Below are 144,179 nucleotides of genomic sequence, written 5' to 3' on the forward strand. Positions count from 1 at the left end.
CCCTCACCAGCCATCCCATTCTCCTGCTGTGTACCATGCAAACACATACATACAGCCTTCCTCTAAAACACATACATACATAGATTAGGGATGTGCATGGTCAAAAAATTTAGTTCAGTTTAGAAATTCGGCTAAGTATAAAATCTCGGCACTTCAGCCGTTCGGTTCGGCACTTTTCGGCACGGTTCTGGAAGTTTGGCAATTCAGAACTTTGGCAGTTCGGGACTTTGGCAATTCGGGACTTCGGCAATTCTTCCAGCGCTGGGTTCCCTCGGCGCTGGGACCCTCCTCCCTCTTCTTCCGTCATCGGCTGAATGCGCATGCACATTCAGCCAGTCCATAGGAAAGCCCTCTCAATGCTTTCCTATGGACGCTGGCGTCTTCTCACTGTGAAAATCACAGTGAGAAGCACGGAAGCGCCTCTAGCGGATGTCAATGAGGCAGCCACTAGAGGCTGGATTAACCCTATTGTAAACATAGCAGTTTCTCTGAAACTGCTATGTTTACAGCAAAAAGGGTTAAACCTAGATGGAACTGGCACCCAGACCACTTCATTAAGCTGAAGTGGTCTGGGTACCTATAGTGGTCCTTTAACTTCCTGAAATGCTTAATGTGTTAAGAATATGTCCACTTTTTATTTTTACAGATTTCAATAGAAAGTGGCACTTTTATAAATTAAGCTTGTATATTTTACTCCCTGGTTGTTTAGTTCAGTGGAGCTAAACTCAAGAGGCAGGTAACTGCTCAGATCACCTGCCTTGCTAAGACTTCTCATTGAGCTGTAGGAAGTCTGCGATTGAACAGCCACAGAAAGTCAAGACAAGAGATCTGTAGATTTTGCAAGCTGTTTTAGTTATATCTCCAATGAAAAAAAGCACGATTAAATACTTGCATGTTTTCATTAGGGGTATTTAAATCAGTGATTTATTTTTTTACTTGGGCAGTAAAGTGCCCTTTAGCTGTACATCCACAGCAATGCCCCCACACTGTCTTGTTTATTAACTATACATATGATACGTTGAAATGTGACTATCACAAATGATGTAATTATATAAAGCTTTAAGTAACACAAGAGGTAGGGGTTTGACTAAGATGCAAATCATAAACATGGATCATACAGCAGCCTTTTGCACTCCAGCCCTTATCACAGAAGCTCTGGCACGATTGCACATTGTCAAACCTTTAGTGATAAGATAGCTTGAGCATAGAATCCAAGCTAATCAATGTTCCCCCAGCCATCCCCCTGGCTTGCTTCTAGAACAACGTATACACATGATGGAACAGCAGTGCATGGTTTGGTGAGTCCAGCACAACAACTCTACCATGTCTCTTGTGTGTACAGCAGGAGCAATCTATCCAATACATCTTTATCATCATGCTGCCAATTCAGAGTTGAGCTTTAAACACTGCCTGCTCCCTGACTGCTGTGGAGCAGTAGAATAGAGGCTATAAATGAAAGAGTTCCAAATTCAGACTTAGGGCTATTCAGGGGCCCACTCATGGCTCCAACAAAAGAGCACCCCTCCTTGCAATGCCTTTGACAATGAAGGTATTTCTGAGATCAGCCCTTTAATGTGCAAATTTGAGTCACAGCAATTCCGTATCACCTCTAAAATAACATTAAAATATCTAAACTCCATTTAAAGTAGCCAATAGGATTTAAAAAAAACAAGGTGCAAGAGAAGCCTGAGAACGGACAATAGCTCAAAAAATAAGAGAATGTTGAACTTTTATTAAATGTCTACTTGACTATAAACCCCATTCTTTCAGTCAGAGGTAGATCTGAATTTTCCTTTTTCGTCTGCTTTTCACCAGAATCCCCCAGTCTCACTCCATTAAAATTAAATCACCCCACCGACTTCACATTATCATAAGAATAGTGAGGAAGGTCATAAAGCTAATATATGTCAAACAAATATACCATCAGAAGTCTGTTTCTTCTAACTTTTTTTTTTCATTAGCCCCAATAAAGGCCATATTAAAATCCACAATTCCCAATGCAACTAATGAAAACAAAAATAAAAAAATAAGAATTTGCAAAAAATAAAAACAAAACTAAATATATTAATAATGCGACTCTGTGTAATAATCCAAGTCAATTCGGGCTCAGCACAGACTGAGCTTGCAAAGTGGAGAAAGCCCTTATTGCTTCATGTGGAAACATTTTCCATGTTATTTAATATAAGTAGGAGCGCTCTAATTGGTTGGCTAGCAAATCGAACAATCAGAGTGTTATGACAGGCAAGGGGCCCCATATTATTTTACAAGCCCTATCCCTATTGGATGGGGCTTTTCTAATGACTGGGCAGCAATGGCTAGTTTGAAACATTTAGTACATAGGCCACCACCTGCCGCATGGCAGATGGAGACATTGGGAGGTTTAAAATCTTCCTCATAGTAATACGAGGGTCTTACTGATCCCCATAGGCTTTTTAGATCAATTAGATTTTTTTTTTTAATGTTTTTTAATGTAGCAGTTGGCTAGGAAGCCCTGGCCAGACACTACATAATTAACCCTCACTTCGCTGAGAGTTTTTATTTTTTGGGCCAAATTTTCAGCCATCTAGTGGCATTCTGTCTGTCTGGAATCTAGACCAAAATCAGTCCTGATCGGTGCCTTAATTGCAAATTCTGGCCTACTCAGACTTCAGTGAATAACACTGGAAAGGAAGCCCTTAATGTCCTTTAAAAACAATATATAAAATATATGGTTGCAGTTAAAGAGAAATCTTTAAATTATGATTAAACCAACACATTCTAAGTTCTAATTCGCACAAATTCTAAGTTTTTTGTTAGTTCAGAAGTTGGACAATTGCATCTGTCATAAGGGGTTAAGCACCATGTCAACTACAGCTTAACATAGCTTGTTTGGTGCCAAGATCCTGTTTCACAGTCTGACAAATATGTAAGCATTGCATGTTGTGAGAAATGGCAGTGTTTACATTTGCCACAAAGGAAGTCTCTTTCCGTCAAGATGGTCTTAGGGATATACTTGGAGGGTTTATTTATTTACTTATGATGAATAAAAAAAAGGTGGTTAGTTTATAGGCATCTGGTATCTCAGTTCTCTCTCCAAATGACTGCCCACCTTTATGTGAAAGAGCCCTAACATATGAAATGATCCATTCCTTGACATCCAACATTTGGGACATGATTGTCCTTGTGTTTCCCTTTGAATTTAAAAATACTGTAAAAGGACAAAAAAAAATAAAAAATTAACAAATAACTTCATTTTCAGCAGTCATCGTAGAATTTCAAAATACGGTAATACCTTTATCTTAGGTATTAAGACTAGGACGTGGGCATCATATTGTCATTTCTAATTGTGCTAAAGTCCTTGTGGATGTCTCTGTCCCATAAATCTATCTGACAAATACTGTTTACTTTATATATAATATATGTATCTTTTTTTTAATTTATGGATTTTGAAGACCTCTCATTTAATATTCACTTATCTGTCCAAAGCTCAATTCACTCTTTATGAATCCACCGGTAAATATTAGCATGAATCATTATTGGCCTGAAATGTTTTCATGGTAAGAAAATAAGCACCCAGTGGGGTCAGTATTTGAAGTAATAAAATGTACTTTAACAAAATGCTGTCTATTATATCTGTGCCGCTATTACCGTGGTCCTTTTATATTGCACACCGAGTAAAACGTAAAAACATAAATCCGTTATGCTATATCCTATATGCATATTAGCCAATACTTAAAACAAGTAAGGGTCTACATGCAAATATACTTAGATAAAAATTAAAACAACACTTAAAGAAAACGTCTAATGTGAGGAATTCAAATATGTATTCCTCACACTAGAGTATTATACTACCTATTTAGATTATTGGTTTCCCCAGACATAATAATAAAAAAAATAAGTTTAACTCATCTTTATTCCCCTAGCATACCAGTCTTGCTGCCAGCTACCAATTCTCCACGGACCTAGATTATCAATACTGATGATGTTAGCCAATCCAATGCTTCCCCTACAAGCAGAGCATTGATACACTGAATATTGGTCCTGCAATCTTTGCAGGACTGCATCCATGAAGTCCCCCTAGTGGCTGTCCGAGTGACAGCCACTAAAGATGACATTAGACAGTAATATAAACACTGCATTTTCTCAGAAAATGCAATTTTTACATTGTTGAGCCAGTAGGGACAGTCTCTTTGCACCACCTGCAGTGGTTATGGTGCCTAGAGTGTCCTTTTACCTTACATGTTATAAAATGCACATAATAATGGTATTTTAAAACCCATTTTAGATTATTAAAATATATATTTTAAACTATGTTTATATGCAATGGGAGTCTCCTATTATAATTACAATATTACTCATTTCAAAGCATCTATGTGAGGGCATTGTTTCAAAGGCACTTGCATACAGTACACCATATATGTTTTTTTGTAACTGATTCTAAAAACAACATTCCAATGATTAGGTATCTAGCAAGAAAAAGCTATACTGTAATGTTTTTTCTAGCTGAACCTAGAGGTAAATGTAGCACCCTCCTCCAGGCTGAGATTGGTCAGAATCACATACCACTCACACTGCAGTCAAACTAACCTGAATCAAATTTAGAAGATAGAAGTCAAGGTAAGTGTCACACTTGATATCTCCCTAAGTTATTGCATTTTATTATTTTTAAATGTATATATTTATTTTCTAAATTGTTCCGAGCAGTTTTTTTTCATACATTTAAATTGCTAAATATCTACAGGATATAATAAAGACCTTATGTTTTTAATGAAGGCACTCCAATGTTTTGGCTGCAGCACATCAAATATTTTTAAACATTAACTTTAAGTATATATTTTTTATTTAAAATGTTTATTAAGTACGTTGGGTACAAAAATAAAATACATGCAGTGTGCTTAATTTTTTTTTTTTTTTAAAGTAATTTAGCAAATTGACATTGAGATATTTGTTTAATACAGAAACGGATAATTAGCTCAAACTAAATCCAGAAATGTTGATATAATAAAATATTCTTATATTCTTCTTTAATCACAATAGCTATTGCACCAATGTTGGAGAATATTGATTGCTATTGAACCTGCAGATATAACATGCACATTAAATACACTAATTTTCTAAGCAAAAAAAATAATTCAAAATTCAAAAAAAATTGAAACTAGCATTCTTTAACACCTTGCTCTACATCTGTCAGCCAGGGTTTTCCTTGTTATTATAGTCGTAAAATCAACATTTTATTAACTAAATGTATTTAATATTTTAGCAAATTCCAGGATAGAGCAGTTTGTAGTTAAAATGGCCAATTCAGGCATAGAGACCTTAAAGTGCACTTTTTATAAAGTACCTTTGAGAATTTCATATAAATGAGAGCTTTGTGCTGGTTCCATTTCCCAGAGGAATTTCATATCCTCCTGACTAAATCTGCTTCATAAAGGCTTTCTTTCAAGCCACTAATACTTACATTTTTTAGTCAGTGCTCTTTAGAACATGAATTCATAATGTATCTGGACTAAAGTATCCAGAAATTGCAACTGAATAGGACAAGTGTGCACCATCATCAAACTACCAGTTGCGTTAGAACACCTGCATTCTAAAGGATCACATTTCACATGCTTATTACTTATTGACAACTGCTCACCAGAAAGTCTTATACAGTAGCAATGTTTTGTGCTATTAGTATCAATATCACACAGGTGGTGGGAATTTCAAGATTCCACAACTTTATTAGCAAAGTTCAACTACTGGCCACAAATATATTTTCTGCTGAGACAATTTTGTATGTGCGTGTGTTTGTATGTGTGTGTTTATGCATGTGTGTAATAGAAAATTCATAGTTGAAAAGACATATATTTAAAAGTTAAATATATATTTATACAGTCATACACACATGCATAAACACACACACAAACACACATACACACACACACACACACACACACAAAATTGTCTCAGCAACTGAGTATTAACAATAAACACAAAAATATATATAAACATGTAAATTATGGAAATAATACATGCAATGTATAAAACAATATATGCATGTATGTATGACATATATGTATGTAACAGAAAATTCGTAGTTGAAAAGACTTATCTTTCAAAGTTAAATATATATTTATGCAGTCATACACACATGCATAAACACACACGTACACACACACACACACGTACACACACACACACAAAATTGTCCCAGCAATTGAGTATAAACAATAAACACAAAAATATATATAAACATGTAAATTATGGAAATAATACATGCAATGTATAAAAACAAACTATTATGTTGATAAACTATTGAAGCATTGTGTTAAGTGGACTGTCAGTCGCTCAGTATTTGGGTATACATGAATGCTTCTTGGAACACATCCAAAACAGATGAAACCCCATACAGGCTCAAGCAGAATGAAGCTACTGTATGCTCAATGCTAAATTCCAATCCTCTTAAAAAAAAGCAAGATGTGCCAATTCTCTATTTGCATCCAAATAAGTATATTTTATCTGAGGAGCAGGTACAAAAGGCATATTTTAATGCACATTCTGAATGATCTTCTGTTCTGTTCATAGCTTTCAAGAATGAAGACTTTTGCAAATGTTGTTCTGGGACTTTTTATTCTTAAGGCTGTTATAGCTCCTCCACCATCAGGAACTGTAAACTATGATACAGATACATATGAGGTTGATCTCGAAGATCTGGATATCTATGACTACAGTGAAAACATAAGCGTTGATCAGGGAGAGGTAAATAAAAGATTATTTTCTTTTATGTCACATGTCGGTCCTTCTGCATGTACAAAGTCAGTATAGATCTACATGCAGCAGATTAATGCCTTAGGAAAGTAGCTGTTTCAACATTAAAATGCAACGTGTGATATATTTTTATGTTTTAGGAATAATGTTAAAATTACAATAGTGATAGAAACATATCAATGGCATTTTTTGCCCGATATCTACAATTACACAAATAAATGAAATTATAATAAATTATGTTAATACAAGGGAGTTGTTAAATGGGTGCATTGGTATTGCAGTGGTACTGCTACAATGTTACTGGTATGACTATCCTCGATACTCATCCTTTTGCTAATGAATTCCTTTTGCTAATCCTTTTGCTAATGAATTTTGCTAATGGACCTTCGTATAATCTATCTTTCATGTCAGTGGACTACAAATAAGGTTTGGTCAATTAGGGTGATGATCAGTCTGAAGGATAGGTAAATCACCATTAATGCATTATATGTTAAAGTGAATGATAATTAAGAATAACTTCACCATAGACTTGGCCACCAAGCAACTGTACAACTTTGAAGTGATAAGCTTAGATATTTGCTTTTGGTCACTAAGGTTTGTGTTTCAGTGAGACAAACCATATCAACCATATTGCTTCATTTGTACAATCAGTTTCTAAAGGTCAACAATGCGTCATTGCAATGTGTAAAGCTCAGTTTGCTGCTATTCCAAAACCTGTGAAAATGCCAAATGGCACTCTCTACATTCTGAAAAAAAATCATAACATAATCCCATTTGCTTCTAGGTTCCAGATAAAATAAAATGTACTGAAATGAGTCAAAGCTTTATATTTTAAGCTCTGTTGATGGTAGAATTACATTTTGCTAAGCATGTTGGAAGAGCCTGTCCCCCGATTCTGGTCAATGTTGACTGAGTATGACTGTGTGAGCTTAGAACCTATGTCTGTAGACAAACTTAACATCCCCTCGATTTATTCCATAAACCTGTCTACCTATTCTCTTCTAAGATAACTGGTGGCTTGCTCTTATGTTCTTATGCCTCACCTCTCTTAGATTGTATGCTTGGTTTGAACAGCACCCTCACTGACCTGTTGTCATGGTTTATTTTGTAATAGTTTATCTGTTATTGGCTATTGTATCTTCTTTGTTAAATTGTAATTTACTGCAGAATATGGTGGCAGTATATAAATAACAATAATTATTATAGGTGTTAGTTTCTAATAGAAAAATAGGGGCTTGTAGGGGGCTTAGAAGCTGAAGCCCTGTATGCTTGACTCTCCAGCCATGGATCACAAGAGTTAGTGGACAAGGCATTTTTAGACAAAGCAGCTGTCTAATATAAGAACAAAGGTCACTAGTATACTAGTCAGAAAAGCTGCAACACCAGACTTCTTTTTTTCCTACCAATAGTGGACATGGCAACAATTCGACCTTTGAAGGTCTTTGTCAAGCTTGCAACTAATGAAAAGTAAATGCATGCACTTGGTTTATAATGCCAATGAGCAGTAAATACATAAATTAGGTATCTGATACCAATGAAAAGTAAAGGCATAAACGTGGTTTATCATGCCAATTAACATTAAATGCATAAGCTTGGTGAGAGGGTGATAAGCCTAGAAACGTTGAGGACTGAGTAGATGGGAAGGGATACTGGCACAATAGATCATGCAAGTGCTTAGCTAAATGTTTAATCTGAAAAATTACAAAGTGTGTTAGCACTCAATCAGATTACAGGTGCCGGTATCTTATAGGAGCCGGTAGTAAAAAAAATTACTATAGTATACAGTACAACCAATGCATGTTACATCAAATATGATCACTGCTGAAATTAATTATTTGTTGAATTATCTTTCCTTGATGGAATGAACTATACACAAGGCAAATAGTGAACTACCAATAAGATTATTTCCCTGCAGGAATTACTATATACTGGATGAGATTTCCGTAGTAATAATCACTTATTATCTGGTTATTGATCTTGCTGTATACAGATTTGTACATATGGGAACGTTGATAGTGTATTTTATTAATATTAGCACGTTAAGCACTAGTGATGTCCCGAACAGTTCGCCGGCGAACATAGCGCGGTGTTCGGTCCGCCCCCTATTCGTCATGGAGGTGGGAGGGTCTGGGAGGAAGGGTCTGCTGCTGATTGGCTGGAATGTGTCTGCTGAATGTGAGGTACAGGGTCAAAGTTTACTCAATGATGACGAATAGGGGGCGGACCGAACATCGCGCGTGTTCGCGACCTCGAACGCGCTATGTTCGCCGGCGAACGGTTCCCGGCGAACTGTTCGGGACATCACTATTAAGCACATATTAAGCACTTGGTAATTTTTTGTCACTTGTCACTTTAAGATTATATATGTTCAGTCTCGTGATATAGAAATTGGAGTTGTATTCAGGTATATGGCAATGTTCTGCTAATAAATATTTATATTTTCTTCGTGTTACGGTACGGTATCAATTTTTGTATCAATTTTTGTATTTTAGCTAAATGTTTAGCCCATGAAAGGCTGGGGGAACCAGATCAGATTGCATAAAATTGCCTTAGTTAGGGTTTCCCCTGTTGTGTAAGAGAATGAGAAGCCTTCAAATGAAGATTGAGCAGTTGGGAATGAAGTCATGCACAGGATAGACTTGGTTAACAGTACAGTACATACTGATGGATGCTGGATTCCTACAGAGTATACATAAGTTAATGAGCTCCAGAGATTGCTGAATTCTGGGGGAAACACAATATGATCAATGGGTCAAAGAATCTGACAGAACACTGTCCATGCCAGTAAAATACCATCCGGTATGGCTAGAATTTTGGTCAGCAAATGGAGCAACTGCCCCCTGGTCCAGCCTGCCACTGCATGATAGCCAGCTGCTGTCAGTCCTTTATTTGAGCATGAGTCATAACAACTCAACCAAGACACAGGTCAGTCAATACAAGAATATATTTGACTCTTGCCTCCCTAGTCTAACCAAACTGTATTCAACTTGTTTGATTCCCAGAACACCACTCAACATTTGGTAGCCATAACTTGTGTATATATATATATATTTATTCATACCAGCAGCTTAGCATAACACATGTGCTGTAGCATCATGTGTCTGGGCAATCCTTAGTCTGGTACATAGACAATCTCCCTGTTTTTATACGTGAATCCAGGTTCTCCAGTCTCCAGTTTGTATCCAATCTTCATTTATGAGTGAATCATATTCATGTGAATCAAAGGTCAATGTGTCTTGTCATTTCAGTAGCTTTCCGAGAATGTTTTCTCACACAACCATTTAATTTACTTAAAGGACAAGCCTCCTCTCGTAATGCATTAAATCACTGCAAATCTGGCAGGCTTTCAAAAAGCTAGCCATAACTATGCCAAAAGAGACATTCAACCACACACATATTTTGTTTACAATTTGCAAATCGCTTAAATAAATAAATGATCTCCACTGTTTGCCAAATAAGCCAGAGAGAAACCCTCTGTGACTCTTTAACTGGTTTTAACATGGTGCAATGCCAGCCTTAGCACATGGCCGCAGGTAATACAAGGATCTTTTATGTCCAGTGTGTCTAGTAGTAATATACCTGAAGCCAATCGGCCAAGACTCTGTAACTCCAAACTGATGGATAGTTGAAACACTGTGGCATTTATACAGTAAACCATTAATTATGCAAAATCAACAAGAGGAAAATAGCTAATTTGTAGATTTTTTCCAATTTAGCTGCTTTCTACAAACATTTGCAATTACTTTGTCAATTCTTTACAATCGCCAGTTTAGTGAATAAATTCAATTTGACCTACACACCAAAACAGCTATAAAATATAGCTATAAAACACAACATGTTTAGCTAGTGATGTATTAGGCATCGAGTTGGTGTTTATTCTCTTAAACGTGATCTGTGATAAACTAACAACCACATTGTAAACTTTAACACATAAAATGGACAAGTTAAATCAAGGTCTTAGTCTGAAATACTTAGTCTGCCCGACAGGATTTCTGATGCTACCCATTGTTTTTAAGCATGCCATCAGATCCTGAACAACTTAAAAAACACCTGCTTAGGAGGGTTGGCTTGGTGCTACCCGAGCAGACACTACAACCCAATCTACATAATTGACCATGGGTCCTAACTGACACCACATGTGAGTGGAAACTCCAAAATCTACCATTCAGCATAAACACAAGTGGCCTTGTGCTTTCTGATATGGTGGCTATGGTGACGCTTCCTCTCCTTTGTCAGACACAGGCTCAAAATCAGAGATTCTCTCTAAGTTCTCTGAGGCGTACGTGTCATCTGAACGCAAAATTAATGTAATGCTACAATTATAATTGACTATTTTGGGTGATTACTGCACATCTACAAAAGATTGATTGTGACACAACAATATTAGAGTCGATGGGATTCCAGACAATGTTACTCAAGGAGAACTGCCTTTTATCACTATTTACATAGATTCTTCTGGTGTAGCAGACAAAGAATGGCTCTTAGGTAGGGCTTGTGATGGTCAAGCATAACATGGTTGTGAAAATGACAAAATTACTTTGCGGACATAACATTTTCAACAGATTGAGATATCCTATTAAGCACCTTGTTCGGTGCAATGGAGCTTTGCAGCCCATTAATACTCCCACAGAAGCCTAGCAAATTACTGAAACATGGCATCTAATATCTAAGGACCACCCAAATCCATCAACAGAATCCCCACCACTCAAGGTAGACCCATCTTGGAGAAGAGCTTGAAGTCCAAAGTCTAAATGAAGACAGCCAAGGACTACAGAATACAACGTTCTCTTTCTATGGATACTACTGTACAATACCTTTTCCTATGGCATGACATTTCTAAGCAGTACAGTCCATGGTTCGCTGATGGATTATTGTTCCTATTATATCCTATTATACCCAATGGATGCATGTTGTAAGCCTCCATGAGTTCTTGTGCAACAGAGCAAATTAATCTTTTATACCCTCTACAGGTTTATACACTAATTTCATTTGGGGTTAACAAGGATGTGGGGCGATTTAGTTCTTCTTTATATTGCTAAAGAGTTAATATTTGTTGACACATTACTGAGTATCTGCTTCATATCACTCTCTCATATAGCATTATTAAAACAAATAAAAAAAATACGTTTGGAGTTATTCATTGGGAACGCATTAATCTTATATTCTGTAATGTGGAGCTCAGTGTTTTACTTTTGACACTTCATCTCTTCCTCTCATCCTATCACACCCACCGGGCTATTCATTCCTTGGCTCTTCCTATTCCCCTATCACTCCCACTCATGCCTTTCAATCTCACTATCTCCTCTCTCTCTTCTTATCACTCCTCCCATCACTACAACCCATCCCTCCCCATTCCCATCTCTCTCAACCATCCTCACATCACTCTAAACCCATCCTTTCCTCCCTATCCTCCCTATTCCTTCCTCTCACCACATACCTATCCTATCATTTCCACCCAGGCATCCCTCCATTTCACCCCATATTCATACCGCCCACACCTATCCCTCCCCCTATCCTCATCTTCCTTTCACTCCACCATGCCTTCCTCTGTCCCCATCCTCTTATCCCTTCCTCTTATCACATTCTCTCCATTATCCTTCTATCCATCTCATCCCATCCTCCTACAACTCCAAACCTATCCCATGCTATCTTTTAATCCCAACACATCTGAAACGGACCGTTTCAGCAGCTACTATAAGCACCAATTCCCCGAACTCCCAAACTGCACGGATTCACCAACTCTCGAACAGCAGACACACGAACCCTGGAAGCAGCCGAACAGGAAAAGCAATACGAACAGCTTACACTCCTGGCAGTCGGCATACAGTCAAATTCCCCCCAAGAATGAGACAACACTTCAGCTTCAGGGTTAAGCAGGAACTCATTTACTCAGGGCTACCTGCCCAGTATTTATGCAGGTCTCCCACCTGGTGGACACTCCCCTAGGGGACCAAATGGAAGACTGTAACAAAGGACAGACATAAACCAATTACAGACACACAGCAGTAAACATTCCCACAATGCATCATGGCTTCCTCCCTTCTGCCCTGGAGATAATTGTAGAAGTAATCCAATTATCTCCCAGGACAAAGACAAGACTCCATTACACATGTGGGGACCTAAATACAGTATTATGCTTTAAAATATATAAAGTTACTTTGATTATACTAAACACAGACATGTTACATATCCCCAGATAGCTCAGGTCTGGGTGCACATTATTAGGTGAATGGCAGACTACACGACTACACGAATACAGTTTAATCGCCATGGAGCCAAAGTCTTTAATCACACAAATAGGCTCCATGGCATAGCTATCTGGGTTACTACAATTCACATAGAAATACCGAATTTCGGTGTTCGGTTAACCTTGTACAATTAGGAACCAGGCGACGGACGGCTCAGTGGTGTTCGTGCAACTAAGTGTCCGTTTACAGTTCCATAGTTTGAGCGCTGAACACCGCTGGCCGTTCGGGAGTTAAAATGGCCGCTGCCACGTGTTCGGCAAACGAACAAAGGCCACCCAGCGTTCATCAATTAAGCTGCGGTTAACCGCAGCTTCTGGGCGGTCAATTGACGGCACACTCCATCTTCTAGGTGGTCCCTCGTACGGTAGTTGGTTCGGTAGATAAAATCTACCGAACACCCTGGCAGAAAGCACGAATAAACCTTTCGGCAGGGGAAATAAACCTTTTTCAAGTCTGGTCCATAGTCCAAAGGGAGCAGGCGAGCAACCAGGCTTCTCCAGCTCACAGTGGCGAAGTTGGTTTCGCCACAACATCCATGTCTCGTTCCCTTTTCCCATCCCTCCCAGCCATAGGTTTAACTTGAAATCACCGGCAATGCTGCAAAAGATTGCCCATGTGTCTCATCCCTACCCAGCCCTTCCATGTGTCTCATTCTCCCCCAGATCCACCATGCGTCTCACACACACCCATTCCCTACATGTGTCTCATTTTCCTCCAGCCCCTCCATGAATCTCATTTTCCATCCAGATCTTCCATGTGTCTCAATTCCACCCCAGCTCTTCCATATGTCTCAATTCCAATCCCAGTCCTTTCTATTTCTCTCAATTCCCCCCAGTCCCTTCCATGTGTCTCAATTCTCCCAGTCCCTTCCATGTGTCTCAATTCCCCCTCCTAGTCCCTTTCATACATCTCAATCCCCCACATCCCTTGCATATGTCTCAATTCTGCCTCCCAGTCACTTTCATGTGACTCAATCCCCACCAGTCCCTTCCATGTGTCTCAATTCTCCTCTCCAGTCCCTTCCATGTGTCTCAATTCCACCCCAGTCCATTCCATGTATCGCAATTCCCCCCATCCCTAACATGTGTCTCAGTTCCTTCCCAATCCTTTCCATGTGTCTTGATTCCCCACAAGTCATTCCATGTGTCTCAGTCCCCTCCCATCCCTTCCATTTGTCTCAAACCACCCCAAGTCCCTTTCATGTGTCTCAATCCCCCCCACAGTCCCTTCCATGTGTCTCAATTTCCCCTTGTCCCTTCAGTGTCTCAAATCCCCCGAGTCCCTTCCATGTGTCTCAATTCCCCCTCCTAGTCTCTTCCATACGTCTCAATCCCCCACATCCCTTTCATATGTCTCAATTTCGACTCCCAGTCCCTTCCATGTGCCTCAATTCTCCACATCGCTTCCATGTGTCTCAATCCCCACCAGTCCCCTCCATGTGTCTCAATTATCCTCTCCAGTTCTTTCCATGTGTCTCAATTCCACCCCAATCCCTTCCATGTTTCTCAGTCCCCTCCCGTCCCTTCCATGTGTCTTAATGCCCCCCTAGTCTTTTCCATGTGTCTCAATTCCTCCCCAATTCCTTCCATGTGTCTCGATTCCCCACAGGACATCCCATGTGTCTCAACTCTGCCCCCATTCCCTTCTATGTGTCTCAGTCCCCTTCCGTCCTTTCCATGTGTCTCAATCTCCCCAAGTCTTCTTTCATGTGTCTAAATTCCCTCTCAGTCTCTTCCATGTGTATTAATTTCCCTCCCAGTCCCTTCCATGTTTCTCAATTTCCTCTTGTCCCTTCCGTGTGTCTCAATTCTCCCTAGTCCTTTGAATGTGTCTCAAGTCCCCTCACAGTCCTTTCAATGTCTCTCAATTCCCCCAGTCTATTCCATGTGTCTCAATTTACCCCCCAGTCCCTTCCATGTCTCTCAATTCCCCCAGTCCCTTTCTTGTGTCTCGATTCCCCCTCCTAGTCCCTTTGATACATCTCAATCCCCCACATCCCTTCCATATTTCTCAATTCCCCCACATCCCTTCCATGTGTCTCAATTCCCCCAGTCCTTTCCATGTGTATTGATTCTCCCTCCTAGTCCCTTTTATACATCTCAATCCCCCACATCCCTTTCATGTGTCTCAAACCCCCACCAGTCCCTTCCATGTGTCTCAATCCTCACCAGTCCCTTCCATATGTCTCAATTCTCCTTTCCAGTCCCTTCCATGTGTTTCAACCCCCAGTCCCTTCCATGTGCCTCAATCCCCACAGACCCTTCCATGTGTCACAATTCCTCTCCTCTGTCCCTTTCATGTGTTTCAATTGTTCCCAGTCTCTTCCATGTTTCTCAATCCCCCCAATTCTTTCTATGTGTTTCAATTCCCCCCACCCCTTCCATTTGTCTCAATTGCCCCCCAGTCCCTTTCATATGTCTTAATTCCCACCAGTCCTTTCCATGTGTCTCCCCCAATCTCCCTCTGTACCTGCTATGCATACTCTCTACTATTCATGAAGCGTGGCTAAGCGGACCGCGGTACCTGATCTGACAGGATGTGTTCTCCGTGATCTACATACGATCTGCTTAGCCAAGCTACATGCAATGACCGGCAGTGCTGTGCACTCCCTTCCTGCAGGTCACCCAATGACCACGTGGTGCAACTGTGAAGTTATACCAGCACATTGTTGCAGGGGTCAACAAGGCAGCTGGGCCCTATGAAATGTCGGGCCCAGTCATAACTGTGATACCTGCATCCATGGTAGTTTCGCCACTCCTCCAGGCCATTCCCAGCCATTCCTCTGTCTCTCCATCTCCAACACATCTCTCTCTCTCCCCATCCTATGATCACTCCCACCCTCCTTAAACGGCTATTACTCCAACTCATGCATTCTTCTCTGTAACCTCCTATCACTCAGAACCATGCCTTCCATCCACACTCCTATCACTCCCACACCTAACTTCTCTCCCCATTCTTATCACTCCCAGCATCCCAATTCACCCATTCCACACCTTAAAAAACAAAGTAACCTCTCGCTCACAGCTTTCTAAAAAAATATTCCTGGGTGCACAGCCTAATGAAATGTGCAGAGCATGCCTATGATGTAGATGTTTGCATAACTATTATATATAAATATCATTCAAGAAAGAGCACACTTGTAATCTTGTAAATTAAATTTAACATCTACCACTTGAAAAATACAAATCATTTTATTTTTCAAAATATAATTACAGGAAGTAAACTGTAATGTTTTGGCCCCAGCCATGGACCTTCGTCAGACATATATGGTTGTTGCTAAAATGTTGCAGTAAATTTATTTCTAATTAGATCGTATTAAAGTTATGTACATAGTTCTATGTTTTCCAATTGTGGTAAGATCAAAAAGAGATATAAATCTCCCCGGCAGAGATGTGAGAGACTGATTTGCTTTAGGCAATCTTTTTTCTTTTTAAACGTGCCTTCTGATGTGCATGTTTTATGCACTGCTTATATTTGAGTTCAGCATACGTGCCTCCAGAAAACCTTAGTGAACAGGTTCTAGAGTTAAAAACACTCTAAATTAGGTTATATCCAGAAGAAAGGTAGATATAAAAATTAAATCCAAAATGAAACGTCACATTCAACTGCTGGAAAAAATTGAAAAAGGGAAACAAATCATATTTGTAGTGACAATGGTGAATATTTGAAATTATCAGTCAGTGGAGACTTGCCCATAGTAAGACTTAGGGAAGTGCTGTGCCAGATAACTGCCACAAAATTGAAGATTATGCTAGCGCTAGTGTACTTATAATCTTAATTTTAATAATGACAGGAGGCGAGTATTTTGCTTAACTCTCTTTACTAAAACTCCATAGCAGTAAAGAAAGTGAATAAACGTTTTAACCAATCAAAATGCAAATAGGGAGTATATTATTTCAGTCAACAGGCTCCTCCCCCTCTTTCGAAAGCGAACATCGGAACAGGGAAGAAAATAGTCATAAAGTCTGTAACGAACATCCGTAATGGAATCCAACGGGAATGATGAACTTCTTGGGTTGATTAGGAAGAAAAAATAGGCACCAACCGGAGAAATTCCGATGCTTGGTCTTTATATGATGAGAAATATCGTTATGGTCATGCCGTAGATGTTCCAACTTCTTTCACACTTAAACTGAAAAGAGAATATGAGAAAGGTTAGGCACCGGTCTTGAAACTGTTTGTAGTCATGACAGTGATCCATCGGATTACATTGGAATAATTTAATTTGTATATTCAGTGTATAGACTACTAGTAGTTAAATAGGCTAATGACAACAGTGACTACCTTATGAACATAAGATTCAAGGAGTTATGAAGAAAAACAGAAGAATGAAGAAATGTAGAGAAGTATGATTAGAGTATGAATAGAGTAGTTCCCCTCCTCCCGGGTGGGAAGGGTGGGAAAATACTCGCCTCCTGTCATTATTAAAATTAAGATTATAAGTACACTAGCGCTAGCATAATCTTCAATTTTATCACATGACAGGAGGCTTCATATTTTGCATTTTTAACGCTGTAGAATCAGAGACATGGCAGCACTGGAATTCGGACGGAAATAGAAGGTGCGGAATGTAGATTCCCTAGACCAATCAGCGGAGCGTAGGATATCCGTTAAGGAGGCACCCGCCATGAAGGCTGAGGATGCTGCTGCTCCACGTACTGAGTGGGCTCCGAATGTAGTGTCCACACCGGCTAGCGATAGTAACCATCGAACCCATCTTGCTAGGGTGGTGGAAGTGATGGGGACATGTGGTCTGACGTATGATACTAGGAGTTGACCTGATGGTGTAGACCGAAGAGGTAGGGTGGTTTCCACGTACTGTTGTAGTGTGGAGACAACGCAGAGTTGCGGTTCTGTGGGGAAGAAAGGATAAAACACAGATGTGGAGTCCGTCTTAGTGCGGCGAGATATCCGGAATGTAACTCCTTCTGGAGAGATTGAGAAAGCGTCTATGTCCAGTGCTCGTATGTCTGACACTCTGCGGAAGGAGACCAGGCAGAGCAAGACTGTGAGTTTTGCTGATAATTGACGGAGGGAGAGTCTGTCGTTAGTTGGCCAGTCTTTCAGGAATCGGAGGATTACGTCGACGTCCCAGAATTGAGAGTATTTGGGCCCTGGGGGACGTTGTAATCGAATGCCTCTCAGGAGTCGGCATACAAGTGGTTCTTTGCCAACTGGAATCCCTTGTATGGGGACGTGGGCCGCTGAAATAGCTGAGCGAATTACATTAAGTGATCTGTAAGAACGTCCTAATGAGAAAAGGTGAGATAGGAAGTTCAAAATGGCTGAAACAGGGGCCGTAAATGGATCGAAGTTCCGTTCCAGACACCAAGTGGACCAGGAATTCCAGGCGGATAGATAGCATCTTCTGGTTCCGGGTGCCCATGAGTCCCATAGCAGTTCTTTAGCAGCCTGCGATAGTTCGCCGACTTGCCAGGAGCCCCTGAAAGCGTCCAAACCACCAGATGGATCTGTTAGAATGTATTGATGATGAGGTAGTAGAAGGGGATCGTGGCATGATAGAGCTAGGAGATCTGGGAACCATGGTTGTCCCCTCCATAGTGGAGTGATGAGTACTAGTGAGGTTTGCTGATTCTTCAGATAGTGTATGGTCCTCGCTATCATGGCGAAGGGAGGGAAGGCGTAGGCTCCTGTGATCGGCCAAGGTTGTAGGAATGCATCCACTGCTGCGCTCTCCGGGTCCGGGAGCCAGCTGAAGTATAATTTCGTTTGTCTGTTGTTGCGGGACGCAAACAGGTCCAAGTGGAGTGGACCTAGGCGTTCCGCAATGCAGCTGAAGATTTGTGGATCTAGTTTCCAGTCGCTGGTGTCCCGCCAGTGGCGTGAGAACAAATCCGCCGTGAGGTTTGTCTCTCCTGGGAGGTATTCCGCCGTGAGGGAGATGTTGCGGGGTAGGCAAAAGTCGAAAATTTCTTTTGTAATTTCTGATAGGAGACGTGAGCGGGCTCCTCCTAGGCGGTTGATGTAACGGACTGCGGAAATGTTGTCCATCCGGAGTAGGATGCAACAGTCCGACTTGTCCTTTGCTAGGCTTCGGATCGCGAAAGACCCGGCTAGGAGTTCTAGGCAGTTTATATGTAAGTTGAGGTCTTGGGATGTCCAAGCACCTCCTGTCGATATATTTACGCTCGTCGCTCCCCATCCCCAGAGGCTGGCGTCTGATTCTAATATCATGTCGGGAGCTTTCCCGAAGATGGCTCGGCCGTTCCATGCTTCCATGCTGTCCAGCCACCATCTGAGTTCGTCTCTGACTTCCTCTGTCATCGGGACCGGCTGATCGTATGAGGGGTTTTCCCTGAGAAAGGAAGCTTTGAGGCGTTGCATTGCCCTGTAGTGAAGTGGACCTGGAAATATAGCTTGAATGGAGGCCGAGAGAAGCCCTACGATGCGTGCGAGGGTGCGGAGTGGAATGGTGTGGGAGCGGATGGCCCTGCGTAATTCCTTGCGAATGGCTGAGATTTTTGCCGTCGGTAGCCGTAGAGTGCTGGAGGTGGAATCTATCTCGAATCCCAGAAATTGAACTGTTTGTGATGGGGAGATAGCTGATTTTTGAAAGTTCACTGTGAAGCCCAGGGATGATAGGAGATCCGTGGTGTAGCGTGTGTGTTGTATCAGTCTGAGTCTGTCTGAGCAGAACAGAAGGAGGTCGTCCAGGTATATAATGCAACGAATGCCTTGAGCTCGAAGATGTGCGACCACGGGTTTCAGCAGTTTGGTGAAACACCAAGGGGCCGAACTGAGGCCGAAGGGGAGGCACGTGAATTGCCAGGGACGGCCTTGCCAATGGAAACGAAGGTATTGTCTGCAGGATTGATGGACGGGTACTGATAGATACGCGTCCTTGAGATCCAGTCTCGTGAACCAATCCTTGTCTTGTAGGAGGTCTCTTAACAGATGTATGCCTTCCATCTTGAAATGGTTGTAAGTGACGTATTGGTTGAGTTGTCGTAGGTTTATGACTGGTCGTAGATCGCCCGTTTTCTTCTTGACTAAGAAGATGTTGCTGAAGAAACCTCGAGGTTCGGACGCGGGTTCTATCGCGCCTTTTGAGTATAGGGTTTGTAGTTCTTCGTTGATGAGAGATTTGTCTGTTCTTGAGCAGTTGATGGGACGTGGTATTTCCGTCTGTCGGGGTTGGTCTACGAAGTCTATGACGTAGCCTCGTACTGTCTGTAGGATCCATGCGTCCGTGGATATTGAAGTCCATTCCTGGAAGAAAAGAGATATGCGACCTGCTGTATGCATTGGAAGGGAAACATGAGTGAATTGGTTGCTTACCTGCGGAGAAACGTGCTCTGCCTCGAGTGCGTGGTCCGCGACCTCTGTCTGCGCCTCGTGTGTAGGAAGATGGTCGGTATCCCATCTCTGGGTAAAAGGGCTGTGGTCTTGTAGCTCTGGGGCCTGAGGGCCAGAAGCGGCTGGCAGCACGGCCCCTTTGGCGGCCAGCCCGTCCAAAAACACCCCTAGAGGGGTTTTGTCTAAAGACTCTTCTCATTGATGATTGAGCCTTGTTCAGGGATGTGTAGACGTTAACATGTCTGCTTAATTCTTTGAGAAATTGTTCTCCGAAAAGCTTGCCCTGTGCCATAGGACCTAACTCCTTGGTGCCCAACTCCACCAATTTCCCGTCAATGCGGAGAAGTGCTGCTTTGCGTCGCTCAGATGATAAGGCGACATTGTCATTACCCACAAAACAAAAGCACCTTTGTGCCCATTCCCGCACGTCATGCGCCCATTCGCGCACCATAGTAGGGTCAAATTGATCGGCTTTGGCTAGAGCGTCATCAGCCAAGTACATAATTCTGGATAGTGGTCCCACCGAGTCCAGAAGTTTATCTTGAACCCCTCTAAACCCTTTTTCCACGCCTTTTCGTGGGTCACGGCCACCTCGTGACATAAAAGTTGTCATCACTTGGTCAAATTCTGGCGTGTCCGCCACGTGGTCGGGTAGAAAAGGCCTTGGGCATTCTGACCTCAAACGGTTGCGGACCGTTTTGTCCATGGGCTTTCGTAGCCAGAGGTGCATAAACCTCGCTAGGTGGTCAGGAGGTGTCCAATCGCTTGAGCGAGGGTGTCTAATTTTTCTTGGGTCAAAAAGTTTTTGTCCCAGTGGGTCAAGGATGGTGTCTTCATCCTCTTGCGGGTTATCCGCATTATCTTGGTCTTGGGGTTCTCCCATGAATGTGTGTTGCGGAAAAAATGATTGGGATCCGGAGTCTGAACCCCAACCACCTTCATTAGAGTTTGAGTCGTCCGCTTGCCATTCATCTAAAATGGCCATGGGTTTAGTTTGGGACTGCTCTTCATCCGAAGAGTAGTCGTGTTGGGGATTCGTGATGGTGGCAGAAATGGGTTTAGCGCGTTTAGCGGGGTTTTTACTTTTATGTGAGGGGTCTTTTTCGCCTTTCCACTGGCGTTTGCCCGTGAGAGTTTCAGGGCTTTTGTGAGATTCTTGTGCATCAGAATCGGAGTCATGGCGGGATGGGTGGGCTTTAGATGGTTTCCTCTTGTCGGAGCCAGAGGCCATCATCTTGGAGAGGACTTTCTCCATTGAGGCAGAAACGGCCTCGTTCACCATATTTTGGAGATCTGTGGTTTGAGAGGTCTCCATGGTGTCTGGGTATATGATTGGCACAGGGCGTGGTAGAGGTCAGTCTGCTGTATTTTAGTCGATATAGACTGTAGTAATATCGCTATGCAATACCCCAGCAGGGTGCAATAACGTAAATTTTGTATAGTAGTACAATCGGGACCCCAGCAGGGTTATTAGAATAAATAATAATAATAATAAAACCGAGTACCCCAGCAGGGTCTAGACGGTATAGTAACTGGTCAGATGTAAGCCAGATAACCCCAGCAGGGTTGTAATAAAATGATACCCCAGCAGGGTATGAGTAGTGGTATATTGGAGATTAAGCTCCAGCAGGATAGTAATCCGATTTATATAATCACCCCAGCAGGGTGTATAATGTCCAATGTAACCACTAGGCCCCAGCAGGGCAAATAGACCACTTGTTGGGATTTTAAATGTATTCTGGGCCTCACCCAGTATGACAGAGGTGGCCACAAAGCGACCTCCTTAGCAGCACAATATATAGGGCAGCACCCCAGTCAGGCACAGGTTAATACCTGATGTGCCTTTAAACAGCTTGAGTGACTGACCTCTTGTAGCAGACTGTAGGAAGGCTTGCAGTGTCCGTTGAACTTGCCGTTCTGAGGTTTCGCGGCAATTTGCTGCGGTCCTAAAATGGCGGGCGTAATCTCGCGAGACGCGGGATTAAAAATGGCCGCCGCGAGAAGGAAGCCGCGGCTGAAATAGGGCCGCGGAAAACGCGGCGGAAAATAGCCTCCGAGCGGCGGCAAGGTGGGGAAAAAAGAAGGATGCAGGGAAAAACCCAAGCAGAAAGGAGAGAGGTAAACTACCACTAGGGTGAAGTAACCCCGGTGGTACTAAACATAGGATAGATAGTAGAATAAAAACGGTTTAGAGACTACAGAAAATAGCAGAACTATATAGATAATGAAAAGTTAGATAATAAAATAGTATATATGAGGAAAAAAGGTAAATAAAACATTCACATGAGGTAAAATAGGGAAGAGCCAAAAACTCTGACCTGTCTGCGATGGAGCAGTAAAGAAAGAGGGGGAGGAGCCTGTTGACTGAAATAATATACTCCCTATTTGCATTTTGATTGGTTAAAACGTTTATTCACTTTCTTTACTGCTATGGAGTTTTAGTAAAGAGAGTTAAGCAAAATATGAAGCCTCCTGTCATGTGATAAAATTATTAGCTAAAAAGGATGCCTATTATAAGTGCCCAGATAAATTAATTTATTGCTATGGTTATTATGATAATTACCATGATACAAAACCTTGGGGACCACATACTTTCAAAGAGAACTGATAACTAAATGTGTAACAGTTTTATTTGCCTTTTACAGGGTTATTTATTAAGGCAAGAATTGTCAGGAATGCAAAGTGAATTCAAATTGAAGTTCAAAATTAAAGGGACACTACAGTCACCAAAACAAGTTCAGCTTAATGAAGCAGTTTTTGTGTGTGTGTACATAATGCCTCTCGAGTTTCACTGTTCAATTTACTGCCATTTAGGAGTTAAATCACTTTTGTTTCTGTTTACGCAGCCCTAATCAAGCCTTCCTGGTCTGTGACTGATACACCCTGCAGGAAAACAAAATGGTTGCATGTTCAATCAGATGTACCTAACTTTAAAGATTTTTATCTCCTGCAATGTAAATTGAACTTTAATTATATAGAAGAGGCCGCTGCAGGGTCTAGGAAGCTACTATCAGAGCAAGAGATAAGGAATTCTAAATTAAACAGAATTTGCAATAAAGAAATTGTAAAGATTAGATGACTCTTTACAGGAAGTGTTTATGAAGGATGTGTAAGTCACATGCAGGGAGGTGTGCCTAAGGTTGCATAAACAAAGGGATTTAACTCCTAAATTGCAGAGAATTGAGCAGGGAGACTGCAGGGGCATGATGTGTACATCAGAACTACTTAATCAAGCTAAAGTTCTTTTAGAGATTATAGAGTCCCTTTAAGGCCAAACAGCTTCATTGGAAACATTCTCCAAGTTAGCTATTCTTCTACTTTGGCCTAAAATCTGAAATTCCCATTGACATTCTCACTTAAGTGAATAACTCTGTAAATGTGTATTATGACAGTTAGAACTTCCCTTTCTCTTCTGATTAATAATGACTGATGGCAGACTGGCAGTGTTGTTTAGGAGAAATCGCCAGTCTAGAGTATAGACCACAAACATGCTTAGTTTTCTCCTGGAACTGACGTTTAATGCAGCTAGATTTCAGCATGGTTAGAAAATTAAACCTGGCCAAAACATTTTTCTCAAAAATAGAATCATTTTTTTTCCTTCTGTCACTCACTTCTCACTTGAAATGTGAATAAAATAAACATTTTGTGACTGCATACTCCATAGAGACTAAGAAATAGAAATAACATTACATCATGTGTAATTGTCATCTGTTTAGATCACTTTAGATTATCCACTTCTAAACAGATTATTAAGAAAATAAAAAATGTAAATAATCTATCATTCGACATCCTTGTTACAAAGAAAAAAAATAACTAATTGTAGTGTAAGCACCCAAACTACACTGTGTAGTCAGGGTTCAACATTTCCACTCACCCTCTAGCTATTGGCAAGTGGAAATTCATCTTTGGCAAAGTGTGTCGTCGACCCAACTGATTGTACATCTCTTCAATTCTACTTGATAACTGCAGTGTATATAACATGGGTCCTCAAACTCCGCCCCCCCCCCCCAGATGTTGCTGAACTACAACTCCCATGATTCTCTGGCTATCTATGTAATTCAAAGAATCATGGGAGTTGTAGTTCAGCAACATTTGGGGGGCCGGAGTTTGAGGACCCATGGTATATAACAATGGAAGCCCCCATATCTCCTTTTTTTAATTCTCCCACCCATCAAGCATTCACTGTGACCGTGTTTCGTGAAAAGTTTGTCTTTTTGACGCTTCTCAGAGTGCACAGAAGTTACATGATCCCCTAGCACTGAAAGCAGGGGACCAGAAGTTAAACATTGTTTAGAGACTGTAGAAATTTGCCATTCAACTACTAAAAACTAACTTTGCTGACACGAGCTCTTTAGTGTGTGGAGAGAACTTCAAAGGGTGCAACACACATTCTGCTAGGCGCCCTGACAGATTCGTAGGGAAGAAAGATCAAGAGAAGGTTTCACTCTCCTGGTTTCACTCTCCTAAATATGCAGATACACGTAAAAAAGATAAGGGATTATCATTGTGAGCTTAATAACGTATTTAACCGCTATCTTCAATGTGATTAACTTTTTAACCATGTTTTATTGAATTTGAAAATTTTGTTTGTGTTGCTGTTGAATATCTTGCAAGGCGCGGACAGCTGTCAACATTCTTCCTTCTGCTTCTTATTCTTCTGATCAGGTGTAGATGAAAGTATGAGCTCAGCAAGAAACAGACAATACAATTACTGTAGTTGCAAAGCGAGTAACTAGGATTTTCTGTTATGTTCTCGTTGTTATTAACTGTTTGTTGGTGTGAATCATTTGTTTGTCATCTATGTTTTATTTATGCACTATGACTATTTTTGTTCATAATAAATATTCCTTTATTAAATTCTGCCTTTTACTGGCAAATAATCCCCTTTACCTGAAGAGACCTAATAGTAATTTAATTTAATAGTATTTGATGATTGCATAGATATTTTCCTAACGTATGTTTGTGTTTTTTTTTTTTTAATCTAATTTGCTTGTAGGAAGTAAAGATTCCCCATTTATAATTTGCATCGATGGTGGCAGTTTGCTATACTAGAGTTAAAGGGTCACTCCAGACTCCTAAACAACTTTAGCTTGCTGAAAAGCTTTATGTGTCAAGAGAGTGTCTTCTTTTTTTCATTTTGCAAAAAGTGCAGATTTCAATAAAACCTTGTTACACCCCCTTGGCATTCAAGCAGACAACATGTAATGTTACTTCCTGGTTTTGTTTGCTCAGTGCAACTGATTTCAAGAGGCAGCAATTGCCCAGAACACCTGACTTACAAATACTTTTCATTGAGCTAAATTTTGAAGTCTGTGATTGGACAGCCACAGAAAGTCTGGGCGGGGTTATTAGGAGAGAGCTTGCAAAGGGAGAAAACAAGAGAACTGCAGATTTTGCAAGCTGATTTTAGATATACCCTGCAATAGAAAAAAATACATAATTAAATGCATGCAAGTTTTCGTTTGGGGTATATAGTCGTGATTTTTATTTATTTTGTATTTGGCCAGTGGAGTGTCCCTTTAAGTGTCGGTGGTGTTAAGTGGAACTGTATCATTATTTTTTACCTAATGCAGCCAAATAGTGTTTTTTTTTAACTTATGACACCAAATACTTATTGTAGCAAACTCACCCCTTTAAGGGAGTTTGCCATGAGTTTTTGGAGGGGGCTGCTTGCCCTCCTCCTGCCCTGTGACTATGGCCCCTGGGATGTATTGCCCTTTAAGAAACTTATTTGGGCATAATGGATTTTTATTGTGCCGCTGCTGGCCCTTTAACTCACAGGGAAAGGATCTGTACTTTAAAACTGGCTCTTCGGATGCAGCCGAAGATCCGAAGTAGTCGAAGTGGCCGCCATTCGAAAACTGAACACGTGGCGGCGGCCATTTTATTTTAGCCAAACGCAGTCAGTGGTGTTTTGCCGTCGAGTTCATGGAACTAAAATCGGATACTCGATGGCACGAACACCACTGAAGTTTTACCTTCCCTGGAACTAATTGATTCGACAATTTGAACACCGTTCGACAATTCGAACGCTGTTCGACAATTCGTTCTACAATTTGAACGTCTGTCGTTCGTCTGTTTGAACTGACTTTAACATGGGAAATAGACCGGCCGCACAACTCAAATCTCTGGAACTGTTTTAGGCATGAAAATGTGCATGCGTGCGGTCGGTCAAAATATGACTTCCAGCTAACTCCTGAACGGCTGAACAGATTTGAACAAAATTTGGATATGTTGTTCCCATAATTATGCTGTATCTAATAATGCAAGTGTGAATGTGAATGTGATGTATAGTTTTAAAGTTATATAAAGTGGGTAAAAATGTGTGTTTAAACTGTACGGCTAATAATGTTACCTCTCAGGCTAGGGGGAGGGGATGTGTGGGATGTTACCAGTTAGCGATTGGATGGTTACTGATTGTTTGTGGGTGTCTCCCTTGCATGGAAGAATTGCATAAAAGCAGAGTATGTGTCATTAAACCTCAGTTCTACTTCACCCTCAATTTGGAGTCCTGTCTCTTATTAGGGGAATCAGCTACAAGGGATTGCTATGCTCGTCATGCTCTCTTGTTATAATCACTACTAAGCTCTTTTAAGAACTTGTTCCTGCGTTACTCTCTTGGAGGAGAGGTTCACCCACTGGAGCCTGGTCGTAGGTCCAGGGTGGGTAGGAGACGGCAAGACCCCAACCAAGGTGCGGCGGTTCGGGAGGTCTGCAGTGGTTATGGTGTCTGGCGGAGTGCTTGGAGCCCTCAGGTAGCACTAAGAGCATCCATCAACGGAGGTACCCAGTCGGGGTGCCAGGCGATCTGTTACACATATGTTTTTCAAATGACAGGAAAACATATAACACAATAATTATAGTTTCTCAAACAATAGGAAAGGCAATAATAAGGAGTCTATCTACTAAAGGCTAAATGACTGTGTACTAAATTAGGAAAACCATTCACTTTTGTATTGCGCCACTCGGACTGTAAAATCAAGGCATTGTTCACCATATTATATAGTATACATACCAATGGCGAGATTTAGCAGAGTAAGCTTCGAATGAGCCTGAATTTTGAATAGATTTCAGCCAACCAAAGGTGCCACATGGCTGCAAACTGGATTAGGATGGTTAAAACTCTGGCTCTGATGCCTAAGATTTAAAAATCTGAACTATTTGCATGGTGGCAGCACTAGCAGTGGAAAGGTTACGTTCTGTGGCCACATTAAAACGTATAAAGTTGATTTAAGTCCACATTAGTATAAGGGAGGTTTTAAACCTCCCCTATGTGCCCATCAACCATTGACACAATAGTATCCCCCATTTTCTCCTCACCCATGATGGCTGATGTGGGTGTTCAAAAATAAAGAAGGTGGTTGACATGACAATGTCTGTTCTAACAGAGAAGATATTTTACTGTGGGGTAAATCAATTATAAAAAATTAATATATACACAATAAACAGACGTTCAGTGCTGCTAAAACATTAGCAATCTCCAAATATTAAAGAACCACTCTGGGCACCATGATAACTTCATCTCAATGCGAGAACTTCCTGATCACCATCTTACCTTAAGAGGTTAAACCCAGGGCCGGATTAGGAGCCAACTGGGTTTGGTGCTGACAATTATGACGGGCCTAATTACAGAATCTTATTGACAGAAAATACTAAACCAATTATACCTCCCAAGAGTCATGTATCTGGTGAAGGTGGTGCTGTAGGAAAACTCACATGATATAGCTTTCAGAAAACACAAGCTGCCTGCCAATCATGCAGGATGACCAATCAAGGGCATACTGTGCAGATAGCAACCTGAGCTTGTCATAAATGCATCTAATGATGCGCTAGCTCTATACTTTCTAAGCACTCGCTGGTCCACTCCTCTCCTAAAATTCTTAACAGCAGGCAGAAGCTCCTCTTATATAACCTGGTATAGAGAAAAAAGTGTATGTAGTGAGTGTAGAAGAAAGGGAATATGCCACAGTGTTAGAGAGACTGAAGCAGCAAGTGCATTTGCATAGTGTGCAAAGTCAGCTTAACCTTAACTAATTTCATTGTCAGCCAGTCCACACCAGTTTTGTTTCCCTACATCCCTCTTAAGTTTCCATACTTAAGCAAGAGCATGTAAAGAGTAGTAAAAATATATATATATATATATTTACAAAAATATGTATATAGACATATTTAGTTTTTTTTATATATATCAATGAGCCTACTCAATAGGCATGGACCTGAAGCTGCATCTCCATCAGCCCCTTTTTAATCCAGCCCTGGTTAAACCATTTACAAAGAGTTTAACCCAAAGCTGTGAAGATGGTGCCAGTCAGCTCATCTCCTTGTCATCCTGCAAAGTCTGAGGCTTCATTGAGAAAGCTTCGGACTTGGTGCTAACGATAGGCTGAGATCATCAACTGCTGTCTTCACAGCTGTTTAATGTAAGTCAGAGACCAGGACCTTCTTTCACCATAACAAATTAATTGAGATGAAGTAGTCATGGTGCCCGAAGAGGTCTTTTAACTTTTGTGTGACCTGAATTTGTTTAGAAATTGTAGTTTTGGGTTGTAGCAGTCAGAGTGGGTGTGGTATTACTGTGTAAAGAAGGAAGAGACACAGACTTTCAAAATGTGTCCAACCCTTAGGCAATCAAATCATCTGGCAATTGTACGATTTATAGTAAGAAACAAAGACAATTGCTGGATAAGTGTTGTGCATATACAAGTTAATCCTTTGAGTGCTGGGGGTTCATGTGTTTTTTCGCTTGAAAAACAAGGACAAATTTCATAAACAGTTTAGACATGATTCTTGTAATCAACTCCGATTTAAAATGTGGAAAATAATATATTGTGTTTTTTGAGAATTTCTGTTCATTGATAGTTCATTTGAGGTGGATAGGTTTGATGAAATGTCCATTTATAAATAAAGACTTTGGAATGAAACAAGCTGAAGACAGTATGAGGCAATAGTTTTTTAGCTAAAAAGACACTAAGCACTCTAACCTCTATATCTTATAAAAGATAAAATTAGATTAGGGACTACTGTATATTCGCATGCGGGACAAAGCTCAATAAGAAGACAGAGCTATCTCGGTCAAGCGTTGTCAGCTCCACAGCTGTCACTGGGAATGGTTGTGGGGAAAAAGGCATTTTCAATATAGACTTCTAGGATCTTCCTTAGACACCTGTGTTATACGCTTGTGCATGTGCGAGAGAACAGCACCGACTTGGGCTCCAGGCAGATGAATTGGCAGGAGCTAAAGCGGTTTCCATGGCTGCGGCTGTGAGCAACATCTTCAGGTAACTAAAACCTACCTTTTGCTGCATCCCTGGGCCACCACATTGTTTAAGCAGTGATATCACTATTGGGAGTAGTTGCGAAATATTCAAATAACCCAGAAGATGACAAAACCATTTTAATTTCTCCTGTTCTCTGTATGCTTTCTCTATGTGGAAAGCCAGGTGGAAAGGATAGAGTTTGTAACATGGCTGACAAAGAGCTAAGATGGAGGCTCTCAGTTGTAGGAAAAAGGGATGTGTATTTCTAGCTGTAATTTAATTTTTGAAACCTCACAAATATAGATATTTTTAAATATAACATTAATTAATAAACGTATTGTTAAAAATCATGGGAAGTGGCAGTCCCTTTAAAATCTCTGCAAATTATTTTACCTAACACATTTAAAAGCAAGAGCTGATTTTATTTATTTATTTACTTCTGCATGCATTTATGTGTTTATTTATTTATATAACATTCCTCTAAACAAATCTTAAAAAAAAACACACACACACACACACATCTGTTAGATGATTTTACACAACGGATTCCAGATGTCTTGCATATCCCCGATCTGCACTTTTAACAACTACATTTTACTTTTGTTGGACTTTGAAATTCCCAATACACATCTTAAAATCGAGCAGTGGGCGTTCATTAGCTAACACTCCAGCTGTTGATGGATTAACACTCTCATCAATCGCAGCTATTGAGGCAAAATAATAAGATGAAGTTGACATCAGACAAGGAAATTGTAGGCTGTCCAATTATGCAGTCCAATTTAGAGATTAGTATAAAAAAGCACAACATGAAAATTTAATTTTGTTTTTTTTTCTGCCCCAAAAAGAGTTGGATATTTTCTCTTTCATGAATGCTGTCCAAACAATATTTACAGAAACATATTAAAGAGGAGTGGAGTAAAGCCAAACATTATCTCCTACAAGTCAGAGCTGTAAGACAACTGCTAGGATCATATGCCAAAAGTACTAATTTTAAACAACTGATCCCAGAAAATGTTCAATGGCTTATAAACTATAATCAAATGTGGATTTGTGCTGCTCTATATATTGCAGCCTTGTTCTTGACTACTTTGTGTTAGTTGTATCAGAGTACTCTAACTGGTTGCATTGGATATCAACCAACCATAGAACACTGAGGGATATGTTTCACTTTTACAGACTGGTCCAAAGGACTGGGCACTTTTTAGCCCTATCATCCTCTCTTTGCAAGGGGATAGGGTATCCCCTGGCTTCATTAAAGGAGCACTACAGTACCAGGAAAACAAACTCGCTTTGCTGGCACTATGAGTCCACCCCTCCCTCAGGGCCCACCTCCCGCCTACCTTAATTCAACGCCGGGGTCGCTCAGCGCTGGTGACCTTTCCTCCACCTGCTGATGTCAGCTCGGGATGCGCATTGGCTCAATGCTTTCTTATGGACGTTAGCGTGTCCTCAATGCGATCTTCGCATTGAGGATCATGGAAGCGCCCTCTAGTGGCTTTCAGGGATAAAACTAGGGGCACCTGGCACCGAGACCACTTCATTGAGCTAAAGTTGTCTGGGTGCCTATAGTGGTCCTTTAACCCTTAAAGGCCATTTTGCCCTCTACCTCAAAGTGTATAAGGTGGAGGATAGGATAAAGGCCACTCATTAGGCCCTACCATTGATATTCTGGATATCTACCCTCCATGCCCATGGGATAAAGGAATGGAGAGGTCATATGCTTCTCTGGTTATAATGTGGTCTAATGGACTTCTTTTTAGTAATTTATTAACTGTTGAAATAGTCACTTGGTGTAATGAACTATGCTTAGAAGAACTGTAATCACTATCACTCCCTCTCCTATGTACACTCCCTCACAAGCCTCTACACCAGCAACCCTTTTTCCCTGCCCAATGCACCCTTTTAACCAGCCGGAGTGACTTAGTCTTCCCAATGGGAGCTACTGTCAATTCTTACGGCTACCTTCAGTGCCTCATCACGGTCGCTTTAACACCTTTGGACCCCTTTCCCAAAGCGCTAATAGGGAACTTCTTGGAGAGTAATAATTAATAATCAAAACAAAATTAATAAACAAATGAATAAAAATAGGAAAATCATTCATTAAAGGGACACCATAGTCACCAAAACTACTTTATTTTAATGAAGCAGTTTTGGTTTATAGATCATGCCCCGACAGTCTCACTGCTCAATTCTCTGCCATTTAAGAGTTAAATCATGTTGTTTAGCCTTAGTCACACCTCCCTGCATATGACTTGCACTGCCTTCCTAAACACTTCCTTTAAAGAGTCATCTAATGCTTACACTTCCTTTATTGAAAATTCTGTCTAATCTTATCTCCTGCTCTGTTACCAGCTTGCTAGACCCTACAGGAGCCTTCTGTATGCAATTTAAGTTCAATTTACAGAACAGGGGATAACGACTTTTAAAGTAAGTTACATCTGATTGAAAATGAAACCATTTTGTTTTCATGCGGCCTGTGTCAGTCGGAGCCAGGGGAGGTGTGGCTAGGGCCGCATACACAGAAACAAAATTGATTTAACTCCTAAATGGCAAGGATTTGAGCAGTGAAACTTCAGAGGCATGGCCTTTACACCAAAATTGCTCCATTAAGCTTGTTATTTTGGTGACTATAGTATCCCTTTACGTTGAGGGAAGACGAGAGCAAAATGATGTCACAGGTTTATGTCACCAATACATGTAAAGAAGTGATCAAGGGAATAAACAGTCAGTTTTTTGATCAAATCATTGTTGCTTTATAGCATCTATCATCCTTGTATCTATTCCAGACTTCTGATCTTGATGCTATCCAGACCATAATTTTGTTTTATCATGCGTTTGAGCTTTTTTACTACACATCCACTCCCCTAATGAGAGAAGTCTCTGTGTATGTAAATACTGACTAGTATTTTTATAATCACTTAAATATTAAGTACATCATGAACATGTAATAACATAACTTGCCTAGTCCATGATCAAAAAACTGGTTAATTTCTTTTGCATAATTAACTACAAAAACTGACATGTCAGAGACGGCCCTGCCTCTAGGTATTTTTTGGTACAGGTCTATTCACAAAAATGTTGGTTAAACTACGCAAGATTTTCTCTCAGTTCAATCTTGATAAATACAATGTTCATTAACATAAATGTGGCTTCACTGGAAATTGTTTTATATTATGCAAATCAGAAATGAAATATTAAATCGCCTCATGTATTATTTTACTTAAAACTGTATACAGTATACACATTTAAAGCACAAAAATATAAAACTATAGATGTTGTGCAGTGACACCTAGTGTTCAGTCTCGTAACTAAATAATAGCGTGTTAATTATAAAATGAGTTGTTTTAATTTTCTTGATCAATATGTTTTCTTATTTTTTTTAATTTCCAGATAGAAATTGGCACAGTTTTGCCTGTTGTGAATAGACCGATCATTTCTCCAGAGCAGATTCCAGAAGAAGCAGAGGAGGAGGAAGAATCAACACCAAAATTAATCGATGGCTCTTCACCACAGGGACCCTTGTCTCCTGGAGTCCTTGTTCCAGAAACAAGTGGAGGTTAGTGCCATAAAATATTTCCATGTTTTTGTTTTTTTTCAACAAAACACACTTTTTATTTTGCATATGCATATCTATTAGTCGGCACACTATTTTCTACCAATGTTTTGTTTAGTTTTTTTGCAGTTTAATGAAATTATTTATTTTCTTTAAAAAGCAACAATCAGCTCTTATAATGATTTTTGGACAACATCTCCACAATTGACATGTGATAAAAATAATTTGTCCCACTTTCGATGTCACCACCTTTTTTCTACAGTCCCTCTTTCCCCCACCAATTTGTGCTGTTTTCTATTATGGTATCAGTTTCCAAATCTAGTTTGCCCATCTTCCCCGCTTTGCTAATGTTCCTCCTTACACAATATTCCATATTCATTTCTGCTCTTCTCTGATCAATATTAACTGTTCTTCTTGAAAAGTGAGGTACTCCCTGCTTCTACTCTGATGTCTGCATTACGAATGTACTAATAATAGCTTCAAGCTATTTTTCTGATCAAGATATCACAGCACATCAGGTATCTAAATGGATAGCCAAGAAATTGAGCATCCTGAATTGATGGGTACTCGGTATGGAATATTAAATTGGGCCTCCTGGATTGATGGGTGTTTAGTAGAGAAACAAACAAAAGTGTAATTTCAGAGACCTCTTAGTGCCCCTGATGGTATATATACCATAGAATATGCGTCTTCCAATCACTTTGGTAATTGTTGCACTTTCCGCTTTTCATTTTACTTATTAGTGGTTTGTTTTCTCCTGAAAAGGACACTGTAAGCACCGAGACCAGATCATCTCAATGAAGTGATCCCGACAGTTTTGCTCCTGCAATGTAAAACATTGCACACCTCCCCTGGCTGTTACCCTGACAGCTACTAGATGGCTCTTCTATTTCCAAAGTTGTTTTTTTGATATTAAACATTCTCACACATTGTATGAGGACATTGAATGTCCAATCAATGCTTCTCTATGAGAAGCATTTATTTGGATGAGCCTATTGACATCAGCTGAGGTGGATCAGGCTGCAGAGAAGTAGCTGTCTTGGTGTTTAATTACAAATGAGTAAAGTGTTCTTTTAATTGATTATTTGACTAAAAATAGGACCCCTGAAATATAAAGGCAAATCTAACAACTTGGGGCAAAAACATGTTTATGGTGTAGTGTTTCTCGGGTTCGTTCCAGCTACCTGACATTGATAACTAATATATATGTGATTGTAATTGAGATGCTGTCACAAGTTAAATACGTAATATGTACCCAAAAACGTTTTGACAAAGCTACAACAGTGTTTAATTACAGGACCCCTGAAATATAAAGGCAAATCTAACAACTTGGGGCAAAAACATGTTTATGGTGTAGTGTTTCTCGGGTTCGTTCCAGCTACCTGACATTGATAACTAATATATATGTGATTGTAATTGAGATGCTGTCACAAGTTAAATACGTAATATGTACCCAAAAACGTTTTGACAAAGCTACAACAGTGTTTAATTACAGGACCCCTGAAATATAAAGGCAAATCTAACAACTTGGGGCAAAAACATGTTTATGGTGTAGTGTTTCTCGGGTTCGTTCCAGCTACCTGACATTGATAACTAATATATATGTGATTGTAATTGAGAAGCTGTCACAAGTTAAATACGTAATATATACCCAAAAACGTTTTGACAAAGCTACAACAGTGTTTAATTACAAATGAGTAAAGTGTTCTTTTAATTGATTATTTGACTAAAAATAGGACCCCTGAAATATAAAGGCAAATCTAACAACTTGGGGCAAAAACATGTTTATGGTGTAGTGTTTCTCGGGTTCGTTCCAGCTACCTGGCATTGATAACTAATATATATGTGATTGTAATTGAGAAGCTGTCACAAGTTAAATACGTAATATGTACCCAAAAACGTTTTGCTGCTACAACATTGGTATGAATGTACCACAACTTTTCTGGGCTTAATGAAGGCTAATTAAGTTTATAAATTGTCCAATACTATATTTGCATATATATAAATATAATTCATTTTAAAAAATGGGATAGCACCGCTCCTTCAGTGTTTTAGGAAATTTCCCTCTAGTCTTTGTTCTTACAAATAATTCGTATTTATACAGTCCGAGGATGGACATTTTCTGTCTTGATTTTCTGTAGTTGACTTGCATCTTAGACTGCAAGATGTGTCCTTTTCCACCAGTGTTTGACAGCAGTATTAATGGTCAAGAACCTTGTCACTAACTTGATGTGTTTTATAAACTCATCCAGATTAAGACTAGTTCCATTTCTACATTACCTTTACCTCATTATATGTCATATAAAGAATTAGACATATGTAGCCCAAACGTAGTGTATTTTAGTGTCTATGCAGACCTTTACTTTTTCAGAGTCACTAACTCTGCTGGCATTAATGATCAGGGATGTGTGATAATGCCAAGATTCAGTTTCTATATCCTTTGCTACATTTACCACTTGTATACATTATCAGGTTTATTCACTACAGTGAGAAATCAAAGTGGATTTCAAACTTAAGGCTGAAGTAGCTGACCTGGAAGCCTCGCCGACCTAGAGAATGTTTCCATCACAGCTATTTTATCCTGAATTTGAAATTCACTTTGAATTTTCATTGCACTGAACAGCTCTTTATAAGCAAAAAAATAAATAAAAAAGAGTTATCTGTGCACTAGCCCAAATCCTTATGCATATTTAAATAAATGAGGGTTGTTTAGTAACTCCAATGGCCATTAGACCTTGAGCTTCAGGCAAAGATATCTCTAAAGAGACAGAGATGGGTATTTTTTATATCCACTCCTACATACTTATTAACCCTTAATAGGGAAGACATGGGATGTGTGGCAGCATTGTAACATGACTGTGTGATACAAAAGTGAATTCAAATACACAAAAATAAGTCCTGCGCTCAAACTCCCACTACTCCTGGGCGGCAGCAACGACCATAGCACACATCAGCCCCAATACATACAATACAAGCAAAGAAAAAAAGAGTTACCTGCACATTAGCCCAAATCCCAATGCAGATTTAAATAAATGGAGGTTACATAGTGACTTCAATGGCCAATAGATGTAAGCCCACCTGTCACGTCAATATGAATGTTGTAAAATGTGAATTTAGTGTAGTTGTCTACTGAGTTCAAATGTAGATTGTTATCGGACGATTTGAAAATTCCTGACTTCTGACGCAGTGGATCGTATAATACAGACTCGCAAGTAAAACAGATGCCACGGCCTAGATCCCTAGCTGCGATATGTCATATTTTCCTATTTCAAAGCTTTCTACTAACCCCATAATTACAATTAAAGTTACAAGTGGGAATGGGTTGGGACTCCTATGGTTTAACATCAGGATGGTTTTGCATCTTTATGACATGTTTTTGCTTTGCAAATAAAAAAGTATTTCAACAATTCAATAATATATAAGTCAAATATTAGATGCACATTATTTCCATAAGAAAAACATTGTCAAATTTCAAATGTTTTCATTTTTGGGAGATAATTTTGTCCATCCATAGCTCTAATAGTCACCTTAACAGGGCATTCTATGCACTGTAACAACCTAGTCTCATTTAATAGAATAGGATTGAAAAGTTTTACAGACACTTACATGATTGGCAAAAATTGCGGCAGGTATAAATATTTATTTTCTTTGATGGCAAATTGTGTAAGTCCCTATATCAACTGTGCTTGACCAAATGTTGTCTAGGTAGCCTCGAAGAATACCGTGCAATGATCTGTTCACAAAATTGTAAACAGGTATGTGAATAAACTGATGGCAGCTGCTATTTGTGTATTGAACTGCACTATTGATTAGATTTTTATAGTGGAACTGTGCCTGGCTGAGTTACATATTTCAGAAAATCATGTTGCCCAGGAGATATTGGGATCGGAAATAATTCTGTAACATTCGTTCTGGTGAATTTGGAATATCAGTGATTTCAGCATCCAAACCAATCTACAGCACCAGAATTGGAAATTTATCAATGATTGCATGGTGGTCGATGATAAACTGAATGTATGTGGCAGGATGCAGGTTCTCAAATTCCTGAGTGGGGATTATACCACTCAGGGCCTTATCTAAGAGCTGATTGGAGGCTCTATCCTTGTGAGTGTATACGTTTTCTTCACATAATTAAAATATAGAACATACTGGGTTGCACTATTGGTTTTTCCTTTCTGCTTATATTTTACATGAGATGCCAATAACAGAACTCCCTACCTCAACCAAAACCTAATTTATTTGAACGCCAAGGAGGACTTCTGACTACACTAAAGCATCACCTTAACAAAGGCTTATAAAACCCTTGTTTTATTCCTCTGGGACTTTTTAAGTATATCACTTCTTGGTTTTACCACATATATATATATATATATATATATATATATATATATATATATAAATAGAGATGATTTAGGCACTCACCCTTAGAAAACTTTTGATTATCTTGCCTTAGGTGCTGCCAACGTCAGGAACATGTAGCCAAAGATGAAATAGGAGCACTCAAAAGGACTTTTTCTGTGTATTTAATGTGGTAAAAAAAGTTTACAACAAAGTGTAACGCATCAAATTAATCGACGTTTCGACCCCTAAGGGTCTTTTTCAAGATCGAAGATATACATATACATCCATACTTATTTCAATGTATACTTGAGCAAATCAGTTTTTTCTTGTTTTCTACCTATTGTTTTCCCTTGGATTGTTAGGGTATCTAATTAACAGAATCTGCTGCCATTTGAGTGAGCGCTGTATCTCCCCCTCTCTTTGTTTTTTTTAAATCCAGGCTAAGAGTTGAGCCTGTCGGATTTCAGTCATCCGGCAGAGATCGGCCCAGCTGAAATCTGGACCAAATTCATGCTTGTTCGGGGCCTGGATTACAAAATCCAGACATTGCTGAATTCCATATTTTACAGTCCTTATGGTCCCGTATGCATTTGCCTCATTCGGTTCAGGACCTTTCGGACTTTGTGAAAACCCTCTTAGTTAAAATGTATTGTATATTTTTATTCATTATATATATAACACATTAAAAATTGTTTCACTCCCAGTGTACGGTGATCCATAATTATGTAACTGTGGCACTTGTGTTCTGTGACACTTGTATTATACGGTGGTTCCAATCAAAGCACATGCATTCTTCACAAGGTGATGTTTGTTGTGTGAACACGTATATTATATTCAACCTACAATAATTTTCACATATCTTTTTTTACTTACCCATATTAGAAATACTTTTTCTTTTTTTTTTTACAAACTAGGTTGTATTTCTTGGATAATGCTAAACATCATTAGCTCCAGAGGAATGTCATCTTATGGTGCATGTCAGCATTGCACTAATTAAAGGTTGTAAAATATCTAACTGTAAAATTTTTTATATTAAATTAATAGAAATTCCAATCTCAACTGAACTGATTACACATCAAATAAGTATATAAAATAGGTATATATATACACACACAGCAGCATACATTATAAAAAATCAAATGAGTCAAATAATGTAGCACAAAAATACATGTATCTATAATATTAATGAGTGTTGTGCCGTCCTAAACAATTAGCAATTCATTTGAATAATGTAGTAGTATAGATTAGCTTGATCCATCTGTCAAGCACAAACATATTTTTTCAAGCAGCTTACCTATATTGGTGACACCATTCTTCAACCAGAAGCCTCTGCTGCTCTCGCCACCAATTACAGTTGCACTTCCAGTTGGCAAGACACGCGCAGTGTTTGGAAATCGATGCAAATAACGAAACTAAACTAAACATAGATTTTGATTTTCTTTCATTTGAGGTTTTATTATTTCACTACTTACATGGTTGCAACGACTCCCCTATAATCCGCCTGAGTATATCCGCTGTAGTTCTCCCAAATCCCAAGTGAAGCAGTGATTAAAGATAAAGATTAAAGAAAAACCCAAACATTACCCTAGACTTAATGAAGTGTACAAGAAGACTGGTTTATTATGGCCAAGTTCCCTGCTTATATACACAACTCCCAGCAGGGGGTTTCCACACAATACAATGCAAGCCCCTCCCATAAATCGCTGTGTCTGGGAGATAATTGCGTTAAGATCGGTAATCTAATTATCTCATAGGAACAGAGAGGCAAACACCAAAAACATAAAAAATACCCCAAAGCATCATAAAAACATAACATAAAAACATAACCTCGCAAATAATACATCATTAAATAGCCCTGATCTGATCAAGTTCTCCAAATAGTGCTCAGATCCATGCTGTATAGGGGATACGTCAGCGTGTTAAAGTTCTGACCAGCCGAACACGTGGTCATATGCCCAAAACAGTTCCAGGGCGTTTGGTGCTTTTGCTGGTCAACTTTCAGGAGCTCCTGCAGCTGCAATACAGGGTGCCCTGGCTGGCTCTTAGGTAGCGTTTGTTCCCCTAAGTCTCAGGCACCTTCTCTCCAAAAAGTGCTCTCCTGATGGATTTCAAAGTGGTTCAAAACCACAAACCAAATTTTCCGGGAACCGCATGGCCACTTCATGCCGAATTTAGTTCCAGAATAATCGTGGCTAAGTACCGCTGAGGACAACTCGTGGGTTTTGTTCATGAGAGCCAGCTTTCGGTTCCATTCGCAAGATGGAAAAGTGCCGAACCAGGGGCACCCAGGGCAAGCTACTAATGGAGTTTGGGGAGATTTAACTCCTGAACAGGGTCTTAATATATGGTCCATAGTCTTGGGGCAGGAGGCTAGCTTGCAGGCTCTTCCAGGAGCTCGTGGCATAGGCAAGTTTGTCACAATGGTTATTCACTAAAACTTTCACTAGGCAAAAACAGCTGGTCTGGCAAAATTATCCAACTTAGCAATAGTCATACTTTTGCTTTTTTTTGTTTCCATTCAGAATTACTTTGATAAAATATAGAGTTTAATGAATAAATGTTACAGCTTGGTGGATGAGAACAGTGCAATATTTGAAAATTCTAAAATGGTTTGACTATTCCAGAGAACAGGCACCAGGGCACTCCTGGCACTATACCTACAGCAGTGTGCTGTACTGTTTATGGTGCTTTCTTTGTTCACTATCCAAAAGAAAAGGATACTTCGTGCTCACATGCCCTTTGTATTATTGCACAATATACCAAACAATCCTAAATAGCATTCTACAGTGATTTAACGCAATGTTACATTTTTTTCGCATACATATGCCCCTAAGAAGAAAACGTACGGAGACATCCTAATGTTTTAAAATGTCTCTTAATATTTTCCTCATAGTTTGAGCATTTCACCATTCCCACAACAAAAACATATATCATTCACACCCTTATTACTCTGTGGTGTTTCTGGAAAATATTGAATCATACAGAGACTAAAATGTTACTGTCTCTGCTTGTACGTTAATAGAACAGACAAATCCTGTTGTGTGTCCATTCCAGATGTATCCTGTAATAAACCAAAATGAGGAAAAACTTGAATTAGAAGTTAGGCAATGATGCATCTATTTTACTCAGCCAAACTTTGAAAGAACACTCTTATTAAAAATATAAAAAAATATATCCGTATGTTTATCTATTTTTTATGAGTTGTGTTAACGTACTACTTTATATTACTGGGGTATTTTTTTTAAATGGAAAACTCTGTAAAACTGTAAAACTTACCTGTAATTCAGCATTATGGCAGCCCAATCTTCTTCCATAGAGATCATCAAGGTTGATGATCTATGTGCAATCAGATCCTCACAGAGTAGAGCTGAGGATAGACAGTGCCTATGCAATTACCGCAATCCAAGAATCCAGTGTTTCTTTATAATAATCAGTTAATCCTTTGCAGTTCACAGAGCAGCATTGGATGCACACAGCATATGGCTTCTGCAAAATTTGCGCACTAATGCCAAATATCAGATAGATTAATATATGCTAGTCCAGAGCCCCTCATAGCTGTCTGCCTTATAACCACTAATAGGTGGTGAAATAGCAAAATGTAAATAATCGCATTTCTCAGACATCATTGTTGCCATTTGAATGGCTGCAAAGAAAAAAACTAGGCCGTAAGTTAACTTCATTAATGGAACACTGTAGTCACCAAACGACTACCTTAATGAAGCAGATTTGGTTTATAGATTATGACCATGCAGTCTCACTGCTCAATTTTCTGCCATTTACTAGTTAAATCACTTCATTTTTACAGCCCTAGTCTCTCCTCCCTGCACGTGACTTGCACAGCCTTACAAACACTTCCTGAATGCATATTTTGGCTTCCTGTATCACACTGTCTGTTTAATCTAGAATTTCTAATCTCCGTCTTTTTTAATAGCCTTCTAGACCTTGCGCTTTTAATATCCTCCTAGGAGCCTCCTGTGTGATTAAAGTTTAATTTACAGAGCAGGAGATACAAACTTCTAAGGCAGGTTAACTTCTGATTGAAAATTAAACCATTTGTTTCATGCAGACTGTGTGAGCCACAGCTAAATCAGATATGTGACTAGGGCTGCATAAATAGAGGCAAACATGATTTAACTCTTAAATGGCTGAGAGTTGAGCAGTAAGACTGCAGAGACATGATCTACCATCAACTGCTTTATTATGCTAAAGTTGTTTTGACACCGAGAGTATCGCTTGATAAAATGATATGATTTTCATACTTGGACTGACCATTTAAGCTAGGTTTATATGGTCGCAGCAGTCTCTCACTGAAGAGCCTCTGTAGTTCTTTATCCTACTTCAGAATGCGCCAATTTGTTTGTTTAAAACAAAACCATCTCCCAGGGAAAATTAATTGGATCCTTATGCAGTTTTGATAAAATATATATTACTACCTTAGCTAGATCATGATTTAAAAATTATATTCATCGTTTCTGAGTATTAATTTTGTAATCTCTCATAAACATATTTTGACACAACCAATCTCGCCACTGTGCATTGGAGGAGCCTGGTTGCCCGCCTGCTGCCTTTAGACTATGGCCCCATGTTTAAACGCTTGATTTTCCCCTGCAAAGACACGAAAGCTGGGTCATTCGGTACTTGTCCTATTTGTGAAACCCCAGATAGCTATGCGATGGAGTCCATTCATATAGCGAAAGACTATGTGAAAGACTTTGGCTCTATGGGAATTGAAATGTATGTATGTAATCTGAGCGCGATTCTGTAATAATGTGCGCTCAGATCTAAGCTATCTGGAGATATGTTGAATGTACCTGTTTTATGCAATAGCTGCACAGTTAAATATTTTTATGTATTTTATTGTCTTTTGCTACCATGTGTTCAATGGAGTTTTGCCTCTGTCCTTGGATATAATTGGATTACTTCCCAATTATATCCAGGATAGAAGACTCTGTGGAACTGGTTTTGGGCAGAAAAGCCATGCTTCATTTGGTCAAGGACTTTGATCTAACTTTTGAACCACCGGACCACAGTTTTATGTGAATGTGATGCATACTTTTAAAGTTATGAATAATGTGGAAAAACTATATTTCTCTGCCTGTGATAATTAACATTAACCCATTGTGTAAGGTAATTGTATCACAGGCAGAGGGGAGGATTTTGTGTGGGAGTGTCTGAGTGTATTGTACGTGTTTATTGGTTGTTTTACAAAACCCTGTGGGTGGTACTAATGTGTAAGAATGTGTATATAAGAACAATAAACCCACAGCTCTGTCTGTTCCTGTTTTGACCCTCAACACGCAGCCTTGTCTCATTCTTGGAGGGAGATTTATTGTATGCTGTTCCAGTTTGACTGCTAGGAGTGTAATCCTTTTGTATGGTTTTTCCTATTCGGCCGTTTACAACATTCGTATGTTTGAGAGCATTCGTATGCTTCTCCGGTTCGGTGGATTGGTGTCTACAGTAGCTGCCTGTATATCTGGAAGGGAATATCTCCTAAACGGTTGTTAACCCCTTTTATGCCTGGGGGTGCCGTTACACATATATATATATATATTTATTTTTTAATGTCTGTCAGCATTCCATAAATGGCAATGTCAGCCAGTTAATTCCTAATCTCAGATAGATAAAAGTAACTGTTCATAACTATATATATGCTCCTATTATTTTGTAACTCTCTCAAAGTTTAATTATCCTCTGTATACAAATTGCACTGATATATTGATATATTGAATTAAAGTTTTAATTTTCTTCAAATCCTCAATGTAAGCCTTTTCCAAAATGTTCAAAATATTAGTTTTTTTTTTTTCAATTAAAAAGATTTTATTGAGACTTTGCGAAATATACATTCAACTGCAACCCCCCCAAAAAAAAAGTGAACATCTCTTCTATGGTATAGTACCGTGCAATACGTGAATGACTGTTGCTAAACTCAATTTTGAGAAGAGATACAGAAGAAGCAAAAGGAACATACAAAATAATAAAATCTAACAAATAATCAAGTTTCGACTATTCCTGAGGCTTATGGCAACAAGGGGAACAAACCCAATGTATTTTATGTGCCCTTGCAGGCATTATATTAGTTTTAGAACTCAAAGTATACAAATATAAAGTTTTCTTTAAAAAGTATGGAAATGTGGATTTTGAAAATTAAAATCATTCCAAGTAACATTCATAAAATTAACCTCTTGATATCTAAATATGTTTCGAATGTATCTACAGGACACTTTCCTGCTTCAATGCCACTCTAACTATATTAACTTTTAACTTCACTAACTTTTAATTTCACTACTGTTTTTTCTCGAGTCATATGTTTTCACTTTCTAGATTGTTTTTTTTCTTCCTGACTTGTTGAATAATTTGTATTTCTTTGAAGAATTAATTTTAATAGTGTGGATAATGGGGTCTTCCCCATTCAGCATAGCTGATTCCAGTGTAGGAGAGTCTACCTTGGCAAAGCTGCTCGGGGTTTACAACACTCGATACACTGGAGAGTCATGTATCGCAGTGTCACGTATTCATCCGCTTATAGAAATGTGGTTAATGACATTTCCTTTCCACACAGGAAAAGTTGTGCCGAGCAGCAACCTAATCCACAGAAGGGTTAATGCTGAGCAGCAATTATGCAAATTAAACCTGGTAACTGACTTTGGGGTCAAATGCCGGTTACAGGCTATCAGAACTAAAGGATGGGTATTTAGGCCCAGTTCTCATCCTGCTCAGTGCCCTGTCGTGGTTTCCCTTGTGGTTGTCCGAGAGCGCGTTCCTGTTATTAGTTTTCTACCTGGTTTTTGACTTTGGCTTTGTTTATTGACTTCTCTATATTCTGGTATCCTGACTCCTGGCTTTCCTCATCGCTGCGTCCCTTTCTGTGATCCCTGACCTCGGCTAGTATTTTTGACTATTCTATGTACGTTAAATCCGGCCATTCTAAGGACCGGTAATACGTTACTTATTTGTCATCCGGGCTATACAGTTCGACGTGCTGGATCAAACAGTAATCCTGACACGCAGACAGCTAAAATCTAAAGGGAACAGAAGTCATATTTTGCCTCTGGTCCTGGAACCTCTCCATCATGGAGCAGAATAGTGGATTAGCTCTATCCACTCCCAGAGACCGGACAACACTCAGTCCTGGGAACTCTAGTCCTTACGAGGACTTTTCCTGCTGAATCCTCCATGCTGGAACAGTGATTAGCCCTTTCCCCTCCCAGTAACCAGACGACACATAGTTCTGGGAGTACAAGCTGGAATGCTTTAATTTGGCCAGATGACCTGCTTTTATACAATAGTCCCTAAAGGGGTCTCCCACACAAACCAACAGGGAAATCCCTCCCAGGATCCTCTGTGTCGGAGAGATAATTAACATAGGAAATACTTATAAGTTAATTTTCTCTCAGGGACATAAAATATAACAATTTACAAAACACCCAAAATACACATAAAATACATGAAAACCCTACAAAAAAGTTACATCCCCTGATAGCCCCGATCTGGGTGACCAACATATCAAAAAATCACCCAGATCGGTTCAGGGATTCGGGTTTTCCACTCGGTCAACTTCGGTAACATAGAAACAAAAAAAATACAGAGTCTCTATTTGAACTGCGTGAGCTTGTTCCTCTCATCCAGATGAGCGATTCCACTGCACTGTTCTTCTAGGATCTACAGAACCGAACGCAGGCGATGATGGAAGTCCAGCGGTGTTCAGGAGTTTCAGTGTCAGATTTTAGTTACATGAACTCGATGACCAAACACCGCTGCCTGCGTTCATGCGAACAAGATGGCTGCCACCACGTGGTCATTTATACGAATTGCGACCACCCTGACGAACAATTGCAACACTGAGGCGAGAACCGTTCCAAGGTGTTAATAGGGGTTAACAAGCTCCCGGGTGGTCCAAGCCATTTAGACAGTCTTTTACAGGTTTCCCTGCAGGGCCCATAGTCTGTGGGCAGGAGGCTGGCAAGCAGGCTCCTCCAGGAGCTCGTGACAAACTCACGTGGGAAAGGGAGTTTGTCACAGGATGATCTGAGAGTTTGCCATCACTAACATGTCTTTTCAACTTTTCAGCTAGCTGATGAAGGTATACTATTGAGTTAGCTAGATACTGCATCAAATCTGGTGATAACGTTTACCATCTAGTATGATGTTACAAAGCCTGTAGCATCTCCTAAATTTAAAATATTTGGCACTACAAGGGTTAACCATGTGGTGGCTGGCAAGCACTAGCCAGTCGCCCCAGTAAAGTGAAAAAATTAGGGCAATATGTTCCTCATATTTCTATAAGGGAAGTTTTTAACCTTCCTATGCCCTACCCCATCATGTGGAAGGTAAGTTAATAGGTTGCCCTCACCTGCTGACACTTACTACAGGTGGGGTGAAGGTGGACATTTTTTTAAAATGTACAAGCCCTCACCCACTGGCTAAGGGTTGAGGAAGGGGGTACATTACAATGTCCCCACATTTTCTTTAATGCAATAACCCCTATCAACTGGTCATGGTTGGGGACCAGTGATTTATCTTCTCCGAATTATTTATTTTAAAGTCCCCTACCCAAAGCTCACAGGTGGGAGCACAAGGGGGGATATATCCTCTCCATATTTTACATGTTTCTTCCCATTATTGCCCAGTTACTAGCTTTTTATTACATTGAGCAGCCAGTGATTTATCTTCTCCGAATTATTTATTTTGAAGTACCCTATCCAATGCTCACATGTGGAAGCACAAGGGGGAATAAATCCTCTCCATTATTTTACATGTTTCTTCGCATGATTGGTCAGTTACTAGATTTTTATTACATTGAGCAGCCACTTGCTAGTATATATGCCCCCTCCTATGGCATTAAAGGTGGGCGCATAGGGGGGTTTTATTGTTTTAGTTGTTTTTTGTAATTGTATTTTAATGTGGCAACTGGCTAGAAAGTGCTGCCCAACCACTACATGGCTGCCAGTGGGTAAATAGTACTTCCAACTATCATTCTGTTGCAAAAGGTCCCAATTTTTTTTTAAAAGTCTGTGCTTTATACATTTTCAAAATCCTATACTTTGTATAGGGTTCGGATGCTAAAGCGCTGAATTTAATACAGACAACAAACGTATCTGGAAGATTGTTTCAGATTCTTTCTGACTGATTGAATTCCAATCAGATTTGGCTTCAGGAAATATGAGAATTGCTATTCCGGTCAGAATTCGGTAATTTTTATTGAACTTCATCCAGCCTTCCATCCCTCCATCCATCAATCAATCCTTCCAATGTTTTGTGAATTATTCTGTCAATGTGTTATCCAGAAGTACAGTACCACTAACATTGAGATCCTCTGTCAATAGGTAGCCAGCAAAGTGGTCAGACCATGTCTTTAATATTGCATCTCATTTTCAATCATATCCTTTTCTTACCAACCTCTTTCATCTATTTTTGTTTAAACATGTCTAAATATTTACCATAGCCTTTTTAAATTTGATGTATTCATTTCAGCAGAGTTACAAAATGTATAATTTGCTTAAAGTTACTTTACAAGTGTTTTTTTTTTTTTATTTAGTTTCCCTTTTAACATCACATAACAGTATATGTTTTGTTTTGTTTTACAGGTGTTTCAACTTGTATTTTATGCACATGCATTGCAACAACAGTTTACTGTGATGATCATAATTTGGACTCAGTTCCGCCCCTACCAAGAACAACCACCCATGCTTACTTACGTTTCAACAAAATTAGCAGGATCAGCAAGACTGATTTCTCACACTTAAGTATGTGTAGATAATTGTTGTCTGGATTTTTAACATAAGTAGGTAGGAAGGGGCCTACTTTGATTTTTAAAACATAGGTAAAGCATAATTATCTTTCTGATAAACATAACATGCCAAACAACCGAGGGGGATATTGACTAAACACTTCAAAAAAGATCTGGTGTTTATGGCAGAATTGGAAAGAAACACAAATAGATTACAACAGATGACTATTCAGTACATAAAGTTCAAGGAATCTACGAATACTTTGAAAGTTAAAGTGTGTCACAGTGAAGATGATTTAACCCTCCTCAAAATAAAGGTTTTAGCCCCAAGATCTTGAGTGGGATTCATGTAAATGCAGAAAACAAAACTGTCCTGATCATAAAAAAACTAAAGAGATTAGATTAAAGTAAGGTAAACAAAATTTTCAGAAAGAGAGAGTCGTATATGGAACAGGTAAGGACAATGTTTTCCTCAATAACTATGTACATGTGCTACAGCGCCCCCTACACATAACAAGGAAAAACACGTTCATTAAATATCTTTATCTTTAAACTTAATTGAAATCAAAGTCAAATACTTTTTTAGTTTATTGATTTCCCTTACCTGGGGACCAGCAGGTGAAGGTGTTAAATTGAGTTCACTCTTATAAGGATGCTCTTTATTATATCTTATAGAACATTTAATATCTACTAAAGTGAGAATCGATGGGAATTCAATGCAAATGTCAATTATAAGGCCAAAATAAAAACAAACTGGATTTGATATTTTCATACTCAAACACACACACACACACACACACACACACACACACACACATATGCACATTAAATAAAGAAATAAAGAAATAAATAAATTAAAATAAATTGAATATGATGCAATCACACTATTTAATATACACATGAAATAACCATTTTAAGAATAAAACAATAAATGCAGTTGTTATGCAAATATTGTGCTCTTGTAATCTTATATCTTCAGAAAACAATTTGTATTGTACTGAAAAATAGTACAGCCTGAACATGCATAGCCTGTAATTCATTTGTCATTTGAAGAAAATATCAAATTATATCAATGTCAGCTATTATTTGAAATGAAGATTAGAGAGAGGAATGCATATCTTCACAGCTGTAAGCCATTTGTTCATCCTTCTCTGTTAGATAAATTACAGAAGATTGATTTGACATCAAACATCATAGCAGAGATTGATGAAGATGCCTTCAGGACTCTGCCATCTCTTAACGAGCTCATACTTCGTGATAACAGACTAAGACAGCTTCCAGAACTACCAAACACCATGACTGTCATTGATTTGAGCCACAACAGACTTGGACGCAAGGGATTAAAGAATGAGGCATTCAAAGTATGTTTTATAAAAAAATATATATTTTTAATGTAATTTAGGAAATAATCTTCAAGGAAAATCAGGGGTCGCTAATAGTATATCTGAAGTACAATCAAATGTCCAAATTTAAAATTCAAATTTAGACTCCGGTATTGCTTGAATTCACAATTACATTGTGTGGATTGTAGGAGACCATAAAATAATACAATCTAATATTGAATATATCACCTTCAACACATAGTACACAAATATTTGAAAAGCTATTTTATTTTCATCCACCTTCAAGGTGTCTAGTAGATGTACCTACTGTGCCTTATAGGTATGGTAGGATACTGAGAACATAATAAAAATTCTGTAGAACATTTCTACCTTGTAAAAGTAATTATAAGAGTTATAGTATAATGTTATTATTTAATCAATAAAAGGTTATAAGACAAGTTGCTTACAGTTCTACTATGTCATTATATTACATTATTTTATAGTTTCTCACTGGCATTATGTTTAAAGTAATGCAACCACTGTCTGTCTTCTGATCATGCTTTGCTCTACGTTGCTCCACCTCCTATATTAAAATATGGTCATTGGGCAAGACAACTGGAGTCTGGAATGTGATGTAGTAGAGAGATGCAACAAGCCAATAAAATCAACAGCTTGCTCATTGCAGACTACAGAAAAACTGTAGGATATCAGTTAAGCAGGTTGAAGTGATGCAGGCAGAACTACTGGCTATCTTGTCGGTTTGATGTCTAGCTCTTTCTCTGCATTGGCATTTGTGTTTCAATAATTAAATATTAATTGTGGAGCTTTGATCAGAAAATTGCTGATGCGTGCTTTAATTTTAGAACACACTATTTGAGCTATTTGAAGAAAACTGTAATATTTTCTCACAACTGTGAGTAAGATCACCAGTTACATTTTTTTTTTATCCATAACACAATGGCATTATTCTATGCATTTTATTGTTATTATTATTATTATTATTATTATTATTATTACCTAGTTCCAACATCTTAAAGGGACACTATAGTCACCTGAACAACTACAGCTTAATGTAGTTGTTCAGGTATGATCTATAGCTCCCTGCAGGCAATCTAATGTAAACACTGTATTTTCAGAGAAAATACAGTGTTTACATTGATTGATAGGAATACCTCCAGTGGCCGTCACTCAGACGGCCACTAGAGGGTCTTCCTTTCACGCAGGGCCCTAAAAAGGCCCTGGACACGTCAGACGTATTAAAATACGTCTGACGTGTGCAGGAGAGAGAAGGCACTGTGTGCGCGCCTTCTCTCTCCAGCCTGTCAGCAGAGGAGAAGGGCGGGCAAAGACCGCAAGCTGAGCTGTCAGTCAGCTCAGCTCGCGGCCGCGCACACCGCGCGCATTCGCGGTAGTGTGCTCAGGACTTCAGAGGGCGGCATGAATGCTGCAATGGTCTGATTGCTCCCTGCTTGCGTCCGCCTGTTTTGTCATTTTTACGAAATAGGGGGCGCGGCTTCACGAGGCTCCCGGCGCTGGAACCAGGTGAGTAAAGTCCTCTGCCTGGAGAGTCCATTTAAATGTAATCTTATTACAACAATTGTAGTTTTTGGAGTGCTATGTAACATGTATTGAGGAATTCTGTTTGACACCTTGTAGCATTTGGGCAAAAATGCAAAACATAAAATGAATTCTATATCCGTAATCATTTCTATAATCAAACTTTTGTTTTTGTTTTGATATGTTTTCCTCCATTCATTAATATTTAACAATTTCATCAAGCAAAATTAAGTCTTTGTGCAGACATTATTTCCAGAGGGATTTAGTTATGTATGAGGCTGCACAGTCAAGCGTCAAATGAAATTTGTGTATTATTTACATAATTTCAACGTTATTAATTTTGGGACAATGAACACACAAGTAACTTACCCTAAGGCTAGAAAATATGACCTTGTTTACCTAAAAAGTGTTTGAAGAACATTTAACTAGCATATCAGGGACAGTTCATCAATAGGATTGTACAAATAAAAGTATATATAGACTCGAAGAAATGAGATTTTACTAATATTAGAGGAAAGGGTTCTTTACAATAAAAACTATAACATTACCCATGCCAATTTATTCATTTTATTGTAAAAGCCATAACGATTTATCAGCCTTGGCTCTATGCCTATTATGTTTGCTTATTTTTGATAACAGTGTATTCAATTATATTAAAGATTTAAAGCAGATCATCCACATACTATTAGCTTAATCTGTAGATTTATGAGTCTGTAAAATTAATTATCTAATGTGCCTTTCTTTTTTAAGGACATGAATGATCTCCACCTGTTATATTTAGTTGATAACAACTTGGATCACATCCCAATACCCCTCCCTGAAAGCCTACAAGCACTTCATCTCCAAGTATGTATTTTTGTTTGTATATGTTTCATTTGTAACTAGTTAAAGGCATTACATATACATGCGCTATTTTAAAACTTTGAAAAATCTGTGGTTTATGAATTCTCTATTTTCTATTCTATTGGATTCCATAGTGACTGATCCGTATTCAGTGCTTTGATCCAATACATCCTTCTTTCTCCAATATCTGATTCTCAGAAAATTTGGACTACTTCAGACATTTGATAAGATGTGAAATAAAGAATTCTCTGGGCATTCTCTATTCGTAGATCATCTCTGAACTTGGAGAAAATGTCCTAGACTCTTGATATCAGCAAAATAGCTCAGGGATATTATGAATGGATTATGTGATTGTATTATTATTATTTATAAAATGCCAACATGTTCCACAGTAATGTAAAGTGTGGACTACCACTTTAATTGCATTCGGTGTTGGGAAAGGGTTGATAAGAACTGAATTTTTAAAATGAAAGAGAGATGCAACTTAAAATATGAATGTTATATTAAATACAAAAAATTTATCCCTAATTTGGGAGGTATGTATAGTTCTGGGAATATACTAGAGCATATTCAAGGCCTGCAATACATTTTTACATACAGATGCCCATTTTCCAAGATTATTATATAATCACAAAATTTGACTTTGATCACTTTAATAAACTAATATGTAGGGCGTGTGACTTTTTCATGGCAACACCGCCACTCATATATTAGATCCAGAATGCTCCAAACTTTGCATGGAGGAATTAAAGCTTTGTTAAAACTAATTGTAAAACAAATTGCACCATATAATAGCAAAAGCTTAATAACAACATGATAATTAGTCAATTGATAAATTCTAAATAAAATATACCTGCCAATCTACCTTACTTTAATTTCTTGCTGTCTCTAAATTGTACTTTTTAAAATTCGAACGTTACTCCTGTAACACTATAGAACCAACATTCCAGAGCTGTTTTATAGTTTCTTAAACTGTTTATAGTAAAGGGATTTACTTTATTCAGGTTACAGGGAAATTTCCAATTTAATTATGTATGTCTTTCGTCGTGTAAAAACTATAACGCAGGAATGTTTGTATTATATCCTAAGTGAGAGATCTTTCTTATGAAAATATTACCAACTCAAGGATATGGTAAGAATAAACATTCACCTATCATTTATTTTCTAGGATAACAACATTCAGGAAATGCATGAGGACACGTTCTGTAACATGAAAGATTATTCCTATTCTCGAAGATCTCTAGAAGACGTAAGACTGGATGGAAATCCGATCAACCTAAGCAAAACCCCACAAGCTTTTATGTGTCTACCTCGTATCCCTATTGGTAGATTGATTTAAATCCAAATAAAACCCCAATAAACTCAGTCATGCTATTTCTCATAATTAATACATTAATGTGGCCAAGTAGAACATAAAATACTGTAAGTTGTGAATTATTACAATTTAAAAGGAAAAGAGGTTGAAGCAACCGAGAGAGAAATATATTTTATTCAAATCAACTTCTACTTTATTATTTTGTTTTCAGAACACATAAAGTAAAAGGTATATTGAACAATATTATGTTTAAATGTACTAAAACTGGAAAATAATATGCACAAAAAATGTACAGAGGGTACTTACATATTAATATGCATTTTTTTCATTTTGCTGCAAAAAATATTGTAATTTTATTTTCTTTGTATGGCACGCTACCTACTAAACTTTACTAATCTGGTCAACCTTAGCTAAAACAAAATGTGAAATGTATTACACATATACAATAAATGTAAATAATGTTGTGGGTTTTGTTTGTTGAAAATCCGAATAATAATTCCAAAATGTTGATGTAATTTTTTTTTTTTTTTATTAAGTTTATCAAGAAGTGCAAATAAAGCAAGGGGGTAGCAATGAGAATCGTTATTCCTCCCGAGAGGAAGAAACGTGGGACAATTGGCTTTTTTTACTTTTTTGAAAAGAAGGAAAATGTACTACATTCTTACCAAGTAATTATTTTCCTGGCTCTTTATCATGACAGCATCACTTATGGATAGCTCCACCACTCCGCCACATCAGGACAGGAAATAACCAAGTAAAAAAGAGACTGTGTGCATAAAACGTCCCTCCTCCTTCCATAGCAGTCTTGTTTTAAAACTAAATAAAGAGAGGGAGACTGATGCTGCCAATTTTAATAGTCAGGAAAAGAAAATTATATCTGTATGTTTCAAATGTTCTTCATGCCTGACTAATCATGGTAGCATCACTCATGGGTAATACCCAAGCTCAATCGATATGGGAGGGAGAACATTTTTTTTTAAAGGATGAGAAGACACCAAATTGATGCAAAAAAGGAAACTTATATTTTATTATGAAGTGTAAATGAAGACAGCACTCTTTTGACAATTAACGTAAATAATGTGGATGCCAGCTCCAATTTGTAATGTCTAATGAAGGTCACAGGGGAAAACCAAGTAGCTGCCTTGCAAATGAGGTCAGGATGAACCTCTGTCAAATTAGCACAAGAAGTAGATTCAAATCGGGTGGAATGAGCCTTAATTTTCTTGAGGGTTTGAAGGTGGAATAAACAGTCTGTTGGATTTTCTGTAGTGACCTACAAGTGACAGTGATGATGCAATCCCTGAGGTCCAGTTCATGAAGTTTGACCTCTTTAGGAGAAGGGGACAGAAAGAAGGATGGTAGTACTAATTCTTGGAGAAGATGAAATGTTAAGATTACTTAAGGAGGAAAATATTATCTGGGCTTTAAAACCACTCTATCATAGAAGACGAGGGTATGTGAATCTTCACTAGAAAAGATTTGTAGTTCTGAGATAAATATGGTTGTTGAAGTGGCAACCAAAAACACATCCATATGAGTGAGGCATTGAATATGTATGTTTGTCAGAGGAGCGAATGGAGATTTGAGTAAGGAATCTAACACCAGAGGCAAATTCCAAGGAGGAGCTGAGTTTCTAGTTCAAAATTCTTATTTGCGTGCCTAATCTATTTAGTTCTGCACATAGAGGCTGTTTACTGTGTTCTTCAGGCATAGAGAGGCTGAACTGTGTCTGGGAGACCCATGTACACATGGAAAGGTGGCCAAAAAAGAAAATATAAGGGGGAAAAATCCTGGAGTCCAGCTGAGGACAGAAAAAAAGACTGCTGTATGGAAGGAGAAGGAACCTTTTATGAATGCAGTCTCATTATTTATTCATCATTTCCTGTCCTTATCTGGCTGAGAGTGAAGCTACCCATAAGTGATGTTGCCATGATTATCTAGGAAACATGTTTTTGGATGGTATATTTTAAAATTGGTAAAAGTTACTTATGGAAGAGTTGTAGAGGTTTATTTTTATGAATGCAATCATTCCTCTAAGGGATATAAACATATGTCCTGTTCATCCCTACCTGTGACTATTAAGTAGCACGGTGAAAATTTTTTTTTTTACCCAAACCACTTTATCCCCCTAAAAACATTCAGGACAGCTGGATTTGATACATGGGTTGGTTCAGCTTGTTAGCATTTAACCTGCTCAAAATAATTAGAGAAAACAAACCAGATGAACCAAAAGGGTGCAGTAATGGGCCAAACACAGTTAACAGATCTCATCAAATGGCATATTTTCAAAATGTATGTGTATCAAATAACAACAAAAAGCTTATTATGGTACACTATAATTCTCATTATAAAGATTCAATATGCATAATCCACATATCTCTATAAAAGACTAACATGGCATACATCAAATAAGTATTATGGACACATGTAGAGTTTAATAATTTTCTTACGTTGAGTATACGGTCTATTTGTTTAAAAGTGAGTTGGCAGATAACTTGCAAAAAATGTAGATCAAAGCACCTGAGTATATTTTAGACCAAATGTTACCAGTATAGTTGCACCTTACTGCATACAACCCATTGGTTTGACATATGAATCCTTAATTAGTTTTCTTCGATAATGCTAACAATGTCCATTTTTAAAGTTTACCTAACACTGTTTAACATATATTCAATTACTGTGTAAAATCTTGCAAATCCCTTTGTTATTATAGTTATATATATATATAATGGCGTTATACTGACACCTGGTGGTAGAATTTACACACAATTGTATTAAAGTCTACAAAAAGGAAATACATTGTGCATAACTTTAGACATTTTACATTAAAAAAAATATGTAATTCTCAATCCCACTTGCCTTTCTATCTGCGCATGCCATTAAAAGAACATTCCAAACACCATCACCACTACAGCTCATTCTGATGATAATGGGGCCAGGAGGACCATAGAACCCTTTTATTTTAAGTAGTCAAAATGTTTGAACAGTTTGACTTCTTACATGTGGTACAGGGGGTGCCGCTCCCCACCTTCACTACTGACAATGGTGAGCTGGAAGTTCCTAAGCAGCTCATTGACTGGTGGCAATCAAGCAACGGTTTGACTACTTACAATGGGAGGGCACCAGGGTGATAGTGGTTATGGTGCTTGGCTTCTTCCTTTAATGTACATTTAATAATGTACAAAACCCTCACCAAAATCCCTAACAACTTATATAAAAATTAAAAACAATTGTATATATTTGATGGTATCTTGCATGATGGTTCACATTTTTGGATGCTACTTCTAATGAACCCCATGTAAGCCATGTACATTTCCCCCCCCCTGTTTTAAAGATAAACAATAACAAGTGATTAGTTTAAGAGGAAAAGTTTGGGTTATATTTAGTTTAGGGTTAGGTTTATTAGCGCAATTGATTTGAGTGGGAGATTTTATATATTTTGCAAGTATCCCAAATGGTAACATGCCCATTGGTGGTAGCCAGGGGGTGAGTAGATAGGAAGTTATTCTTTCATCTGTCCTTCCTCGCTGCCACCATCCTCTTACCTCCACATTCTTCAGCTCCTGGTGAATTCCTCTACAAGGAGACATCATCAGCACTGTAAGAGAGTACAACACAGACTGACTACAGACTCTGGGTCTTCCATTTATAATATTTTGCACGGGCAATAAGGTGGCATAAGGGTCTATTGTACACAGAAGAAAGTATATACACTAAAGGTGAGAAAAACGTATGACTGGAAGTGATCCCAGGTGTACTTCACAGCCACCTAAGAAAATATACAAATATACAGAAAAGTGGAAACCACCCAGAATACGTTTAAATATATATAGAATAGAATGACCTGTATATAGGTAGACTCTCCAAGCGTATGCTCTGTGTAAAAAATCAAATAGCTAACATAGCGTAAAATAGTATAATATAGGGATGTGAATGAGTAAGATATGAATGCACTCACAAACGGATGAGAAAATCAGGCCTTTCACCCACTCAGGGGTACTGTGATGAATATGAGAAGAAGTCCAGTATCTTACCGGACGAAACGCGTTGGATTTATTCCTTGTGGACTTTTTTTTTTTATTTATGTTTGTTCATTTTGATGTTCTGCTGTACCCATATCGCTGCTCCTAGACTCCTATTGTGGATATTTTGAAAAACATCATCCAGGAGTCCTTTGATTATTTGGAGACACGCTGTTTTTATACCTCTTATGTGTAAGTGCGACCAATAAATGTGTCTTATATAATTTTATTACGTACTTCACTATATTTGATTTTTTTATCTTACATATTTGGTTGGAAGATATTTAATCTCATATTCATCACTTTAAACATCTAAAAAGATACATTCATATCTGATAATTTCCGATGTATAAATGTATTATGTATGTGCTTTTTTCTGCTTGTAATGTATTGTTTTTGAATTTGTAAGTACAGTAGTGTATGCAGCTTTGTAAATACTTTCATGTTTCAAGATAATGTTAGAAGTGGTTAGGGTAAGTGAGGATTAAGGTTAGAGAAGGGTTAATGTCAGAGTTAGATTACATAGGACATTTGGTGTTGAGAAAATCTAACAATTGAGAGGGGTTAGTGTTGTAGGATAAGGGTTTAGGGCAAGAGTAAGGTTATATTCTGTATTTGTGCACAGGGGGTGTTTTAGGATTATTGAGTTAGGGGTTAGAGTCTGGTTAAATTTAGTATGAGGGTACATGATATGTTCAGTTTTTAAGATTAATAGGATTAATGTAAAGGGTTTATATACAGGTTTAGGCTTTAAGTGGGCAGATTTGGGACTAAGGAATGAGTTTACTTTTGGGAGGTGTTACTACATTTAGGATTAGGCTCTGGAAGTGGTATGACAGAACGCGGACAATACCGGGTTCTGGCAGGAAACATAGAACACAAGGTGGCCGCCTGTGCAAATGATGTTATTTTTTTGTCACGATGAATGTGCTCCCAAGAAACTTTACATTTTTCAAACAATTCCATTCCATTTATTTATTTATTTATTTATTACTGGCATTAATAAAACGCCAACATATTCCACAGCACTGTAGAATTGGGTAAGACAACACAATAAGAACAGACTGATACAACAGGGCCCTGCCTGTGAGCTTACAATCTAAGGGTTAAACTGGGTAGATGATACAAGAGGTAGTAAAGGGATATGTATGTGATGGCAGAGAGAGTTAATAGAATAGCTGCAGTAGCTGATAGCATGTGAAGGGAATGAGGAGGTGATTGGCTGTGGTTCCAAACAGCTGAAAGCATGCAATTTAGTTAGAAGGAACCAGTGGGCAGGAGGAGGGAAAGGTGGGTGGGTAGAGCCGAGTAAAATGAAAAGGCCTTGATGCAGGGATGGATGGTGATTTGAGGCTAAGGAAGAGAGATAAAAACACAGTTTTTTACATCTACCCAGAACAGTCTTTGTATCCTTATGGTCAATTAGAATATTGCCTATTTGGAGGGGGAGCGACCATGGGTCAGAAGGTGGCCTGGAGCTACCTGATTTACGAAAATATTGCCAAACAGCTGCCCTCCAGATAATTCTGGGATGTTACTGCTCGACACGGGTTAAGTTGTGGCCTGGTCTGGAGTTTGAGGTATATGGAGGCACACTTCCCTCTCTGGTATGGAACACCACCTTGGGGATTCCGGCATATATACAAAAGAACAGTGGTTTAGCAGAGTTGAAGAACTACAGGCAGCTGATGCCTGAGTGGCATCCTTTTTGGGCAAAGCATGAAACATTCTGACCGCTGGTTTTCCTGGATTGATTACATATCCTTAAGAGATGTGTAGGGGCAGCCAGGTTTGGGAGTAGGGTGGGCTGGAGATCGAGGACCTAACTATCTCTTCTCTTTTCTCTTTCTCTATACCTATCCACCTATCACTTTTGACTAATCTCTCACCTGTTTAACGTTCATATTCAGAGTATAAAACAGGAATACCCTTTAACCCCTTAAGAACACATGGCATCTGTGACATGTCATGATTCCCTTTTATTCCAGAAGTTTGGTCCTTAAGGGGTTAAAGAGTATAATTATCTCATGACAAACTGAGTCTGGGCCTGGTGTGGGAGCACGGGGAGCAGTGATCTCAGACCGATCCATGTGAACAGAGACATATATTGTCATTTTAATGTTGTATTTTAGAAAACTATAAACGGTTTTGTCACTGGTAACGGGTGAAAAGAAGCTAACCTTGACTTTATGTTCTTTCTACTAGAACCATTGAAAAATGTAAAACCAAAAAAACATTGGATTAGGAAAAAAGCATGTTTAGGGCACGTGGAGTTTGAAAATTTATTTGCAAAATACCCTCCTATGTTGGCTTTGCAGTGTGCATTACTCAGTGTCGTCCCTGCAACTCCTTCAAGGCAGTTTCCATTCAAGAGTTTGTTAGTAGGCAAATAGGAAGTGATCCCTTACACTTCCTCTCCAGCCTAACACACAGATACTTGAGTAGCTGGGACAGCACTGAGTTTTACACCCTCTATAACCGTTCTTACAGCTTTGAAATCATGCATAGGAGGCTGATTGGAGTGCAGATGACACTGGCCAATGCTCCTGCTACTTACTTCTCTCCACCAGCCTATTTAAGCTCAAAGAGTGCTGAAAAAAGGCGCTACCTACTTGTCAAGTGCCTGTGCCCATGTGCCTCCACTGCCCAATAGGAAATCTGGTCCTGATTGCACAATGCATGCAATAATAATGTTCACATCAGCAGTCACGACAAATGACTGATATTACATTTGGAATCACCTTTTCCCAAACATATATTTTGATTATATTGCAAATTCAGAGAAATGTCACCAGTTAAAAAAAAGCTTCATAAAATGCACAAAAAAAAACTTAACCACTTTAAAGAGGGTTAGTGTTAGAGTTGAAGAGGTGTTTAGTGTCTGGTAGGTAGTTTAGTAGCAGAGAGAAGTTACCATTAAAGTTAGATGGGGTTAGTCTTACTGCAATTGTAATCTTACATGATTGGGTTAATTAGGTTTATATTAAGAGTAGAAGTGGGTGGGGGGCTATTTACTAAATTGATGTTTTTTTGTGGGTAGGTGGTTAGGAAGGTAAGTAACCTGAAACTAAAATAGTGTCCGAATTTAGTTTGAAAACAAATTAATAAATGAAAGAAATTTGGTTCAGAAGAAACAATGGATTTTTTCATTCGAATATATATATTCGGATGAAATGAAAATTTCAGCGGCATCCAAAATCAAGTAGTTTTCAGCATGAGGATAGTGGGATTAGCAGCAAGTCCATTTCGCCCAAATTAATACTCAGAAGGCAATTGTTTTATTTCCATCCTCTTCATGTTGCAACAACTTGTGCTACTGCTAACACTGGAAACAACGTATGCTGCTACTAACACTACCAGTTAATTCAGGCTTTTTTTCTACCTTGGAGTCCCTCCAAGAAGCAACTAAAGGAGAGTCTACTTTGTGATGGTCATCAAGGCCACTCTTTTGTGAAGACTTAGAGCAGACAACAAAAGTAATATCCTCAATGTCTGGTGTTGGTGGCGATCATGAATCTGATGTTTAGAATTATGTTTCCCCCACCACTGCAGACATAGCACTTTTATCTCTGGCCCAGGAGTTACTTGACTACCAGTAATATGAGCCAGGGGAATTAAAGGATGAGAGTATGAATAGAAAAAGCAGAAGCCCAGTATTTTCTCACCTCCTGCACTTTCTCTGCTGTGTCAAAGTCTATCTCTATCTGCTTTAGAATCTCCTCATCCAAATGAGACAGTTGTGACATCAGCTGCACCTGCTACCACTGTCACAAGTAGGTCACCTACCATCAATGTTACCATCACCAGCAGTACTACTACCACCATCATCAACATGACCAGTACCACCACCATCAATATATCCATGAGCATAAATCAACAAAATGCTTCCCCTAATACACATCTTCAGCAGATGCAAAGCAAAGAGTTGAGGGTACTGTATTGCACCAATTAAGTAAAATTTAGAATCTGCAAAATTTGAGTGTCTTCACAAAGACTGACTTGCAGAGTGCATGTTGTACGGCAAGGAAATAGTTAAGGGGCAAGTGATGGATCATATTATTAGTCATCATGGGTTATCTTGCCAGTGCAGAAGGGATAAGTGGGTGGTCAATTGCCCTCTGACTTTCTTTTATTTTTAATTAATGCAAGATAATTAAAGGAAAAAAGATTACAATAATTATACTACTTACCGGTAGTTCTCTCACTTAATATTTTTTTTAATCTAGATGTATAATAATGTAATTTTGGCAACTAAGAATTGGCATTGCAAAAATGTATGATATTGCATAGCTGTTAGGCCAGGCGACATGGTAGACATTTTTGCATCTAAGTTCGGTCATTGAAGCTTTTTTTCCTGTTGATAATGACAAAGCAATAAAAAGATTTTTGAAATCTTTGCAAATGTATTTAAAAAAACCTGAAATGTCTCATTGACATTAGAAATCAGATCCTTTGCTGTGATACTTAACATTTAGATTTGGTGCATACCCTTTCTCTGGTTCATCTATGAGATGATTTAAAACTTAGATTTTTATACCCCCTGTTGCAAATTCAATTTATTTTGTAAGGCACACACCTGTCTATATATGGTCTTATTGCTTAAAATGCATATCAGAGCGAAAGAAAAAAAATGCCTCAAATAACTGCCAGCAGAGATCAGAGGCAGGATCCTTCATAATTCTTATATAAAAGAGGTTTGGAATCGTCAGAACATTTGCCAACTGTGCAGTCTGGTAAAAAATGCTTTGGTAAAAGAGATGACCAAGAACCTCATGGTCACTTTGGGTGAGTTCCAGAGATTGTGTGTTGAGCTGCAACAAAGTTGTGGAAACACAACCATCACTGCAGCTCTCCACCGATCATGCCTTTGTGGTAAACTAAGAAGAAACAGGTAAAAATAGTAAATGTGGAATGTCAACATTGTCCTTATATTGTGCAGCATTTATATTGAACCATAGGTACTCACATGGTATATATGGTGGATTCAGCTTATTCCAGGTAGGAAATCTGAGATCGTTGTCCAGAAGAGTTCGGTTCTAGAAACAGTTAAAATGCTGCGCATAACCCTCAGATTCCCAGGCCTCTGGTAGAGGAGTCAAGAATGAGGAATACTTATACTTTTACATAATAAATATGTATTACAATGACAAATACTGCTCAGTTTGCCTCCACATTGCTGTCGCATTGACGTTTAGACACATGGACATACACATTTCTTCCTCTCTTTTCTCCCCTTGTGTCTCTCTCTCCTCACTCAATTACCCACTAGACACGCATCCACACCTCGTGTAGCTATGCACTGAATACAGTACAGTACTCTGTGTGCCTATACCTGTTCTTGAACTCCTACTCATGCAACCAGTTCTGCAAGGAAGACTATTAGCATCTGTCTCGGTACTATACATATACACTGCTCAAAAAAATAAAGGGAACACTTAAACAACACAATGTAAATCCAATTCAATCACACTTCTGTGAAATCAAACTGTCCACTTAGGAAGCAACACTGAGTGACAATAAATTTCACATGATGTTGTGCAAATGGGATAGACAACAGGTGGAAATTATAGGCAATTAGCAAGACACCTCCAATAAAGGAGTGGTTCTGCAGGTGGTGACCACAGACCACTTCTCAGTTCCTATGCTTCCTGGCTGATGTTTTAGTCACTTTTGAATGCTGGCGGAGCTTTCACTCTAGTGGTAGCATGAGATGGATTCTACAACCCACACAAGTGGCTCAGGTAGTGCCGCTCATCCAGGATGGCACATCAATGCTAGCTGTGGCAAGAAGGTTTGCTGGGTCTGTCAGCATAGTAACAGGAAATAGTATAGAAGTGGCGCTAAAGGATCAAATCGATGGATGGTGCAGCCAAAACCAAGTATATCACCACTATATATACTTAAAGAAACATGTACAACCAAAAAAGTTTAAGCGCACACACACACCAAACAGGAGTGATTACCTGGGGTATAGCAAATAGGTATCTCCTCCTTAGTACACAATGATAGGGTTTGACAAATGGAAAATCCCTATATAAAAAATATAAATACAGAGAAGAACATAGTGCAACCTGTATAGTATATATACTTTAAAGTGAAAATTTGAGATGGAATCACTCACACTTTTTTGAGCCGTTTAGAAGTAGGCTCAGGACTTATACAGCTTTCATGTCACTTAAATGGGACATGCACATTTGCTTGGATCCTCAGGCCAGTTCCCCTTAGGTCTCAATGATCATCAAGTTTGGAGTCAGGAGTCAGGAGCCAGGAGCCAGGAGCCAGGAGTATCAGGATAGTAGTTTATTTTAACAAATAGTTAAAAGATAAGTAATAAAAAGCAATATTGCACACACAACGCGTTTCAACCAACTGAATGTGGTCTTCCTCAGGTGCTCTTCTAAATTATAATGGATATACCACAGTTTATATAGGGGAATCATTACCTGCTTAATTAATCAATTCACAACACTTGTATATGTAATTACCCTTATATGGTCCGGACCGGATGTGGTCTGCCACCTCCAATATGGCTGCACATCCGGTTCGGAAGGGCATATTAATAGATCCAATATACATTATACAGAAAACAATCAATATAAACAGTCAATACATCCTATCCCCATCACAGTCAGCTACCATGATATGATAAAATCATGTGTGACTGTGAAAATAGGTATATCTAAGGTCCTCTCGATGTTCCGTTTCGTCACTTCCGGTGACGTATCCGAAAATGGAGTCCGCCCGTCGCGTCACTTCCGGTGACGCATATATCAGCCGAGACCGTCGTTCTTGCTTCTGGTATCATAATAAGGGGGCGGAAACACTCTCTTCGCTCTCCTGGGAGTATAGGAGTGTCCATTTTTGATTTGAGGACAGGGTGGCCATCTTAAGAGTGGGCAAACAGTCCTCTTATGAATATTTTCATACGCAAGGCACATATTGCATATAAGTAAAAGAAAACACAAAATATACATGTATTAATAACATCCACTATACAAATATAAATGCAACCTATTCTCTGACTCATTAATACAGCTAATGAATGTACTGCGTTATTTAGGGGTGCATCATTCTAACAATGTTAAATAAACCTTATATAAAAGTTCCTATACTAGGAAAAATATAAAAAATAGCTGTCCATCAATAACCTGATCTCAACCGACTAGACCAGAAAAGATATAGAATAAAATAGTTATAAATAATAAAAAGATAAAACATCCTAAAAAGGACCATTATGAAAATAGAAAAGATATATATGCTATAAAAATTCCTCGTAAATGAGTTCTCAGATACCATTAATTATAGCAGCTTATTGATCTCAAAATCAATGTTGAGACCTTTTGGGGCCAGAGAGCGTAATTCGAAAATCCACTTGGATTCTTTTAAACTAAGGGCTTTCGATATATCTCCACCTCTCCAGTGTCCCACTACTTTTTCAATAGCAAAAAAGCTCAGAAACTTAGGGTCCGAGCCATGATGTTGTAAAAAGTGTCTCGATACACTGTGGTTCGGAAACCCTTTTTGAATATTTCTCAGATGTTCACTAAGCCTAATTTTAAGTTGGCGGGACGTTTTCCCCACATATTGATATCCACAACTACATTGTAAGAGATAGATGACATAAGTAGAGTGACAAGTAATTAAGGTTTTAATGTGATATTCTTTTTTAGTCACTGTAGAATGGAATTTCTCTACCTTCTTGTTATTCAGTCTTAGGGTGTTGCAGCAGGCTCTGCACGACCCACAGTAGAAAAAACCTTTTTGTTCTTGTGTCCAGTCACTCAAAAAATTTCTTGGTACTTCAGTTTTAATAAAACTGGAAGTTACCATTTGTTTGAGGTTTCTTGCACCCCTGAATATAAATTTGGGCTTATTGCCTACAAATTGTTTAATATCCTCCTCATGTTGTAAAATGTGCCAGTTTTTATTTATAATTTTCTTAATGGCACCTATATTACTAGAAAAATTAAAAATAAAGGGGATCTGTTTTTGTTCACCTAAATCATTTTTACTTTTATATTGTAACAGGGGAGATCTGTCCATGTCCCCGACTTGATCTATTTTTTCCTGTAAGTCGTCACTCTCATACCCTTTTTGTATTAACTGATTTTTAAGGGACATAGCCTGACTAGTGTAGTCCTCTTTTTTGGTACAGTTCCTTCGTATCCGGAGGAACTGTCCTTTGGGTATGTTGTTTAGCCAAGGACGATGGTGGCAGCTATCCAATTCGATAAAACTGTTAACATCTACCTTTTTAAAAAAAGTTTTAGTCATTAAAACTTGGTCCTGGATAAAAACATTCAGATCCAAAAAATCAACACTATTGTTGCTCACATTTTGTGTGAGGGAGATTCCCCACTCGTTATCGTTAAGGTAAGTAAAAAATTCTAAAAGGGTCTTCTCCGGCCCCTTCCAAATGATAAAAATATCGTCAATATATCTCTTATAGAGGACCAAGTTTGCGCCAAAGCCATGTCCCCCAAAGACAAAAGTACGTTCCCAAAAGGACATGAATAAATTCGCATAACTTGGCGCAAACTTGGTCCCCATAGCCGTCCCTTTAATTTGCATAAAGAACTCCTCCTCAAACCAAAAATAGTTGTTCTGTAGGATCATGCGAATTCCCTCCAAAATAAACGATTTTTGGGGGTCTCCATATGCCTCTGTGGCCTCGAGATAAAATTCGACGGCTTTACATCCTATATCATGTTGGATGATTGTATAGAGGCTAGATACATCGCACGTTGCAAGTAGATAATCCTCTTGCCAACTGAAATTTTTTAAGATGTTCAATAGACTCATAGAGTCTTGTAGAAATGCTGGAGTCTTTTTAACCAAAGGTTGTAGGTGGTAATCGATATATTGGGATAATGCAGATAAAACCGAGTCTATTCCAGAGACAATGGGGCGCCCTGGGGGGTTGGTTACGTCCTTGTGAATTTTGGGCAATATATATATGACAGGAACTCTCGGATGTTCAGGGAGTAGGAAGGAGAATTCTTTCTTATCTAAAATATTGTCCTCCAAACCTTTCTCCAAGAATGTTTTTAGATTATTTCTAATTCCTTCTAGGGGATTATTCTTAAGTTTTACATATGTAGTTATGTCATTTAATTGTCTGTATATTTCCCGTATATACCAACTTTTATCGAGGACGACTATTCCTCCCCCCTTGTCTGCTGGTTTAACAACTATAGATGTATCCTTTTTAATTGAATCTATAGCTTTTCTCTCTTGAAAAGAGATATTTTGTTCAAACTTAGTAAGGGGCTTTATGTTATGTATGTCAGCCAAACAAGAATTTTCAAAAACCTTAATATTATCTGTTTTAAGGAAGGTGGGAAAAAAATCTGACTTTTTCTTTAAATCAGTGTGGATAACTCCCAAATTCTCACTCACTGGAGCTGAATTAACCAATGTATCTGGTATGATAGGATCTTGTCTATTAAAAAATTTCTTTAAACATAACTTCCTGGTATAGCGGTTGAGATCAAGAAAAACTTCAAATTTATTAGCTGGACAGCTAGGTACAAATTTAAAACTTTTCGATAGAATCCCTTCTTCTGCTTTAGAAAGGACTCTATTTGATAAATTAAAAATTCTTATCTCACTTCCCTCTGCCTCCTTTTTCCCGGCATGATCTCTCCCTCCTCTCCCTCCTCTCTTTCCTCTTCTGATTTTCTGGTCCTTTTCCTTGGGGTTTCTTTTATCGGGGTTTTTCTCCCCATTCTATTCCCTAAAAAAACATCCTCCCTAGATTCGGTTCTAAGAGCCTCAAACCGATTCTTAAGGGGTATATATGGAGAATTACCCCTAATTGGGCTTCTCCTCCTATTATGAGAGGTCTTTCTTTCTCTGAACCTGCTCCATCTCTGAGGAAGTGGCGCAGGTCCAGGGAAATCGGATCTCAATCTTTCCGTTTGGGAGGTCTTCCTAGATTTCAAAGGTGTATTTTCCCGAAAATAGGGTTTATGATTGTAAGGCCTACGAGTATCCTCAATTGGAGATTGAGGAACTCCTTTCCCAACTCTATAGTTTTTATGAGACCTAGAGTACTGATGAGTATCGCTATTTCGATATTGAAAGGAGGGTTTCCCCTTAGCTCCTGGGGTCCTCTGTCTCTCTTTTTGTCTCTGATGATTATTCTCTTTTCTGGGCTTTGCGAGCTGTGGCTAGAAGGTTTGCTGTGTCTGTCAGCATAGTGTCCAGAGCATGGAGGTGCTACCAGGAGACAGGCCAGTACATCAGGAGACGTGGAGGAGGCCGTAGGAGGGCAAAAACCCAGCAGCAGGACCGCTACCTCCGCCTTTGTGCAAGGAGGAACAGGAGGAGCACTGCCATAGCCCTGCAAAATGACCTACAGCAGGCCACAAATGTGCATGTGTCTGCTCAAACGGTCAGAAACAGACTCCATGAGGGTGGTATGAGGGCCCGACATCCACAGGTGGGGCTTGTGCTTACAGCCCAACACCGTGCAGGACGTTTGGCATTTGCCAGAGAACACCAAGATTGGCAAATTCGCCACTGGCACCCTGTGCTCTTCACAGATGAAAGTAGGTTCACACTGAGCACATGTGACAGACGTGACAGAGTCTGGAGATGCCATGGAGAATGTTCTGCTGCCTGCAACACCCTCCAGCATGACCGGTTTGGCAGTGGGTCAGTAATGGTGTGGGGTGGCATTTCTTTGGGGGGCCGCACAGCCCTCCATGTATTTGCCAGGGGTAGCCTGACTGCCATTAGGTACCGAGATGAGATCCTCAGACCCCTTGTGAGACCATATGCTGGTGCGCTTGACCCTGGGCTCCTCCTAATGCAAGACAATGCTAGACCTCATGTGGCTGGAGTGTGTCAGCAGTTCCTGCAAGATGAAGGCATTGATATGGACTGGCCCGCCCTTTTCCCAGACCTGAATCCAATTGAGCACATCTGGGACATCATGTCTCGCTCGATCCACCAACATCACGTTGCACCACAGACTGTCCAGGTGTTGGCAGATGCTTTAGTCCAGGTTTGGGAGGAGATCCCTCAGGAGACCATCCGCCACCTCATCAGGAGCATGCACAGGCTTTGTAGGGAGGTCATACAGGCACGTGGAGGCCACACACACTACTGAGCCTCATTTTGACTTGTTTTAAGGACATTACATCAAAGGTGGATCAGCCTGTAGTGTGTTTTTACACTTTAATGTTGAGTGTGACTCCAAATCCAGATCTCCATGGGTTGAAAAATTTGATTTCCATTTTTTTTGTGTGTGTGATTTTGTTGTCAGCACATTCAACTATGTAAAGAATAAAGTATTTCAGAAGAATATTTAATTCATTCAGATCTAGGATGTGTTATTTTTGTGTTCCCTTTTAGTTTTTTTGAGCAGTGTACCTAGACAGGGTATTTACTAAATTAAGAATTCAAAGGAATTCAAATTGAATTTAAAATTTAAAGCAACTCTGTCACCAAAATGAATATATGAGCATTTCATATAGGTAAAATCTTTATAAAATACTCATGCAGACTGTTGGAATGTCATTAAAAATTGAATGCAGTAAAAAGATATCAGAGGATATAGTAGGGTCTGAAGTTCAAAAATGGAACCTTCAGTGATCTTTGTAAAAATATGTAACAACACCAGGTTGTGACAGAGTCACTTTAATGCCAGAATAGCCAAGCAGGATACAGAATATTTCGAATTCAGCAATTTTAGCCAAAATTCTGAAATTTACTTTGAATTAGACTTGTGAACGGGGGAAAATCATTTTGTGTGAATCCCTTAATTAAAAAACACAAAAATTGGGATCTTAGAATTTAGCCAATGCCATGTTAGCCTCAACAGAATTTTATTACCCCCAAAATTTTGGGAAAGAGATTTGGTTAGCCAGAAATGCATGGAACAGTGAGACAGTGCCCTGTCGGGATATGCAAACTGTGTCTATGGAGGTGGAATATACAGATGGACTAAGACAAACTGGTGAGTGCACGGTAGGTGCAGAAAATAGTGAACTTCTGCCTCTGCTCTCCAGACTCTCCTCTTCTAATTCATCTGTATAATATTTGATGTATTCCTATGACAGACTTTAACAATAGTCTGTAGAGGTGGTGGAAAAAGTCTTATCATCACTAGACTCTTCCTCACCACCGAGACCAGACGTGGTAAACTTCTTGGGTACTCTGCTCTTTCTCTTCAGTAACGAGTGGCACTGATCCCATTGACAAAGTCTCTGCTGTGCTCTCTTAGTTGCTTCTTGGCGGGAGCCTCCAAGAAATAGGGAGTAACTTATCCAAAGGCAACAAGCCCACTAAATCCAGGCTCCAAGAAACATAAAACAAAGAAGATGCAATGCTTGAACTACCTGTAGTAGAAGGAGCTGCAGTGACAGTGGAAGCTGCAGCAGAAGTTATCGCAATATGAAAAGGCATTAAATCCCACTATCCTGAGTCTGAATAAAACCAATATTGGTAGTGGGTGTCGGTTGTGGTGGTGGTGGAAGCAGATGTGGAGGAGACGTCAGCAGACCTCTTGGCCAAGAAAGAAGTGTTCACATTCTTATATACCATTGCTTTACTGTTGATAGTGAATTATGGAACACAACTCCTTCCTCCACACTTCCTCAATTTCTCCTTGGAACTAGGGCACAACATTGACAATATTGGGTTTGTTTTTCTTTTTACAATAACTTTTGGGATATTAGTGAATTTGTAATTATTAAACTAACGTAACTTTATTCAGCAAAAAGAGGTGTTTGTGTTTCAAACTGGGTTGGTGTTTGGTGGATTTACTTATGTAACTTTATTGTGTTTGACTTTAAAAAATACTGCACACAGCACTGTGCTTGTCCACAGAGAACAGGACACATTCAGAAAAAAAAATATTTGTACAAACACTCAAACACTTAACAAAAACAACTTTTAAAACCACCAAGTGGCAGTGGCTGACAGTAGGACACAGCACTAACTGTAACAACCATTTTCACACTAGGATGAATTAAGCAGGCTAGCACCCATTAAAGCTTGTATGAATTTCAATGAATTTCCTATTTACTCACAATAAAAGGATTTTATTTCAACAAACACTTAAAAAAAAATCTTTAAAAAACCCTGTAAATTGGCGATTCTGAGTTGGTCTTAAGTGGCAGTGGCTAGCAGTAGGAAACTGCACTAACCGTAGCCACCAGTGTCCCACTAGGATAATCTAGCAATCATTTCATTTTTGTGTGAGGACCCCTGTGACAGTAACTAGGCAAGAGGTTTTTTATTCTGCTTTTTACAAAACGACACAAAAATATTTTCTATAAAAAAGTTAACAATATTTTCTATAAAAAGTTAACAATAAAATGTAATCAAAGTGCATTAAAAATACTGCTTAGAAGTAAAGATTGTTTTTCTCATTGTCAAATTTAAACTAATTGCAATAAAGAATGAAACACATCTTCAAGTCTACTTTGAATTTCCAGCAATTTTCACTTTAGTAAATATTCCTAGTTTCTGACCATCAGCCTGTGTCCACTACACCAGACAGATGCAGAGCTGCACATATAACTAGGACCTGTATCAGAGCAATATACACAGGGAATTGGTCTCTCTGGACTCGGGCAGAAGCCTCTGTTCTTTAAGCGGTCTAGAGTATCCTAAGGGCATGGGTTGCAAATGTCATTTGTTTACAATAAATTAATTTTGTTTTAGTGTGTTATTGTCATGTATACATACATCTTAAGAATACCTCTTTTATATTAATAATTTTGGAAGTAAAACATGATAAAAATGTGACTATAAATGTAAACTATACCAACTATTGTTACTAATGTATATATACTATTAAAAAATGTAGATATACATAAATAATATTGAAGGGAGATTTATAAAGGAAACCAGCTGCTATTCTGAAAACAAAGTTGACTTGTGCACAGCAGAAAATTTTGTTTCAACCAAATCACTTAATCAGAACATAACATTTATTTTGAGTAGTCCAATGTGTCCATATGTTGGTTCAGCTTGTCCGAATGTCCTCCATTCAAAATGTTTGGGAAAACTAAAATGGAGTGAATATGGGCTAATCAGTGTACTGCAAAATATAATAGATGTATGTATTTTGCAGTATACTGTTAGTTGCAATTTGCACTATTTGGTTCATAGATCATGTAAGAAAAAGTGACTAATACAGGGAAAAAGTTGGAGTAGCACTAATAAATCCATATTTATGTCTTAAAAATGTCTTAAATATGTCATACATAGGTAATTCACTAAATTGTCTGAATGGTCCCATGCTGAATATGGGCAACACCATCTGACTGCGTATGGGACCATTCAGACTGTAAAATCTGAATAATTTTCATGACCTTTAACAATGTCCAGATTCTTCAATTCAAACTCCTAAAGGGCCAGAATTTGGATCAGATTTTTGTTGTAATAAACACAGCGATATGTGTGCAATTTCAAAATAGAATTTGATATAAAACATAAAACTAAATATTTGATATATGCATCCAAAACTGCAGCTTGATATTCTTCTTCAAGAGAAAACCAGAATGTTTCCATTCTTTAATTTTTGAGCCTCTAATGATTTATTTTTACTGTTTCAAGCAAGGGTTGCGTGCTGCTCTTTGACAGAGCATCTTAGATAAAGAAAATGCAAAGAACGATATGCCAGAAAAATGTAGGGGTATATGAGATGATTCAAAATTGCACCCAGTGTAAAATGAAGATAACTAGCAAAACAATATATTACTACGTCAGTTGAATTATTACGTTTTAGAAGTAGGTGATCCAAGGTAATGTGCTGGTATGTCCTATTTATAGTTCATGTTACGTTGAAAATTCCAACTATGGCATTAATTTATAAGCTTTCCAAATGAGTCAGTACTGTCAGAAAAAGATACAAATTATTTATCTGAAAATTTTCCCATATACTTTAATGGTGACTTCTAATATCATTTGAAACATTTTTCTAACAGTGTTGAATATTTTTAAAAGCCTGTTAAATCACGCCATATGTTTGTGGTTTATGAATAACCTTTTAAACAATAATGTTAACAGCATTATTCCACCCCCTAAATTTTTTTTAATTAATTAGCAACAGACTTTTCTTTTGATTACATGGAAAATGAAGAACAGCATCTCTTCTCAAACATCAATTTAATATTGTTTGACGACCTTTCCAAATAGTTTAATATTTTTGGAAAAACTTAACATAAAAAAAAAAAAATTAAATTTAAAAATATATGTCAAATAGACAAAATCTATTAATATATAAAAAAAAATTGGAAATATGACAAAATTAAAACATTGGTCATAATATTAAATATTTGAAAACGTTTATTCAGAAATATTAAATCATTTGGAAAGCGTACCAATATTAAATTGAGGCTTGATAGGTTGGGTGACCATGTAACATATTTTGACAGCATAGGAGAAAGAACAGTGCTCCAAATTCCTACACTTTTTGTTTCTAAATATAATATCTAGAGTTATATTTTTTAGGACAAAGGCTAACCAAATTGGTGCATATTTTCAATAAATATATAAACACATAAAAAAATCTCATTTCAAAAATTAGTTTGACTTATAGAGCATTCTAGTGAAGGACAAGATATACTTGATGTATGGAACGCAATTTAATTGGAACCATGATTTGAATAATTTGAATCTGATTCCAATGACAATGTCTAACACCATTTTGGTTCATCTAAATTGTTTTTCCTAAAAAATTGCATGCTCAAACCAAAACACCACGTCACGCTCCGTCACAGCTAGGAATAGAAAATTCCTAAAAATGACAGACACTAGAAGAAGAGTTAACCCTGCAATGTAATTATTGCAGTTTATCAATAACTGCAATAATTGCAATAGCAGGGTTAAACTGACAGGGGCACTGCACCCAGACAACTTCAATAATGAAGTGTTCTTGGTGCCTATAGTGTGCCTTTAAAGTGATTTTTGCATATAGTAGTTTGATCAAATACTTAAGCCTGCTACGCATATACATACATATTATAGTTCATGTTTTCAGAAGGCAACACAGACACAGCAATGTTTTCGGTGCAATAACGAATTGAGACTTTTGTGTAGATCTTTTCATTCCACTAGGTGGTGATGTTTCCAAACCTAATAAAAACATTATTCCTAGTTCCACATTGTTCCATTTAAATAGCTTCAGAAAAATAACCCTGTTTTGTTGCACATCTTTTAAAACAGAATTGTTTTGTTTTTTTCCTTAGTCTTTTATTTGGCACAGACTGATATGAAAAACAAGAAATCCCCAAGTGATACATTGTTTATACTTTTTCAATCACGTTTCTTTTTATATCAAATATTCACTGTACAACTATTTCAGCTGTCAAAGTAATATGGTGAATTTTTACACACTAGCATACTGTTAAAGGGACATTCTAAGCACCGTAACCACTACAGTTATGGTCATGTAGTAGTTATGATGGCAGAATTCCCATGATGAGTGATACACATAGATAAACACTAACCTTGCTCTCTCAGTCACCAATACCACTAACAGTTATGCTAATATGCTAAAGCTGATGGCCATACTTCCACATTATTATACAATAATATCTAATAGATACATTATTCACTGCTGGTTGAGAGTCATCAGTGAGCTGTAGTTGGTATAGTACTTGATGCTACTAGAGTATCCCTTTAACATTTGGTTTACAACCCTAACATTCTAGTTAAAATATTGCTTTATAGTCCTTTCCCCAAATCTATGTCAGGAAGCTAGCAATTTAATTCTTCATTTACATATTGTTTACATTTTGTTTTGAATATTTTTATTGTCGTCACATCACAAACTCGGTTAACCAACATATTTTTGTTAAAGCAGGTAGTCGCCTACGCAGAGGCGTGATAATCGGTACATGAAGGTATATGCAGATTGTCGCCTGCGCAGAGGCGAGTTTATTGGATCATGTGTATTACTACAGACAGACTTATATTTGAATGTGCACACTGTTAAAATATATTGATTTAGTAAGCAAGCTAGTCTATCATGTCGGAGTACAAGGCTATATTTCCATCTCAGTGGACATCAATACAAGTTATTGCAGAAAGCATATGATCGCCTGCTCAGAGGCTTATCCGTTCAAACATATGCATATTGCCTAAACCAATATTAAACAAGCATACGTGCATGTTGCAGATTTAAGGGCATATTGCCAGGGGCAGATAAAGCATAAGTACATTCTCCTGTGCCCTGCTAAGAACATGCATATAGGCAAACCTAGTGGAAAAAGTGAATTTAAGGCGGGCTTAGTGAGCGTGTCAATAACTGGTCTGCGTTTAAAGAAAAAGTCGTCTAGTCAGCGGATAACGACTTTGCAAAAGTGTTGTCAGGTAATAATGCAAAAAAAAAAAAGGAAAACGCCAACGTCCACTATATTTTATAACAAGTATCCAGTGGTCCGCATAGGGCATCATTCATTGATAAATAACCTTACATGAGTGATATATGTTGTAGCATGTCGATGCATGTGAGAAAGCTTAACATTTATGCTTCTATGTATCTCCGACTGTGGCAGAAATAGGCCTCCGCAGAAGGCAAGCCGTATACTGTTTACTACTGAGTGAGCTGTAGCAAATAGCACTGAGCTAAGGCCTCTGAGGGCAATGTCACGTAAGGGAAGTGTTCGTATCGAAACTGAATTATGAGAATGTGAGCAGTCGTTATGCAATGCAGAGTATATGCATGGAGCTCTGTAAAGTATATGTATGTATGTATGTAAATAAGCTAACATATGTAAATTAACCTTGGAATTAAACATTACAGTGAAACCTGAACAACATTAAAGACATGTTTCTGACTTAATGGACCTGACTTGCAGCACTTGTGCACCTGGGTTCCCAGGGCTAAGGACTCTGAAAGCGTTCGTTTGTAGGCTGCTTGGGCATAATAAAGAGGCAAGGGAGCTGTGTTCCCGCTCATTTACGCGTGACCCTTGGGTTGCCAGTCCTCCACCCGTGCCTCCCGGGTCTGGCCGGACCCCCAGCAGGGCGTTACGTGGCACCGTGGGCACTCAGAGTCCAGATCAGCCCACTGGACTCCCCACCAAAAGTCCATGTACTGACGGTTTCCTGCACCTCCCCAATGCCACCTGCGCCTCCATGAAGCGTTTGGTCCCATGTGTCTCACCCGGCGCCGGTCTCACACTCAAGCCTGCGGTACTTTCCCCCTGGCCACCGGTATACCGGGGGTCTGTAAACCCCCGTCCTACAGGGCTCTCAGCACCAGGGACATCCTTTTCGGGGCCCCCTAAACCCAGATGCAGGGGCCTCTGCTTCTCCAGGGGGGTAGGCCGCCCGGGGGCCCATTGGCAGGTCAGCAGCCGTCCGGGTCCTCTGAGCTGTAGTGAAGAGCCTCTACATGAGGTTAAGTGATCTCCACTGTGTCTGCCCCTATGTCCATCTGATCAGAACCTCTGGCAGGCTGTTCTTTCGAGCAGCCTTTGCCAGTGCAGGCGAGCAGCCCAAGACCAGCATGGGGGCCCAGTCGCTGCGAGGGCCATCGCCATGAGGTCGGGATAACCCCCGCCGACCATGGGGGGGAGCGGGGCCGTACCGCCAGGCAAGCCCCGTCCGTGTGGCGTCCGTCTTTATGGGGCACTCTCACGCCACCCGCTCCACTCAAATGCCGCTTACGTCCAGGCTCTTGGCTGTGAGTAGGCCGGGGATGTCGGCATCCGCTCTCCCGGCTTGCCTTTGAAGACTTACGGGTATCTTTTCAATACTGAGGTTATGCTCTTCTCCCTGACTGCAGCGATGCCATCTTTAGAGTGCTCTGTCCACTTTTAATGCCTTTTTTTATGCGCTCGGATCTGGAGCCTAAGCTCATGGCTGCCAGCCGGCCCGGCCCCACCCCCTTGTTTACATTTTGTACGTTTATTCCCACATGCTCTCAAAGAAGTGATACATTCACTTAAACCAAATGTAATTTAGTGCTATTAATTTTACACTCTTTTTCTACATCACAACATCACAAGTGAAAGCTGTGGGATTCAGGTATCAATCTATGATGGATCCTGCGGTCTTGCGGAACCCTTATAGAGCTCTGTGTTGTACTTTCTTGCATGCACTAGAGTACTGCATGCGGCTGATGTCAACTGAAGCACCATGAGCTGAAGAAACCTACAAGATGATGATGGCAACAGCCACGAGGTACAGTTTAAGGTAAGTACATCTTATCACACCCTGCACCCTGCAGCCACCGGATCCACACAGGATCTGTCATATTTGGAGGTCTTTGTGAAATATACAAAGAATCCTGAAAATGACAGATCCAATCTGCAATACTTCTATTATTGATTATCTCAGTTTTTCTCTCTCTCTTCTTATTTTTTCTGTTTTCCTCTCTTTCTCCTTTATTTTCTTTTGTGACTATTCTTTGGAGTTTGTTATTATTATTATTATTATAATGTATTAATTTTTTTCCCTTGTTCGATCGTATGCACTTATATATTGCAGTTCGGCGCATTTCTTGTGGAACACATGTGCTTGAACATTGGTGTTTCGTATGCCTAGTTGTTGCCTGTTCGCACGCTTGAGCATTGGTGGTTCATACGCTTTATTTATACGCTCGCATGTATGAACGTGTGAACGAAGTGTGCCGTTCGCGCGTATGAACGTGCATACGGGATATAGATTTTAAGGAATACTCTCCCATTTTTTATTGCGCTTGCACTATAATGCATTACGCGATTAGATCAGCCTTTATCTAGGCTGATCTTGTATGAATATTCTTCCAGTATGTCTTTCAATGGACAGGAAATGCGTTTTTCGTTTTTGCCTTTTACCAGAAGTGTATTTACTGGACTCCTTTTTTCTTTTCACTTTCTTTTCATGTTTTGTATTGTTTGTCTTTCTTGCCTTCCTTTCCTTGGACACACACAGGTAAGCTATTACTGTATCAATGTATTTTTATTGCTATTTGCATGACTTGTTTAAGTCACTTATGTAAATGCTATTTGCACTTAGGATATATATACACTTAGTTGTAGCTGTGGTGTTAGCTTAATTACCAACCAGGTCTCGCCAAGCTCAGAAGTATCATGTTACTTTTAGCTTGTTCTCAATTATATTAATGAGTGACATGCAAAAAAAACAACAACAACAACAAGAGTATAATGCACACACTGAAAAAGGGTGCATACTTCCTGCAGGTTGCTCCAGAAGGAGGGGTCCAATTCCTGAAGAGGAAGAAAATAAATATCCAGGCATTCCTGAGGTTTCTTCTAAAAGGCAGTCTTTTTATTTGAAACAAGGAAGTGGAGACAACGTTTTGGCTCCTCTCTGAGCCTTTATCAAGTCTATGATTCTCTGAGTCTTCATAAAGGATCAAAGAGGATCCAAAACGTTGTAGTCACTTCCTTGTTTTAAATAAAAAAGACTGCATTTTAGAAGAAACCTCAGGTGTGCCTAGATATTTATTTTCTTTAATTAATGAGTAATATAATGTGCAACTAGGAAGTGATGATGTATATACTCCTTCTGTTGATTCATAAATGGATATCCAGTTTGGTGATATAATACCAGCATACACCAAGTAAAGAACGAAAATAGCTATGTTTGAGTTATAATGGAAGCTGGTACAACTTATCAGGTGCAGCTTTTACCAACACTAAAACCAGAAACCAGAAACTCATAGCTTTCATGGAAAGTGACATCTGTAGAACCTACGTATTGTTTCGTAGGAGACATTGTCAACTTTATGAAGACACTTGTTGATCTTGGGAACTGGAATGTAAGTAATATGTGGTCAGTTTCAAACCGTTGACAAAGTAATTGAAAATGAATATTACAAATATTCAAAGGAGTAACAAATCTTGAAAGCATTTCCTAATGTGTTGGTGGTCATCATGATCCTGAATAGACCATGATATTCTTTAATATGCCTTAAGACACCAGTTGTATTTCAGTACTACCAAACTCTTCTGTTTTCTAATTGTCACCCAGCTGTCTGGATATCTGTCTAACATGTAGCAGAGCACACAGACTGTTTAAGAGATAAACTGCAAAAGTATAGCAACAATTTACTCAAAAAGAGATGCTGTAACTAAGATCAATGAGATTGAATATGACCTACTTGGATTAGGTTTGTATTTCAATGTGATTGAACATTAAAGGAACACTCTAGTCCCCAGAACCACTACAGCTTAATGTAATAGTTGTGGTGTCTTTAGCATCTCGCTGCAATTTTCTGAGAAAATGCAATGTTTACATTGCTGGCAAGTAACACCTCTAGTGGCTGTCCCTCAGACGGCCACTAGAGGTGCTGCTTTCTAGTCTAGTACTTTACAGTGTGCAGCACCTACGTTCGGTGTATCCATGTTCTGCATTGATTCAATGCATCTCTATGAGGAGATGCTAACTGGTGCATTGCTACGCTTTGCCGTGCATATGCAATATCCTCCCAAAGCTTTCCTATGGGAAAGATTTGGATTGGCTGAGATCATTGAGATTGATGATCTCAGCCATGGAGGCGGTACCAGCAGTGAGAGGGTGAAGTTGTAAGTTTAATCAACTTATTTCTCCACGGAGAACAGGGCAGAGACCCTGAAAGACAGTCCACTTATCGCTTACTTCATAAACATAAACTTAGAGTTAGATACTATAATAGTATATAAAAAGATGAAAAAAACTGTGTATAAAAGGCGCTTATAAAATATTGAAAAACGTGTAGATGCTACAACACTCTTGTGGGGGTCCCTCACACCCACCTCAAATTGTAGAAACTAGAAGAAAGGTAGAAAAGCCAGAGGCAGTTCACCTATATGAGTGGAGCATACAGTGATAATAATGGATACCTACCCTATAACAAGGGTCGTCTAGTCCTGATATTGTAGCAGTATCACTTTAAATTCAGCGTATATATACATAGAAAGAAAAACATATACAGGGAAATAATAGTGCAAATCTGTATGGTAATTAACCGTTGTGCAGTAATCAACACAGAATGCTAACTCACATTTTTTAGCGCCTAAGATGGGATAGGCTCAAATCACTTGCGCTTTAGTACCATCTGGTGGTACTTGTCCCCTTTTTTTGAAGTGTTGGTGGAATCCCTTATCTCTGAGGGATTCCACCAACGCTTCAAAAAAAGGGGACAAGTACCACCAGATGGTACTAAAGCGCAAGTGATTTGAGCCTATCCCATCTTAGGCTCTAAAAAATGTGAGTTAGCATTCTGTTTTTATCACTGCACAACGGTTAATTACCCTACAGATTTGCACTATTATTTCCCTGTATATGTTTTTCTTTCTATGTATATATACGCTCAATTTAAAGGGATACTGCTACAATATCAGGACTAGACGACCCTTGTTATGGGGTAGGTATCCATTATTATCACTGTATTCTCCACTCATATAGGTGAACTGCCTCTGGCTTTTCTACCTTTCTTCTAGTTTCTACTATAATAGTATATACACCTTTCTTCTCTGAGCAGTAACTCAGCATTCTCAATTGTTTGTGTTCTATAGCCTACAATTGTTTAATTTGTGAGTGGATTATATTTTATTTTCCCTAAAACATTACAACTATATGATAAAAAATGAGAAATGTATATACCATACTTACAGCACCAACTGTAACATTTGTAACTGTAACAACCACAGTATTGCAGGTTCTTTGAATGGCATGTGAAATTATTCAGTGAGGATTAGGGAAGTGAAAGTCAGGCCATTATTAAAGATAAGTGAGTCATTAAATATGTAAGAGGCTAGGAAAAGTGTAGGGTGCAGCTTAGCTCAAACTTGTGAAATTCGACATATCGATGTGTGTGCATGTGTTGTATGCTTGTGTGTTTGTGTGTGTGTTTAGACTGCTAGAAATTAATTATATTTTCCAAATGCTCTGAATTTGGGAGGCAAGCTTCCATTTTGATTTGTTGTTTAGATAAATCGATTGGATTTGACACAGTTTCATGAATCTGCAGATGTATTTGCATATATCAAACCTAAAACTATTGCTCACCTTTTTAATAGAGCAGGTCACAGTTTTCCAAAAAGCAATATCTGGTATAAAAAAATTACATCCATTTATAGAATCAATTTGGACCTGGTGTATTTCAAATCTATATGTATTACGTAAAGCCAAAGAAAAAATGCAATATTGCACTCTACCTAAATCAAATTATCAAGGCTCTTTCAATGTACAAGATTGTGTAATCTAGTGTAAAAACTGTGCTATGGAAACCACAGAGGAAATAAATAAGGATCAAAGGGAAACTGTATTAAAATCTAAGAGTTATTATTGTCTTGTGCGGATAAAGATAACGATTTGTCCAACTTTGGTCCTACATATTTAAATCTCCAAAGGGAAAGTTAATGACAAAGTAGAGCACACTTCTAATTAGCATGTGGTATTCCTAATTAGGTGATTTAAATGGAAGGCTCATGAAGTGCAAAGCTATTTTCTGCTGTGCTTATGTATAAGCACAGCAGAGATAGCACGATAAAACGATAAAGAAACAGAGAGAAACAAATCAAGAGACCTAGAAAAAAGGATGTTCTATGTAGGTGGGTTGATCTCATAAGAGCAGACATTTCATTGGTACAATAAGACCCCGAAAAAATATAGCAGTCTGTAAAAAGTGACAGCCTTATGCAATGTTCGATAACATTGTGTAGCTAAAGCCTCATTGTTTTTTAAAAGTCAGGTATATGAACTATATGGTTTTGAAGGTGAATTGAAGGTTAGTGCACTGGATTCTATGTTTCTATCAATAGCATGCTGAGAAAAAACATCTCAAATGTTGTGGTCAGTTGTTAAGTAACCACAAGTCTCCATTTAAAGAGTAGACAGCTTTTGATTAAACTCCTAAAAACAAGTTAAGAATATAAACCAGCTAGCTTTAATTGTTTTTTTTTTTTTTTTTTATAAAATTGAGGTAGCATAAAACTGACAAACAACAAAACAAAGGGATGGAGAGAAACATAGAAACATACATAGAAACATAGAAACATAGAAACATAGAAACATAGAATGTGATGGCAGGTACGAACCATTCGGCCCAACTAGTCTGCCCAATTTTCTAAATACTTGCATTAGTCCATGACCTTATCTTAAGTCTAGGATAGCCTTATGCCTATCCCACGCATGCTTAAACTCTCTCACTGTGTTAACCTCTACTACTTCAGCTGGAAAGCTAAAAAAAAAAAAAGTAAAATTTAAAAAAACTGCAGTAGGGGTTTTATATTAAAGATTTTTACCCAGTCATGTATGTTAGTTTTCACAAAAAGAATAAAAGCTCAATACCTCTTTACACCAATTTAGCCAAGGAGAATTGTGGATGTCAATAGTACTTTCTCACATATATCAAATAGTGTTAATTGTTTTCCATTTGGTTTATCCATTTTTTAAGTGGGGGGGGTGTCTTATCTTTCCAATGCATTTGGGATAAGGCTTTTAGCAGCATTAAGAAGCCTGATTGAATCAATAAGGTTAAGCAGCATTGCTTCCGAGGAGAAGGGACATATATATGTCTGATGGTGAATTGATTACTTCATCGTCTTTTGCCAATAAGACCTAATTAATGGACCCAACAACCATATATATTCCTCCATCTCCAACACATTCCATTTGGCTGTTAATTACATAGTTACATAGTTACATAGTTACATAGCTGAAAAGAGACTTGCGTCCATCAAGTTCAGCCTTCCTCACTTATGCTTTTGCTGTTGATCCAAAAGAAGGCAAAAAAACTAGTCTGAAGCGCTTCCAATTTTGCAACAAACTAGGAAAAATTCCTTCTTGACCCCAAAATAGCAGTCAGATGTCTCCTTGGATCAAGCAGCTATTACCCCACTAATTAGAAATGATATCCCTGTATGTTGTGTTTTTGCAAGTATTTATCCAATTGCAGTCTATACATCTGTATAGACTCTGACAAAACCACCTCTTCAGGCAAAGAATGCCATATCCTTATTGCTCTTACTGTAAAAAAACCTTTTCTTTGCCTTAGATGAAATCTCCTTTCTTCCAGCCTAGATGTGTGACCTCGTGTCCTATGTATAGCCCTGTTTATGAATAGATTTCCAGATAATGGTTTGTACTGGCCCCGAATATATTTGTATAAATAATAATAATTGTACTTTTTTAAGAAGTGATGGTGCTTAAAAGCAAATTCTTGGAATCATGCAGAGGTGGAACGGGGTTTGTTCTTCTAATTGCAGTATGGCTAATGTCTTTCCCAAATCTCTTTCTCATTGAGCCCCAAATGAAGAGAATGGCTTGTATTTATTTCTTTGAATTGCCTCACACAGATATAAGATACCATGCTACAGGTTTTGTCATTTTAGCCAAAATTACTCAAAGGGTGTCAGTTGTCTCCTGTACGTTAGAAGTTGACCTAACGTGCACACGAAACTTATTAGTATATGAAGATTAAATTTAGCTAAGAAAGGAAGTTTTGATTATGTCCCATCCCTGTTGGAATTCTTATGATTAGACTCTGAGATATCATTAGAACTTTGTATTATTAAAGTAAGATTTGTGCTCCCAAGATTGTAACCCTATGGAAAAAGCTCAGCTAAGGAGAAAGAGGCCTTGACAGAGCTAGGAGGCAGAAATAGGGGGAAGGCCCCCTTGGATTGGGAGTTGGATTGTAAGGGGCTGTCCTAGTATAAATAGGCATCCATTTTAGAAATAGGCACTTTTAATTTGCTTACCTAGCCTAATTTGTCCCTCTCTCCCGTGTTAGCAGGGTGTTGTTTTTTTTTTAGCTCCTATTTGGTCACAGTGGTGGTGCGAAAAGTTAGGGGACAAAGAGGCTCTGGGTTAGTTCAAATAGAATAGGGCAGTTAGGCTGCTGGTTAAAAGCTAGGATAAACGGTTTGTTATGAACTTCGGTAGGTTTCGAGCTCGGTGGTGGCTCAGAACCTGGTGGGTGGTAGGGGTATGCAGATATATAACAAAGTTGTGGCACTTTAAATTGTGTTTATGATGTTTATTATTATTATTGTTATTTATAATTTATATTTACTGTTCAAATATGGGTCATTGCCTTTGTTACGGGGACATGTGTTGTTATATGGTAGGGTTGGGGGGGCAATGACTTTAAATATAATATTTGTTACCATTAATAAAAGCTGTGGACATATTGACCACATTAGTGGACATACATTAGTGTCAGTGTTTTGTTGGGCTTGTCTTATGGGGTAATTCCACCTGCTGCCCATATGGCAACTATGCGTCTGTCAAGGAATTACAAGTGCCAACAAGCCATATTTAAAATGCTTGTTAGAGCAGATTAGTCAAAATCTCTAATGTCCCTACTATATACTTATGCTATACAACACTATCTACAACATACATTTGAAAAAAAATATGAAACAATGGAATCAAATGGGAAATATTTTTGTTCTCAATGCATTGTTAAAAGGACTAATAAGTCTAGGATTAAATTGTGGTCTTACAGCTAAACCCATGCAACACTGAACCAGCTGAGATTACCAGGGCCGTTTTTAAGGAGGGGCAAAAGGGGCAGCTGCCCTGGGCCCAGTTACTCCTGGGGGCCCTAAGGCAGCTGCCCCATGGGCCCCCTGCAGCACCTGAGGTAATCAGGGGCCCCGGCCCTTTAATACTGCACAGGACCTGGCCCCTGTAATATGTGGGTTGGCTGAATACATACTCACAGCTAGCCCCTCACACACTGCTCTGTGATCCCTTTTCTTCCCCTGGCATGCTGGGAGGAAGTGAGGTCAGATCGCCTCCTCCTCAGTGCCGCTGGGGTGGAGGAACACACCACATGGAGGCATTGTGGGGGAGAGGGACTGAGAATGCTGATGGCAGACTCCCATCAGCCTTGGCCAGGAAGCTCCCACTGGACCCCAGGGAAGCCACCCCTCTGTACCCAAAAGGTAAGGAGACAGGAGGGTGGCTAAATATTGTTTGTTTTTTGTTTTGCTTATTTCTGATATCACTTTTATTCAAGTGTTGGTGTTTGTAATGTAACACACAGGGAATCAGTACATGTTAAAAATCCTAGAAGAACCTGGCAGTTCCCTATTAAATATAAATGTAAAAAGTATGTATTTTAACATATTATTGCATCAAGTGTTATCAAAGGCTGTACACCATTTCCAAATTCACTTTTGCCAAATTCTGGACCAGGGTATGTAAGAACAGAGTTGAGACATTATATTGGCCAAGGTTGCTGGGAGTTGCTGTCCAAGAGCTGCTAGAAGGCAGAGATTAAAATATGTAAATGTACACATATGTGTGTGTGTGTGTGTGTGTGTGTGTGTGTGTGTGTGTATCTGGCTGTGTTTGTGTCAGTGTGTGTTTCTGGCTGTGTTTGTCTGTGTGTCAGTGTTTCTGTGTGTATGTATACCAGTGTATGTGTACTTGTGTGTCAGTGTGTATGTGTACCTGTGTGTGTGTGTGTGTATGTATGTGTTGGTGTGTGTAAGTGTGCATCTGAGTGTGTGGTAATGCATACATCCCAGCATTTTAATGCAAACACAAATACACTCCTATATTCCATCTCTAGCACTGTATACATATACACCCCTGCATTTATACCTTTATGTATGTGTGTATCTGAGTGTGTGTGTACATACTCGTGTCAGTGTGTGTGTGTGTATCTCTGTGTGTGGATGTGCCAGTGTGTGTGTGTATCAAAGTGCTTGCATCTGTTTGTCAAAGGGTGTGTATCTGAGTGTGTGTGTGTATGTTTGTGCCAGTATGTGTCAAGGTATGAGCATGTGTGAGTGTGTTTATGTGTGTTTCTGCGTGTTAATGTGTATATGTATATGTGTTGTAGAAATCACACAACATGCAAACAGACCCCTGCAAACACAAACATTACATACAAGCACACCAGTTTGCTGAAACACCAATACTACACACAAATGTACATATGCATTTAAAACACAACACTACATCCAAACACCCCCTGCATGCAAATACAAACATTACATGCAAACACATTCCTGTATTAAAACTCTAAAATGATATACAAACACAAACTCTACACACAAAAGTACACCTGCATTTAAAAGCCAATGTGGTGGAATCTCGGTAAAAATAAATTTAGTAGGCCGAGATTACCACGTGGCATGTGTACGTGCATATGCTGACGTATCGATCAGTTGGTTGCACGAGGCAAGATACGATCAGTAGTGTCCGGAGCATGTGCAAGAATACAGGATGTAGTATTCCCCCTCCTCCATTGTGCTGGACAAGCCATGCGGTCAAACAGGAAGTTAATTCTCATTTGTGTTGATTGGTTAAGAGAATGTGCGGGTGGAGCTTAATATGGGAGGAGTTATGTGCCTATATAAGGAGCCTGCACTATTGTCCGGGGCTCAGAACTTGCTGTATTTTGGTGACATTAGTCCCTCTGAGTCCCGATCGGTGATCCAATAAAGAATCTCTTCCTTCCTGAAGAAACCTGTGTCCATCTCTCTGTGCTTGGCTTCCGTCAGTTTCTCCGGTATCATTTGGTGCATTGGCCGGGAAGCTCATCGTTCAACGGTAGCTGAGAGGCAGAGGCGTGAGACGGTCTATCTTTGCCCACGTTCTCTACGGCTGCACCCCTGAACTTCTGCGTGGACCTCCCTTCGTCTCGGCGCCACTGGTCTGTTGTCCAGGAGATCATCGGCCTCTACGTGAGAAGTGCTGGGGTGTCCCCGTCGATGAGTGTGAACTCAGGTTCAGGAACGAGGAGGTAAGACAACTGCTGTTTTAGACGGCAGGACCCACTAGGGGTATACCGATTGTGCGGTAGGCCCAAAGGGGTTTGAATCTGTGTATCTGCCCCCTCTGTCGGAGGGAAGGAGCGAAGGCCCACCGCTCGATCGAACGCTCTTTAGTCAGACCGTTTGATTTTGTTAGTCAGGCGGGGTCCTGGTGTAAATAGCCCTAGCCGGACACCGGTGTCTTGTCTAGACTAGCGTTCTAGGGTGTATATTACGTTCGCTAGGTCGGAGGGACCGGGAGACTAAGCGGCGCCTGTGTAAATTCGGTTCGCTAGCTCTCAACCTGTCTGGGCTAAGTGGGAAGGCGTGTAAATTTGGAACCCACTAGACTTTTGATAGTGCGACTAAGAGGCGCCTGTGTAAATTCGGTTCTCTAGCTCGCTATATGTGGTGATTGGGCAGTGTGGCTAACCAAAACGGGTGTATATAGTTTTAGGTAGTCCATTCAAGGTACTGGCCAATAGTTTAGTTGGGAATTGTAAATGTGATAAAGATTGTTTAGTAAAGTGTATATCTTGTTAGATAGCGCGAGCTCAGCCGTCTAGCGAGAGTGTTAATAGTGTGTTGCTGTATTATAGTGCACGGTACCATAACCCTGTATATTTACTGACACTGTATATAAGTACTAATCATTGTCGTCCATTGCATGTTTAACACCATAACCACTAATAATTGTATTGTGACCTTAACTTGTGCTTTGACCTATGCTAACCGTACTGTAACCGCTATTTGTAAAAGACGATGTTACTGGGGTGTGTTATAGACGGGAAATTCGTATATAGAGAATTATAGCGTGGGTGACTGTATAGTTACGCCAAAGGGCATAATATTGATTATTTAGTGACTGGTGTAACAGCTGTGTGTGTACGGGAATTCCCTGAGTGTTTATTGTGTTATTGTGTACGTTTCACTTGGTAACTGTACCACGTGGTGCTGTTGCCAGAGGAAACGGGTGTGACTGTTGAATAGTACGCGTGCATAGTATTCGTTGTCAACGACGTTCCATTGATAAGTATGGGCGCGTCGCAGTCAACGATTCCGGATCCCTTAGGTTGTATGGTGAAGAATTTTAAAAAGGGATTCAAAACTTGTGATTTTGGGGTTAAAATGTCTCCTGTACGTTTGGTCACTTTGTGTACTAGGGAGTGGCCTACTTTGGTTGCGGCATGGCCGCCACGTGGCAGTTTGGATCCAACTCTGGTACAGCGCTTACACGTGGCTGTATCGGGTAGGCCTGAACTTTACGGCCAGTTTCCTTATATTGATTGTTGGAGACAGGCCGTAAATGACTCGCCAAAATGGCTCCAGACATGCCACGAGGAGCAATGTCGCCTCATGGTAGCTAGGACTTGTTTGTCCACTAGGACTGGTGTTAGGCCCATTTTGGACACGCCCCCTGAGTCCGAGATCCCTTTGCCGCCCCCTTACTTTCCGTTAAGAGGAAGTGACGCAAATGCAGGAAGTCCTGCAACCCTCCCCTCATTACCCTCATCCACTTCCGCTTCCTCCTCCAGTACAGGATCCACCCCCCCTCGTACTAAATCTCCCCTTCCGGAATCAGAACCAACCCCCATTAAAAACGAATATCCTGATTTGGCGCCACTTCAGACTTCCGGTCAAGCTTCATCTAGCTCGGCTCGAAGTGTTTTATTTACAACCTTTTCCCAAAACCAAGCTCCCATATCCCCATACCCTATTTCTCCCCGACTGGAACCTATGACTGACGCCCCTCCACGTAGCCCCATACAGACCCGACAGTTGACCGGTGCCCAACAATTAAAACACTATCAGATGCCTCTTCGTCTGAATCCTGGGCCAGCCTATATCGATGCCGCAGGCCAAATGGCACATGCTGACCCAGTCTTTGTATATGTCCCATTCACGACAACCGATCTCTTAAATTGGAAGACCCACAATTCCTCGTATACTGAGAAACCACAAGCTATGACTGATCTGTTCACCTCAATAGTACAGACACATAACCCGACATGGGCTGATTGCCAGCAGTTATTAATGACTTTATTCAACAATGAGGAAAGGACAAGAATTAATCAAGCGGCCATTAAAGCACTAGAGGATAAAGCCCGTACTTTAAACCAAGCCAATCCATCAGCATGGGCCGCAACACATTATCCCAACACCGATCCCGATTGGAATGTAAATGGTGCTGATATGGTTCAACTCAGAGCCTATAGAGACGCTATAATTGCTGGCATGAAAGCCGGAGGAAAGAAAGCCATTAACATGTCGAAGACAGTTGAGGTGATTCAGAAAAGCGATGAAGCGCCCAGTGTCTTTTATGACCGATTATTGGAGGCATACCGCTTGTATACCCCCTTTAATCCGGAAGACGCAGATAATTCCCGAATGGTGAACTCCGCCTTTGTCAGCCAAGCTTACGGAGATATTAAGCGCAAGCTACAAAAGTTAGAAGGGTTTGCAGGTATGTCAATCACCCAACTAATGGAGGTAGCGAATAAGGTTTATATGAATAGGGAAACAGAAAGTAAGAAAGAGGAAGAGCGCAAGATGCGTAAAAAGGCTGATATGCTAGCGGTAGCGATCGCAGGCGTAGATAGACGGGGCCCAGATAGAGGCGATAGTAGATGGAGTAGGGAGCCTTTGAGTAGGAATCAGTGCGCGTATTGCAAGGAAGAAGGGCATTGGAGGAACGAATGTCCGCAAAGAGAGCAGTACGAGAGAGACCAACCCAGGGCAGGTTACGGAAACTTTAGAGGCAGAGCGAGAGGTAGAGGAGGCCCCGGAGGGAGTAATGGTAATAGAGGGAATAATGGGAACAGAGGAAGTGTTAGGGAAGACAGGTATATTCCAGCAGCGCAAAGGTCCCGCGATAGAGAAGGTAGGGACTTTGTAGGATTGGCTGACACGGTCATGGAGGACTATTGATACCGACCGGGCTCCATCCCCCTTGGTCGAGCGGAGCCTATGGTCGATGTATCAATAGGGGGAAAAAGGAGTGCGTTCATGATCGACACTGGTGCTGAACATTCAGTGGTGACTAATCTAGTTGCTCCTCCATCTGGAAGGACTATTACTGTGATAGGAGCAACTGGAAGAAGTGCTGAAAAACCGGTTCTTAAAAGTCGACTCTGTACATTGGGAGGCCACGTAGTAAAACATCAATTCCTTTATATGCCTGAATGTCCAGTCCAATTGCTGGGACGTGATATGCTATCAAAATTACAAGCGCAGATTACGTTCCTACCAAATGGAACAACATCTTTAAAGTTTAATGGACCTTCAGGTATCATGACATTATCCGTACCAAAGGAAGAAGAGTGGCGACTTTATACAGCGTTGACTAGCCAAAACCCTAGGAGTGATGAGACATTATTTAACATACCAGGAGTTTGGGCAGAGAACAACCCACCAGGACTGGCCCGCAATATTCCACCTATAAAAATTGAACTAAAACTTGGGGTTTATCCAGTGAGCCTAAGACAATACCACATCCCGCAGAAGGCTAAGAAGAACATCCAATCCTATCTGGATAAGTTCATACGGTATGGTATCCTAAAATTCTGTACTTCCCCCTGGAACACCCCATTGCTGCCTGTTCAAAAGCCCGGAACAGATGAGTATAGACCTGTGCAGGACTTGAGAGCAGTCAATGATGCGGTTGTTAGTATACATCCAGTTGTACCCAATCCATATAACCTGCTTGCTTTAATTCCGGGCGGGGCTGCCTACTTTACAGTCTTAGACCTCAAAGATGCCTTCTTTTGCCTCCGAATTGCCGCAGAAAGTCAATGTATTTTCGCTTTCCAATGGGAGAACGCTGTAACGGGCTCAAAACGCCAAATGACTTGGACAAGACTGCCCCAAGGGTTTAAAAATTCACCTACCCTATTTGGTTCAGCCCTAAGTCAAGATCTACTGGATTTCGAGTCCATCCCAGGAGAGTGTGTATTGTTACAATATGTAGATGACTTGTTGATAGCAGCAGTTACAAAAGAAATCTGTCAGCAAGCAACGCACGATCTACTACACATTCTATGGAAGGCAGGATACAAGGTGTCTAGAAAGAAGGCTCAGTTGTGTTTGCCAACTGTCAAATATCTGGGATTCCATATCTCTGAAGGTCAAAGAATTATGGGGCCAGAAAGAAAAGAAGCTGTGTGCCAAATACCAATACCCAAGAATAGAAGACAAGTGCGAGAATTCTTGGGGGCAGCAGGCTTCTGTAGGATATGGATTCCCAGCTACGCGATACTGGCAAAACCTCTGTACGCAGCTATCAAAGGTACAGAGCACAACCCCTTCTTATGGACCCAAGAACAACAAACGGCATTTGAAGATGTGAAGAAGGCTTTGATGAGTGCCCCAGCATTAGGTCTACCTGATCACACACGACCATTCTACCTGTATGTACATGAGCAAAGAAGAATGGCTGTGGGAGTATTGACACAGTACTTGGGATCATGGCAAAGACCTGTTGCCTACATGTCTAAGCAATTGGATGCAGTGGCCAGCTGACTTCCACCTTGTCTAAGAGCCGTAGCTGCAGCCGCCCTGCTAGTAGCTGAAGCCGATAAACTCACTCTGGGTCAAGAACTTTATGTACGAGTCCCACATGCAGTACAGACGTTGTTGGATTACAAAGGAAATCATTGGTTTAGTAACAGCCGTATGACCAAGTATCAAGCAATGTTGTGTGAAAACCCCAGAGTGCATTTAGAGACTGTAAACACCTTAAATCCAGCTACCCTTTTGCCACAACCTACTGAAAGTCAACATGATTGTTTGGAAGTAATGGATGAAGTATTCTCAAGTAGACCAGATCTTCGTGATTTTCCTATCCAGAACCCTGATGTTCAATATTATACCGACGGCAGTAGTTATGTGAAAGAAGGGATCCGCTATGCAGGATATGCAGTAACAACAATAGACAAGGTGATAGAAGCTCGGCCACTGGCGAAAGGAACATCAGCACAAAAGGCAGAATTGATAGCACTGACACGAGCGTTACAATTGGCTGAAGGTTTAAGAGTGAACATCTACACGGACTCCAAATATGCGTTTTTAACCACTCATGCCCACGGAGCTTTGTATAAAGAAAGAGGACTACTGAATTCAGAAGGCAAAGAAATCAAATACGCAGCTGAAATCCTACAACTATTGGAAGCAGTGTGGGAGCCGAAAGAAGTCGGTATCATACATTGTCGAGCGCATCTGAGAGGAGATGGTGATGTAACCAAGGGAAATCGGATGGCAGATAGTGCAGCTAAGCGTGCTGCTGAATCAGGAAGACAGGAGTATGTGGGGCATATAGCTGCTCTTATACCAACTCCACTGTCCCAATGGACTCCAGTTTATACAGCTCAAGAAGAGGAGTGGTTAAAGACTGAACCAGGAAAGTATTTGGAGAACAAGTGGTATCAGCTAGAAGATGGAAGAATAGTCATACCAGCATCACTAGCGGTAGAAATTGTCCAAAATTATCATAACGGGACACATTCTGGGAGAGACAGTACTGAAGAATCTCTCAGAAAACATTTCTACATACCAAGATTGTCCAACTTGACTCAGGCCATTGTACGAAGATGTGTAACGTGTGCTAAAAATAATGCAAGACAAGGACCAGTAAAGCCACCAGGAGTCCAGTTTATGGGGGGACTCCCCATGTCCGATTTACAAATTGACTTTACAGTGATGCCTAAATCGGGTGGACATCGTTACCTGCTGGTAATTGTGTGCACCTATTCAGGCTGGGTAGAAGCATGTCCTACTCGTACAGAGAAAGCAGGAGAAGTTGTGAGATTCCTGCTACGAGAAATAATACCCCGATATGGACTACCCTGTTCTATAGGATCGGACAATGGTCCAGCTTTTGTTCATCAGTGCCTACAACAACTGACTCATATGCTTGGTATAAAGTGGAGGCTTCATACTGCATATAGACCCCAGAGCTCTGGCAAGGTAGAGAGAATGAATAGAACTATTAAGAACCAGTTGGCTAAAATGTGTCAGGAAACCCAACTTAAGTGGAACGTTCTCTTACCCATAGCTCTATTGCGAATCTGCAGTACCCCTACCAGAAGGATGGGCCTCTCTCCTTTTGAAATCATGTATGGGCGACCACCTCCCGTACTTGGTAACTTAAGGGGGGACTTGAGTCAGTTGGGAGAAGGAATTACCCGGCAGCAGGTTGTAGAGTTGGGTAAGACTATGGAGGAGGTACAGAAATGGGTACAAGATAGATTACCTGTGAATATTTATCCCCCTGTTCATAGTTATCATCCAGGAGATCAAGTGTGGATTAAAGAGTGGAATAATGTACCGTTAGGGCCCAAGTGGAGAGGTCCTTATGTTGTTCTTTTGTCTACCCCTACAGCGATAAAAGTAGCCGAAGTGACTCCGTGGATACATCACTCCAGGGTTAAACCAGCAGCAGTCGATTCTTGGCAAGTTACAGCAGATCCAGAGAATCCCTGCAAGATCCGGTTAAAACGCACTACTCAGTCGGAGTAACGAGGAACTATTGTGGATTACAAATTTTATTGTTACAGGGATTTGGTGCGTGAGTGAGAAGGCCATAATAAAGCCTGTCCGCCCACCGACGTATAGTTTATAAGCCAGGAAAAGTCTCGAAGGGACTCCTGTCAAGACGAGCAGAACTCCATTCCCTGCAGCCCTTACATCCTGGAAGCTGAGGTGCCTTCGCACGGACGAAGACTGAGGATGACGGCGAAAGATGTGTTTTTGATAGTGTTTATTTATGTGTGTTTTTATATTCAGGAAGGTAGAGGTACCGACACTCCTAGCTGTGAGGTATGCATTAAGACTACGAGAACAGGTAACCATATTTCCCAAACCCTAATTTGGCATTCACAATACGAGTGTAAAGGAGATGTATCGAGATGTAGATACCTAAATATAGATTATAGTGTGTGCCATTTAGGAGTAGGAGAACCTAAGTGCTTCAGTCCGGAGTATCAACCTCGTACAATTTGGTTGACTCTCAGGAATGGAGATCCTCAGGGGACCCTAATTAATAAGACGGTGTTAGAATCCGTACATTCTTCGGGTGTTCTGCTATTTGATGCGTGTAAAGCGATATCGAGTGGTAGAAAGCCTTGGAATGTATGTGGGGATCTTAGATGGGAGAGGACGTATGGGTCTAATGATAAATATATTTGTCCCAGTAGTAAAAATAAATATGTGAGTCCTAGATGCCCAAATAAAGACTATAACTTCTGCCCATATTGGTCTTGTGTGGGGTGGGCAACTTGGGGACAGACAGTAGACAAAGACATGATAGTGACTAAGTTGCCGACTAGCCCATATTGTAAGTCTATGGAATGTAATCCCATCCATATACTTATAAATAACCCCGATAAGTTCTTAGACAAATATGGCAATTTGTTTGGGTTTCAAATATACGGGACGGGTTTAGATCCTGGGACAGTATTGTTTATAGGGATAGAGACTGATACGGTATCCTCCCAAACTCATCAAGTATACCATTCCTTTTATGAAGAGATGAGTATAGATAATAAGATCCCCCATAATGCTAAAAACCTGTTCATTGACTTAGCTGAAAGTATTGCCGGTAGTCTTAATGTTACCAACTGCTATGTGTGTGGAGGTACTAACATGGGAGACCAATGGCCTTGGGAAGCAAAGGAGGTAATGTCCGGTTCTGAGGCAGTTGACCAACTAATATCTACACAAGCCGATTATCATATGAGTGTTAGAGGTAAATCTGAGTGGAGATTAAAGACCTCCATCATAGGTTATGTTTGCATAGCAAGGAAAGGAATAATGTATAATACTTCTGTAGGAGAATTAACTTGTCTAGGGCAAAAAGCTTATGATGATGATACAAAGAATACAACTTGGTGGTCGGCTTCAAATGTCTCAGAACCATCTAACCCGTTTGCTAGATACGCCAATTTAAAGGATGTGTGGTTTGACCTATCCATCACATCTACCTGGAGAGCCCCAGCAAATTTGTACTGGATCTGTGGTAAGAAAGCCTATTCGGAGTTGACACAGGACTGGGAAGGGGCATGTGTGTTGGGTATGCTCAAACCATCCTTCTTCTTGTTACCTATTGAAACAGGTGAGACTTTAGGTGTTAAAGTGTATGATGTGAATCATAGGAAGAAAAGGGGACCCATAGAGATAGGCGCCTGGGAAGATGATGAATGGCCTCCCCAGCGTATCATAGATTATTATGGGCCAGCCCCGTGGGCTGAGGATGGTACCTTTGGTTATAGAACCCCTATTTATATGCTCAACCGAATTATAAGATTACAGGCGGTGGTTGAGATTATCACCAACGAGACATCACAAGCGCTCAATCTTCTAGCGAAGCATAACACCAGGATGAGGACAGCAGTCTACCAAAATAGATTAGCCTTGGATTACCTTTTGGCAGTAGAGGGAGGTGTATGTGGGAAGTTTAACCTGAGCAATTGCTGTCTTCAAATAGATGACGAAGGGCAAGCAATAGCTGAGCTTACTAGCCATATGGTTAAACTAGCGCATGTGCCTACTCAGGTATGGAAAGGGTACAATCCAAGTAGTTGGTTTGGTAGCTGGTATGAGTGGTTTGGAGGGCTTAAGGCAGTGGTAGGTGGAGTCCTACTGATTTTAATGTTGTGTCTACTCCTGCCGTGTCTTATACCCTTAGTAGTTAGGTCTGTGCAAAGCCTGATAGAAAATATAGCAGAGAGGAAGGCTGCTGCACAGATAATGGCGATTTATAAGTATAAGGCTCTAGATCAGGGAGAACCAATGCAGGAAGATGAGTGTTGAAGATTCACATCATAAGATAAGTCTGGTCTGGTTCAAGGTAACTTGCGGTGTATGCAAACCAAGGTTAAGTGATGCCTCAAGTAATTGTGAAATATCAAGAGGCATCAAAGGGGGGAATGTGGTGGAATCTCGGTAAAAATAAATTTAGTAGGCCGAGATTACCACGTGGCATGTGTACGTGCATATGCTGACGTATCGATCAGTTGGTTGCACGAGGCAAGATACGATCAGTAGTGTACGGAGCATGTGCAAGAATACAGGATGTAGTATTCCCCCTCCTCCATTGTGCTGGACAAGCCATGCGGTCAAACAGGAAGTTAATTCTCATTTGTGTTGATTGGTTAAGAGAATGTGCGGGTGGAGCTTAATATGGGAGGAGTTATGTGCCTATATAAGGAGCCTGCACTATTGTCCGGGGCTCAGAACTTGCTGTATTTTGGTGACATTAGTCCCTCTGAGTCCCGATCGGTGATCCAATAAAGAATCTCTTCCTTCCTGAAGAAACCTGTGTCCATCTCTCTGTGCTTGGCTTCCGTCAGTTTCTCCGGTATCACCAACACTACAGACAATCACACATCCCTGCATTCAAACGCAAACACTACACACAAGTACACCACTGCATTCCAATGGTAACAGTACATACAAATACACCCCTACATGCACACATGCACTCTATACAATAACATGCTGACATTCAATTGCACAAGCACTGCTCAAAAATACAACCCTGCAAGGATGGTAGATCCCCAGCTGGCATAGCATCGCAGGAGTTGTATGACAGATGGGGATCTATCTTTTCTTTACTCTTCTGCTACAGGGCAGGCCTTTAATTTTTTTTTTGCACCAAGGCACTCTCTACATTAGTTTCGCCTCTAGGTTGGGGTGGAGGGAGTGATTGCATGCCCAGGGGGCCCAAGCAGATGCTTGCCCAGGGTCCAATCAATATTAAAGACGGCCCTGGAGATTACAACAACTAAAAAAAGTAGTCACATAATCCAAAACTGCCACACAGAAGTATATATTTAATGAGATTACATCCCCCAGGCTATTTAAATAAGATCATGTTGACACTTTTTATTTAACCATTTTATCACTAACCTCCATGAATTCTGCTGGTTACATTATTTTTTTTGTGTTTTCCATAAAAAAATTTTCATATGGAATTTTACAGATCACTTGTTTCCTACTATTGAAAACCCCTCATATTTATATTCTACTACTGTTACTGCGTAAAATGATAACCCACATATATACCCTACATGGGACATCCTATTTCCTAGGTCTCTAGCTTTCTCTCTCACTGTCTCTTTGTCTTTTTATCATGCTCTCCTACCCATAGGAGTAGTATTAAAAACACTGAGACATGAGAATGAGATAAAACTCTCCACTGATTAATGCAAATTCGATAAAAAATAAATTGAATGTAGAAGGTACTGTTGGTATCACCTAAACATCACAAGTCAGAACTTGGGAAAAGTCTGCTGGTTTTGGCAGCACAGACAACACAGATCAGTATTATGTTTCAGACATGTAAGATACAAGATGCAACACACTCATTCATTCAATAAACAGCTATTTGAAGTCTCACATAATATAATAGTTTTGTTTTAAAATACCTCAACTCCTCTTGGTTCATAATCCTGCTTTATGGACATATTTTCCCCCTACTTTGCCCCCTTTTTCTCTCCTCTAACTCCTCACACCTTCCTGCTTTAACCCCACAGGCTCTCAGCCACCAATGAATATGCCAAGTTAATGTGTCTCTAGTAAAAAAGAATCGGGGTGGGGGGGCGTGGTCTGACCGCTCGAGGAGTCGGATGTGTGAGTGATCAGCTCCGAGCGAGATTCCCCTAATACAGCGATTACACCAGCATAACTTGAGAGATTGATCTCCTGAGAAGCAACATACCTACCCGAGTACTTACCCACCATCATGGCTCAACGATCCTCTAAAAAACCTAAACTGAAAGAAACTTCTTCGCTCCAAATCACGGCGATGTCCTCGCCGCCACGCCGCACACAAAATGGCGCTGATAGGCCAATATCCCCGGCCTCGAGTTCAGGCCGTAGCGATAGCACTACTATTTCTCAACGAGAACTCCCAGCCACTGATTCATCGATACAAAGAATGTTAAAAGATTTACAAACATCTTTGCAAGCCGATTTTGCAAAATTGGCGAAAGATATTAGAGCTGATGTGCAGGCGTTGGGGGAACGTACAGACTACCTCGAGAACAAAACCGAGGAAATTATCACTGCACATAATAATGTGGCTGAGGCCTATGATCTCTTAGATGCAAAAGTCGCTTCTATAATTAGCAAACTCGCCGACCACGAAGACAGAGATCGGAGAAACAACGTCCGAATTCGTGGCATCCCAGAGGAGGTAGGCCCTAATGATTTGGCTGCATATGTCCAGGCCCTGTTCCACTTACTGGCCCCCGATCTCCCAGAATCGGCACTGCTGCTGTACAGGACCCACAGACTGCCTAGACCTCGACAGCTCCCTCCCTCTACACCGAGGGACACCATAACGAGGATCCACTACTACACCACCAAAGAGGCGATCATGTCAGCATCAAGGAAGAAACCAACTCTTCCAGATGCATATAACAAGATCCAGCTGTACACCGACCTCTCAGCGACGACATTGGCGGCAAGGAAAAGCTTTATGCCCATCACTAGGGCTCTAAGAGCAGCAGACATACCCTATAAATGGGGGTTCCCGGCCCGCATCATTATCAAGCGCAACGGCACGGAGAAACATCTCTTGACCCCAGAAGCGGGAAAGAAAGCTTTGGAAGAATGGAATATACCGTTGACACCAGAAGCAAGTGAAGGCCTAACTACGGAAAAACAGGCTAAAGCACCGATGAGACTTACTCACGATTGGGGAGTTCAAGCCCCAGATAAATGACTCTTCCTACACGTGGCCCTAGAGGCCTTAAGGGATCGTATGATTACTCTTACTATTACGGCCGGTTATTAGACCCGGTGGTAACGTATGAAAGTATCTAGTTATATGTTTTGCACGTTTATCTGTGACTAAATTGCATTGTCCTCCATCTGCTGCCCCGCATAATATAGTATGATGTTTAGTCTCAAAGTACTTCTATCTATGGGATAGTGGCCCTCAGGGGCTTTGGTCCTAACGGGTAATTCTCAAGGCCACAAACTCTTATATATACCGCATGTGTTATCCCCGTCGGATCGCTTCATGCCTTGGGCGCAAACCCGGTTGGCTGGAGGGATCCGATCTGGGAATTTCTTGGGACACTCTGAACTATAAGATGTTTGCTCACAGTACGCATGCCGCCGCAACTTTACACCGGGTTACTGAATTCGGTGGTAACATGTGAAATTATCAAAGTGTACCTAGTACAGGCTTGTTTGAGTCTGGGTTGTTTTAAGTTCACACCGCTGCCCTACATAGTATGCGGTCTAATCTCAGAGCACATCTATTAATAGGGTAGAGGCCCTCACGGCCTTTGGGCCCGTCAAAAAATTTTTTTTTTCTTTTTTTAGGCCTCATATCACTTCATATAGCGTTTATGTTGTCCCCATCGGATCGCTGCATGCCTTGGGAGCAAACCCGGTTGGCTGGAGGGATTTGATCTGGGAATTGCTTGAGACACAATGATCCAGATGATTTAGATCTATTATATGCATGAAGTTTGGGAGGCTTGTGGTACCTAAGGAAACAAATCGGATTCCTCCTTACATACAAGCCCTGGCCACCTCCTGATCATGTACAGAGATAGAGGTGAAGGTCGCTCTTCCCACTACATACCATATCACGACGGAGCTATACTAGGGCACGTTAGTCTACATTTATGTCACATTTGAATATGATGTTACAAGTTTGCATGTTATGTTTGTTTAACGTTTCAGGATATACTAAAAGAAACCACCCCTTTCTCGGGGGTACCATTGAGAAAACTGGGAAAGTTAGACTCTTAATATCCTGAACTGGTTCATATCTTGGGTCCGGGTACACTGTTGCTATAAAAGATGGTATGGGAAACACAGGACTCAACCTGTGTACATAGCCCTGTTACCAGAAGATCTCCCTGTAGTGATGGGGAAATCTCCACCCCCACGAGGGCTTAGATGCCCAACACTTATGAAACTTCCAGGTCTCTAGCTGGAGACCTTATTCCTGTAAATAGTTGTTTTTATGTTATCTCTCCCTCCCTTCCATTCCACCCTCCCTCCTGTATAGTGACACGTTGTCGCCACGACATGACCATCAATCACCTATACAACCCTAGCGCTCCTGTGGTTAGGCGCCTTATTAGGAGTCGATGTACTAAGTTACTATCTCAGAGAGGCCCCCCTATCGACACGTCAGTCGGGGACAGACCCCTACCAAGTTACCTAGTACTGCAATCTATGTCCCACAGCAATATTATATGTCATCCCAAATACCCATTTTAAATGGCACTTAATATCCTCTCGTTAAACGTTAAGGGCTTGAATTCACCCCATAAACGCCGCATGGCCCTAATGGAAGCAAGAAAACGCAAGGCGCATGTGGCTTTATTTCAGGAAACTCATTTCCAAACCTTCAAACTACCCAAATTCTCTTCCACCCATTTTCCAATAGGCTACCACAGCACTTATAAGACAAAGAAGAGAGGGGTTACAATTTTAATCAGCAACACAGTCTCCTTCCAACTAATTAAAAAAATAAGCGACAAGAAAGGTCGTTATCTCCTCTTGCAATGCATAATTAATAATGCCCAATACACAATAGTTAATATATACGGCCCACACAATGGCCAACACATATTTTTGGACCATGTTCTTACTCTCACGAAAGCTCATAAATTCGGAGAGATCCTTGTGGGGGGTGACACAAACTTTATCGTTGATCAAACATTAGATATTACATCCTCCTCCAGGATAGCACCAAAAACGACACAGCAAAGGGCACGTTCGACTTCCCTAATCACAGCTACCTTATTCACACACGGATACGTGGATATTTGGAGAACTCTCCATCCCCTGGAAAGGGATTACACACACCACTCTCTAGTACACAATACTTACTCCCGAATTGATCGCTTTTTAATTCCTTCAACTCAAGCCCCTACTACTTGCAAAGCCGATATCGATATTATATCATGGTCTGACCATGCCCCAATTACAATCTCGATTACCACGCAACACCCCACGAGTGGAAATCGCACTTGGCGGCTGAATGACTCTCTCCTCACAGACCATACATTGGTAACGCAAATTAACAAGGAGTTGGAAACATATTTTGAGTTGAATAATACGGGCAATGTAGGGGTTGAGACTTTATGGCAGGCCCACAAAGCGGTCCTTCGGGGACAGTTCATTAAGCACGCTAGCTACAACAAGAAACAGCGCACGAAAAAACACATAGACACTCTCACTGAACTGTCCACACTCACCCATATAAACAAACAAACACCGTCACATGACACCACAATGCGGATACTCAAACTTCAAGCCACGTTGAGAGATATGGAACAGTCCAAAACAACATACCTCCTAATGAAAATGAAACACAAATTTTTCAAAGATGGCAATAGGGCAGGGAAAATTTTAGCTGCACAACTCAAGACGAGAGCCTTATCATCTAAAATAGCCTTTATCCAAAACAAAAATGGGGAAAACAAAATCACAAATCCTCAAGAAATAGTAGAGGAATTTAGTAGGTACTACAAAGACTTATATAACTTAATTGATCAAGAAGGCTGTCATACTCCTAAACAGGAAGACATAGATTTATATTTGACAGATATTTGCCTCCCCACACTTACCCAAGAGGAGTGCGAGAAACTAGCCCAACCATTCACCCTACAAGAAATCCTAGACACGATTGAACAACTACCAAAGCACAAAGCCCCCGGGCCCGATGGGTTCACAAACCTATACTACAACACTTACAAACACATCCTTGCACCCCACATGGTTGCCCTGTTTAACCACTGCTTTCAAGTGGGTTCCATGCCTACAGCAATGCTTCAGGCCCACATATCAACCCTGCCAAAACCGGGAAAACCCCCGACCCGATGTTCTAACTTCCGACCTATTTCCCTTTTAAATTGCGACACCAAACTTTACGCCAAATTATTAGCAAATAGAATAAATCCTATCCTGAATCGCATTGTACATAATGATCAATCAGGTTTCATCAAGGGAAGGCAGGGATCTGATAACACCAGAAAAGTCCTTAATATACTATCCCACATAGCATCAACGAAGACCGAAGGCCTTCTGATGGCCTTGGATGCCGAGAAGGCCTTCGATAGGCTTAATTGGATGTATATGTCATCAGTACTCAGCAAATATGGGTTTCCCCAAGAAATGATTCGGGGAATAATGGCACTCTACAAACACCCCACCGCTCAGGTGAACCAATCGGGCTTTGTCTCGTCACCTTTCGTTCTTACCAACGGCACGAGGCAGGGATGCCCTCTATCCCCCCTTCTTTTTATCCTCGCTTTGGAACCCCTAGCCCATAAGATCAGAGAAGACACTCTTATCTCAGGCATACGCATAAAAGACACTGATTATCGACTGTCCATGTTTGCAGACGACATTCTACTAACTCTTAGCAATCCAGAATCATCCTTGCCTCGTGTTATGGAACTGTTACACGATTATGGAAAGATATCGTATTATAAGCTTAACAAAGCCAAAACACAAGCCCTGCCATTAAACCTACCCAACCCAAGTAGAGAGAGGCTCCGTCAGTCATTCCTGTTTGACTGGAGACTGACACACATTACCTATTTAGGAGTGAAACTAGCTCTACATGCCCACAAAACTGTATCCTTAAACTATGGCCCACTGCATCGCATATGCACCTCCCATTTTCAGACTTGGAAGCGTGTCCATTTATCCTGGCTTGGTCGCATCCACACTATTAAAATGGTCCTACTCCCTAAAATCTTATATATCTTCCGAATGTTGCCAATGTATGTTCAACGGCACGTCCTCACCACTCTCCAATCCAGCCTAACCAAATACATCTGGAACAAAACTAAATCGAGATTACCTATCACCTTACTCCAATTGACATCTCAATCAGGTGACCTAGGGGAACCTAACTTACGCGCTTATTATGAAGCGGCCATCCTCGAGTCGGCTATTCGACTTCATGTCCCCAGACACACGTTCCAGTGGGTGGACATGGAGCATGAAGTGATAAACCCGCATTCCCTGCTCCAGATGCTGTGGTCTCCAAAAATATACAGACTGCCAAAATTGAAACTATACCCCACCACTTCCTTAACGTTGAAAGTATGGGATAAAGTAATGTCCACTATTGTTGAAAAAGGAAAATTTTGTACTTACGCCCCAATTGAATCGCTAGAACGGTTGACCCCATGGTTATCGATGAAAACATGGTCCAAATATGGTATAAAAATCATCAAAGACTTATGCCAACACAATACAATCAGGGCTTTCCCAGACTTACAAGCCCAATATAATCTCCCTAACTCTCTCATTTTCCAATATTTACAAATTAAAAGCATTGTAAACACGAAGGTGTCACCGAGACCCCAGATCTCATCACACGTTATGGCTAACGCCTTTACTATTTTCTCCAGATGCCTCTCTTCACCGCTTAAACCCAAATCAATATCGCTATGCTATAAACTGTTAGTAGACAGACAAGGCCCCCACTCTTTCAAATATGTGACTCAGTGGGAAAAAGAAGGTTTACCCATACTTGCTGATGAACAATGGCTCCAAGCTTTGAACGCCCTTAAAGGCCTCACATCTTGCTTTTCTCATATAGAGGCGCATAAGAAAATGATATACAGATGGTATCTCACCCCGCAAAGACTCCACCAAATTTACCCTACGGTAAATTCTGTCTGCTGGAGATGCAACTTGAAAGAGGGAAATATGACGCATATCTGGTGGGAATGCGAACAGATAAGACCTTTATGGTCAAATGTCCAACGACTTTTGCACAAGATAACAAAACAACCAGACCCTATCACACCGTCTCTGTCACTCTTACTCCTGTTCCCATCTCACTGGGGTAAAGAAACTAAACAAATAGCTTCCATCATTCTCCTAGCGGCGAGGCTCCTATTGGCCCAATATTGGAAAAAGCCACTGTGCCCCTCCCGAATGGAGCTAAGGTCAAAAATTTACCAATTCTATAGGTATGAAGTTCTCGCCTCAGACTCGCATATCAAAACTGACAAAATAGTTCAAATGTGGAAGCCTTGGCTCCCACTGCTGGGACAGTGAATCCGATAGGTCACTCAAGAGTTTACATGACGAAACATAGGAATAACAATGGGCTGGACATGAGACAGGGTGACTATTTGCCGGAATGTTTATTGCTTAAACCTATATTGTATCTGTATTATAACACATATTGCCTGTTATCAAGGAAAATGCTATATCGGTCGTGTCGACCTCTCACCCCCCCTTCCCTACCCCCCTTTTTTATTCTGTACCCCCCTCCCCCTTTTTCTTGTTTGTATGAAAATAAAAACTTTAAATGTGAAAAAAAAAAGAATCGGGGTATGTGCCAAGCCATAACACTAGGAACACTCACCTACCCACATACATACCTAACATAAACATAACAGCCTATAACGACACCCAGCCAGCTTCTCTGCACACCTAGCATGCAGGTCTCACCGGGGTTACAGCACCTGCTATGTAGTAGACAGAAACAGAGATGTTGTGGGTCTCTTTAGGCACCTGGTACCCAAGCTCTGAAAATATCTGAAAAAGCTTGCTTAATCTTGTCATTAATCTTGTACAAAAGTTACAACACTGCATGATATCTCACCTACAGCTGCCAGTATATATCACGATCTTTACTAATAAGTGACTAAATATTGAATGCCTGCCTGCCTGCCTGCCTATCTGTACATCTAAACTACCTACCCACTGGCAAGCTGTATACAGTTAACCCACTACGGTTCAGCATGGGATGTTTTATTAATCATACTGTTTTATTAAGCATACTGGTTATCTAAAATTATCTCACAAAAATAATGTGCTGTTTTGCCAACTGTCTTTCACTGCTATACCTTGTATACCAATTTTCCTGCTACCGCTGTTGGGGCAGTACAGGCGTGTATGTAACTCTGAAGCACAACAAAAATAAAGAATTTAAAAAAAAATACCTCACCTAGGTAAAAAAATAATGGGGGTTTATATTATCATACATTACATAAGCCTGCCATAACGTCAATGTACCCCCATTCTTGGCAGGTCCTACTCTAGCAGCCTAATTCCTGCTCTCATGAATTGAATCCACTTGGGAAATACTTTCTCCTGGGACGCTCTGCAGGTCAAGGTTAAATAGGGCGTTGGCCTGGTCTCCCAAATAAATAGATTTATGAATTATATATGATACTGTCTAGGTGAGGTGTTTTAAAATAAAACTATCACATTCTGTGAGACTTGAAATTGCTGTTTAGTGAATGAGCGAGTGCACTGAATCTTGTATGTTGTATGATTTAGACCCAGCAGCACCCTTATAAGTATGCATGTTCAGGTGAGTGCAGCCTTCTTTCTTTCATGTATATATTTTCTTTGATCAAAAAACCTGTCTGAATTGATCTGAAGGCAGAACCAAACAGATTTGAATCCTACATGTGTCTGCTTACATCAGTACATCACAATCACTCATTATGACATTATTATGACTCATTTTTTACAAAAGGGACTTTTCTGAAACCGTATGAAGAATAGAGACTAGCTGATAATGGATTCTCTTGCAAACGATGAACTGGTATCTGAAAGGCAGTTCTCCCAATGTCAGTTATGGAGAAATTACTATTCAAACACAGATCTCTTGCAATAGAATTTTGCCTGTGGTGTGCTAAGAATAGCATAAAACAAGGCAAACCCCTTCATGAGAAAAAAAAAAAAATGGCAAATATAGAAAGTGAATTTTTTTTTTCTACGCATGAAGATTAGATTGTATCAGCAGCATACAACATTCTTTTATGGAAGCCTTCTCGCTATTTGATAAGTCTCACAACTGCTAATACACATAAACTGCGATACAGCTACAAAAATGTTGTAAGATCCTTACATATATATAAATACAAAAAGAGAAGTCCTGCGCTTAGTCCCATTATTACTGGGCCAGCTGCAATGACTACAACACACATCAGCCCCAATATGTAGTAAAAACCGAAGAAAAGAAAATGTTACTTGCGCTTTCTCCTTAATCCCTATGTATATTTAGACAAATGGAGGTCCTTATATATGGCAACGGAATAGAAATTGGCAGTGCCTTTAATATGTGTACACAGTTTGTTCTTCAATATTGCAAAGCTGTTATCAATTGTATTTCACTGATAATGTGCATAAATGGGGAAGCTGCTATTAGAAGAGCAAGCAGTAGTATCCTTAGCCTGGGTTGTGGTTGGGGGTCTTTACACCCAGGGATCCAATAGTAGGGATTCAGCTTTGCATATTTAATCTTCCTGCCCAACTTTTTAACCTGACCACATTTTATTTTTATTCTTCTCCTTGTTAATTTAAATTAGTTATATATATATATATATGAGGCCTTTCTTCAGGCATGGGTGCCTTATTTGGCACAATTAAACTAAACCTTTTCTATTCCCTAAGGATAGCAGTGCATTAATTGAAGTCTACAGTAAAATTGCTGTAAACCATTACTCTGCTCCATTTACAGATTCTAAATATATCAGGCATTCTTCTTTAACCCCTTAAGGACCAAACGTCTGGAATAAAAGGGAATCATGACATGTCACACATCTGATGTGTCCTTAAGGGGTTAAAAAAAATCATAAAATATCTGACACAGCTGATTCTCAGTTTGATACATATTAAAAAATCAAGAAGAGAGCACTCTCCTGGATTTTTGAATGTGTATTTCAAAACAACATCAACGTTTTGACCCTCCTGGGTCTTTACCAGCAGGGGACATACTGTGGCAATAAAGAATTATTTATATTTATATTATACATCAAACAATAAAGTGGGCTCGCAAGATGCCTGTTTCATGTGTGCATTTGGTGCAGTGTGACGTCAAAATGTGATTATGTGTAATAACGTAAAGACGTGTACGTGCATAATGATGTTACCAGACATACTCCATAGCAACGCGATACCGCATTGCCCTGGTAATAAACAAAGTGTACATGCTGCCAGAAAGTGAACTTTCAAATCCACAAACCTACAGGCACAGAGTCATTGAGTCAAATAACCTCAAAGAGATATAGAATAGAGTACAACTATAATTATTTAAATGTGGTGAAACACCATAGAATAATGATTATAAAATGTAACTTTTAATAAAGACAAGTAAAAATATCCAACAAATGGATATATAAATATGATCTGTATGTACTCTGGAGTGACAGGAATTAAAGAGTGGGCTAGAGGGTGAGAGAAATAGATATATAAGACATAAAGAGTACAACAAACTACAGCAATAATAAGATGTCTTGTTCTCCGACAAGAAAATACCAAACTTAATACTCACCAGTCAAACCAATGGAAAAAATTCCCCGAGGCCTGAGTACCAGCAGATTTCTCCAAATGGGTGGGGTAAAATATATTGTTGGAAACAATTGATACAAAAAAGGTCCAGTTAGTTGCAATAAATTGTTTAGAAATAGTATCCAAAAGCTTGTTCATCCGTTTGGACATAATTTTATAATCATTATTCTATGGTGTTTCACCACATTTAATGAATTATGATTGTATGTTTTTAGGGCTAAAACCCCTAAACAGGGTCGGGAATCACATCTCCTCACCTTATTTTTACAGTGGTAGACAATCTCCTTATAACCTTCTTTAAAATATAGTATATCAAATGCCAAGTAAAGAGATAAAATAGTACCTATACAGAGAAAAGTGAGGCACATGTGTATGTAAGAGGGATGTGTCACTAGCAGTAAATGAATAGAAAAGAAATGTGGTTAATATAAATAAAGTGAAGGTGCAATAGTGCAAAAACATGTAAAAAAAACATCAAATAAGTGAATAAAAAATGTGATGTGGAGATATGAGCAATGAGAAAAAAAAGTGTGGAACAAAGAAATTTATGTGTGTTAAAAAAAAGTGTGTGTCAAAAAATGTAAATGTATGAGATTTTTTTTTAAATGGTAACGCCATTCAACTAAACATCCAAATTACATGCCTGTACATATCTGTTCAGTATTAACTATATAAAATAACTATATTTAATAAAATCAACAATAACAAATAAATAATTAAAACAATAACAAACAAATATCAACATAATAAATATTTTATATATATATATATAAAGAAGAATATATATTTAAAAGAAGAATAAAATAAATACATAAATAAATAAATATATAATTAAATAAAATAAATAATAAAAATATCAATAAATAAATAAAACAACATCCCAAAACTCAGTGTCAATCATAACTTACAATTAAAAATTCAGTAACCACCTAAAAAATAGGCAACCAGATAAACCACATAAAATATGTCATCTACAACATTTTAACGCTTGTCCAGAAAATGTTTTAATCCCCCAAAAATGTTTTCTGTAACAATAGCTTAGATCAATAACAATAAATTTAAGTGATGGAAGTCTATGCTGAAATTTAAAAAAAAATTATATGACCAACCAATCTGTTTTGCCATCTCTACATGCCTTTATCATAGCAGATCTGTGACCTCTAGTGATGTCGCGAACATAAAATTTTCCGTTCGCAAATGGCGAACGCGAATTTCCGCAAATGTTCGCATATGGGCGAACCCGGCGAACCGCCATAGACTTCAATAGGCAGACAAATTTTAAAACCAACAGGGACTCTTTCTGGCCACAATAGTGATGGAAAAGTTGTTTCAAGGGGACTAACACCTGGACTGCGGTATGCCGGAGGGGGATCCATGGCAAAACTCCCATGGAAAATTACACAGTTGATGCAGAGTCTGGTTTTAATCCATAAAGGGCATAAATCACCTAACATTCCTAAATTGTTTGGAATAACGTGCTTTAAAACATCAGGTATGATGTTGTATCGATCAGGTAGTGTAATGGTTACGCCCGCTTCACAGTGACAGACCAAACTCCCCGTTTAACGCACCGCAAACAACTGCAAACAGTCCATTTGCACAACAGCAAACTCCCCATTTGCACAAGGTTGGATACCAAGCTAGCCATGTCCCGTTCCTTGTCCTCACTGATGTCATTGAAGGTCTCTTCCTCCACCCAGCCACGTACAACACCAAGGGTCCCAGAAAGGTGACAACAAGCCCCCTGGGATGCCTGCTGTGTTTGGTCTTCCACCTCCTCAAAGCCACCTTCCTCCTCTGACTCCTCTTCTTCAGACTCCTCTCTCTGCATTGCCTCTCTCTGTGTTATTATAAGGTGTGTTAAGTAGTACTATTCCTATCAGTTTAATCCCTGTTACGTCCACTATCAGGGGACGTGTATATGGCATTGATTTTAGGAACCGGGAGATGGAAAAAGATGCTTGGTTGGTCATCCTACTTCAAATTTGGGGCACTGCGCGTGTAATCTAATGTGCACCAGATAGGAGTGGTGTGTTCAGTAGTCCCCCTCATCAGGCCTTTTTTAGTCAAATGTATCACCCACTGTCAGTCCCTTCGGGATCCATCCCTCATTCATCTTAATAAAGGTGAGGTAATCTAGACTTTTTTGACCTAGGCGACTTCTCTTCTCAGTGACAATACCTCCTGCTGCACTGAAGGTCCTTTCTGACAAGACACTTGAAGCGGGGCAGGCCAGAAGTTCTATCGCAAATTGGGATAGCTCAGGCCACAGGTCAAGCCTGCCCACACAGTAGTCAAGGGGTTCATTGCTCCTCAGAGTGTCGATACCTGCAGTTAAGGCGAGGTAGTCTGCTACCTGTCGGTCAAGTTGTTCTCTGAGGGTGGACCCCAAAGGGCTGTGGCGATGCATAGGACTTAAAAAGCTCTGCATGTCCTCCATCAACAACACATCTGTAAAGCGTCCTGTCCTTGCCGGCGTGGTCGTGGTAGGAGGAGGATTACTTTCACCTCTTCCCGTTAGATTCCCGTTGTGCTGTGACATTACCCTTATATGCTGTGTAAAGCATACTTTTTAATTTATTTTGGAACTGCTGCATCCTTTCCGACTTGCGGTAATTCGGTAACATTTCAGGCACTTTCTGCTTATACCGGGGGTCTAGTAGCGTGGACACCCAGTACAGGTCATTCTCCTTCAGCCTTTTTATACGAGGGTCCCTCAACAGGTACGACAGCATGAAAGACCCCATTTTCACAAGGTTGGATGCCGAGCTACTCATGTCCCATTTCTCGTCCTCAGTGATCTCACTCAAGGTATGTTCTTCCCCCCAGCCACGTACAACACCACGGGTACCAGATAGGTGACAACGAGCACCCTGGGATGCCTGTTGTGGTTGGTCTTCCTCCTCCTCCTCAAAGCCACATTCCTCCTCTGACTCCTCTTCCTCACAATCCTCTTCCAGCGTTGCCGCAGGTCCAGCAAGCGATGCAGATAAGGCTGTTTCTGGTGGTGATGGTGACCACAACTCTTCCTCTTCCTCTTCACGCTCATCTACGGCCTGATCCAGCACTCTTCGCAGGGCACGCTCCAGGAAGAAAACAAATGGTATGATGTCTCTGAGGGTGCCTTCGGTGCGACTGACTAGGTTTGTCACCTCCTCAAAAGGACGCATGAGCCTACAGGTATTGCGCATGAGCGTCCAGTTACGTGGCAAAACAATTCCCAGCTCCGCAGAGGCTGTCCTAGCACCCCGGTCATACAAATAGTCGTTAACAGCTTTTTCTTGTTGGAGCAGGCGAATATTAGGAGTGTTGAATACCAACGTGTCGGGCAGTCGCAAATCAAGCGCCTCACTGGCATGTTGTTTCGCCGCTGGATATCTGAAAAGTGTGCCATGGCCGTGTAGGAACGCCTGAAATGGCCACACACCTTCCTGGCCTGCTTCAGGACGTCCTGTAAGCCTGGGTACTTATGCACAAAGCGTTGTACGATCAGATTACACACATGTGCCATGCACGGCACATGTGTCAACTTGCCCAAATTCAATGCCGCCAACAAATTTCTTCAGTTGTCACAAACCACTTTGCCAATCTCCAGTTGGTGCAGAGTCAGCCACTGATCCACCTGTGTGTTCAGGGCGGGCAGGAGTGCTGGTCCGGTGTGACTCTCTGCTTTCAGGCAAGTCAACCCCAAGACGGCGTGACACTGCCGTATCCGGGATGTGGAATAGTACCTGGGGAGCTGGGGGGTGCCGTTGATGTGGAGCAAGACGCAGCAGCAGAAGAGGACTCAGCCGAGGAGGTTATGGAAGAGGATGGAGTAAGAGAAGTAGAGGAGGTGGCAGCAGGCCTGCCTGCAAGTCGTGGCGGTGTCACCAACTCCTCTGCAGAGCCACGCATTCTATGCTTGGCAGCCATCAGCAGGTTTACCCAATGCGCAGTGTAGGTGATATACCTGCCCTGACCATGCTATGCAGACCAGGTATCAGTGGTCAGATGGACCCTTGCCCCAACAATTTGTGCCAGACATGCCACTACTTCCTTTTGCACAATCGAGAACAGGTTAGGGATTGCCTTTTGTGCAAATACATTTCGGCCGGGTACCTTCCACTGCGGTGTCCCAACAGCTACAAATTTTTGGAACGCCTCAGACTCCACCAGCTTGTATGGTAAAAGCTGGGGGGCTAATAGTTCGGACAAGCCAGCTGTCAGACACTGGGCAAGGGGGTGACTTTGTGACATTGGCTTCTTACGCTCAAACATGTCCTTGACAGACACCTGACTGTGGGCAGATGAGCAGGAACTGCTCAAGGCGAGAGACGGAGTGGCAGATGGTTGAGAGGGGGCAAGGAGGACAGCAGTGGTTGATGTGGCTGAAGATGCTGGACCAGGAGGAGGATGGCGGCTTTGAGTTTGTGTGCTGCTTGTACTCATGTGTTGATCCCATAGGCGTTTGTGATGTGCGATCGTGTGCCTTCGCAAAGCAGTTGTACCTAGGTGGGTGTTGGACTTCCCACAACTCAGTTTCATGTGTGTAATGCTGCCTGACTGAGACATATCTCTGTTATCTACATCCTCTGGCAATAATGGTTGCGCACCACTCATTTCTTCCAACTGATGTGTAAATAACTCCTCTGACAGATCAAGTGAAGCAGCTGTGGTGCTAGTGTTGGTGGTGGCGGCAGGCAGGCGAGTGGTAACTTGAGAGGTGCCCGAAGCTAAGCTGGAGGAGGATGGTGCACCAAGGTTCCGAGCGGAAGCTGTAGAAGATTGGGTGTCCTGTGTTAGCCAGTCAACTATGTCCTCCGAACTTTTCTAGTTCAGGGTACGTGGCCTCTGAACACTGGGCATTATTCTAGGGCCAAAGGGAATCACAGCACCACGACGGCCCCTGTGGGGTGGCCTGCCTCTGCCTGTCATTTTTTTTTTCGATTAGTGGTATTATGTGTGCAAGCTACTGTGACAACAGATATGAGTGGCACTGTGCACTGGCAGAAGTTGGCAGAGTAGACGCTGTAGGCCTGACACACACGCTTGCAGACAACTAACTGCTATTCAATCTATTACAGTCAATTTTTTTTTTTTTTTAAGGTACACTACTGTTACACCAGATATGAGTTGCACTGGTGTGACACTGTGCCCTGGCAGGCCCTGAAACGCACACGCGTAAAGGAAACTGACTGCTATTATTTCACAGTCAAAAAAGTTTTTTTTTATTTTTTGAAATGTACACTACTGTTACACCAGATATGAGTTGCACTGGTGTGACACTGTGCTCTGGCAGGCCCTGAAACGCACACGTATAAAGCAAACTGACTGCTATTATTTCACAGTCAAATTTCTAGTTTTTTTTTTTTTAATGTACACTACTGTTACACCAGATATGAGTTGCACTGGGGTGACACTGTGCCCTGGCAGGCCCTGAAACGCACACACAGAAAATACCAAAAGGCAATCTACAATACAACAATAAAGAATAGACATAGGGCAATATTGTTTGCAAAAGTAATGGGTTAATGGATAAGAATGATTTGCACTCACAAACCCAATTTGATTGTAGGCATATCAATAGAATCAATGTAACGACTTCAGGACCTTGGAACCTCAGTAGCATGCATAGGAAGAATAGAAAATAATGATAGTGCAGGGTATCTCAGTAAAAAATATACGATTTATTTAATATCACACTTACAAGAACGAAGTGTCAAAAAGGCACATCAGGTGGAAACACTTTGATCCAGGATCCACGAGAGCAGAATAGCCAAATAAAACAAATAAATACACAATATAAAAAAATATTAGATACACTGTACACTAGAAACGGCCCTACGCGTTTCGTTCAGGGTTGAACTTCCTCAGGGGCAAATATCCAGATGCTGTCCTCATGCAGGCATAATATGAAGTGCCAAAGTTCTCCTTTTTAAATTCGTTTTCGGCGCGAAGTAAGCAGCCGTGCGCCATACTTCCGGGTTCGGTGCACTTCCGGTTACGCTTGCGTTGCGTTCCGGAATTGGTAACCAAGCCTCGTTTTGGTTTACATCAGTAAGGACGGCCAGCCTTGCGTTCCATATGCGTTCCAATGCTCGAAAACGAGCAAAAAGTCCCAAAAGTAAAAAAACCGCAATAGGTAAACAGATTAAATAATCAAACAAGAAAGAAATATCTCAGAAATAAGATGTCAATATAAAAGAATGAATAAGAATAGATAAACAAGCGAAAATGTAATAAAGTTAAATAAATATCATGATTAAAATCACAAAAAATCACAAAAAGCAAACCAAATCAAAATCTACATTTAACCCATTTGGTTTCAGAGTTTTTAACGTATGTATCCAATACCCCTCTCTCTTCCTTAAAGCCATCATAAGATCACCTCCTCTTTCATTTAAAGTAACTTGTTCTATACCTATACAACTTAGGGTATTAAATTTAAAAGAGGGGCAGTTATTGCAATGCACTGGCACTGAGTGTGTTAACAGACCATTTTTTATATTGTTTCTATGTTCTTGAAGTCTTACTTTTAATTTTCTTCCAGTTCTACCTACATATTGCATCCCACACCCACAGGTAAGTAAATATACCACGTGGGTGGAGGAGCAAGACACCTTATTTTTAATCTTGAATTTGACTTTTGTCTGTGTACTAACAAAATCTTTAAATGTGTTACATTGATGACTGCAGCTTTTGCAATTCCCACAGGTGAAAAAACCTCCCGTATGGTTGGTTGAAGTTTTCCCAGATCGAAAAGTACTAGGGGCCAGAATTTGTTTTAGATTGTTACCCTTTCTAAAAATAACTCTAGGAGCTTGTGGAATCTTTTGACCTAGAAATTCGTCCTCGATGAGTAAACCCCAATGCTTTTTGATAATCCTTTGTATATCAAAAGCCCTTCCGTTATATTTGGTATTAAAAGAAAAATCGAAAATTGGATTTCTGGTGGTTATGTCTTTATTTTTATCTTGGAGTAAATTGCTGCGGCTAATCTTCCCGACTCGATCGATTTCTGTGTCTAAAAATTCAGGGGAATAGCCTTTCTCCAAAAAACGCAGGTCTTTTATCTAACCTTAAACCTCTTGGAATCAATCCCTCCTTGAGGTATGACTCCAAGAAGGATACCTCCCACCATTTTTTTGTCTCTCTAAATGAGAGTTTTTCTAGTTTAAAGAAATAGTCATCCATGGAGGTATTGTTTTCTAAATTTGTATTTTGATTATTAAAAAGGGACTGGAGCTTGGCTTCCCTTAGCTCCCTTAGATCTGAGAACATGCTCATGACGCTTTACAAAGGGAAAAAATTCAATAAGCAGTATATTTGTGCAGTAGAGGAAAAACAGAAAGAGTATACAACAGAAAAAATGCAAATACACCTGTGTGCAGATCAAAACACACATTCTTCAAGACCATCGATTCCAATAGTTTTATTGACACTACAAGCGGACACCATCCTAACTGGCTAAAAGGTGTCCCTAAAAGTCAATTTGTAAGGTTACGGAGGAATTGTAGTGATCTGGATTCCTTTTTCGAACAATCTGAGACTCTCAAAAAACGTTTTTTGGAGAAAGGCTATTCCCCTGAATTTTTAGACACAGAAATCGATCGAGTCGGGAAGATTAGCCGCAGCAATTTACTCCAAGATAAAAATAAAGACATAACCACCAGAAATCCAATTTTCGATTTTTCTTTTAATACCAAATATAACGGAAGGGCTTTTGATATACAAAGGATTATCAAAAAGCATTGGGGTTTACTCATCGAGGACGAATTTCTAGGTCAAAAGATTCCACAAGCTCCTAGAGTTATTTTTAGAAAGGGTAACAATCTAAAACAAATTCTGGCCCCTAGTACTTTTCGATCTGGGAAAACTTCAACCAACCATACGGGAGGTTTTTTCACCTGTGGGAATTGCAAAAGCTGCAGTCATCAATGTAACACATTTAAAGATTTTGTTAGTACACAGACAAAAGTCAAATTCAAGATTAAAAATAAGGTGTCTTGCTCCTCCACCCACGTGGTATATTTACTTACCTGTGGGTGTGGGATGCAATATGTAGGTAGAACTGGAAGAAAATTAAAAGTAAGACTTCAAGAACATAGAAACAATATAAAAAATGGTCTGTTAACACACTCAGTGCCAGTGCATTGCAATAACTGCCCCTCTTTTAAATTTAATACCCTAAGTTGTATAGGTATAGAACAAGTTACTTTAAATGAAAGAGGAGGTGATCTTATGATGGCTTTAAGGAAGAGAGAGGGGTATTGGATACATACGTTAAAAACTCTGAAACCAAATGGGTTAAATGTAGATTTTGATTTGGTTTGCTTTTTGTGATTTTTTGTGATTTTAATCATGATATTTATTTAACTTTATTACATTTTCGCTTGTTTATCTATTCTTATTCATTCTTTTATATTGACATCTTATTTCTGAGATATTTCTTTCTTGTTTGATTATTTAATCTGTTTACCTATTGCGGTTTTTTTACTTTTGGGACTTTTTGCTCGTTTTCGAGCATTGGAACGCATATGGAACGCAAGGCTGGCCGTCCTTACTGATGTAAACCAAAACGAGGCTTGGTTACCAATTCCGGAACGCAACGCAAGCGTAACCGGAAGTGCACCGAACCCGGAAGTATGGCGCACGGCTGCTTACTTCGCGCCGAAAACGAATTTAAAAAGGAGAACTTTGGCACTTCATATTATGCCTGCATGAGGACAGCATCTGGATATTTGCCCCTGAGGAAGTTCAACCCTGAACGAAACGCGTAGGGCCGTTTCTAGTGTACAGTGTATCTAATATTTTTTTATATTGTGTATTTATTTGTTTTATTTGGCTATTCTGCTCTCGTGGATCCTGGATCAAAGTGTTTCCACCTGATGTGCCTTTTTGACACTTCGTTCTTGTAAGTGTGATATTAAATAAATCGTATATTTTTTACTGAGATACCCTGCACTATCATTATTTTCTATTCTTCCTATGCATGCTACTGAGGTTCCAAGGTCCTGAAGTCGTTACATTGATTCTATTGATATGCCTACAATCAAATTGGGTTTGTGAGTGCAAATCATTCTTATCCATTAACCCATTACTTTTGCAAACAATATTGCCCTATGTCTATTCTTTATTGTTGTATTGTAGATTGCCTTTTGGTATTTTCTGTATTTGTTATGAGGACATGAGAGGAGTCCTTTCATCTACAATACTTCCTAATTAAGGGTAATTTTTGTGTGTTTTCCTTCACTTATTACCCACTGTGTGTGTTTTGATCTGCACACAGGTGTATTTGCATTTTTTCTGTTGTATACCCTGAAACGCACACGCATGAAGGAAACTGACTGCTATTATTTCACAGTCAAAAAGTGTTTTTTTTTTTTTTAAATGTACACTACTGTTACACCAGATATGAGTTGCACTGGTGTGACACTGTGCCCTGGCAGGCCCTGAAACGCAGAAGTGTGAAGGAAACTGACTGCTATTATTTCACAGTCAAATTTCTATTTTTTTTTTTTTTTAATGTACACTACTGTTACACCAGATATGAGTTGCACTGGTGTGACACTGTGCCCTGGCAGGCCCTGAAACGCACATGTATGAAGGAAACTGACTGCTATTATTTCACAGTCAAATTTCTAGTTTTTTTTTTTTTAAATGTACACTACTGTTACACCAGATATGAGTTGCACTGGTGTGACACTGTGCCCTGGCAGGCCCTGAAACGCACACGCGTGAAGGAAACTGACTGCTATTATTTCACAGTCAAAAAAGTGTTGTTTTTTTTAAATGTACATTACTGTTACACCAGATATGAGTTGCACTGGTGTGGCACTGTGCCCTGGCAGGCCCTGAAACGCAGATGTGTGAAGGAAACTGACTGCTATTATTTCACAGTCAAATTTCTATTTTTTTTTTTAATGTACACTACTGTTACACCAGATATGAGTTGCACTGGTGTGACACTGTGCCCTGGCAGGCCCTGAAACGCACATGTGTGAAGGAAACTGACTGCTATTATATTACAGTCAAAATTATCATTTTTTTTTTAAATGCAAGCTGTTGTGACACCAGATATGAGTGGTGGCACTGGGCAAGTGGGCACAATATACGCTGTGAGCCTGACACACACGCTGGCAGGCAGGCAGGCAACTGCAATTAGATTACACAGGAAAAAAAAAAGCAGACTGATGTTCTCGCCCTAAAAAGGGCTTTTTGGGGTGCTGTCCTTACAGCAGAGATCAGATGAGTCCTTCAGGACTGTATGGACAATGAATACACTAGCCTAGCTATCAATTTCCCTATTAAATCAGCAGCAGCACACTGTCCCTCCTCTCACTAAGAATGCAGCTTCAGAATGAATCTAAAATGGATGCTGTCCAGGAGGTGGGAGGCTCTGGGAGGGAGGGTCTGCTGCTTATTGGCTGGAATGTGTCTGCTGACTGTGAGGTACAAGGTCAAAGTTTACTCAATGATGATGAATAGGGGGTGGACCGAACATCGCATATATTCGCCCACCGTGGCGAACGCGAACAAGCTATGTTCGCCAGGAACTATTCGCCAGTGAACTATTCGCCAGTGAACTATTCGAGACATCTCTAGTGACCTCTTATCCTATTACACAAGGTTAAACTAAGTCCACATGGACACAAAATCAAATAAAGCTGAAGAGTTAATTTTGAGGGACTTCATAAACGATTTAAGACTAATGGGCTGTTTGATTTTTGAAGGAAAAGAGCCACCCATGAAAAGTCCTGCAAATGCAAGCAGCAGAGAGGAGAAAGTCACAGGCAGAGCGGAAAGACCTATGAAGGGGCATACCAATGAACCAGTAAAGAAATATAACAGGGGCGGAGTTGTTTAGAGTTTTATAGCTTTATAGTTAAGGGTTAATATTTTGAATTGACTTCTTTAGGATACAGGAAGCCAATGTCAGAAATGAGGAGTAGCTGGAGAGGAGAAGTGACACAAGGACATCAAACCTAGAGCCAGGGACTGGAATGCTCTAGTTAAGGTGAGCAATATTTGGCACCTTTTATTCATTTTCTATCCTGGAGTACTACATTCTACACTATTATTGTGTATTATGTTTTTCCAAATGCTATCATTCTACTAAAGAAATGTTTAGTGCCACCTTTAAGGGCACATCTGCATTGATAGTGCGTCTTGTAATTTAGCCCCGATTCCCTGGAACTGTTTTGGGCATAGGACCATTTGCACAGTCAGTCAAAATTAGGACTTCCATGGAAATCCCGAACCCCTGAACCGATCTGGGTGATTTTTGGATATGTTGGTCCCTCAGATCGGGGCTATCAGGGGATATGACTTTTCGTGGGGTTTCCATGTTTTTTTGGGGGGTACTTTCAGATTATAAAAAAAAAAGAAATATTACAAGCGTATATGGTACTTAAAAATTATCTAACCATACGCTGGATAGAGAAGCGATTAAGGTTGTAAATAAGGATTTAAAATTTGCCCCAAAGAGTAATTTTAATTATTTTTCAGCTTATATAGATAATTTTTAATATTCTAAAGTTTTAACTACAAATAGATTTTTTAATATAAATAAAATTAATAGTAATATGGTAGATAGTGGCCACAATACATTAAGAAATAAATCCAAGTTCGTACAATACAGGAGCTATTGAAATGTTTGAGAAATCGGTGATTGATGATTTAAAAAATTGGAGGAGAAAAATTGAAATAAAGCAAAGCATAATGACAATTTGAGTTTTAATGAAGGAAAGGCCCTAAAAGGATTAAGAGATAATAAGAATATGATAATAAAACCTGCTGATAAGGGGGTAGCATCGTAATACAAAGTACAGAAGAATATTTAAAAGAGTGCCATAGACAATTTAATGATCAGGTGGTGTACAAGAAATTGAAAATGGATCCAACAATGGATATACAGAAGTCCCTGGTGTAACTTTTGGATAGAGGTAAAGTGTTGGGCATTTTAAATGACAAGGAATATGAATTTTTAAATAATGAATATCCCAGGATTCAAGGTACATAAGGATAAAGACCACCCACCAGGTAGACCGATAGTATCGGGTATAGGCTTAATCTCTGCTAACCTCTCGAAATTTATAGATATATACAGGATTGGGTTAAATCTTATGTAAAAGACACAGCAGAAATCATAAAAGTTCTAAGAGCTATTATTTTGCCATGAAGTATGTCTGGTAATGTCATCACACACATTTATGTCTTTACATTCTTACGCATAGTCATGATTTGACCCCACACAACACCAAATGCACACATGGACAGGGGGTCACTCCTACCCTTAATTGGTGAGTTCATTTAATTGTTTCATGTGTGATAAATATAAATATTGGTTTATTGGCACAGTATGTATCTTGATAAAGACCCAGGAGAGTGCTCTTATCTTACTCTAACATAATATAATTAATTAATATATATATATATATATAGTATCTCACAAAAGTGAGTACACCCCTCACATTTTTGTAAATATTTTATTATATCTTTTCATGTGAAAACACTGAAGAAATGACACTCTGACACAATGTAAAGTAGTAAGTGTATAACAATGTAAATTTGCTGTCCCCTCAAAATAACTCAACACACAGCCATTAATGTCTAAATTGTTGGCAACAAAAGTGAGTACACCCCTAAATGGAAATGTCCACATTGGGCCTAAAGTGTCAATATTTTGTGTGGTTACCATTATTTTCCAGCACTGCCTTAACCTTCATGGGCATGGAGTTCACCGGAGCTTCACAGGTTGCCCCCGGAGTCCTCTTCCACTCCTCCATGATGACATCACATAGCTGGTGAATGCTAGAGACCTTATGCTCCCCTACCTTCTGTTTGAGGATGCCCCACAGATGCTCAATAGGGTTTACATCTGCAGACATCCTTGACCAGTCCATCACCTTTACCTTTAGCTTCTTTAGCAAGGCAGTGGTCGTCTTGGAGGTGTGTTTGGGGTTGTTATCATGTTGGAATACTGCCCTGCAGCCCAGTCTCCAAAGGGAGGGGATCATGCTCTGCTTCAGTATGTCACAGTACATATTGGCATTCATGGTTCCTTCAATGAACTGTACCTCCCCAGTGCCGGCAGCACTCATTCATGCCAAGACCATGACACTCCCACCACCATGCTTGACTGTAGGCAAGACACACTTGTCTTTGTACTCCTCACCTGCTTTCTGCCACACATGCTTAACACCTGAACCAAATAAGTTTATCTTGGTCTCATTGGACCACAGGACATGGTTCCAGTAATCCATGTCCTTAGTCTGCTTGTGTTCAGCAGACTGTTTGCGGGCTCTCTTGTGCATCATCTTTTAAAGAGGTTTCCTTCTGGGACGACAGTCATGCAGATCACCATGCAGTGTGTGGCGTATGGTCTGAGCACTGACAAGCTGACCCCCCACCCTTCAACCTAAGCAGCAATGCAGGAAGCACTCATACTTGACGCTGAGCACGTGCACTCAACTTGTTTGGTTGACCATATCTATCTATCTATCTACCGTATATACTCGAGTATAAGCCGACCCGAATATAAGCCGAGGCCCCTAATTTTACCCCCAAAAACTGGGAAAACTTATTGACTCGAGTATAAGACTAGGGTGGGAAACACTGGTAAATTTCTAAATAAAATTAGATCATAAAAAAATTATATTAATTGAATATTTATTTACAGTGTGTGTATATAATGAGTGCAGTGTGTGTGTGAGTGCAGTGTGTGTATATGAGTGCAATGTGTGTATGAATGCAGTGTGTGTATATGAGTGCAGTGTGTGTATGTATGAGTGCAGTGTGTGTATGAATGCAGTGTGTGTATGAATGCAGTGTGTGTATGAATGCAGTGTGTGTGTATGAGTGCAGTGAGTGTGTATGAATGCAGTGTGTGTGTGTATGAATGCAGTGTGTGTATGAATGCAGTGTGTGTGTATGAATGCAGTGTGTGTGTGTGTGAGTGCAGTGTGTGTGTATGAATGCAATGTGTGTGTATGAATGCAGTGCGTGTATGAATGCAGTGTGTGTGTGTGTGTGAGTGCAGTGTGTGTGTATGAATGCAATGTGTGTGTATGAATGCAGTGTGTGTATATGAATGAAGTGTGAGTGTGTGTGATGCAGTGTGTGTTTGTGTATGTGTTGGTGGGGGGTGGGCATTTTGATTATTTTTATTTTATTAAGAGAGGAGCTTCTTGCTCCTTGGTCATTTCAAGTTGTATAAGCAGGAATGTCCCTTTAACATCATCCTAAGTAAAAGATCTGATATTTAGCAATGCGTATTACTTGGCATTTGAAAATAGTCTTTTTAAAAGGCATTGGTGATACAGTTTTTCCAAATGATCTACTTAGCCATTACTCATCTTTTTGTATTTTACAACATTATTAGTGTGGTTACAATTTTTGCTCCAGTAGGCTAAATTTGTTCCCCTTGAGACTGAGTTTACTTACCTCTCCTACAGCTCCTGTCAGCTCTCTCCTCCTCCGCGCCGGTCCGTGCAGCTCTTCTGTCAGCTCACACTGTAAGTCCCGCGGCCGCACTATGACCCCACGGCTCTCGCGAGACTTACACTGGGAGCTGACCGAGGTGCTGAACGGACCGCCGCGGAGGAGGAGAGAGCTGACAGGAGCTGCAGGAGAGGTAAGTAAACGCTCTGCAGCCCCCACAGCCCCCAGTCTGTATTACGGCAATGTAAATTGCCATAATACAGACACTGACTCGAGTATAAGCCGAGTTGGGGTTTTTCAGCACAAAAAATGTGCTGAAAAACTTGGCTTATACTCGAGTATATACGGTATCTAGTATCTGTCTATCTGTATATTCATTCACACTCATGACTTGAAAAAGGCAAACAGAAAGGCTTTCACCATTAAAAGAAAATCACTTTTTTTTAATGGGACTTCTCACCTTCTGTGAGCAGCATTTTTTCGTATTAATCACACAGATCAATTTATAAATTAACAGAGACTTGAGGCCTGTCACTGCATATATTATTATTTTTTTATTCCACATAATGAGGCAATTGATCTTCTAATTTTTTTTTGGCAGTTATGGCCTCATTATCAATGGTTCGTACATCCAGCTACCGAGCCAGCAAACCTTTTATGCTGCATTGTATTGTAATTAATAAGATGGCAAAGACAATAACAGTATTGCCAATGTGTGTTGTTGACAGTGCTGTGATCGACAGAACACTCATCCTTTCTGTTCAGCAAATTTCATAAACCATCAGTTACAAATTATTCTCAATGTACAGGTCTAAATTCTGCGGATTGTACTGCAGGAGACATTGGTATAAATATGTAAGTGGCTTTTTTCTAACTCCCCCGCCTTTTTGAAGCTAGCAGCTCTTATTAAATGCAGAAAGCTACACATGACTGCTGTCTTCGGAATCCCAAGCTATAACCATTATTGTTCTTTGGAGAGTGGATTTACCATACATCATCTTCTCTAATTATATGATCATAGGTTTCTTGTAATATGCAACCTGTTTATTTCCTAGCAGAGCCGAAGCCAAAGCTTTAAGTTGATGATTCAACAAGCATTTGCAATGGATTCAGTGATTTTAATCAGGTGATGGTACTTTGAAGGGAATGTGTCAGTTTTTCTGTGTTTGACTTTGGAGTGAATGTTCAGAAAATATAATTGAATCGCGTTTGATATCATCCACCAATACTGGCAATTAATAGGAAAGCATGTTATTCAGGACAAAATATTCACATTTATACAATGAAACAGCCTACCTGTTTTAATCTCAAGCCCATTATTTTCTAGTGTGGCCAGAAAAATAAGAATGTCAACCTGCCTAGAAGAGATATGATTAAAGCTCTTGGCTACTGATATTTAGAGCATAATTTCCATTTTCACATTGTTGAAAACATTTTGTAAATATACTATGAACAGTGACCATGAACATTTTAGATTTTCTTACTAGCCTTCCTTTAAGCACAGCCTAAATTACTGTAGGATATGTTTTAAAGGGGCTCTCTAGACATCATAAATGTGTGTGTGTGTGTGTCTGTGTGTGTGTGTGTGTGTGTGTGACTTTGAGATAATTGGAAATAGGCATTGAGAAACATCAATATGGAGTATTTATGTAAGTTCATTTTGTTTGTTTCCCGTATATAAGCCCTATTTTCTTCGTCTTCTTGTGATATGCATTACATTTTATTAAAGGGGTGACGGTGAAGCGCTAATACATATAATTTGTGATATACAGTGCGGAATGTATAGCAATACCTCTACCTTGGAATATTTTATACAGGTGTCCTAATGGAGGTATGCTGTACCTTAAAAACAAAAGGCAAAATAACCACACATAGTGTATACCATTAATATAAATACATGGTATATAAAAGATAGGGACCTTGTGAGAAAAGAGACTCATACATTGGACTTTTTAACCCACGAGTGGTATTTTATGTATAGATATATTTTATATTATTATTCTTTTTTATTCATGTGATACAATAAATTACTTATTACTTTTCATACCACTTGTGGCATCTCCTGCTATTTTTACAAAGAAGGCTTGTAGTCCTTAACTACATACACCCTCAGACCAGAGCCGGTGTGGAAGGCTCTGGGTTTGTAAGTACAAATTTCATTTGTTTTATACCACCACTGGAACCTACAATACTGCACCATAGATGTCTGTGTTTTAATTTAGAGAAACAAGCGACAAAGGAACGACTGCCAAGAAGGGGTAGGGTCGCCTTTACAGACCCTACAGGCGATCACAGTGAGCTATAATCGTTAGCTCCTGAAAGTGTGAGTGGGCATATTCCCCCTATCTTTTATATACCACGTATTTATATTAATGGTATACACTATGTGTGGTTATTTTGCCTTTTGTTTTTAAGGTACAGCATACCTCCATTAGGACACCTGTATAAAATATTCCAAGGTAGAGGTATTGCTATACATTCCGCACTGTATATCACAAATTATATGTATTAGCGCTTCACCGTCACCCTTTTATACTTTGTCTTAAGATAAGTTTTTGGTGTTATAGCAGCTATATTTTGCGGTGTTATACAACAATTATCCACCCTTCCAAAAAATAGCGCCAGTACACTCCCATTTCTGCATATTACATTTTATTACATGGCTCATGTACAGTAGCTGGGTTTGCTTTTCACAAGAAGCATTGCCTGATGTAAAAGATTCCTCGCACAAAAGAGCATTCAGAAGACCTACGATTAAGAATTGTTGACTTGCATAAAGCTGAAAAGGGTTATAAAAGTATCTCCAAAAGCCTTGCTGTTCATCAGTCCACGGTAAGCCAAATTGTCTATAAATGGAGAAAGTTCAGCACTGCTGCTACTCTCCCTAGAAGTGGCCGTCCTGTAAAGATGACTTTAAGAGCACAGCGCAGACTGCTCAATGAGGTGAAGAAGAATCCTAGAGTGTCAGCTAAAGACAAAAGTCACTGGAAAATGCTAACATCCCTGTTAGCAAATCTACAATATGTAAAACACTAAACAAGAATGGATTTCATGGGAGGATACCACAGAGGAAGCCACTGCTGTCCAAACAAAATATTGCTGCACATTTACAGTTTGCGCAAGAGCACCTGGATGTTCCACAGCAGTACTGTCAAAATATTCTGTGGACAGATGAAACCAAAGTTGAGTTGTTTGGAAGAAACACACAACACTATGTGTGTCACAGCACACCAACATCAAAACCTCATCCCAACTGTGAAGTATGGTGGTGGGGGCATCATGGTCCTGACCTCAACCCGATTTAGATGCTGTGGCATGACCTCAAGAAAGTGGTTCACACCAGACATCCCAAGAATATTGCTGAACTGAAACAGTTCTGTAAAGAGGAATGGTCAAGAATTACTCCTGACCGTTGTGCACGTCTGATCTGCAACTACAGGAAACGTTTGGTTGAAGTTATTGCTGCCAAAGGAGGTTCAACCAGTTATTAAATCCAAGAGTTCACATACTTTTTCCACCTGCACTGTGAATGTTTACATGGTGTGTTCAATAAAAACATAGCAACATTTCATTCTTTGTGTGTTTTAGTTTAAGCAGACTGTGATTGTCTATTGTTGTGACTTAGATGATGATCAGATCACATTTTATGACCAATTTGTGCAGAAATCCATATCATATCATCAAGGGTTCACATACTTTTTCTTGCAACTGTATATTGATATACCAAGATATGTTGAGGTGCATTGAAAGGATTAAGCAACAAAAATGCTGATGTTGCATGTTTTAACCATCTTAGGGGGTGTTGTTTCAAAGACTCAAACTGTAACACAGACAAATAATATAAAAATGCCACCATTAATACAAAAGCATTTTGTTATCGGCAAGTGAATCCACTGTATGGATGAAATTCAAATGCATGAATGCTAAGAACTGTGATACCAAATCCCAATAGCAACCCTACCTAGATAATACTCAAGACACCATAACTTACTTCTCAAAGGGCATAGGACACAACCTAATTAAACTGAACCTAAAGTCCCAGTGTGTTAATATTCTGTCAGTTGCCGCTTTATATGGCACATTTAATTGCCAATAACCCATGCCTTACTCCTTTGGATCAGGCCCATCGCCTCAATGCCCACAAATATAGCAGTTTGTATTTTATCTTGTTATGACAAGGCAACTTCCACAGCTGTGACAACAACAAAAGAAAAACACAAGCATGCAACCAACAAAACAAACAACAGGAACCATATAAGGGCCGGAGGGCTGAACTTCAGCTAACTGTTCTGCTGCCTGGATCAAAGAGAGTAAGCCCTCCCCCTTCACGTTTAGTTCAACCCTAAATTGTACCATTTTACCCCATAGCTGCCCAATCACTATAACACATGTACCAAATTAGGAGTACAACAGAAACCCACCAGCCATGAGGCTAACCATAACCAGTCCAGAAGTCATGACCCCTCTTCCCAATTGGTCCAGGGGTTACACCGGAATTAGCTGTGTAGGTGTCAGTTAGAACAAATATCCAGTTCAAGGAAAGCACAGAATTTAAAGCAAGCAAACAGCTTAAACCAAACGTTTAACCCCTTAAGGACCAAACTTCTGGAATAAAAGGGAATCATGACATGTAATACATGTCATGTGTCCTTAAGGGGTTAATCCTTTCCCTCTCAAAATTGTGTATACTTCCATTTACCTTGCACAACAAATTTAATCCTTAAAGCCTCACCTTCACTTATACTTCAGAAATGATTACCAGCCTGTAGAAGAACACATGTATGTGCCATGAATCCATTCTACTCAATAAATGTCTGCAAATATCCTTAAAACCACTAGGGCTTCCATTTTACCGTTAGCATTACATTAGCATTCCAGAGATTACTAAAGATTGCTATTTTACCTTTTAAATACATTTATATTAGAAATTAATGATTTAACTGTATTTACTGTATCTGGGCATTATGCTCAAATGCAGATATTCCTTTTTACATTCTATTGTCATTTTTAGTAAATTGTTCTAATAGTAATACCATTAGAGTCCTTATAAAAACCTACAAAAAAGGTTTTTGGCCATTTTTATTTTTATATTTGTCACACCTACTGTGATATGTGTCCTTTAAAACTAAAGTTCCAGACTTTATACGTGAAATATTACAAGATAAGGCAGACTATAGATCAACACAAAGAAGGTTTTAATAGCAAGTTTGCAAGTCCAAAGGCCAGAAAACAATGTAGCTTAGAGCATTGCACTAAGGGAATTATGTGCAGAGAAGGTGACAGGCCACTAAGGCTAGTAATTATGAAGTCAGGACTGCACAATGATGTCTGAGTGAAAAAACAATTCATGAAATTATACATATGTAAGGCTGGGGTTCCTGATTTAGATCCAACCAGGCTAAGAAATGCATGATCACATCCAGAAATACGGGACTTATAGGAGCAGCAACGACTCCTTACTAAAACTGCAATGCTACTTGTTAACCAAAATATATTTTAATGCTCACTATGCCACTTTTCATTTCTCCCATATGTTGGAGGTCCCATTTTAGAGCCTTCATACTGCAGTTCACCAAATCATTTTAGAGAGCCAAATTCATAAAGAAAATCCACTGATAAGATTATTTTGAAGGGAAAAGAAATTCAAAGTTGACTAGAACTGATTCATATTTAAAGGGACACTACAGTCACCAAAACAACTTTAGCTTAATGAAGCAGTTTTATTATATAGGTTATGCCTCTGAGTCTCAATGCTCAATTACTTGCCATTTAGAAGTAAAGCCATAGCCACACATCCCCTGGTTGTGAGTGACACAACCTGCATGGAAATAAAATGGTTTCACTTTCAATCAAATGTAACTTACTTTAAAAGTTTTTTTCTATATCCTGCTCTGTAAATTGAACTTTGATTACATACAAGAGACTCTTGCAGGGTTTAGCAAACTATTAACAGAGCAGGAGATAAGAAATTCTAATTTAAACAGAGTTTCCAATAAAGGAAGTATAAACATTAGATGACTCTTTACAGGAAATGTTTAGGAAGGCTGTGTAAGTCACATGCAGGAAGGTGTGGCTAGGGCTGCACAAACAAAGTGATTTAACTCTTAAATAGGAGAGAATTTGAGCTGTGAGACTGCATGGACATGATCTATAAACCAAATCTGCTTTGTTAAGCTAAATTTGGCTTTGTGACTATGGTGTCCCTTTAATAGAAATGACAAAAGAACAACTAAACAGGCTCATAAAATTATTAATACTTTTTAATGAATAAACATGAAAAACCCAAAATATACGCCAAGGAACATGCATTTCTGTACACAAGTATGTCTGAAAAAGGCTATTTGCTCATAGAGTATTAAATAGAACACGAAATGTAAAATGACAATTTGCTCCTCTAATTATAAGACTAAAATGCTAATGTACAAAGTGAAAAAAAAATACATTTTTCCATTATTGTATGTATAAATCCTTTCTCGTCCTCAAATTTTAATTTGTTGCAGTGCAAATAATAAAGACTTCATCATTTTTGTGGTTTAATGAGGCTTAATAAAGTCAAATGCAGATTATCAATTTGGATTTGAGCCTGCGATTCTACAGCTGTTATTATTAACATTTTTTTTTTCTGCAGTCTGTGCTGAAATGATCAGTGCAATCAATTCCTTGACAAATATACTGAGTTAAAATATTATTACTTACTGGTGTATGCTTCTGCTGATGTTTAAGGCATTTCAAAGCAGCTGCAAATAAAATCAAATAGTGGTTTGTCGAGACCTGAAATACAATATTGCCACAGCAGTTATTTTGTGATTTTTATTATGTTTTACAGCTTTTATATTTTGATCTAAGTTTTATGTTTGTTACAAATTCGGCTTAATTTATTTCGTGATATTAATTGACAATAAAATGCTAAATTTTGTACTTCGGAATCTGAATTTAGCTTAGTATGCATAATTGTTTCTGAAATAGAGCTTTATATGTCATTGTTACAATTTAAACATTAAACATAATTAAATGGACCCTATATTAAAGGTAACCCCTTTCCTAATACATTATATATAATACATAAAATAATAATTAATTACCATTAAAGATCTTTAAATGGCAACACATGTACAGGCATTTGTCTTCAGCAATCAGAGGCCTACCAGATTAGAAAAAGACTGCACCAATCTGGAAATAGTTGTGTTTCTCATTCCATAAATCCTGTTCACCAGTAAATTACAGAATATGTAATTCAGACATTGGATGCGGTCAGGGCCGGATTAAGAGCACACTGGGCCTGGTGCTGACAATTATGATGGGCCTAATTACGGAATCTTATCGACCAAAAACATTAAAACAGTCATACCTCCCAAGCGTCATGTATCTGATGGAGATGGTGCTGGAGGGAAACTCATAGGATGCAGCTATAAGAAAACACAAACTCTATGCTAATCTCTCTCTAATTTATATCTTTCATCTTTCAATTAAATCCATAACCCTTAACAGCAGTGTCCAGTGAAGCAGGCAGTCAATGGGCGGGGTAAAAGGGTGGCCACTGGTGCGAATCACGTGACCAGACCTGCCAAAAGGGGAGAACATGCCCAGAAAGGGGGCATGTCTGTCCAAAGAATTTGAAGGACAGCCTGGCATGAATGCATGTCAAGCTGCCCGCCATTCATGCAGGCTGTCCAACTAAGGACATATTATGCAGGCAGCACCCTGAGCTTAACATAAATGCGTCTAATGATGCGCTCACTCAATGCTTTCTAAGGACTGTCCCCTAGCACTCGCTGGTCCACTTGTCTCCTTACCTTCTTAATAGCAGGCAGAAGTTCCTGGTATATAGTCTGAGACAGATAAAAGGTGTATATAGTGAGTGTAGATGAATGGGGACATGCCACAGTGTTAGAGAGACCAACGTCTGCATTACCTAAACTAATTTTATTGTCAGCCAGTCCACACAAGTTTTGTTCCCATACATCCCTCTTAAGCTTCCAAACCGAAAGGGACACTATAGTCACCAGAACAACTACAACTTATTGTATTTGTTCTGGTTAGTAGAATCATTCCATTCAGGCCTTTTGCAGTAAACACTGTCTTTTCAGAGAAAATAACTCCACTGGCCACTCCTTAGATGGCTGCTAGAGGTGCTTCCTGGGGCAGTACTGCCTAGTGTTCAGCACTGCCATTCAGTGTCTCCACCCTCGGCATGCAGACACTGAACTTTCCTCATATATATGCATTGATTCAATTGATCTTTATGTGGATATGCTGATTGGCCAGGGCTATGACTTGTGCTGTCTCTGCACCTGATCTGCCTAGTTGACAGTCTCAGACAATCCTATGGGTAAGTATTGTAATTTGCTCAGACCACCACTTCTGATGATGTCAGCAGACAGTTCAGAGGCAGAGCCAGCAGCTGCAGACTTGAATACAAGTTATATTTTACTATACTTAGGGAGGCAAGAAGGGGGCAGGGTGGTGGTTTTAACATAATAGGGTCAGAAATACATGATTGTGTTCCTGACCCAATAGTGCTACTTTAACCCCTTAAGGACCAAACTTCTGGAATAAAAGGGAATCATGACATGTCACACATGTCATGTGTCCTTAAGGGGTTAAGCAAGAGTATGTGAAGAGTAGTTAAGGTTGCCACCTTTCTTGGAACAAAATACCAGCCTTAATCCTTTGTATAATCACAAGGAGTGACATCAGAGAAAATTCTGTAAAATCACCAACAAACTACTCACAGTTTGATTCTGCTGTATAGATGGATTTCTCCCAGTGTCTGTCTCGCAAGTCACCCAGTGTCTCAGTGTCCCTATGTATCACAGTGTCAGTGTCCCCATGTCGCCCAGTCCCCTAGTCTCCCAGTGTCTCAGTGTGTCTCCATGTCACTAGGACACTGAGAGACCTGGGGACACTGAGACCTGGGGACACTGAGAGACCCGGGGACACTGGGAGACATGGGGACACAGACATTTAGGGAAACTGGGAGAAATGGGGACACAGACACTAAGGACATTGACACTGGGAGACATGGGGACATTGAAACATTTGGGGACACTAAGACACTAGGGACACAGAGACATGGGAACACAGACACTGGGAGACTATGGGACACTGGCTGGGAGACAGACACTTGGGGACACTGGGAGACATGGGGACAGTTGTGGACATAGACATGGTGACACTAGGCACACAGAGACATGGGACACAGACACTGGGAGACTTGGGGACACTGAGACACTAGCGACACTGGATGGGGGACACTGGGAGAAACAGCGTCCCCATGTGTCTCAGCATCCCCATGTGTCTCAGCATCCCCATGTGTCTCAGTGTCCCCAAGTGTCTCAGTGTCCCCAAGTGTCTCAGTGTCCCCAAGTGTCTCAGTGTTCCCAGGTCTTCCAGTGTCTGTGTCCCCATGTGTCCTAGTGTCTGTGTCCCCATGTGTCTCCTAGTGTTTCAGTGTCCCCATATGTTCCCTAGTGTCTCAGTGTCCCCTAGTGTCTCAGTGTCCACATGTGTCCCCTAGTGTCTCAGTGTTCCCATGTGTCCCTGCTGCCTTTCTCCCCATCCCTCACTTATCTGAGCTGTAGAGCTGCTGTCTGGACTCTGCGCTGTGTTGCTGGTCCCCACGGATCAGTGAGTAGTACAGAGAGGCAGGGATATGCATAGACATAAAATACAAAACGCTGCATTGACTGCTACTTCCTATTGGCGCTGATTAGCCGCGGGGCCGCCATCTTGGATCGGTCACAGTGTGATCGGCAGCATAGACATATATAGAATATATATGTCTATGATCTGCACAGCAAGGTCCACCCGGAGGGTGTATAGATCCAGTAGCATGATGTTTAATCCTGGGATATTAAATAAAATTAACTGACATTTGCTGCTTTAAGATCTCTGTGGTTATTTACGTTATCGACTAAGTTTACTCAATACATTGAAATTATTTGAATTTCCAGATTGAAACTATGCATTGCATTTGGATTTAGGTTTGCTAAAATTATAAGTTTAGTGAACTAACCCCACAATCTATCATCTTAATATACATGTTTTAAAGTGGGACTGGATCTTTGCCTGATTTGTAATGTATTTACTTTTCACCTATTTTTAACTAATATGGATTTTGGAACTGTGCAAAATAAAATGTAGATATCTACAACTCTTTATTATTGTGAGCTCTGTCTTTTGCACTTTGAAGTCCGCATGGAGATAGCATAAAGAGAATAGGAGAAATCACATCAGTATTTACTAAAGTGAGATTTGTCACCAAGTCAAAGTAAATTAAAATAAATTAGGGACAGAAGTCCTAATATATGGACATATAATACCACACCGGGTGACCGGCCCAAAATGGCGCCCGCATTTCATGGCCCCCCGAGGTCAATGAGGCGTCTAGTTATATATGTCTATGGGGATATGCTGTAACTTCCTATCCCTGCCTCTCTCCACACACAGTGACCCCTACTGGCCGGTGCTGGTATTGCAGAGTAATCACCACTTATTCTGAGAAAAATACCTGCATTTCTATTGCCAGTATTACTGCAATACCGGCACAGCCAGGCAGTCTCAAATACCGGCTGTGCCAGTAAAATACCAGTCAGGTGGCAAACCTAAGAGTAGTGTGTGTGTTTAAAAAAAAAAAATGTAAAAAAAAAAATTGTTTTTTTTTTTTTTTTTTTCAATGGGCCTATTCCATGGGCCTGGGCCTGGAGCTGCAGCTCCATCAGCCCCTATGTTAATCCGGCCCTGGATGCGGTTAGACTTACCATAGAGGATGAATGACATCACTCTACATGCAGAATGCATTATTATGGGCTGAAATCAGTTTAATCATAGTGTATGTAGTTTGTTGCTGGTGAGATAGATCAATAAAAAGATGTGTAAGGAATACGTTGGCACACACTTTGCGCACCTGCAACTTTTGGATTTTTATTGGTGAGATAGATCAGTTGGGTTTTGCCCTGACTACAGTGCTTGTTCAAATTGAAAGGTTGAAGGTTAAAATCATGGTGGGTGAACTTAGCCCTTCATCATTCCGAGCTTGATTGGGTAATAATGACATCTGTTTTTCAATTCTGAGAGTGTGCACTAATAAGCGCTTTGAGATGCACTGGGAGAAAGGCGCTATCTAAATACTAGTTATTATTGTATTGCAATATTGTGAAAGGTGCTCAGTGCAGTGGTCTCTTGAGCATATGCCCTGCTGCTGCCTGGGGTCTCTCCAGAGATGGAGAAATGTACTCAATGTGACCCTGCCCAGCATGAACAAGCTGTATGCACAAATTGGACAGATCTTGGATGGCAAGTAGAATTCAGTGATGCAGGGGGCAATCTTGGAGCTACAGTGTTTCTTTTTGCACTGATGTCATGAGCTTCACTGAGCAAAAGCCAGGGTACTCTATGAACTATAACTTATACACCTTGACTTATGCTTATAGGGGACCTTTTAATTAATTAATTAATTAAAATACAAAACATCCCAGGGTGTGATTCACCAATTCTTATTTAATAATTGTTTAACAAGATGATATAAGGTACCCCAACGCATTTCACTCCTGTTGTAGATGTCAAGGTGCCTTAGGATGAAAATTCAGGCACTAAATAAATGACTTACAGGTTACCATCTCCCTCTCTGCTCTGAATGTTACCTTATAGACATGTTCTCAGGTTCCCTTAGGGATTTTACACATCCTTGTGGCAGCAAGAATATGATTTGCTAGACTTTGGAAACAAACCCAGCCACGTAGTAGGGCTATGACTCCAGAGTCCTTAGCTGTAACTCACAGATATGAAGAAACATCAGCCATGGGCAATTATTATCATCATCATTTCCTTAAAATATGGGAATAAGACATCAACTCTAACTGATCTCTCATTACTCATGACTTTACAGATTACTTTGAGCATTGGTCGAACATGGAGAGATATTGCCATACATCTTTCAGAAAACATTGAAGGAACACGTAAACATATTACCATGTAGTGACTTACTTTTTTTTTTCCATATATCATTTTTTTTGCGAATATTATCAATGCATATAATATCAACACTGTAACATTTTCAGATTAAACAATTGCTATAAGGCAATTTTTCCTAGATTGACATCAAAGCTTTGCTTAAATGTATTGTGCTGTTGTCCTCCGGTAATTGTAGCCTTATTAGCTTCATTAAAACATAAGAATAAAATAGAAAGATAACATGGAGGGAAGGGAATACATAAATAAAAAAAAGGGGGGGGGTAGGTTCACATTGATATTGCTTATGCAACAGTTCTTGTGACACATACCCTGGCCTTAGAACCCTAGAGCCTGGCCGGACATTCAAGTCACACAAAAGTGGTGCCCTATAAGCTATTTATCAGTTTCCTCATTAGCGTTACTTATTTTAAAAATGATGTACCTATTATTCACATCGTACTGTATGTATATGTTTTGTTTGAACTAAACATTATAAATTGCATACAAAAGAGTAAACTAAAAACAATAAAGAATCTGCTCACTTTTCACATTTCTACATTATTATTACTGTTAGCCAAATGGAGCAATCTAAAATCACCATCAACTCACCTTCAAGTGTCTCTTAAATCAGGCGATTCAGCTTTCCATAGCAATGCTGACCTTATCCCATAAGAAGGGCTTTATAGGCAAGGCTTTCAAAAATTTCTATTTGAATTTTAAGGTATCCTACACATTGAACCAAGTATGTGCAAGTTTCTGGAGTAAATACTGCTTTGGTACACAGATTGGGGTTCTCAGTATGATAGATGTTAGTCCACCCATTGAATAGTGCTACAGAACTTGTTGGTGCTTTATAAATAATAATAATAATAATAATAATTATAAAAAACTAAATTTAAAACCCACATATTTAAACTTCAGTTTTAATCTTATTAGTAGTCCTCATATTTTGGATATTTGTGTCTACAGACATTCTATTTTTTTTATTATACTGTGTTTTTGTGTGTATATATACAGTATCTCACAAAAGTGAGTACACCCCTCACATTTTTGTAAATATTTTATTATATAGTTTCATGTGACAACACTGAACAGATGACAGTCTGCTACAATGTAAAGTAGTAAGTGTACAGCCTGTATAAGTGTAAAATTGCTGTCCCCTCAAAATACCTCAACACACAGCCATTAATGTCTAAAATGTTGGCAACAAAAGTGAGTACACCCCTAAGTGGAAATGTCTAAATTGGGCCCAATTAGCCATTTTCCCTCTCTGGTGTCATGTGACTTGTTAGTTTTACAAGGTCTCAGGTGTGAATGGTGAGCAGGTTTGTTAAATGTGGTGTTATCACTCTTACACTCTCTCATATTGGTCACTGGAAGTTCAACATGGCACCTCATGGCAAAGAACTCTCTAAGGATCTGAAAATAAGAATTGTTGCTCTACATAAAGATGGCCTAGGCTATAAGAAGATTGCAAAGACCCTGAAACTGAGCTGCAGCACGGTGGGCAAGACCACAGTTTCACAGAACAGGTTCCACTCAGAACAGGCCTCGCCATGGTCAATCAAAGAAGTTGAGTGCACGCGCTCAGCATCATATCCAGAGGTTGTCTTTGGGAAATAGACATATCAGTGCTGCCAGCATTGCTGCAGAGGTTGAAGGGAATCAAATTGGTCTGCTTGACTGTTGTCCCATAAGGAAGCCTCTTCTAAAGATGATGCAAAAGAAAGCCCGCAAACAGTTTGCTAAAGACAAGCAGACTAAGGACATGGATTTCTGAAACCATGTCCTATGGTCCGATGAGACAAAGATTAACTTATTTGGTTCAGACGGTGTCAAGCCTGTGTCGCCGCAACCAGGTGAGGAGTACAAAGACAAGTGTGTCTTGCCTACAGTCAAGCATGGTGGTTGGAGTGTCATGGTCTGGGCCTGCATGGGTGCTGGCAGCACTGGGGAGCTACAGTTCATTGAGGGAACCTTTGGAGACTGGGCCAAAGAGCAGTATTCCAACATGATAACGACCCCAAACACACCTCCAAGACAACCACTGCCTTGCTAAAGAAGCTGAAGGTAAAGGTGATGGACTGGCCAAGCATGTCTCCAGACCTAAACCCTATTGAACCCTATTGTGGGGCATCTTTAAAAGGAAGGTGGGAGAGTGCAAGGTCTCTTACATCCACCAGCTCCGTAAAGTTGTCATGGAGGAGTGGAAGAGGACCAGTGGCAACCTGTGAAGCTCTGGTGAACTTCATGCCCATGAGGGTTAAAGTAGTGCTGGAAAATAATGGTGGCCACACAAAATATTGACACTGTTACACAGGTTGTGCACTTACAACTTTACATTGTAGCAGAGTGTCATTTCTTCAGTGTTATCACATGAAAAGATATAATAAAATATTTAAAAAAATATGACGTGTGTACTCACTTTTGTGAGATACTGTATATATTTAGTTTCAAAAACAGAATATATATATATTCTGTTTTTTGGAAGAAGGGAATTGTCAATTGTATCTAGAGCTGTGATTGCCAATGGTTGATGACCTTGAAAATGGTACTTGTCTTTCTTCTAGAATACAATATTTCAAAAAATAACTTTATTTCATTCACAAAAAATATTCTAGTAAAAAAAGGTATTTACTTTTGTTGAGTCTAGATATATTTTCTTTCCCTTTCCGATCACAAAAATAAATAAAAATGACATGTACAAAGTCATTTTTCAAACTGCTACAGACTACAAAATGGGTATTCCCATGTGAAAGACATGGCATGCTGCATTATCAGTCAAGAGTGAATAGAGGCATTTTTGGAATATTGATTCCATGGAAGCTTTTAAATGTCAATGTTAAAGGTTTCAGACAAAAGACAGACACAGCAACACTATGACACTTTTTGTAGTAAGTGTGTATACGATGTGGAAAACCATAAAACAAAACACGAAAAAACAAAACAAATACAAATTTTAAATGATCTAAGTATTTTTTCCGTAAGCACACCTTACTGTAGTTTTAGTATATTGTATGTTTAGGAGGCAAAAGGATTTTTTGGTAAATTTAAAACTGAAGAAATGAACTGTGAACTTTAAAAAACATTGCTTGGAAAGAACACATAAGATATGTTGTTTTTTTCCATTGCACAAGAAGGTTGGATATCTCAATCTGTTGCGAATAGGACTGTTTCAAGAAGCAAAATAGTAATCATAAAAGGATGTAGATTTTGTTTTACTTGCTTGGTTACAATAAGATGCATTGATCTATTTTGTTTTAAAGGGTGACTCAATCTACAATGACCACTTCTGCTTGTATAAGTGGTCATGATGCTAGGAATCTGTATATGCAGCATTTCTGCTCGGAACACTGCATATACAGAATATGTTGTACTTTTGTGTTGGGGGCTAGTTACATCCTTGGTGCACGTGACTTAGGTAGCCGGAACTCTCTTGTAGACTGCCTAATTATAGTTCTGTGTAAGAAATACGTCTATCGCCTGTTGTCTGTGCACTGGCAACAGATTAATGAGTTTCCTCAATTGCAGGAAGTACTGTGAGCGTACCTACAATGTATAGTGCTCCTTATTTCCCCTTCACTCACTGTTAAAGCATTGATCCCTCCCATTCACTTCCTTCCCATTTTATGCCTTTTAGCACTACCATCTTGCAGCACTTTCACCCTCCGTGCAGCCTTCCCTTCCTTTCACTTAGTTAATGTTCTGTCGTTTTTCGGTGTAACCCTACCTCCCTTTCATGTCATTTTATAGTATACAGCCCTCCCTCTCGTTCATTTAGTTTTACTACACTCTGTCCTCTTTTTGCACAGCCATACCTACCTCTGTGCACTGCCGTTCCCACATGGGATTGGGCATAGGACCAACAAACAGTTACACGGTATGAAAAAAATGTCGATGGGGATAGCATCACAGAATAACTTGGCAAGTGCTGGATTCTAGGCAGGTTTTTGGCTTATTTTATAGTTTAAAACCAACAAACACTCTTTGGGGCAAGGGCAGACATGCCTACAATAGGGTCATGTACGCATACATGGCTGAAATGGCTGAAGCAGCTCATAATTTTGCTTTTTGATTTCTTTTCTTGACCTGTACTTCTTTTTATTATAAAACGAGCAGTTACACGTGTAACGTTTTGTGGGGATTCTAAGTTAACTATATTGTTCGGGTTGGTTGGATATCGTTGTTATTGTCTGTTTCTCATTTGGTAAACTAATCGCAGTCACATGTGCAATCTGCACGTGATGTTGTATCTGCACATCTATGTAAACCGAGATGCTCTTTGTTTTCTATTTTACATGTATTGTTTGTACCCTGACTTAAGACTTCTTAGCTCCTTGAAGACCGATGACAGTTCGGGACCGTCATCTGAAACATCCCCTTGAGGACCGATGATGGTCTTGAACCATCATAATAGTAATATTTACTTACCCGATCACCACCGTTTCCCCGCCGGTGATCGACGCTGCTCCCGGTCTGGGGGGGGGACTGCCTGACAGCCCAGACATTCCGCCTTGGCTAATTAGGCCCCCACGACCATGTGATCGCTCTAAGAGAGTGGTCACATGGCAGCAATAGGCATCCGTGAATCTGCCAGGCAGTCTGCCTGCTGGTAAAAAAGATTGAAAAAAATAAGTTTTAACAAAGCAGTCAGAGTAATAAAAAAAATATATATGTGTGTATATATATATATATATATATATATCTATATACATATAATATATCTATATACAATATGTATACAGGGCCGGTGCAAGGGCAAAAGAAAAAAATTGCCTCCCCCATGTGACATCACAATGCCCCACCCATATGATCTGCCATATGAACTAACGCCAGTGCTGCACACAGTGTGTGTTTACATTAAAAAGCCTGCAGAGGTAGGCTATAGACACCAGAACCACTACATTAAGCTGCAGTGGTTCTGGGGACTATAGTGTCCCTTTAATGTGAGGTAAATTAGAGATTAGTGCCACGGATAATATACTAGATTGCCTTCTTACAACCAGATGAGGATTCCCCCCTTCCTCAGCCTCTTTCTCTTACTGCTCTCCCCTCCTGTCCCTTAGAGCTCTTCCCTGCCCAACTGTCCCTTAGTGATCACCCCTGTCCCTTAGTGATCTCCCCGCCCCCGTTCCCGTAGTGCTCTCCTCTCCCATCCCTTAGAGCTCTCCCCTCCTGTCCCCTCTTGTGCTCTCTCCTACCCTCCCCAACATCCCTTGGTGCTCCCCTCCTCATACCTTAGTGCTCTCCCCTATCCCCCCAATAAAGCTCTCCCCTGCCCCTTAGTGTACTCCCCCCCTTTCCATAAGTGATCTCTCCTCTCCCTCCTCCCCCCCCAGTGGTCTCTCCTCCACCCTTTCCATTAGTCGTCTCTCCTCTCCACCCCCTTTCCATTAGTGGTCTCTCCCCTCCTCCCCCTTTCCATTAGTAGTTTCTCCTCCCCCCCCCCTTCCCTAGTGGTCTTTGCTCTCCCTCCTCGTTGTCTCTCCTACCCCCACCCTTAGTGGTCTCTCCTCTCCCCTCACCCTTAGTGGTCTCTTCTCACAGCACCTTCCCCTAGTGGTCTCTCCTCCACCCCTCCCTCCCTTAGTGGTCTCTCCTCACCCCCTCTCCCTCCCTTAATGGTCTCTCTTCACTGCCCCCTCCCTTAGTGGTCTCTCCTCACCCCCACCCCATTTAATTTGAATTTAATTTGCTTGCACTACTATTTAACCCTGTAACTTTCTATGACACCCTAAAACCTATACATGGGGGTACTGTTTTACTCGGGAGACTTCGCTGAACACAAATATTAGTGTTTCCAAACAGTAAAACATATCACAGCGATGATATTGTCAGTGAAAGTGACGTTTTTTGGCATTTTTCACACACAAACAGCACTTTCACTGATGCTATAATTGTTGTGACACGTTTTACGGTTTTGAAACACTAATATTTGTGTTCAGCGAAGTCTCCTGAGTATGACAGTACCCCCATGTACAGGTTTAAAAGTCTTTTTGAAAGTTACAGGGTCAAATATAAGGCTTGATTTTCCTTTTTTTTTTACATATTAATTTGGCAGGTTGGTTTTGTTGCCTTTGAGAGCGTATGGTAGCCCAGGTATTGCAAATGGGGTATGTTCAGTCTTTTTTAGTAGCCACTTAGTCACAAACACTGGCCAAAGTTAGCATTCATAATAGTTTTTTGCATTTTTAACACACAAACAAATATAAATGCTAACTTTGGCCAGTGTTTGTAACAAAGTGGCTACTGAAAAAGACTGGACATACCCCGTATTGAATACCTGGGTTGTCTACTTAAAAAAAAAAATGTTAGGTGTGATTCAGAGATTTATGACAGATAACACTGTTACAATGTCACTATTCATACATTTTAAAAATATATATTTTGAAACAGCAATTTCCTACTTATACTTATAGCCCTATAACTTGCACACCAACCACTAATAAGATTCTGTGTAGGAATTAATTACCGCTTATGGCTAGTGAGCGAGTGAAAATTTTGAGCCCTGACTATAATTTAAATTTAAGTTGATGATGAGCAATAGACATGTGCATTCGTATTTAGACTAAGTAAATTTGTCTCAATTTCATCCATTCATTTTCATAAGGATAGCAAATTAGGGACTTTTTAAAGCAACAGAAACATCAAAATTAATAAAATGACTTTTTAGCTCCTTAATTTGGTATCCTTACATGGGAATGCCAAAATTATGGATTAGCTACTAAATACATTTTAAGCAAAGGGCATTTTCTTATTTTTACTCTTTCAAATTTTGGGTGCTGTTAAGTAGATAGCTTCTTAATTTGGTACCCTCATGTGGAATTGCCTATTTAAGGGTGCTGTTTAGTAGTCACACTGTTATATTTTGGCCACAACAATGCCCATGTGTAAACCCCTTATGTTCATTAAAATGTTCTTGTCCATTTGTCCATATTAATATAAAATGATGTCCAGATTTTTTCATGGTGTGTAATTTCTCCTAATAATACGGGGAGAGAATATTATTTTCCACTGTTTCAGCTGCACTCAAAAGCATTCACTTCTAGTCAAACAAGACTCTCACACTTGGTGCTAAAATTACTCCTTCCCAGGTCTCTGTTGACAGTAGCAGATACTTGGCTTCTGGTGCCCAGCTATATAGCATGCTTCCTTTGGGTACCAAATCTGATGTAATCAGAGCAGATGAGAGGCTACCCCCATTCCTCCAGGTAAAGTCAACACTTTTTAAAGTACCCAACAACAACTTGTAGAGACCTTCCGCTCATGACTAGTAACTGTTATTTCCCTGCTCATCGGATGAGGAAACAGATTAATAGTCTGACTATTGCCTAGATTACACAGTGTGGTGAAACGTTCCTCCTCTTCAATGTGAGTCACGGTCACAACCTAGGAGTGAGCTAACAATGTTTAATCTGTTATTGATATACATTTTGTTGGCCAGACAAAAGAAATTATAATGGTAAGCTTATTTCACAGAGGTATTTTTGACTACTGATATATAAATAGAGGCTGGTTTAATGGCTCGGAGATAATGATGGGGGTTGAAGGCAGGAAGGAATTACATTTGTTGAATAAATCTAACATTTAAAATGGTCCCTTATGAACAATAACGTCTTACACGCATTTCCATACTGTGATTTAAGGGCAGTAATAATGTGTTTTCTAATATAAGACTATTAAAAACAGCACGTAATGTTATATTTGTGTTAGATCTTTTAATTTAACTTACATTAAATCATCTAATTAATCATTGATACAAATACCAATATAATTTACTTGTTCTTTTGGTATTCAATAAAAATGTTTTCAATAACCATGCAATTATCACTTACCTGCCACTGTTTCATTATAATATAATATATACAGAAGAATGCTAGCTCTGCGCATGCAGTAATTACTTCCCACACAGAATCTCATTAGTGTGCAGCAATACGGGAAAACTTGTCATCTGACACAAGATCATTTTATGGATGAGAATATGAGAAAGCCACATTGCTGCAGTGTTCTTTTTTTTATTTAACAGGCATTTTATTTTGTTAACTTCAGAAGTCTAAATGACTATTTTCCTGAATAATTTCATACTCTGCTTGTTTACAAGTTATTGCATATTTGCAAAAAAATCTTTTGAGGTTTCTTAGAAAATCAGTTTACTCTGAACTCTAACACGTGAAAACCAGTATAACGTATACAACACAAATAGTTTCTTCTCACAGTTAACTATCTAGCCATTGTTGAAGTGAAACTCAGAGGATACTAAGCTAGACTCTGCTAAGCCAGATGCTTTCTATTCTGTGATTTTAATATAATTGTGAAAAAAAGAATAATTATTTTGATAAAACTTAAATACTTCATGGCATTGAAATACATAAATAGCATATATACATAAAGGTCCTAATGTAATATTTTTGAATAAACATTTTAAATGATTTAATGCTGTTAGAAAAAATAATTCAAATTATTTATCTACAAAAAAATCCCATAAGCTTTAATGGCATAGGCGTGCGCATGGGGCGTGCCGGGTGTGCCTGGGTGCACCCTAGTCTAGGGTGCCCACGTGTCCCGGCTCGCCTGGGGCAGTCCAGCATTTTGTTGGTCTGCCCGGGTCCTGGGCACATTCATTCCAGGACAATGTAACGTCGCGGAATGAGCTGGGCCCCATATTAGTGAAGGGGGGGCCCACTGGCTTCCCCACTATGCCAGCACCGCAGGCACCCATTTGCTGCCAGCCGGTGGAGATGTGCAAGCGGCAACCCTACCTCCCCCTCTCCCTCCAGCGCTGCGAGGAAGTGAGGTCACACGTGATGGCGTCACTTCTTCCCAGCACTTTTTTTGCAGATGGCCGCGCAAGAGGAAAGAGAGAGGAGCTCCCAGGACCAGGTGAGTGCATGGAATGAGGGAGGGGGTGAAATCCGATCAGCCACAACATTTAAACCACCTGCCTAACCCTAAGAAACCACGGTCTATGCCGTCACGCATTGCATTTAATGCCTAGTGACGGCGTAGATCGTCATGTAGTAAAGGTACCAGCAGGGGTTAAACCTCTGCAGGTACTGAGGACCGCCAGGTGTCCTTTAATACCTGGGGGTCCCTGATGTGTCAGCTTGGGCCACAGTTAGGGGCCTCAGACTGACAGATGAGTTATGAGCAGTGCTCATAGATCTTTAAATGGGATTAAATGCTGCGGCAGCCCTCTGTACTGTGTGATCTGAGAAATCCCTCTGCTGATATCAATGCTGGCATTAGCAGAGGGAATCCATTGAGTGGTGGCATTAGAGGATGGGATTAGGACTGGGATTTGAGGGCAGGATTAGGACTGAGAATAAATGCAGAGTGGTGCTTGGAGCTCCAGCTCCAGGCCCATACTGCTGTAATAGGCCCACACTACTTGCTCACTTGTCAATCTTGTGGCAGGCTCCTCCCTCTCTTCTTGATTGAGCTCTGGGTGAGCTGCTGTCTAGGCTAGCCCTTTGATGTCATCAGGGGATGTCTTTGCAATCTGCAGCCAATCAGAGCACTTGTAGGAATGAGGCTGGTATGGGCATGATGCTGTAGACTGTAAGGAATAGACACATAAGGCTATCCTATGGTGAGTTAGGAAAATAACTTTTTGTAATATATACATTTAAATAAAAATGGGGAATCTAATGAAAACAACAAGTCCTAGATGATTTTTATCGTTTTATACAACAGTGTACAATCAGGTGAAGGGATTGAAAGAATATTTACAAATGATTGTAGTTATTTATATAATATGATTTGTATTGATTTACATTCCCAAGATAAGGTCCACCTTCACACTCACCTTAAAGGTCAGTTTGTTTTTCATAAGTTTAATGTACATTTTCTTCTCTTTGTCTCTATTATAATAAATATAGTATGTATTATTATTTTCCTCATATTACAGTAATTGGAGTTATTCCTATTGTACACCTATTTTGTTTGTACTCTGTACAATTGCATTGTGTTTCTTTGTTATTTACTTGTTCTCCTTGACTGCAATACAATTGTTTCAATACTATAAAAAAACACACTCATAAGGCAATAATTCTTCTTTGACAGCCATACAATATTAACCCCTTATGGACACATGACGGAAAGATTCCACCACGATTCCCTTTTATTCCAGAAGTTATGTCCTTAAGGGGTTAAATAAGACAAGTATTTAAATGTTCAAACTATCCTTAGGATAGTAGTTGAAAATAATATCCAGCAATAACATGGACTACACACTTATCTAGCACCCTGCTGGTATCAAATAATCCAGAACATAATCTTCAGTCATTTGCAGGCAGGATGGACCAAGTTCTTAAAGAGTGTTAGGGGTACCTCTACCCAATGTTGGCTTGAAAAAGACTCAAAAGGCCTGAAATTATACCCACTAAATGTATTCTAAACATCCATTGAGTACCTAGTCCAGGGGTAGGCAACCTACGGCACTAATGCCGTGCACGGCACTCGAGGTGTCTTTCCACGGCACTCAAGGCTGCTAGAGCCAAACAGGCTCTGGCCTATCAGGCGTCTCAGTGATACTTCAAATATCTGCTAATACGAAAAGGTGGTGAAGGAAAATCCTCAATTTATGCATTGCAGAACGTAGAGGAAGTGACCTCAGATCAGTTCCTCCCAGCACTTGTGAATGGGAATCCACACTGCAGTAGAGCAGCCTGCAGCTGCTGTTGCAGCTCCTGTCGTTGACCTGTACCTGGCCAGCCTGGTCTCCACTGGAACCCAGGGAAGCCACTCACACTGCTAGATATAAACAGACCTGCAGAATAAGCCTCCCCTCATACAAATAATACAAACAGCCCACACACAAACATACACACAATCCCCACTAACGCAACACCACTAACAATCCACATACATGCACACAATCCCACATGCAGCCTCTCACATGCAATACCCCAAACAGCCCCCACACACTACCAAAAACACAATGTGACATATCCATCCACACATAATTCCACAAGCAGCCCTCATACACAGCCCACATTCATATGTATCATACATGATACCATAAACTACTAATGCACATACAGGGCTGCCATCAGAAATTTTGGGGCCCCTGACAAAGCACAAGGTCTGCTGCCCCCCCCTCCCCCTCCCCCCCCCCCCTCCCCTCCCCTCCTGGGCCCGCTCACACCCTGCCTTGTCCGCTGACAATGATGCAGGACTGAATGTGGTGTGTATAGTGGAAGTGAATTAGAATGTGTGTAATAGATGTAGTGTTTGTGTTTGTGCAGTGAATGCAGAGTGTGTGTTTGTGTAGCAGATGCAGTGATTATAGAGAATGCAGAGTGTGTTTGAGTAGTGGATGTAGTGTGTGTACAGTGATGTAGTGTGTGTGTGTAGTGGATGTAGTGTTTGTACTAGATGAAATGTGTTTAGTGGATACAGTGTCTGTAGTGGATGTAGTGTGTGTATTAGAGGCAGTGTCTGTGTATAGTGAATGCAGAGTGTTTCAATTTGTGGTGGATGTAGTGTGTGTACTGTGAATACAGGATGTTTGTGTAGTGGATGCTGTGTGTACAGTTAATGCAGAGTGTGTGTCAGTATAGTGAATCCAGAGTGTGTGTCAGTATAGTGAATCCAGAGTGTGTGTCAGTATAGTGAATCCAGAGTGTGTGAATAGTTTAGTGAATGCAGAGTGTGTGTTAGTGTGTAATAAATGCAGAGTGTGTTAGGGTGTAGTGAATGCAGAGTGTGTCAGTGTATGTATGTGTGTGTGTGTGTGTGTGTGTTGTGTCAGTGTATGTAGTGTGTGTGTGTAAATGTGCAATCTGGTGGGGAGGGGAGGGGGAGGGGGAGGAAGGGGCATTTTCACATACATTTTTTAATTTTTTTTTAAATTTAATTAAATGTTTCTCCCCCCATCCCTGCTTACCTGGGTCCAGAGAGGGGGAGATTGCAACCCTGGTGGTCCGGTGGGGGGGGCCCGGCTCCCTGTTACCGCAGAGGAGGCCCAGGCAGCACACAGCTTCTTCTCTTCTCTCCTCTCTTCCAATAACTCTCGCGAGACCCGCGGAGCGTTGCCCTGGCAACCGGGTCTCACGAGAGTTATTAGAAGAGAAGAGGCTGTGTGCTGCCTGGGCCCCCGATATTCGCTATCTATGTGTGCAGAGAAAGAAAGTGGGGCCCAGGACTGCCAGAGCAGTCCGGGCCCCCCAGGGCCGCCGGGCCCGTGACAACCGTCATGGTTGTCACCCCCTGATGGCGGCCCTGTGCACATATACAATATAATAGCTCATATACGCACAAATACAACGATACAAAGCAATTACAGTAAAAATAACACAAGCAGAATACAGCAGCATACACACCTCAATTTAAAAAAATAGGATCGGCACGCTATGGGACATCACAATCCTATATCGGCACAGTGCTGCTAAAAGGTTGCCTACCCCTGACCTAGTCCATCCTGCCTAGACACTAAATAACCATTTGAATTTTTTCTTATTACTTGGGCAGAGTCACACAGGAATTGACCTTCCTTTGGTTTTAATCCTTATTTCCATTCTTAATGCAATTATGCATGTGTAGATAAATACACATGTAAACAAAGGTGGTATACACGCTATAGGTAGCAAAGATAGTT

At 39.9% G+C, this 144,179-nt stretch overlaps 1 protein-coding gene and 1 long non-coding RNA gene across 2 annotated transcripts; both read left to right on the forward strand.

The window, feature by feature from the left end:
- Nucleotides 1–4,498: 4,498 nt before the first annotated feature.
- EPYC (epiphycan) lies at nt 4,499–52,672 on the forward strand. Its single transcript, XM_063447120.1, has 7 exons — nt 4,499–4,596; nt 6,544–6,717; nt 32,939–33,104; nt 47,030–47,188; nt 48,331–48,533; nt 50,802–50,897; nt 52,063–52,672. The coding sequence occupies exons 2-7, from the start codon at nt 6,553–6,555 to the stop codon at nt 52,231–52,233; spliced, it is 960 nt and encodes a 319-aa protein (XP_063303190.1). The 5' UTR covers nt 4,499–4,596; nt 6,544–6,552; the 3' UTR covers nt 52,234–52,672.
- Nucleotides 52,673–53,102: 430 nt separating this feature from the next.
- Nucleotides 53,103–53,644, forward strand: LOC134600771 (uncharacterized). Its single transcript, XR_010090360.1, has 2 exons — nt 53,103–53,342; nt 53,401–53,644. It is a non-coding gene; the product is annotated as an uncharacterized LOC134600771 (long non-coding RNA).
- Nucleotides 53,645–144,179: the final 90,535 nt, after the last annotated feature.

This window comes from Pelobates fuscus, chromosome 3, assembly GCF_036172605.1.
Source record: "Pelobates fuscus isolate aPelFus1 chromosome 3, aPelFus1.pri, whole genome shotgun sequence".
In the NCBI taxonomy this organism is placed as follows: Eukaryota; Metazoa; Chordata; class Amphibia; order Anura; family Pelobatidae; genus Pelobates; species Pelobates fuscus.

Coding starts and splice junctions, on each gene's coding strand:
- EPYC (XM_063447120.1), top strand. CDS start 6,553: ATGAAGACTTTTGCAAATGTTGTTCTGGGACTTTTTATTCTTAAGGCT. Junction 6,718..32,938: donor TAAGCGTTGATCAGGGAGAG/GTAAATAAAAGA, acceptor TTTAATTTCCAG/ATAGAAATTGGCACAGTTTT. Junction 47,189..48,330: donor GACTGATTTCTCACACTTAA/GTATGTGTAGAT, acceptor CTTCTCTGTTAG/ATAAATTACAGAAGATTGAT.